We start from the raw sequence: 129739 nt of genomic DNA, 5'->3' as shown, positions 1-129739 counted from the left end.
AGGCCAGGGATCGAACCCGCAACTTCATGGTTCCTAGTCAGATTCATTAATCACTGAGCCATGATGGGAACTCCTAAGGTGCATTCTTTCTGGTGATTCTACAATTCTGCTGATCTTGGAGAGTCTCCTGGAGAGGCAGAAAGCAACAATAGTCCCTGGAAACACAGACACTGGCGAGAGCCATTCCCCAGAGCTCCCTCCACCATGTGTATACAAGCAACAGCAAGCACCATTATGGAATCCTCCCTCTGGCTCTTCATCACCAAGACCCCATGGCTGCTTTATCTGGTATTTTCTATGATACTTGCCTCTATGATACGATCCTACACTAGCCTTTTCCATTACCAGAAACCACACCATTTTGAAAATTTTCTACTCGAGTGCTACAGTCCCTCAATCCCATCAGATTACTTCTCCGATTCATTGACTTCATCACTTTCCTACTCTTCATCTGCCCACAGTTTTCTTCATTTGCCTTCTTACCCAGTGTCAAGTCCATCCACTGACATTGTTATAATCTCTCTGTGGTAGAGAGAAAGCTGGCCTCCCCCTGAAAGCTCCACATCCTAATCCCTGAAACCCTGTGAATATTCTAGGTTATATGGCAAAGGGCCATTGAGGTTAAAATGGAATTAAGGTTGCTAATCAACTGACCTCCTAGGGTAGATTGTCCTGGTTTATCCAGACGAGCCCAGCGCAATCACAAGGGTCCCTAAAAGTGGAAGAGGGAACTAGAAGAGAGAACTGGAGAGATGGCAGCCTGAGAAAGACTCAGCCTAATATTGCTGCCTTTGAAAGTAGAGGAGGGGGCTATAAGCAAAGGAACGGAGGGAGCCTCTAGAAGCTAGAAAAGGCAAGGACACAGGTTCTCTCCCAGAGACTCCTGAAGGAACACAGACCAGCTGACACCCTGGTTTTAGCCCTGTAAGATTCTGATCTGCAGAACTGTAAGATAATAAACTTGTATTGTTTTAAGCCACTACATTTGTGGTTATTTGTTACAGCAGTCATAGGAAGCCAATACACACTCCCTTGTTAAAGTCATTCCACTTCCTTTCTCCTCTTTGCTGCCTATCATATCCACTAGGCTAACCCCAAACCCTACTTGAACCACGTGGATCTTTGTTCATACAGAAGCAGCTGAAAATGTTAAAAATCATCTGGTTGGGTTCACCACAAATTTGGGGCGACCAGCACACTCAAGACTGCCTGGCAACCTTACTACGCTTCCTCCATATCTCAAATCTTTGACATTTCCACCATTCAAAATCCAAGCCTCTCTGTTTCTTAGCTTCCTCATTTCCAATGCTTCATCTTCTACTTTACCTTAGCCACTCAGTCCCAGCGCCATGCTCAGGGTCCCAGACTTTTCTTAGTGAAAATAGACATTATTTCTCCCAAATCTCAATTTTAGACACCCCACACTTTTATTTTTCCAGTGTGGTCTCTTCTTACTATGATCCTCAATGATCACCATATGGTCAAAGCCATGGATCACTTTTCTAATTCTCATCCTTCTTGATCCTTCAGCTGCAGCTGTCCACACTATTTTTGAAATCGTTTCATTTCAGCACTTCCATGGCACCAGAGTCTCCTGGTTCATTCCCCCCCCCCCCCGACCCTCCACGTATTGGTCACTGTCTACCTGATTCCCTCAAACTGGAGTTTCTCTGGTGTCAGTTCTAGGACTTACCTCTCTGCGTTTTCTTTCCCTAAGTGATCTGATCCTTTTTCATGACTTTAAAAATAACTCAAATAATGATACTTTGCAAATCAGTACACCCAAACCTCTCCTCTGAGATACAGTGCCATAACAAACTCTACTTGACATCTCCACTTGACTGTCTTACATATGTATCTCTAACCTGGAATGGCTAAAATGGAATTCTTTTTAAATTGAGACACATGATCCTGCAATCACAGTCCTGGGCATATATTCGGAGAAGCTCTTTCCTGCACACGCAATTCCATCTGCTTGAAGTTAGCCACGGGAAGAGGGGAAGCCAGGTCCTTACTCCCTACTCCCACCTAAGACTGTGCAGATGCTTGTCTACACAAGGGCATCCAGCTGAGGCATAGATGAATTGAAATCTAGCCCACAGTCTGCTGTCTAAGCGGTATGCCGTGGTGTGCCTGGAGAAGGAGATTTATCGCTTTACCTCAAAGTGCCAGTGAGCACTTAGCACAAGTCGACAGGGCTAAGTGTATTCAAAGGGGAGTTAATTTCCCTTTTGGAACAAAGGCACTCTGTGGGCTGGAAGAAGCCTTGCTTCAACTCTTCCTATAGCTGACTTCTTGAAAGTTGAAGTATAGTTGATTTTCACTATTAGTTTCAGGTGCATAACATGGTGGTTCAATATTTTAATAGATTTCACTCCAAAGGTATTAATGACTATACTGACTATAGTCATTAAAAAATAATGAATATATTTTTCTCTGGTGCACAATATATCCTTGCAGCTCACTTATTTTACATATAGTAGTTTGTACTCTTAGTCCCCTACCTCTCTCTTGCCCCTTCCCTTTCCCCCTCTCCACTGGTAACCATTAGTTTGTTCTCTATATATGTGGGTCTATTTCTGTTTTGTTATATACATTCAATTGTTTTATGTTCAGATTCTACATATAAGTGACAACATAGATTATTTGTCTCTCTGACGTATTTCACTAAGCATAATACTCTCTCCAGGTCCACTGTTGCAAATGGCAGAATTTCATTAAGCTTATGGGCTGAGTAATACCCCACATAGTCTTTATCCATTCTTCTGGTGGTGGACACTTTGGTTGCTTCCATATCTTGGCTATTATAAATAAATATTGGTGTGCAAGTGTTTTTTCAAATTAGAGTTTTCATTTTCTTTAGATATATGACCAGAAATGGAATTGCTGGATCATATGGTAGTTCTATGTTTAGTTTTTTGAGGAACCTCTATACTGTTTTCCATAGTGACTGCACCAATTTACATTCCCACCAATGGTGCACAAGTGTTCCCCTTTTTTCACAGCCTTGCCAACACTTCTTATTTGTTGTCCTTTTTTTTTTTTTTTTTTTTTTTTGCTTTCTAGGGCCGCACCTGCAGCGTCGTGGTTCCTAGTTGGATTCGTTTCCACTGCGCCACGACGGGAACTCCCGCTTATTTGTTGTCTTTTTATTGGTAACCATTCTGACAGGTGTGAGGTGATAGCTTACTGTTGTTTTAATTTGCGTTTCTCTAATGATTAGCAATGTTGAGCATGTTTTCATATGCCTGTGGGCCATCTGTATATCTTCTTTGGAAAAATGTCCATGCAGTTCTTCTGCCCATTTTTGTTGTTTTATAAATTGAAATATAGTGCTAGTTTCAATATCGTGCTAGTTTCAGGTGTGCAGCAAAGTGAGTCAGTTATATATATATGTGTTTATATATATATGAATCTGAATATATGTATAGTGAATCTGAATATATATATTCAGATTATTTTCCACTATAGGTTATTACCTATATTGAATGTAGTTCCCTGTGCTATACAGTGAACCCTTTTTGCCTGTTTATTTTATGTATAGTGGTTTGTATCTGTTATTCTTATTTTCCTAATTTATCCCTTCCCCCTTTGGAAACCATAAGTTTGTTTTCTATGTCTGTGAGTCTGTTTCTGTTTTGTATATAGATTCATTTGTATTATTTTTTAGATTCCACATATAAGTGATATCATATATTTGTCTCTGTCAGACTTACCTCACTTAGTATGACAATCTCTAGGCCCATCAATGTTGCTGAAAAAGTTCTGCCCACTTTTTGAGTTGTTTGCTTTTTTTTTATAGTAAGTTGTATGAACTGTTTATATATTTTGGATATTAACCTCTTATCAGTCATACCAACTGCAAATATTTTCTCCCATTCAGTAGGTTGTCTCTTCATCTTGCCAATGGTTTCCTTTACTGGGTAAAAGCTTGTAAGTTTTATTAGGTCCCATTTGTTTATTTTTGCTTTTGTTTCTATTGCATTAGGAGACAGATCCAAAGAAATATTGCTATGATTTATGTCAAAGAGTGTTCTGCCTATGTTCTCTTCTAGGAGTTTTATGGTTTCAGGTCTTACGTTTAGCTCTTTATTTCATTTTGAGTTTATTTTTTGTATATGGTGTGAGAAAAATATTCTAATTTCATTCTTTTACATGTATCTGTCCAGTTTTCTCAGGACCACTTATTGAAGAGATTGTCGTTTCTCCATTGTATATTCTTGCCTCCTTTATTGTAGATTAATTGACCAAAAGTGTATAGGTGTATTTCTGGGCTCTCTTTTCCTTTTTTAATTTTTATTTTTTGCTTTTTAGGGTCACACTCACAGCATATGGATGTTCCTAGGCCAGGGGTCAAATTGGAGCTACACCTGCCAGTCTACACCACAGCCACAGCAATGCAGGATCCGAGCCATGTCTGCAGCCCACACCATAGCTCATGGCAATGTCGGATCCTTAATCCATTGAACGAGGCCAGGGATGAAACCTTCAACCTCACGGTTCCTAGTGGGATTCGTTTCCACTGTGCCACAACTGGAACTCCTGGGTTCTCTTTTCTTTTCCATGATCTGTGTGTCTGTTTTGATGCCATACCATGCTGTTTCATTACTGTAGCTTTGTAGTATAGTCTGAAGTCAGGGTGCATGATACCTCCAGCTTTGTTCCGTTTTTCTCAAGATTGCTTTAGCTATTTGGGGTATAGCTGACTTATTATTTATGTCTCAGCTTCAGTCTCACCTCCTAAAAGAGGTCTTCTCTCACCTAAGTTATTTTTATTTCAACACTATGTCCATTTCCTTCACAGAACCTACCACTGTCTGTAAATACAGCTTTGCTTGTCTGTCTCCCTCCCTGTGCTCCATAAGAACAGAGACCTTGTTTGTCTTGTGTGGGACTGTATTCCCAGCACCTAACACACAATCACCCACTGAGGAATGGCAGTTGATGAGAAAGAGTGAAACTCCTGAGAACGCAAAAAGCAAAGGGATGGCCTAGGTTAGCATCTTGCCCAGCTACTGCCTGCCATCCTGATTGGCACCTGAGAAAGTCTCCATGTCATAGGGAAAGTGTGACTTTGGCCAGCCGTTCTCAACTACAGCAGCACATCACAATCCCCTGGGAATTAGCAAATAATAGTAACATAGCCACTCTTCCCTGCCACTGCACGGTTCTAATGCCTTCTGGGTGGCTCTGGTGGACTCTGGTGGCTCGCAGCGCACTACCTGGAGACTGCCACTGGGTGGAGCAGTGGGACTGTGTTTTGTGTAGAGGCTTTGCTACAGGCCAGAGAAGACGTTACAGGTTTTTGTGGTTTTTTTATTTTGGGATTGGGGGGTTGCTTGTTTTTGTTTGTTTTGGCAACTCTGACCTCAGATCTTCTTGTGCCGGGACAGTTGGCTAGGAAGTGCCTCTGGAAAGGTTCTAGTCCTGATTTCCTTTCCTTGTCCTTGCAGGTTCACAGTAGCAAAACACCTACCTAAACTTTCCCTCACCTCTCCTAACCCACCCCAAGAAAGCGCCACAACCATCCTTTCACCTCTGGCCCTCCACTTGCATTTCCCTCCTCAGCTTTATTGCGATACAGTAGATACACAACACTGTGTATATTTAGGGTGTACAATGTGATGCTCTGATATACATATATATTAGTACAATAAGGTTAGTTAACACCTCCATCACATCACATAACTACCACTTCTTTGGAGAAAACTTCAGGTTTATTCTCTTGGCAATCTTCAAATATATCATGCAGTATTGTTAACTATAGCTACTGCAGTGTGTGCATTAGATCCCTAGAACTCACTTACCTAATAGCTGGAAGTTATGACACTTTGACCAACATGTGCACAATTCCTCCACTGCCAGTCCCTGGCAACCACCATTCTAGTGTCTGTTTCTATGATTTTAGTTTTTTAAGATCCCATATATAAGTGAGATAATATAACATTTGTCTTTCTCTACTTATTTCCCTTAGCATAACGCCCTCAAAGTTTGTACATGTTGTCACAAATGGCAGGATTTCCTTTTTATGGCTGAGTAATATTCCATTACATATATTTAATTATATATATTAATGGAATTATATACCTGTATATAATGGAATGTTATTCAGAAGCACATAAGCGCTAAAAATTTTGATGTAACCCACTTGTTGATTTATGATTTGTTCCTTGTAATATTGGAATCATATCCAAAAAAATCACTGTGAAGACCAATGTGAAGGAGATTTTTCCTTATGTTTTCTTCTAGGAGTTTTACAATTTCCAGCCTTAAGTTAAGTCTTTCATCCATTTCAAGTTACTTTTTTTGAGTGATGTAAGATAGGAGTCTAATTTCATTCTTTTGCATGTGAATATCCAGTTTTCTCAACACATTTTATTGAAAACACCATCCTTTCCCCATTGGGTATTGTTGGCTCCCTTGTCAAATATTAGTTGACCATATATGGGTTGGTTTATTTCTGGGCTCTATTTCTGTTCCATTAATTTCTGTGTCTGTTTTATGCCAGTGCCATACTGTTTTGATTCCTTAGCTTTGTAATATAGTTTGAGATCAGAAGTGTGATGTCGCCCACTTTGTTCTTTCTCAGGATTGATTTGAATATTGAACATCTTTTGTGATTCCACATGAATTTTAGGATTGTTCTATTTCTGTGAAAAATTCCATTTGAATTTTTAAATTTTAAATTTTTTTTTTTTTTTGTAGGGCCGCACCCACAGCATATGGAAGTTCTCAGGCCAGTAGTCGAACTGGAGCTGCAGCTGCTAGACTATGCTACAACCACAGCAACGCCAGATGTGAGGCATGTCTGCAACCTACACTGCAGCTTATGGCAATGCCAGACCCTTAATCCACTGAACCAGGGATCAAACCTGAGTCCTCATGGATCCTAGTTGTGTTTGTTACTGCTGAGCCACAACAGAATCTCCCTAATTTTACTTTTTTTTTCTCTTCTCTTTTACCTCTTTATCCTGTCTTCCTCTTCTTTTACTGGGAACCAGACTGTGCCTTGGTTTCCTCGCCTGTAAAATGAAGATAAGGGTAGCATCGCTGTGAGAGCCTAAGGAGATATTACATATGCCAAATTGCATTGATCTAACTTGACATAGTATCTTCATAGACCCTCATAATGTTACCTTAATCTCCATTGTAATGGGAGCTGCTCTGTTTAGGCAAACGGTTTTATTAATGCCAATTTTCAAGAAACATCGTGTAAAGTGAGTTGTACCTGAATAACATTTGGGTAGAAATCCGCACACACTGTTCCCCTGCCTTTTGCATCATTAACCAGCCTCTGTGTGAACTGGATGGGGAAGAGACAGTAGGGGCAGCAGAAAGGGCTAGAAAGAGGTGTTATGTTTTCATCTGAAAAATGGAGATCATAGTACTTGATTCACAGGGTGGTTGAATTATATAAGTATTTAATACATGTAAAAACTTAGGACAGTAAGTCAGAAAGAGAAAGTCAAATACCATATGACATCACCTATATCTGGAATCTCATATAGGGCACAAATGAACCGTTCCACAGAAAAGAAACTCATGGACTTGGAGAACAGACTTGGGGTTATCAAGGGGGAGGGAGTGGCGTGGACTGGGAATCTGGGGTTAATAGATGCAAACTATTGCCTTTGGAATGGATAAGCAATGAGATTCTGCTGTACAGCACTGGGAGCTATATCTAGTCACTTATGATGGAGCATGATGGAGGATAGTGTGAGAAAAAGCATATATACATGTGTGTGTGACTGGGTCACTTTGCTGTACAGTAGAAAATTGACAGAACTCTATAACTATAATGGAAACAATAAAAATCATTTTTAAAGAAACTTAGAACAGAGCCTGGGACATAAATAATGTGAGTTGTTAGCATATGATCCCTGACCTCAAGTAGCTTAGGGTTCTTTGGAGAGATAAGATTTGTGCAGTAAAAGGCAATTAACAGTACATGTCACTTCTTATCACCACATACGTAGATTACATGCAGTGTTAGGCCCTAAAATCCCAACAAAGTAGAGCAAACAATAAAGGCCCCAAGATCAGAGCAACAAGAAAGTCCTTTGGAGTGCAGTGGGCTGAGATGGCTTCCTGGAAGAGGTAGGATTGGGGGCAAGCCCCAGAAATATGCCAGGGGATGGGTAGAGGGAGCTAGAGTAACGCCGTGGGGCAGGGGAGTGTGGGCTTAAATACAGAAATGCCTGCAGGTGGGAGGGGGAGGTCAGGCCTATTTGAAATGCACGTAAGGAAACCCCTTGCACGTGGTCTTCTGGTCACGCACTAAAACAGAAAGAGAAAAGCCGAGTTTCCATCGTGGTGCAGTGGAAACGAATCTGACTAGGAACCATGAGGTTGCGGGTTCAATCCGTGGCCCCACTCATCAGGTTAAGGATCTGGCGTTGCTGTGAGCTGTGGTGTAGGTCTCAGACGCGGCTCGGATCCCATGTTGCCGTGGCTGTGGTGTAGGCCAGTGGCTACAGCTCTGATTAGACCCCTAGCCTGGGAACCTCCACAGGCTGTGGGTGCGGCCCTAAAAAGAAAAAAAGACTAAAATAAAATAAAGAAAGAGAAAAGCATCTCCTGTGGCTAGGTACTGGCCTAAAACTAGCAGTAGCACCAAACTAGGGTTTAGGGTTCTTTTGAACCTGAACAATTTCTCAGGACAGCAACACCAGACGAGGCAACTCTGCGACTATGATGGATTGAGACGAAAACGAGACTGCTCAATAATGTCTGAACCCAGACGAAACATGAACATTGGCCAAACCACAGAAATGAAGAAACCGCTCTCCTTCCTGGCTGCTATGAGTGACCCCTGCTTCTTTACCAATGACAGTTCATGTTCAGCCTTGGTCTAGTCTGCCTCCCACCCCAGGTAAAATTTCTTGAGATATTCAACCCCAGAACAGCTCTGCTTTCTGACAGCAGCCAACCTAGACTGAACCGCAGCTTCCTTTGACTTTCCCTAAGTCACCCAAGCAAAGCTCAAATCCTAAAATGAATCTTCTAAACACGCTTTTCGTAAAACGCCTCGCAGTTCTCCGCGGTGTATTTCTCTCTTGCTGCCACAAGGGACAAACCCAGCTTGATCCCTACGTGTGTGTTCCTGGGAGTCTTTGGCCAGAGGGCATTGATATTATCACAATATCAGGGCAGGGCTACGGATGCAAACCTGCCACCCAGCTTCATTTCAAGAAGCCCCAGGCACAATCCAAGAAATATCCAAAACAGAAGCAGCCCTGCCTCCTACAACACAGCCTGAGAAATGAAATGTCAAAGGCGCTGTGGAGACAGGAAAAGATTTAGCAACAAATCACAGTCCCACGGATCAGTGTGCATCATGCTTTCCTTTGTTCCTGGATGCGCTCCTGTTGGGCCGATGACTCAATCTATCTGCTGTTGTTCCCACACCAACACCTGTACGGTATCTCTCCGCTTCCCAACAAGGCTTTCAGCCAAGGCTCGTTTTTCTCCGTAATCTCTGGCGAAATGCCCAGGGAAGACAGGCCCAAACTTCAGGGTAGTTAAATACAGAGCCTAACAGGAGTTGCTGTTGTGGCTCTGCGGAAACGAATCTAACTAGTATCCATGAGGATGCGGGTTTGATCCCTGGTCTCGCTCAGTGGGTCAGGAATCCGGCGTTACTGTGGCTGTGGTGTAGGCTGGCAGCTGCAGCTGCAATTCGACCCCTAGCCTGGGAAATTCCATATGCTGCAAGTGGCGCCCTGAAAAGACTACCCCCCCACACACGAAAAAAAAAACAGAGCCCAACTTAATTTGTTAACTACTGCTCATACAGGAGCCCTCTCGTAGCTTTTTGTTTTTTTTCTTTTGCTCCTTAAAGATACTCTTCTTTTTTAAAAAATTTTTTTTTTTCTCGTAGCTATTTTTAAAATGCTCTAGAGGGACATTGAGTTTATGTTGATGGCATTCCCCCCGGTTCATTCTCAAGCGTTGTTTTGGAATACTCATTTGGTTCCCAACTGTGCGAACCCACCAAGGGGGTGGAAAAGGTAGAGTTAAGTATCTGACGCTAATACCTTATCCTCGGGGAGGGCACAACCTGCCTGGGGAGATAGCAGGTCACTGGCAAACAGAGCAGGACCATGAACACAGAAGAATGTACTAAATTACAGGGTTCTTGGAATGCCACCTGAACCTCTCCCCAAAATGTAGGAGCAATTCTCATAGGAAGGGCTCACTGTGGACCAAGTGCGTCTAGGAAGGCTTTGTGAAGAAAGGAGGGAGGGTCAAATATGCTTTAGAGCAAAGGGGGTTTGGGGAGAGGAGGGACCTATTCATGCTTTATCTTTAGTACAAAATGAATTGGGATAACTGATTTTTTTTTAATTTTTTATTTTTTTATGGTCACACCTGCAGCATATGGAAGTTCCCGGGCTAGGGGGCGAATCAGAGCTGCATCTGTGACCTGTGCCACATTTTGTAGCAACACTGGATCCTTAACCCACTGAAGGAGACCAGGGAACAAACCCGCATCCTCATAGAGACTACGTGAGGTCCTTAACCCACTGAGCCACAATGGGAACTCCGGGATAATTTTGAGGGGATTGTGCAATGCTCCTTTAAGACCACTGGAGCGGAGCCAACCCAGGATGTCACGAAGATGGTGCTAGAAATGTTCACTTTTTACTGTAATCTCAGCTCTCCTGAGACATGTTGCCAAACACCTATGCGCACATTTCATCAAATACACATTCTCTCACATTTGGAAAAAAACACAGAACCTCAAGTGTGTAAAGGCCTGCAACTTCCGATTTGAAGGGTGGCCAGGGAGAATTCCTATATCACTGACATCTGCAAACCCCCAGCTGTCACAGCTGATGGATATTCATCCTCACCTGCCTTCTTTGTTGTCACTCGATCCTCTTTTCGCCATTCTGATGGGTGTCGTATACTTCGGTCATCTACTTATTTTTATAGAGAACATTTCATACACTTGTTCACATGCATGTCTCTGTGGTTTCATTTTTTTCAATATACATACATGACTCCATACAGTCATGTTTTAAATGTCATACTTCTGATCGTAGTATACTGATGATATATGTTTAGAGTGAAAGGAAAGTGAAAACTTCTTTCCAGCGTGGTTGTTAACCTTTTTTTGGTTTGTTTTTTAGGAAGTTTCTTTTATTATGGCAAGAACACCTAACATGAGATTTACCTTCCTAACAAATTTTTAAGTGTTCCATACCTCGTTGTCGGCTACAGGTGCAGTGTTATAACAGCAGCTCTCTAGAGCTTATTCATCTTTTTTAACCAAAACTTTATGCCCATTGCTTAGTAAATTCCTAGGTTCCCCCTCTCCCCAACCCCTGGCAGCCATCACTCCACACTTTGATTCTATGACCTTGGCTGTTTTCCTCATATAAGAGGAATCATGCAGTGTTTGTCTTTCTATGGCTGGCCTATTTCGCTTCGCATAATGTCCCCAAGGTTCATTCATCGAACTTATTGCATATTGCAGAAGTTGCTTCCCCCCCAACCCTCTTCCTTTATTCTTTTTCATGTCTCAATGTGTAATCACTAACTTCATTCTTTCAATAACGCAAAGGAATCTGGGGGCATATAATTAAGGAAACCCCATGTAAAACCTACTTATTTTATAAAACAGAATTGATACCTCAGTATTAGCTTTTATTGGCAATTTAATTTTTCACTTATTAATTCTTGCATTTTATTTCAGTTGGGAGATCTGAGAAATATTTTTTTCTCTGTCTGAAGTAATGTTTTCTGGTTTCTATTTTCCAGAAAGCTGAATGGTCTTTATAATTCACTGGACAGCTTCATCTTGAGGTTCCCTAAAATAAATAGGAAATTACTATTATGCTTGAATCTTCTTCACCTTCCCTACAGATGCTCTTTTCTTCGCCTTTTAAAATGGTTGAAGTATAGTTCATTTACAATGTCGTGTCAGTTTCAGGCATAAAGTGATTCAGTTATATATATATATATTTTTTTTTCAGATTCTTTTGCAGTAAAGGTTATTATAAGATATTGACTATAGTTCCCTGTGTGATACAGTAGTCCTTGCTGTTTATTTTATACAAAATAGTATGTATATGTTAATCCCAAACCCCTAATTTCTCTCTCCTCTCCCCACCTCGCTATCCCCTTTGGTAACCGGAAGTTTCTTTCCTATGTCTGTGAGTCTATTTATGTTTTGTAAACATGTTCATTTATATCATTTTTTAGATTCCACATATAAGTAATATCATATGGTATTTGTCTTTCTCTGTCTGACTTAATTTCCTTCTTTTTAAAGCTCAATAGTGTTCCATTGTATGTATATGCCGCATTTCTTTATCTTTTCATCTGGTTTTTGTTTGTTTGCTAGTAACATTCTCTCTCTCTCTCTCTCTTTTTTTTTGATTTCTTTAGGGCTGGAGGTGTGGCATATGGAAGTTCCCAGGCTAGGGGTCAAATCAGAGGTACACCTGCCAGCGTACACCACAGCCACAGCAACACCAGATCTGAGCCTCGTCTGCGACCTCCACCACAGCTCACGGCAATGCCAGATCCTTGAGCGAACCCAGGGATCTAACCTGCATCCTCACGGATCCTAGTGAAATTCGTTTCCACTGCGCCACAGCAGGAACTCCCACATCCTTCTTGATCAATGTTTTTGGCTTTCATTTCTTGAGTTACAATCCTCACAAGACAGAAAGGGAAGATATATGTGTTTGTCACTTTTATTATATGCCCAGTTTTTTCCCCCAAAAGATTTGAACTGCTTAGTATATCCACCAAGCCTGAAAATAAGTTCCTATTTGGCTATACAGTTAATAAGACATACTGACTTTTAAAATTTATTGCAGACACCTGCATGAACTCTGGTCGTTATCTTTTTACTCTTCCTGTTCATATAGGACACTGAAATTACTTTGTATATGCAGCATGATCCCCATTTTATTTTTTAAAATGGCTATAAATATGTATGGAAAGAAAAGAAAGACTGAAAAAGACGATGGTGGTTTCTGGGTACTGGGATTGCGGTTCACTTTAATTTTCTTTTTTTATAATTTTATAAACTTAATTTTCCATAATAAATATATATTACTTTTAAAAACATAAAAATATTAAGGTAAACTCAATATAATGTGTGGGGGAAAGTGCATCACTTAGTAAGTATAATGTTTATTGAATATAAAATATAAAACATTTTGCATATTTTATAGATTTTAATTTCACTTGTAAAATAAAGTGGTAGTTTATCTTTTAATCATGAAGATTCCATATTTGGCTTTTTAATTTAATTTTATTTTAAGTGACTTAAATTAGTTTTAATGTGATTTATTTCCATTATAATACTAGTAATGTTTTGGTGTGATTTTCAGTTTTTAATATTGTCCCATTTGTTTTTCCCCTTGTGTTTTGCATGGTCACATTTCACTAGTGTCACCATCATCAAAACAACAGACCAGAAAATCAAAAGGGGGTGTGAAGTAATTGTTTATTGACAAGATATTCCTGCGTAGAAATATTTTGGTTTTGTTTCATGTGCCTAATCTACATTGCAGAAACATGCTCACAGAAAGCCTTTTTCAAGTCTTTTTCTTAAATCTAACTATTACCAAATCTCCTGGAAGACATAGCTAAACTTTTACTCAGTCTTTTCAAAGATAATAACCTCATTATGCTAAGTGAAATAAGTCAGAGAAAGACAATACTCTATGTTACCACTTATATGTGGAATCTAAAAAATAAAAAGTGAATGAATATAACTGTTGATGAAAAAAATTAATCGATAGTCAATCTAAGAAAGGAGTACAAAATATTATCCAAGCCAACCTGAAGATTATATCCTAGGAGACAGTGTTTCAGAAAGCTCTGAGGTCAAAGCACAGTTATATAAGTTTTTGAGATAAAGGGTTATGCATCAAAGTTTACATAGTCCAACAGGCACGTAGTGGGTCATCTTGACCCCTTACAGGATTGAGAAGGGAATGTTATCTTCCAAGGAGTTACTGTGCTGGCGCCAGGAGAAAATTGCTTTTTTTTTTGGCAAGCAGGATTTCCTGCGCCTTCTAAAAGGATCTAGTTAATGTATCATGCAGATGCACAATGCATCCAAAAGAGGAAGGGTAGCAGCCCTAATAGGCCAAGGGAGAATTTTATGTTCAAAAATTTTCTTGTCCTGGAGTTCCCGTTGTGGCACAGTGGAAATGAATCCCACTGGTATCCACGAGGATGCCGGTTCAATTCCTGGCCTTGCTCAGCGGGTCAGGGATCCGGTGATGGTGAGCTGTGATGAAGGTACATTGCTGTGGCTCTGGCGTAGGCTGGCAGCTGCAGCTCCGATTAGACCCATAGCTTGGGAACCTCCATATGCTGTGGGTGTGGCCCTAAAAAGCAAAAAAAAAAAAAAAAAAAGTCTTGTCTTGCCTTAAAAAGAATTTTATTTCACCATAACAAAACAGAAACAGACTCACCAGACAAAGAGAACAAACTTGTGGTTATCCATGGGAAGAGGGGAGGGGGTAGGGGCAAGATAGGGGTAAAGGATTAAGAAGTACAAACTACTATGTGTAAAATAAATAAGAGATAAGGATGTATTATAAGGAAACGTAGCCACTATTTTATAATAACTTGAAATGGAGTGCAATCTATAAAAATATTGACTCACTATGTTCTACATCTGAAACTAACATAATATTGTAAATTATCTCAATAAAAAATATTTGAACTATAGGTCAAAGCAAGTTAACTCTGATTATAGCTATTAAACGTATTTTCTTTAAAAAAAAAAAAAACCCTAACATTTTGATACATCATTTTCAAGTAATAACGTGCTGACAACAGTTTTTCTAAAACTGAGTATAAAATTCCTTAATTATGAATAAAACCCAGACCCACCATAACAAACGCAGATCCATACCTCTGTATCAACTATCTCTGAAACTACATTTAGATCCTTACTTGCATGGGAGCCACCCACTCCCTCTAACAGGGTAGAGAAAAATCTGTGTGCCACGATTGTGGAAGCTTTTGAAATTTGTGAAACATCCTTAGTAAAACACTCGGGCCTGTTATCTTTACCTCATTGATGACTTGTAAACAGAGAACCAGTCCTGAAGGACTCTAGTCTCTTGCAAGGCAAACTGTTCCGTTGTCTCACATCGTTTCCCTTGTTTTTCCCCACAGACTTGTCTCTCGATGCGTTGCCTTGGGTGACACAATACAGGTGGGAAAGGCAGTGCGCATCTATTTATTCCTACTCCATGACCTCCAAACTTTCATTCCAAACTGAAGCCTCGTGAAGCAGTAGAGATCTGGTTGCCTGTTAGGATTACTTGCCTCGAAGCTCTCAGCAGGTGTTTCTGAGTTTTTGGCTGGCTGAGTTCGAGATGCTAACAAATACAGTGTTATATTGAAGCTAAAACTGGAAGCAACCAAAGTGTCCTTCGATAGATAGGATGGGATGAACCTGGAATTGTGGTATTTCCATACAATGGTAATCAGTGATACGAGTAAACAAACTCCTAATTTGTGTAACAATAGGGATGGATCCTAGAAACATTTTGCTAAGCGAAAGAAGTCAGACCAAAAAGGCTACATGATGGGAGTTTGCGTCATGGCTCAGTGGTTACCGAATCCGACCAGGAACCATGAAGTTGCCGGAGGTTGCAGGTTCGATCCCTGGCTTCACTCAGTGGGTTAAGGATCCGCTGTTGCCGTGAGCTGTGGTGTAGGTCACAGACGTGGCTCGGATCCCGCGTTGCTGTGGCTGTGGTGTAGGCCGGTGGTTACAGCTCTGATTCGAGCCATAGCCTGGGAACCTCCATGTGCTGCAGGTGCGGCCCTAGAAAATACAAAAAAAAAAAAAAAAAGAAAAAGGCTACATAATGTATAATTCCATTCATACTGCATTCTGGAAAAGACAAGACCAGAGAGATGGAAAACAGATTAATGGTTGCCAGGGATTCGGAGAGGAAGAGAGTTTGACTCGTACAGGAGATGTTTTTCATGCGGTAGAACTAATCAGGATGCTACTGCAGTGCTAGAAACATGATGCTCTGGGTTTGTCAAATCTCTTAGAATTGTGCAGCACAAAAAAATGCATCTCAATACATGAAAAATTAAATCACCCAGGAGGTTGGGGGATGCCAGTGTGAGATGCGGACTAATGAATCTGGTTCTATTACAAATGTATGACTTAACTTCCCTGAAGAGTGTGTCAAAAGTGATGCTGATCTATGCAACTTTGACAAATGGTGTTTTGACAGGCTGATAGAAAGCTAAAGACAAGAGCGTGCATCAACACTCTATCCTAGTTGGTAAAGGTGTTTCCCATGAAGGCGCAAGTACAATTCTGAAAGGACTATACATCTACACAGCGAGCAATTAGGTAAATGGATGGTAGATGATGGGAGCCAGGTGCCAACCTGCAGTGGGAGGCTACAGATGAGCAAGGCGTGGGAGGCTACAGATGAGCAAGGCGAGGAAGCCACGCCAATTGGAGAGAGCAGGAAGACCTCATGTTCAGCTGAATACAATCCTTGCCTCATGCATCTGACATTTTAATCCGGGTGGACAGACATGGAACAAAATCATGTACTATATTAGACGATGATAAGTGACGTGAAGAAAAGTAGACGAAAGACGTATGGGGCATGGAGAGGTGAGAAGTTTTAACAGGAGGTCCAGGGACCACCACACTGACAAGAGTATCAACCTCAGGGCAAGGGCAGAAAGTGGATTCACACATTTTAGGGGAAATTTTGTCAGGGCCCAAACACAGTAAAGGATACATTCTATTCTATGTAACCCTCCATTAATCAGAATACAGGTCCCTCAGGCATTTCTGTGCCTGGTTTCCCTGCACTGCGCCCTTTGACTGAAGTTCCTGGCACATCTTCTATCAAGTTGGGCCTCTTTTCTCAAATCTTTTTTGTTGCTACCGAGTAAAGCAAAAGAGAATTGCAGGAACATAAGGAAAGTTATGAGCATGTCAAAGTATTTTAGGATGTTTAGCAGTTTTGTTTGTATTTATTTATTTATTTATTTTTGCTTTTTAGGGCCATACCTGGGGCATATGGAGGTTCCCAGGCTAGGGGTCGAATCGGAGCTGTAGCTGCCAGCATATGCACCAGAGCCACAGCAATGCCAGATCTGAGCCGCATCTGCGACCTACACCACAGCTCACTGGCAAGGCTGGATCCTTAACCTACTGAGCCAGGCCAGGGATCGGACCCGCATCCTCATGGATATTAGTCGGGTTCGTTGCCATTGAACCACAATGGGAGTTCCAACAGTGATTTTCTAACTGGTGTCTCCCTGTTTCCAATCTTGCCACTGTCTCCTGCCCACTCAAATCCTTTCTCCATGTGGACACTAGAATGACCTTTCAGATCATAAATCTGGGAGTTCCCATTGTGGCCCAGTGGTTAACGAACCCAACTAGCATCCATGAGGGCGTGGGTTCGATCTGTGGTCTTGCTCAGTGGGTTAAGGATGCGGCGTCGCTGTGAGCTGTGGTGTAGGTGGCAGACGCGGCTCAGATCCTGTGTTGCTGTCGCTGTGATGTAGGCCGGCTGTAGCTCCAATTCGACCCCTAGCCTGGGAACCTCCATATGCTTCGGGTGTGGCCCTAAAAAGACAAAAATAAATAAATAAATCTGATATATTGCCACATCTCGTGGTCATTTCTCTACCCTTTTCCTTCCCCTTTTCCCAGCATCGAACACATTTGCTCCCACTCTCCTTCATGCAACGCTCTGCTTTCTTCTCTTCTGGAAAAGCACTCTAATGATTTTCTTCATACCTCATCAACCCTGTATTTGATATTTCTTGTTTTGGATCCTACTGCTCTGCTCAGCGTTAGGCCCTGTCCTGGGACTCTTGTTCCCCCCGCCCCCCACTCTCTCTAGCAACCTCATTCCAGTCCCATGACTTTAAACGCTGTCAGTAGGAATGACTGACTCTTTCCATGAACCCTAGACTTGAATATGCAGCTTTCTGCTTGTGCGACATCTCAAACTTAATACGTCCAAGACAGTGCTCCTGACTTTCCCCACCTCCGGTTATACTGTTTCCCATTTCAGTACCAAGTTGTTCAAGCCAAACTCCTAAAAGTCACCTCTGATTCCTTCTATTCGTTTACCTCTTAACCTGAAATCTCTTAGCACGTCCTATTTTCTCTGCCTTCACAACATATTCCAAATCCATCCACGTATCTCCATCTTAACTCCAGCCACATTAAGTTAAACCACAGTTATTTCTTTCCCATATGACTACGATGGCCTCCAAGCTGATCTTTTTGCTTTAATTCCTCCCTCCCTGCCGCCCCCACCCCCCATCACACTCCATTCTCCCTACAATGGCCAGAGATAGCTTTTAAAAACAAATCAAAGAAATCCCACCGTGGCACAGTGGGTTAAAAATTGGAAGGCAGGTGTTCCCTTCATGGCTCAGTGGTTAACAAACCCGACTAGGACCCATGAGGATGTGGTTCAATCCCTGGCCCCATTCAGTGGGTTAAGGATCTGGCATTGCCATGAGCTGTGGTGTAGGTCACAGACGAGCCTGAGGCCCCATATTGCTGTGGCTGTGGGGTAGGCTGGCAGCTGTAGCTCCAATTAGACCCCTAGCCTTGGAACTTCCATATGCTGCGGGTGTGGCCCTAAAAAAGCAAGCAAGCAAACAAACAAACAAACAAACCGGACTGCAGCAGCTCAGATCACTGCGGAGGCACAGGTTTGAACCCTGGCCCACTGAGGTAAGTGATCCAGCCTTGCCAGAGTCGTGGCTCAAATTCAACCCCTGGCCTAGGAACTCCCCTATGCCATGGGTGTGGTCATAAAAAACAAACAAAACCTAATTGAGATTGTGGATCCAGGATAGCCAATGATGTAATTCCGGTCTGAAGGCCAGAGGCTTGAGACCAGGAAGAGCTAATGTTTCAGCTGAATATGAGAGCAGAAGAAAGCTGATGTCCAAGCTCATAGGCTGTCAGGTAGGAGGAATTGTCTCTTACTCAGGGAGAGGTCAGCCTTTGGGGTCTATTCAGGCCTTCACCTGATTGGACGAGGCCCACCCCACCCACGCTAGGGAGAGCAATCTGCTTTACTCAGTCTACCAATTCCAATGTTAATCTCATCCAGAAGCATGTTCACAGACACACTCAGAATAATGTTTGTCCAAGTATCTGGATACCCTGTGGCCTGGTTAAGTTGACACAGAAAATTAACTCTCACAAATAATAACTTGCATTTGTATAATGCGTAAATTTTCAAAGAACAGCCTCATATTTCCTCTGGTTGGCTTTATAGCCACTCTGTATGTTAAAAAGATGGGTATAAGCCTGGGGGAATCTGAGTTTCTGAAAGGATAGCTGAGATGAAAGTCCAACGCTCTAGATGGCCAACTCTGCTCATGTCTATTTCCAAGGAACAATAGAATGAAAGTGAAGAAGGTATTCATTAAATAATCACATAGGTCATCGTAACCCATACATTCCAGCATGGTTTCTCTTGTAGTTTTTTTTTTTCCCTTCCATTTTTTGGTTGCACCTTCAGCATATGGAAGTTCCCAGGCTGGGGGAATCAGACCTGCACCGCCTCAGAGACAATGTTGGCTCCTTTACCTGCTCCACAGCTGGGACGCCTCTCTTGTGTTTTGTGCCTCATATGTGGGATTAAGTCAGTGACTTCCAAGTGTTCCTTTGAGGTTTGTCTGGGCAAAGTAGAGGCGCCTAGTGCTCAATCGGAGAGGAGAAGGAGAGTGGGAAGAGTGTAGGAAGAAATGCTGTAGGGGGAAAACCAGACAAGAACAAACACCGAGCAGAGATCCATTACATCAGCGGCTTTTATTCAAGTGGCTTTATTCTACCAAAATTCCATGGGAGGAGGTTTATGAATGACTGGAAATGACAAATGGAATAAATGGATGTATCCTTGCCCAATGTTCCAGGATACCTAATCAATCGACATTTTTAATTCTTCAATCTTCACCGCCCTCCTCTTAGTTCCAACCTGTGCACATTTGCAAGGGTGAAGGGTGGTAAATGTCGATAAGGACATTTGGAAGGAGGAAGAACCCCCCAGAAATAGATTTGTAAGCGCTAATGCAGGAAATTATCTTTTCGGGATACAAACAAACTAATGGAATATAAATTCTGACATTGCACCTTATAGATTCCGGTCAATGTAAATATCTCCGCTAGTCTGAGTTCTCTTCTTCTTGGACTAGATTAGTTAGTAAATTAAGAGCTGCGGAGTTCCCACTGTGGTGCAGTGGAAACAAATCCAACTAGCAACTGTGAGGTTGTGGGTTCAATCCCTGGCCTCGCTCAGTGAGTTAAGGATCCAGCGTTGCCGTGAGCTGTGGTGTAAGCCGGCGGCTACAGCTCCAACTGGACTCCTAGCCTGGGAACTTCCATATGCTGCGGGTGCAGCCTTAAAAAAGCAATATATATATATAGGGGCTGTAAGGCATGATGTGTAACCTTGGCTCAGTTACTTCACCCTTCTCAGCTTTCATCTCTTTGTCTATAAAGTAGGGATAATATGTCTCCTACCTCTTAGCTGTTGTTTTGTGGATTAAATAGGATAATGCACTTAAGTGCTTAGCACACTTCCTGCCACATACGGAGTGGTCACAAAATATTAGCTGTTATAATCTAAGGTAAAGCAAATGCCACTACAGTGGAAAGTACATTCTGTCCCAGAAAGAGCACTGAACTGAAGGGTAAGAGTCTTGGATTCTAGTTCTGATTCTGTACTAAACTGTCATAATGGCCTTGGGTAAGTGACAAAAAGCTCTCTGGACCTTAGTTTATTCTCTTGTAAAAAAAACCCGAAGACATTGGACTAGATTGTTTCTAAGGGTCTGCCCTATTTTATTTTATTTTATTTTATTTGTGTCTTTTTAGGACTGCACCCACGGCTTACAGAGGTTCCCAGGCTAGGGGTCCAATTGGGGCTGCAGCCACTGGCCTACGCCACAACCACAGCAACACAGGATCCAAGCTGTGTCTTCAACCTGCACCACAGGTCACGGCAATGCCGAATCCTTAACCCACTTAGTGAGGCCGGGGATAGAACCTGCATCCTCATAGATGCTAGTCGGATTCATTTCTGTTGAGCCACGATGGGGACTCGGGCCAGCCCGATTTTAAATATCACTGTACAACAATTCCATACCTCCCCTATTACAGAAAAATCCATTCTCCCTGCCTCCTACTAGCCCAACAGTGAGGAAAACTGAAACGTGTAAATGACTGGATTTAAAAAACTGTGGTCAGAGGAAAACTTGTGCCCACGGCTGTCGTCTGTCAGGAAAAGGTTGACACAGCCCGGGAGTGCGTCATGAGCACAGCAAACGAGGCCATGGAGCCCACGCCTTATCATCGACATTTCTGTGCCTCTACCCTTTGCATTGGGAACACATGGGGGTGCTTCAGCGGCGCCCACACAATAGTTCTTTGATGACTCTGTCTGGAACAATTAAAACATCCGCACTGATCCTGCCTTTGGCTTTGTGTGTGTGAACCATTACCGAAAATTTGTTCCTGAAAAAAAAGCTGTCTGCGGAGCCTGGCAGCCTATCGATTTCTCATGACTACAGTCCAGGATTGAATGGCTATGTGGGAAATTGGTCCTTATTGATTTGGGAGCGGGTGGGTGGGTATTAAAAGCACACCGGGTCCTGAAATTGGCTCTGTGCACCTGTTGTAGAGAAGACTTCGCCATATTTCATAGACGCTCACTTGCAGACTTCCCTTTCTCTGGAGGAAAAGCAAATAAAGGGATTAAATAAAGACATTTGGAAGGAAACAGCTCCATTTACTGTGCTCTTTTCAGAGAAAGAAACTAGCAAAATAGCCTTCCGTTTGAAGGCTGCTTAGTTCCATTGGTTGGATATGACATCGGGGTGCCCCAGGGACATTGGAAAGGGACGTCAAGTGTGCAGGGAACTGAGGGGGCACCCAGATGGCCAAGAGACAGGTTCTGCTGACCGTGAGCAAGAGCATCATTTTCCTAGAGAGGCTGGTCAAACCATTCCATCGGCATAAACACGGAGAATCCCGCTGGCGCAAGTCTAACGGAAGGGAGTTAATGCGGAATCCACTCTTTACCATGTACCGGGGAGGCGCAGAGAGAAGCCCAGGTGCTGTTTCAGGCACAGCTTCGTGGGGTACGTGCCCTTCCATGTGGCCGCATCGGCTCAGGGCTGGTCCTTAGCTTTTAGGAGGCAGACTTTTGGTCGGCTCACTGCCTCTTCCTCCAAGGCGATGAGGTTCTGAGGACATGATTCTCAGGGACCACGCTCGCGATGGAGCGATTTCCAGAAATATTTCCCAAATAATTTGGAGGGCTGACTTAACGAATCACACTCAATCGGTGCTTACTGTGTGACAGGGACTCTGAACATTTCTTTAGACAATTGATCTCATTTCAGCTGCACAATAATCCTGTGAGACACTATGAGGTACTATTTTCTCCACACACTTTTTTTTTTTTGGTCTTTTTGTCTTTTTCCAGGGCCACCCCCACGGCATGTGGAAGTTCCCAGGCTAGGGGTCTAATTGGAGCTACAGCTGCCAGCCCACACCACAGCCACAGCAACGCCAGATCCGAGCCGTGTCTATGACCTACACTTCAGCTCATGGCAATGCTGGATTCTTAACCCACTGAGCGAGGCCAGGGATCGAACCCGCAACCTCGTGGTTCCTAGTCGGATTCGTTAACCACTGAGCCATGATGGGAACTCCTCCACACATTGTTGATAAGGACATTAAGCCTCAGAGGAAGTCATCTACAAGGGGTAAATGACAGAGCTGGGGGGCTCCAAAGCTATCATGACACCTGTCATAACAATAAGAGAAGACAGAGCCCTTCCTCGAGTAAGTAGGGAGACTATGGGGAGAGAAGAATACAGGAAACAATCGCTCTCCTTTTGTCTATGACTCAGCTGTGACTCACACACGACTGAAGGTCACTCAGCAAGTTGGAAATGACCCTGGACTTTTGTATTAGAGCCAAGACATGAGTGCTGTCGCTCTGGTCATCATCCCAAACGGACCTCCCCTCACCACCACTCCCTCGGAGCTGAACATTCTTCTGCTTCCCACGCCTACTTCCTCTCGGGCAAATGTGATCCGAGACACAAATGAGGCGCCTGAGTGCGCTGTTTGGGGGGTGGGGAGGGCAGCGGTGGGCTCTGAGACACAAGGGAAGTTGGCAAAAAGCAATTTCCAAGTCCCGGGATTTGGGCAGCCTCCCAGACCCGTCTCGCGGCACGGCATCCGTGTGGTTGGTGAGAATGGGGACTCCGGCCCCTCTGGTGGGGCTGATGTTGATCAAGGGACAGGCTTTCCTCCCGTGGGGTGCTGCGACAAGAGACTGCATGTCTATCTCTCTGTCTCTCTCTCCCCTTCATCCTCTGACTCTCTCCCCCCTCCTCCCCGTCTCTCTCCCTCTCCCTCATCGTAGGACCCTGACTAAACACAAATTTTTCTCAGTCAAGCCCCGTTCTCATCCGCAGGTGCAAAGTAAAATAGCTGCCTTATATAATGCTCTGCAATTGCACACATTGCACGAAAATGGGTTGATTCATCTATTTACATCTGGTTTGCAGAGGTGTTGCTGAGATAAAAGAAACTAATGGTAGCTATTCAATTGCAGCCGTCTCTGTATTAATCATCAGTTTTCTACCGGACATGTGTAAGCATAGCTGGGAATTTCCGGTCATTGTCAGAGGCTGTAGGATGGGGAGGAAGGAGGGCAGCAGGGGCCGTGCCGACTGGGCAGTTTAGCCCTTTTAACCTTGGTAAATCCTCAGGTTCCCGGGTCTAGGTTTTGGTTGTTGTTGTTTGGTGTTTTGGTACCTGCCAGCATGCCATCCTGGTTTTCCTGGGTTTTCTTGCCCACATGTTGCTTTATGCTCAAGTACAGCCGGTTTGGACTCATCTGCCCGCCCCTCCCCACCTCCCCCCTTCTCCCAAAGAGAGCTTGCCAGGGAACCAGACCAGCAGCGATTACCTAGTCCGAGTAGAACCAGCCTTTTCAGAATTCGGCCTTAGGCTTTCTGTGTTCTCATGTTTTGTCCACCCACTCTTTAGGGCACACCCCACCACCCCACCTCATCTCAAACACAAGCACACAACGTACGTGCTGCCAACGCCCACTCCCCACCCTGAGGGAAAGGCCCTCCTCACAATAGGACCCTATGATGCAGCCTATAACCCTTTGTAAATCCCGACTTGTCTCCTTGATGAGTGGGCTGTAAACTCCCCTTATTCCAGTTATATAACCATTGGTCAGCCAATTCCCTTAAGGCCCTTCTCTGACCTAGTTGCACCTCATAATTTAATGATTTCATAGGTTACAAGAGGTGCGGCCTCCAGGTTGCTATAGAAACTTTTGCTCCACTGACCTTTTTTTTCCCCTAATAAAACGTAAAAACAAAGTTAAGTCAACTCTCCGATGAGGGATTGGGTCTATTTTCAGTCTAATATGCTCTTTGACACTGGCCAATGCTTAAAAGCCTTCTACCTCAGACAAACTCAATTCCTCTCTGGGGTTTTTGGTTTTGTTTTGTATTTTTACGTTTTCAATCCAAGAATCTACCGAGCTTCCCCCAAAGGGGAACAAATAACCTGGAGCGTACCCCTGATTGTGCCCGCTCTTGCCAAAGAACTGACTTCATTGTCATGTCTGGTCTTCACAGGCTGGGGTGGAGGAGGAAAGATCGGGGAATTGATAAGACGCAGTAGAGCCGAGTTGGAGGTTATTGAAGTCCAGCAAGCCTGCGGTCACACTGAAAAAAAAAAATGATCAGCTAAGGACTAAATTCAAGGCCCAAGGCATGAGCCACCCAAGTCCTGAATCCCGAGCCTGGGAGATCAACAAGCAGAGGGAGGTGACCAGGCAACCGGAAATCAGGCCCCAGGCAGGTGGATGAGGAACAGCTTACATCCCTAAGAGCAAAAATTGAATTTGGGGCTGAATAACTGCCTAGTGATATAAGGCTAGAGGCCATAGATGCCTCCTGCTCAGGAGCGGGGCCACCGATGAGTAGCTTGGGGAGCTATATAGACCCCTCCTTATAGCCATCTGTCTCCCAAAGTTACCTCCATACGAAAATATTAAAAGCCTTTTTGATAAGGGCAACTTCTATTTTTAAATATTGGGTAAAGGGTTAAAAAGGCCATATTTGGAGACTTTTGGTATCTCTGCTTCTCTACCATATACTGCCCAAATAGAAGTGGTATCCTTGTTATGTAAACTCAGTTTTGAGGCGGCCCCCTGGCCACACAGAGTGCTGCTCCTTCTTGGCCCATCTCCCCACTTCCACTGGTAACCATTTGTTGCCTTTACTAAATATATAAATATTCTTCCTTTATAGATATTCCAGAGCTGCACTTGGTCTCAGGCTGACCCTTGGTTTCCAAATAACAGAGAATCAAATTCACACAGAAAGAATATTGTGTTATCTTTATTTAGCAGTCTTTTTTTTTTAGTCTTTTTAGGGCCGCATCCGCAGCATATGGAGGTTCCCAGGCTAGGGGTCTAATCAGAGCTGTAGTCACTGGCCTACACCAGAGCCAGATCCGAACCGCATCTGCAACCTATACCACAGCTCATGGCAACGCCGTATCCTTAACCCACTGAGAGAGGCCAGGGATTGAACCTGCATCCTCATGGATGCTAGTCGGGTTCGCTAACCGCTGAGCCATGACGGGAACTCCTTACTTACCAGTCTTCATGGCTGAGTCCAAGAAGTGCTGGGATGGGGTGGAGGGGACCACGTTCTAAGCAGCTTTCATTCCCAAGACAGCCCCGACTGAGCAGGGCTCACAGCTTCCTTACTCCCAGAGGCCTCACTTAGGCCTGAACACTGTCTGTGGAGCCTAGTGGCCAAGCCAAAGCATGGGCTGAAGATGCGAACTGCAAAGGAAGGACCCAAAGGAAGCCAGGAAAAGAAAAGAAAAAATGCTTCAAGGCAGGTGTTCTTCTTGCCAGCCTCTCTGATGGCTGGAGCCCTGCTCCAAATTGCCTCGGTTCTGAGAACCCTGAGGCCATCACCCTCCATCCAACCTTGAATGTTTCTGACACTAGGAACCCATCCTTGCAGCTGAGTTATTCTCAGGACACAGAGGTGGGACCTGAATCATAGCAGCCAGTGGTCTTAATTATAAGCCACAGAAACCATCTCTAACTGATTTAGGCGGAAAATGTATTTATTTAAAAGTCTTGGTAGCTCCCAGAGTCCCTGGGAGAGCTAGGGAGCCAAGCTGGCTGTAGGGCTGGCCCACGCAGGATATTACTGCAGTTGCCATCAACGGGCACTAGACATGGCAGCCTGCCCCCTTAATACTCTCAACGTTGAACTCCAGCTTGATAGAACCATTGCTGCTGCTAGAGAGGCTTTGCCCCCCCACAGTACTCATCAATGGGGACTTGCCCAAATCCTGAAAGGGGGGGGGTAGAGTCTCAGAAGTAAAAAAAGAGGGCCAGTATTCATTCGCTAGGGCTGCCATAACGACAACACAGATTGGTGGCTTCAACAGCAGAACTTTATTCTCTCACAGTTCTGGAGGCTAAAAGTCCAAGATCAAGGTGTGAGCCGGTCTGGATCTCCTGGGGCTTCTCTCCTTGGCTTGCAGGTGGTCACCTTCTCATTGACTGCTCATGTCCCCTTTCCTTTTCTTGCAAGGACCCCAACCAGATGGGATTGGGGCCCTAATGGTTTCATTTTAATATAATTACCTCATTCAAAACAATGTCGCCAAACACAGTCACATTCTGAAGGAACGGGGTGGGGTGGGGGATTTAGGGCTTCAGCATATGAATTTTGCTGGGGACACAGTTGAGCCCACAACGGGGACAGAAGTTTATTTCCCCAAGTTTGCCACCCTGCCTTGGGCGCTTGGTGGTCTCGTTGCTCCATTCCCTTGGCCCGTCTAAGGGCAAACCAGGTTGTCTTCCCCTCCCCCAATCTTATCCAACACCACATCCTTTTCCTTCTCTACCGGAGCCCTCTCTCGAGGTCCCAGCCAGCTTTGTGGCTACGCTTATCCAAATGACAACATCTGGAGTTCTTAAAGCTCCTGATCTGATATTCTTCTCGATGAGCTACCGAACTTCAAACTTGCTCATCTAATGGCAGCTGGTACCTATACAAGTATCAACTCAGGATCCAAGGACCAGATGCGTTGAGATATCTAGGGAGATGTGACTATCATGTTCCTCAAGATAAGCTCTGAAGAAAACGATTTAGAAGGTGGCCCTGCTGCCCTTGAAGAGATCGTGGGATACAGGCACCCCTGTTACCCTAAAAGGGCTCGGCACAGATGCTGTGTTTTCATGATCAGAAATGCACTCTTTTCTTTTTGCAATGTACTTTTAGGTCAATGAGGAGTGTTAGCCCAAGAGTGTGTGTATCTAGGGCTCGTTTTGCAAATTTCCATAATCCTGTTTTGTAAATTGATAGTCATTAATTTTCCCCAGTGGATGGCTATTAGTAGACGTGACCTAGCTAAAATTCTGTTTGAAAAGAGTAAAAAGACGTTGTTTTATTTATGAGCCCTCACACATACATCTCTGGGCTCAATCCGATGACCTCTTTTCTTTAGCGGAATAGACACGATGTTCTAGTCTTTTGCCCCACAGCTAAGGGATGGAAGAGGTGGGGAGAGGTGTGAGGCTACTCTTGGCAAAGGAGGGATTTTGAATGGTGGAAGCCAGTGGCGGATAGAAGGAGTCAGAACAAGACTTTCTTTTTTTTTTTTTTAACTTTATGGAAGTTCCTGGGCCAGGGATTGAATCTGAGCTCTAGCTATAACACAGGAGACCCAAATACATGTGCCTATGTATATGACTTTTAGCGGATTCTCAAAGGCAGAACTAATTATATGAGTATTTACATTTGCTTGTTTGCTGGGTCATTTCCAGGCTGTAGCCAAGTATTCAGCATGCCAAGGAGACCAAGTCAGAGGGAAACGGGGGTGGGGGAGTGGCAGTCCTCAAATTCATTAGACTGGGAAAGTTGGGAGTTTGGGTCAAGTTCAAGACTAGCATGTTGTCCTGATATGCTGAGCCACCACCAATGACTGAAATATGATGGGGCTCTCATGTTAATCTTGGTGACCTCAAATAATTATGGATTAGGACTTCCTATTAGAGAGTGTGGTTTTTCGTGTGGAAAAGTTCTTACAGAGGGACCACATGAATGGGGTTCATTGATTCTGAGGAGGTCTGTTGACTGTATAGATGCAAAGCGTATTCAAAATAGTGTGTGTGCCTTTTTCTAGGGAGCAGGTACATAATGTTCTGAGTTTGCGTGTGATGCAATAATGGTGATATCTGGTGAGATATAGGAATATGAAGAACGATGAAATAAGCTTAAACTATGTGCTCGGATGACCAAAAGGTCATGACCAAGTTGTCTTGGGCCGGAACGACTTTCAAGCTTGTGCAGTCCCTCTGGACACTAGAGCACGGGTCGGAGCTGGGAAACTGACTGTGAAAGTTGATGGCCCTTCTGAGAGGCCCCTTGCTGCCTGAAGTCAGGCCAAGGCAGAACGTGGACCAGGCAGCTAGAAAAGCCATTTGTAGTCAAGGCCTTCCATTCACCACCGACCTCAGTGTTTGAGGTTATCTCACAACGAGGCTATTTTTCATACATTCACAGTGTTTCACTGATAGGTCTGGACAAAGACAACATTCATCATACAACTTAAAGCCTGTGTCCCATTTTCAGAACACATGACATAGAGTGCAATACGAGTCAATGTTTATATAAATTCTGGGTTTATCTTGTGAGTAGTAAAATCACACTATATTAAACTGCTCTGAAATTAAATGTGTGAATGTGTTACCACAAATTTTGTAACCTTATCTTTGGCACGTCCTTATTTGTTTTTTTTTTCCATGTACTTGCTATAAGATCTTTTAAATTGTAATAAGCACATAACATAAAATGTACCATCTTAATCAACTTTAAATGTAAAGTTCAGTTGTGTTTGCTATATTCATTTTGTTGGGCAACAGATCTTTAGAGCTTTTTCATCTTGCAAAACAAACTCTATTCTCATTGAACAATCCCCCACTAACCTTGCGAGTAGCAAAATCACATTGCATTAAAATGCTCTATGGGGCGGGGGGCAACACCCGGAGCATTAAACTTGCACCGCGACAGTGACACTGAGTCACAGCAGTGACACCCCTGGATCCTTAACCCACTGAGCCACCAGAGAACTCCAAAACTGTTCTGTTTCAAATGTATTACTGTATCACCACAAATTTTGTAACCTTATCTTTGGCATTTCCTTATATTTTTGTTTTAATATACTGGAAGGAATCTAAAACGGAGGTGGTCTGGGACTTTCTCAGTTCTTACAATTTTCTCATGTAACGGTCAAGTTCAGCCATACATCTAAGCCCCTTGGTGGGCCATCCCACAGTGGACAGGAAAAGAGAAAGGCTGGTCACAGAGAAGAGGGAGTGAGTTGGGGCCAAGCCAGGGGAAGCACTATGAGGGCAGCTTTGCTGGAAGAAAGCTCCCTGCCTTGGTGAAAAAAGAATGCTCTGGAAGCAGACTGCCTGGATTTCAATTTCCCTTCACTGCACAACTGCTCTGTGCCTTTGAACCAACTCCTTAACCTCTCTGAGCCTCAGTTTCCTCTTCTATAAAAGGCGGGTGGTAATGGTATTTTCCTTGTAGGACTGATGTGAGTATTAAAGAGCTCGGCCTGGTACACAGTAAGCTCTTATTATACACTACCCGCTACTGCCATTATCATTATCATTTACCCCCGTGCAGTGCTGGGAACAGTGAACCTCTCTAGCTGGGAGCTCCTGGGCTGAAGACCTGTCCATCCATTTTGTCATGACCTTCGTGGAGTGATGGATGAGGAGTCAACTGCTTAATTCCCCTGAAATCCTACTCCGAGGGAAGAGCTTCAGGCTTGTGGTTTGAAGGAGGTGGGTGTGGAGGGATGACCTTAAACGAAAGCATAGAGGGGACTGTTGTCTCTCACGTCCATTTCAACAGCCACTGAAAAGTCTGGTCCGAAAAGGTCTGTCAATGACACCTTCATGGCCTTCCCGAAAGACCTCTGTTAAAGCACGAAGAAATCATCTAAGAGGCTGCAGCAGATCTGGACTCCTGGCCCTTTGCATGTGCACATGAATTGTTTTGGGGATTGCTTTTTCCTGAAAACAGTTATTGCCATTGTGGGTAAGCTCAGAGCTGCAGAAAGGAAAAAGCGCCAGAGCCAGTGCTGTGCTGCTAACAGTTATCGCCACCAGTTCCCTGGGAGAGGAGCCCTAACTTCTAGGGTGGTACATGTCCCGCACCGCGGCTGATGGCAGCTACCAGCCTGACGTCCTAACACCAGGTCCCCCCCCCCCCCCCCCCCGGCTACTCACCAGCTGAGCTCTTCTCCGGGGTCTGTGGCACCACGTGACTCTGGAATCAGAGTGCAGCCCTGAGCTGCAGTTTGCCCCCCCAATAGCATGGGACTAGAGCTCTACTTCATAGATTCTAGTGAGGATCTAATGAGAAGCTAAATGTTAAAAAAAAAAAAAAAGCGTATGACTGGGTCTCTTTGTTGTATAGTAAAACTCACCACAGCCTTGTAAATTAACTATACTTCAATGAAACTTTTTTTTTAAAATGTAGAAAAGGGCCTGGCACACAGGGAACACTCAGTGCATGTTAGCTGGGCCTTTGAATGCCTAAAGGTACATGAACATGGCTCGTATTTCTGAAGACATGACTGCAGTCCCGGTTTGGGCAGAAATAGCATCCCCAGTGGATGGACCATCACATCCCATCACTGTGAGAAGAGGATCCATGAAGTTCTGCCCCGAAGGTGAAATGGAAGCCACTCATGATTAACCATTTCCACAGCCTTCTCTCCCTCCCTCCAGGTGGCGTGCATCCCTGTAGGCTGCCGAGACCAAAGGGCTTCTTCCACTTGTGAACTTCACACTCCTCCAACGCCCAGTCCTGGTTCGCTTAGGAGGGCCTCTTATGCTCACTGGGGCTTGGAAGAGGAGCATGTGGTCTGGAGAATGCAGTTGCATGCTGGGCATGGCGATGGGCATCCTGATGAGCCCAGGGGGTAGGGATCCCTCCTGTCTCCGTGAGTGTGTTGAATATTCCCATAATGCACCTCTAAAATCCAAGAACTTCCCATGCCAAAGGTACGGCCAAAACAATAAAATAATAAAATAAGGCCAGGAGTTCCCATCGTGGCTCAGTGAAAACAAATCTGACTAGCATCCATGAGGATGAGGGTTCGATCCCTGGCCTCACTCAATAGGTTAAGGATCTGGTGTGGCTGTGGTGTAGGCCAGCAGCTACAGCTCCAATTAGACCCTAGCCTGGGCACCTCTAAAAAGACAAAAATAAAATAAAAAATAAAATGAAATCCAAGGGAAGTAAGGTTTTTATACCACAACTGGACTTAGCTTAAGTAAGCAATTTCAGGACTTGATTTCGTTGCCCTTGTGGTTTCCGGAAATGGATATTGACTTGCTGGGAGGTAGGCGGTGTTCTGTGGGAAGGCTAGAGGGAGCAATTTCATTACGCAGAGGAAAGGGCTTTTCAGGGCTTTTTAATGCAACAATGACATTGGCTAATACATGTGTATAAACGGACTTACTGTCCCTACACGGGTGACATTTATGTCTATTACATGGGTGGTGAGTCAACAGGAGGATGGGTTGAAACGGGGAAATCAGTAACAGAAAACTGGAAGGGGTGGCAGAAGTGGGCTCTGAGATCTAGAAGCAGGGCTCCTTGGGGCCTGCACTTTTCTGCCTTGACCAGGCCGTGCTTCTGCATTGGGCTGACCATGGACAAGCCTGGCTGGGCAGTTTCCAAGTTACCTGGAAGAAGCCAATATGAAGGGTACTGCTACCGGCCCCTGTCCACTCACCTCAGCCCTTCCTGGAAGTGAAGAAATCATCGAACCTAAAAGATGAAGGGGAAGTTTAAACATCTAGGGGCCTGTGGGTCCAGGGTGTCTGTTCTCTTGTTCCTTTCTTATTTTGAGGCTGGGAATTCCTTCTAGGGAGGCATCTGGGGCCCCGGAGAACTCCAAGGGTGGATCCCAGAGGAGAGGAAGCAAAATATGTTGGCTTCGGCTTTGCTCAAACAAGATCTTCTTTTTAGATGATCCAAACCACTTCTCCAGAGACAATCAAGCCGGCATTCTGGGCAGAAGCACTGCTTTGGAGGGAGGACTGTGCCTTTGGCTGGCGTGTGCTCTAGCTCATGAGAACCAGAGACTAGCAGGCAAGGCACTGAAGGGCAAAGTCCAGCAGAGCCAAACACTCCCTCTGGGGCCTGGTTGGGCAGGAGTTGTGATTTTTCTCAATTACCCAGAAGAGCCTGTTACAAAGAATGAGGTTAGCCCCAGTTGGAGTTTTCCATCATTCCATTTTTAAAAATTGTTCTACCCCCCCCCCCATGGAGTTCCTGTCATGGTGCAGTGGTTAACGAATTTGACTAGGAACCATGAGGTTGCGGGTTCCATCCCTGGCCTTGCTCAGTGGGTTAAGGATCTGGTGTTGCCTTGAGCTGTGGTGTAGATCGCAGATGCAGCTCAGATCTCATGTTGCTGTGGCTCTGGCGTAGGCCGGTGGCTACAGCTCCAGTTAGACCCCCTACCCTGGGAACCTCCATATGCTGCAGGAGCGGGCCAAGAAATGGCAAAAAGACAAAAAAAAAAAAAAAAGGTTCTACCCCTAGGTCTTTTTTTTTTTTTTTTTTTTCCTTCAGGGGTGAAGTAGAACCTGTGTAAAGTCACCCATAGCACGAGATAAAACCTGGAGTCAGCTTGGTCAACACCGCTCATTGTCCCAGTTAGTTTTATCAATTTTTCTGTCTAAGGGTTTAGGCTGTGAGCCTTAGCTGTAGCCTATCGTTGAGAGACAGTTTAATTGAATTTAAAACATGCAATTTTGGCGTTCTCGTCGTGGCACAGCGGAAACGAATCCGACTAGGAACCATGAGGATGTGGGTTCGATCCCTGGCCTCCCTCAATGGGTTAAGGATCTGGCATTGTTGTGGCTGTGGTGTAGGCAGGCAGCTGTAGCTCCAATTGGACCCCTAGCCTGGGAACCTCCATATGTTGCATGTGCACCCCCCAAAAAATAAAAATAAAAAAATAAAACGTGTAATTTGCTTTCATGAACATTTTATCATGCGAGCTCTGCTTGAAGGAAACGCCAAATATGAATGGATTGACAGATAAAGTAGGGGCAGATTATTAGCCAAAAGCTTCAACACAATTAGTAATAACAAGCTTTTCCAGTGCATTTTTAAACAATGAATTTAATCAATTCACACCTGCCTCACTGTCCCATACATAAGAGCTTGCTTTCTGAGTGCAGGTCTACTTCCTTGAGAGATCTTCTGGTCAAATGTATTACAACCAAGAAGAACAAGATCAAAATAGACGTTCCGATCACTTTCCCTTCTATTCAATAGCTTCCAACAAAATGATACAGAAGTTATTTGGGCAATTTTTGCCCCAAAATACAGGTAGAGTTACGTTAGATACAAAGTGAGACAATAGGAAACATTTTTTAAATGATCAACAAGCTTTCACAGAAACTCTCTATATCACATTGTTATTACAACGCAGGTGAGCTGAAACTTCTTTTGGACAGATTTAGAGGAAAGAAGACCCTAAAGAGACATCAAGCATAGAGAGGTAGTTGAATAGCAATATGGGAGGAAAAACAAAAAGCGTTATCTTAATTCCCCTTTCAGCTCATTACAGTGCAAGAGTGAAATGGCTGCTTAACCAACAACTGGTATTACAAATACAAAGACACAATTGCCACTGTGTAAATGGCTTGCTTGATATTTTAATCCTGGCATTATTGAGAACTGCATAAAATGATGGAACTGGTTTAGCTAAGGTAAGCCTATAATGCCACGTGGATGTATTTGCTCTCTTTGAACTTTGTTGTTGTTTATTCTTGTTGCTTTGATGATAGATCAAGGTCAAGCAACTTCTTAAAATGGTGCATAAGCTACAGTGTTGCTTTGTAAACTTCTGTTCATCACATTTGCTGCGACAAAGTTTTAAATGGCTACAGAGTCAGGAAGCAAAAGCTTTAAAACAACACTAGGAACACAGATTACAGGCACTTCTTTCTCAAAGTGAACTTAAACCCATTTGAAAATGCCCATTTGTAAGGGAAAATGTTTTCATCTCACCTCTGGATGTGCATGATCCAGATTATTCAACAGTCAAACAGTGGGCGCTGTCTTGCTAAGAGGAACCAAATGCGTACATTTTACTTGGTTCCTTTTCTTTCATTTTCTCTGCACTCAGGAAAGGCCACAAATTGCAGCCCATGCAGCTGGCTGCTTCTCAGAAATGTCTTTGAGCAAATCAAAACCTTATTCCTCAAGCCCAAGAATGGGCTAAAAATCTGTCCTTTTCCCTTATTTGGGCTTCCTCCTATTTGCATCTTGATTATACATCTCTGCTATGATTTTGCCTTGGAAACAGAAATGGATGCAAAGTCAACAGGTTGGGAACTCAAGGAATGAGTTCCTGAATAAAACTCCCATCTCGGGGATGGAGTTGGTGAGGGGAAACACAGTCCCCAACGGGTTCCAGTCCATCAACGGTATGCGATTTTTTGACAGTGAGAGACTTCCAGGTGCTGTGAACCAGCCTCAGAGCTCCACTGTTCCACCAGCCCATCACAGGGGACTATCTGAGCCCAGTCCGGCTCCCCAGGCAGGACTGGAAGCGCTGCATGCGCAGCGACTTGACTAGCCCCAGCACGCTGCTGCAGCACGGGGCTAGAAGCAGTCGGCCTTCAGAAAAGGCAAATTGTTGACATAGTCAGTTCTCTGCCCCCCATGTAAGGGGCGAGCACTCTTTTCTCCAAGTTGTCTACAGAAAATTAGTTTTATCATTTTTCTTTTTCTACATTTTGCTGGTTATTAGCTAGCAGCAGTAGTACAGTACAAAGCAGAAAGGCATAACGTCTGCTTGGTACCTAATATATATATACACATGTACATATACACACACACATATATATACACAACTATATACATCTATATACACATACACACACACGCACGCACGCACACACACACACACACACACACACAGAAAATAACCTACTATGAAAAGACTAGGTCAGTCACAATAGACAGGAAAACTAGCTGAATGAATAAATGGCACTAACTACCAAGGGGGAAGTCTTGTTCTTCTGGCCTAGATTTAACTTTATGCTGTTTCTCTGTGTACTCTCCATCCCCAAGCTTTGCAGCAAAATCAGTTTACAAGTGATGAAATGGTCATGTCCAACTGATTACTCCATTCAGTACATACCAAAGCAAGCCAAGGATGAGCCTTGCACCTTGCCTCCCCCGACTCATAGAGCGGAAGCTTGCTGTAAAACGACCCAAACAGGTATTGAAGCCACTGAGAGGAAAAGTGCAATTTTGCCCAGCCAAGATCTACATGTGCTGGAGTTAGGCCCGCACTCATTAACATGAGTTAGTCTTATGATGAGGAATTCTGCACCTGTTGCAGAGCAGGGAGTGATGAGTTGGTTATTCTAATGGAACGAGAACTTAAGCCTTTCATTATATCAGAAATTCCAGACCTCCCAACAACACTACTTTTTAGCCCTCTTGAAAGAGGAAAAATTGGCTCGCACAGAATTCTCCCTTATCTCTGACCCTCATTTGCTTGTCAGGCTTTTGCTTTTCCCAAACAGATGGGATCCCCCGCTCCAAAGGATTTACATGTAAATCATCACACTATGGTCCAAGAATCAGAGTTGCGGATTCCCCTAACCAAGTGTTACAGGAGTTGGAAATGGGTATTGTGTGAAAAGGCAGGGTTTTACGCAAATGTAGCCCCCTGACGATCTTCTATAACTATGAATAATCTAATCAAACCTATCGCTTGTTGAATAGCTCCCAAGTGTTCGGCACAATGTTCAGTGATCCATATACACTACATCATTGGATGGTCTGACAACCCTATATGCAGTATTTGTCACCTCCATTTGCTAGATGAGAAACTGAGGCTCAAAAAAAGGGAAATCACAACAGGGAACACATGTAGCCATCGGGGACACCTATGACCCTTTTCTTTGTCGCAGTTACACTAGATAATAGGAGACGACTGTCCTAGGACCACATGGTAGGGCACCGGGTGGCAGGAGGAGCCTTTCATTTCCTCTTCCCTGAGCCTTGTAGCGTTTGCTTGGGCAGTAACCTCTGTTTCCATTCTTTTTTCTTTTTTCTTTTTCTTTTTTTTTTTTTTTGACTTTTTATGCTTCCATTCTTTACCAGCCCAGCTGGGCTCCAGACATCAAGCCTGGTAACATAATGTTCTGGCACAACACAGTGCTCATTAAGGAAGTGCAGGAAAAGGTTATTTGGCTTCTGCTTACGTGAGTCTCTTTTTTTGTGTGTTGCCTGCATCATCTCGTTCTCTCTCGTCTGTGTCTAGCCACAGGTGGTGATGGAAGAAGTCAGAGTGATTACTTGAGGCATTAACCTCTCGCTGGAACAGAGTGGATGGGCTGCGAGTGAGTCACACACTGCAGCCGTCCAGAATCGCGGGGGGGTGGGGGTGGGGGAGGATCATTTGCCGGAGGGTAGGAACAACACGATTAACTTCTTTCCTGTCTTTTCACTCTGTCATTGTAACACTCCTGTACTCAGGGTATTTTTCAGGTTGTCCTGGCACTAAAGAAATCAACCTGGCACTGAGCAAGCCAAACAAGCCCTCACTCCTACCTCTTTACCGCTATTCTTCCCCTGTATTGAAATCCTTGGCCCATCGCAACTAGGAGGAAAGACAGCATTTAGCTAAAATAAATCATGAATTAATGGTCCACTTCCTTTAAAAGGATTTAAAACCCAAAAAGGTAATTTGAGGGTTTTTTTTTTTCCAGGGTTCTACCTTTTTTTCCCCTGGCTTCTTTCCACTTTTAATAATAAACAGTCTTCATCAAGTGTTTCCACAGGTGCTAGCCGGGTCCTGATCCTCAGGACACCAGGAAGAGGTACAGGTACAGAGGCTCACAGGGCAGGGCTGTGATGTGCCAGACTAAAAACCATTATCTCTGAAGGCTTAAGTAGTATCCTCCCTAAAAACCCCATTCCTAACTGCATTGGGGAGAAATTAAGATACAATTTGATTGCTGAAATAAATGCCTAGAAGAGACTGCAAGAAAAGACACTCCTCTAATTCATCTCTTGATGCCAGAAAAATAATTCCTTCGTCCTGGCTCTGTATAACACATAGAAAATGGATTACTTTACCCTGGCTTATTCCATAGCCTATGCCAAATCCCTTCAGTATTTTATATTGTTGGATTCAAAATGAAAACAAAATCGAATCTGCAGAGACAGATGATCCAAGCACGGTTCTGAACTTCCTTTAAGCATCCAATGGGATGGATGCAAGAAAGGTTCAAGAACTGGGATCAAATGCAGCAAAAACCGTGAAAGCAAAAGGACACATTTCTAATATTGTTACTTCCCCCTTGGTACACAAGAAACCATGGCAATAAATAGAGGGACTGACTTTTCACTACTGCACACTTAAATAGTTACAAACATACATGTAGGGAAAAAAAGGATACAGTAGTGCAAAAAAAAAATAAATTATTAAACCAGAAAGAAGTATGAACATTATCTTACACAATAATATATAAAATTGGAACCATTTGGAATGAGACCTCAAGTCAGTGAAATAATGCAGCAACACGATTAGTAACTTGGTGTCACATTTCAACCACACAGTCATTCATCTATGAAAGACAGAAAAATTAAAGCAAAACCACTTTAAACTTTGAGAAAATTTTATGTCAAAAATCAAAAAATTTTTTTTCTTCTGGGCTCTTAAACAACCTCTGCTGTGCATGGAGTTGTGCAGCATGTTGAGTTGCATCTTAAGAAAGAAAGTTTCAAACAGGTCTCACTCTTTCCGTCTTTCTACTTAATTTCTGCCTGCGCTTAAGGGCAGGACCACGCCTCTGTTTGATACTTCCTTCTAAGATGTTATTGCAATTAGATATATTTACAAGACGACTCCCCCAGGGTGGCGGGGGAGCGTGGGAGCTCCTTTTCAGCAATTCACTCACTAGTTTTGGTTTCGGGATATAAAGGCCAGGACTCGCCGGATACCGTTGAGTCTATCCTTCAGGGACCTCATGGCTAGGAACGGGAGCTGAGCTCGGCTTTCCAGGGGAAGAACTGCTAACGTCCACCAGCACCAGGCGGGCCCATTCGGGTTGATCTGCAACAGAGAAACGCAGCGGGTTCGTCCTCCTCCCGCACACGTCACACCAGTCGGCAGGCGTCCAAAGCCGCAAGGGAAACCTCCCGGGGTGTTGAGGGGGGATTGCTTGGGTGTGTGGCAGAGCCTGCTAATGAACCCCCACGTCGATTTCCCTTTGTCTTAGCTGGGCCTGCAGCCACCCATTCCTCAGCCTCCCATGCAGCTAGGCGAGGCCATGAGACACGGTCCTGGCTAATGAGATGTACGGACAAGTGACCTGTGTAACTTCGGGGCCACCCTCTGGGAAAGGGGCGTGTGCCCTGGCCTTCCTCTTCCTCGCCCTTTCCCCCAGCTGGCACGTGGACACGGCGGTCATCAGCCTTCTTCGGTCAGGAGGACGAGGGCAACACTCAAAGGATGGGAGAGCTTTTGTCAGGAAGGAGCCTGGGTCTCTCCTGACAAATGATCTCATGGAACAGGGCTGCTTTAGCCCCGCCCCCCATCTCCAGGACTGATGCTCTTTAGCTTGTTTACACCGTGGTTGTTTTTGGTAGTTGTTAAAGCAAACAAATCGATGTCCTGGCAAATACACCCTACCTTCTAGCCAGTGTGATCTTAGGAGCTGAACTATCTACTGCAGTCAGCCCTCTACACCCATGGATTCAACCAACCATGGATCGAAATTGGTCGATTGAATCTGCAGATGTGAAACCTATGGCTGCAGAGGGCTGATGGTATTCAACGCACCAGGGCATTTTATAGAAGGGATTTTGGTATTCATGGGGCCTCCTGGAATGAACCAATCCCCCATGGACACCGAAGGACGACTTCTCAGCCTCTTCTACCTCTTAGATTTGGTCTGATGCATAGAACACGTGGGTCTTCGGTTCCCATGGCCCCTTAGGCTCTATGTGTCTCTTACTTCCCTTCGTTTCCCTGTTTCTGCCTGAAGGCAACAGAGCCCACACATGCCAGGTGACAGTATGGGGCCGAAGCTGGCTTCTCCCCTAAAACCAAAGCCGGGGATTCACAGCCCCAAAACACAACCATCCCACTTGGCAAATATTCCAATTGGAAAACCCAGCCACAGAGAAATGCATTCCAGCCCAGGTTTTCTCTAACAAAGAATCTTCCCACCCTGCGGAAATCTTGCACCAAACTTCTGTTTGTCAGCAGTGTCCCAGGCACACAGTGTAGACATTGGTGTTTTATTTCCTCTAAGCCCCAACTGAGCCTTCTGCCCACAACCTTCAGAAGGTTTGCTTTAAGACTCCAGAGAACGACATTCTGGTCAAACCACCCACACACGGGATTATGTGCCTTCACATCGGTCGTGTGGTTCTCCTCTAACCCTCACTGCCTCTTTGCTTCTCTGTGCCTCTAGCTTCATTTGGAGTCTTTTTTATCCCGTGCTGCAGCCCATCGCATGTCCTCCCTGCTATGATCAGTTCTGAATATTAGACTGACATGTCTGGAACTGTATTTCCCAGGAACACTAACAAAGATGTGTAAGCTGATGTCACTACGTATGGTGGTTTCTAAGAAACCTCCTCTGGGGGCTTAGAACATTCTTAATGGGACTGCTGGGACTGCAGCATTCACTGGATCAAACTGGATGAGAGTTTTTTTCTCTTGCTGCTGCTGCCACCAAAGCAGCATGGTAAGCGTCCTAATAAGACAGGAAATGAAAACCAAGAGTTCAGCTTTCTGTGTCACTGAGCCCTTATGAATCACTCTGTGGCATCAGTGTCTTCTCATGTGGAAGATGCTGTTATCACTGTCAATTGCTATCTTCTGCCCAGCTCGGGGAGAATACTTTCCAGAAGGTGAATGGGGGACATACAGCCTGCTCATGAGCTTGCTCAGAGCTCTGCTGTAGCCCTGAGTCATGGTGGCCCAGAGCCAGGAGCTGGATCATCAGGAAGCGCTAACTGGCCTTTGTCCCTCTAGCATTCAGGATGTCTTTGAATGGGGGAAAGGGGCCACCTTTGCGGTCTGGAGAGAATAAGACACGTCAGCCCACTAGGGAACAGATTGCTGTTTTACGGCCTCGGAATGCAGGAGGAAGAAGGGAATTTAGAGACCTCTTCACTGCCCTCCCTCACTTCAGAGCTGGGAGGAAAAAGTCAAGAAAGGGGAAGGGACCTACCCAAGGTCATTCAGCTAGAGACGTAAGTAGGGCCAGCCTTTTGGCACAGAAGCCAGAATAAACATATTCTATGTTACTATTGTGACAGACTCAGGAATGAGTCTAAGAATCAAGGAAGTTATGGAGGTGATTATGTAGGAGAGCCGGCTCAGAATGTGGAAAAGGTGATGGTGGGAAGATATTTGACTAGGATACCTCCAGCCTTGTCCCAGAGAGAGAGAGTGTTCCTGGATGTACACCAGGCAACCAAAGCCTGACGAAACTTAACCATCTCCCCTTTCCCGGAAGGCTTCCCATCTGCAGCTTGATCTGTCTCTCGAGAGGATCTGTGTCCCCTCCACCCCCGGAAAGAGACTGATCAAGTAGAACTAAGGGACTGTTTTCCAGTATAACTCAGCCCAGGGTAAATTGAAGGATTGGGCCAGTGTTCTCAGAAAAAAAAAGGCTCGCTCCTAATGAGGACAACGATGAGGGTCTGGCCCTGCAGGGCTGAGCATGGAGGGACCTGGCAGTGAAAAGTTCCTGTGCTCCTGCAGTTGGAATCCTGTAAGGTGGCTGGCCCCAGTGCCTCGCTCCTGCAGCAGTGGGGCAGAGAGTCATGAAGGCCCCCGGATGTGGCAGCCTTTGGTCTCTGCTCCTTGAGTACCCTGCTCTTAAGCCTGGCCTTCTGTGAATCTTGTCACCCCAACACACCAGCATGGCGGGAATCAGACTCCCATTAAAAGCTCTTCTGTTGATGGTGCCTGTGCCCCCATTCTCTCACCTGGCTTGTCTCTCGAGACCTGTCTTAGATCCAAGTTCCTACTGCTTTTCTTCAGTTACTCCCATTCTGACTGGGGAGCCTCCTGGTGCCCAGTGCCCGGCCAAACAAGACCACTGGGGATCCATCCTCCTCTCTACACTTGGTTTGCTGGATGGAAACTACACACCCATCTAGTCACAGACCCTAGGTTCTCTCATCTGGGGGAGAGACCGATGACAAAGACATTTTTATATACCTGGGGATCAGCATCTTTCTCTGGCATTGGACCAAAATGATTGAGGATCCGATTCTTCAGAGATGACTTGAGCGAATGAAACCACGACGATGCTTGCTCATAGACGCAGTTATGCAATCCCATGAGCTCAGCACAATCCTCTCCTTGCACCTGAAAGTATCAAAGCCGAAGTGAAGCCTTCCGTACCTTCTCTGCCGCGACTCGAGCCCCTTCTGACACTCGGCTCTTTGGGTATCCATCCTGTCACCCTGTGGGAAAGCTCACCCCTCTGGCTTTCTCCTTTGTGGTGTGGGAAAGGCCGCCAGATGATGGACTGTGTGTAAATGCTGATGAGGGTGGAGGACGGAGAAAGGTCCAGCTGGACAAATGAGCTGAAACCACAAGACAGGCAGAAAACCGGCGACGCCAACTGGCCTGAGTGGAGGCGTGCTGTTAAACTAGGTTGTACTGCTTCATGCCTCTGTCTTTTTCATTTTTTACATCTGCCTGCCCATTGCTCTCCGGGAAGAGGGACGCGAATGTGTCTGTGTCTGAGTGTGTGACTCTATCTTCCAAGTCAAATATACTTATTCGTTGATCAAACATTTGTTAATCTTGTACTATCCGGTGAATGTCAATACCAACGATGATGAGATTATTTACCTCCTCTTCTACCCATTAGTCCAGAAAACTAAGTCTTAACTGGATATGTCATCTTGCCATCTTACGGGATGATAGATTATTGGCAAGGGCTCTTGGCCAAGTTGCATGTTTAAAAACACCAATGTGCATGTGAATCTACAATGATCTCAAAAGAAAAAAGGTTTTAAATGAGAAGAAGTCAGTCGAAAAATAAAATACACATATGTAGCTCCGCTCACACACAGGGATCTTGGTATCCCTGGCCGAGACCTAACTCCAAGGCCGAACGGGCCCCGGGGTTGGTCTGGCTTGGCATTGTTTGTGTATGAATACCACTCGGCAACTGAGCAGGGAAAGCCTGGACACTGGGCTGGCTCTCTGCCGTTCCACAGTCGAACGGCAACCTGGCAGCATTCAATGCTGCTGCAGCAGTTGGAAGAGACATCCCAGGGCTTCCCCTGGTGCCGAGAAATCCTTCTGCAATCATCTTTGTCTACCAAGCTACAGGGATAGCCTGGCTTTGGGGTTCTTGGCACCGGCCACCCTCACCTTTTGGTCCTCAATGTATTCGATGTCAGCTGTGTTGTAACCATCCCGCTGGCCCTGATGGAGGACCTTGAAGCGCCTCTTGCCTATGCTGTCAACCACGGAGCGGCCATCGGCAAAAAACTGAACATTTCTGATCTCTAGGATGCAGCCATATTCCGCAAACCTGTTCATTGGGAATAGAGTCAAGAAAGTAAATTCTTTTTTTTTTTTTTTGCTTTTTAGGGCCGCTCCCATGGCATGTGGAGGTTCCCAGGCTAGGGGCTGAATTGGAGCTATAGCTGCCAGCCTACACCAGAGCCACAGCAACGCCAGATCTGAGCCGCATCTTCAACCTACACCACAGCTCACAGCAACGCCGGATCCTTAAGCCACTGAGTGAGACCAGGGATCAAACCCGCAACCTCGTGGTTCCTAGTCGGATTCATTTCCACTGCACCACGGCGGGAACTCCCGAGGCAGGTACTATTATTATACCCACTGGACAGATAAGGAAATTGAGTCTCCAAAAGGTTAAGTCACTTGCCCAAAGGCAAACTTGCTCCAAGGCTAGAGCCAGAATGTGAATCCAGGCAGTGTGGCTCCATAACCCACACTCTCCTAAAACAAATTTTATAGGCACATGCCTGTTTACGAAAGGTTGATTCTGAGGCTCCTTCAAACAGGCAGCCTCTCACACAGTAAACTAGGGGCCAGAGGGGCCCTGATGCTTGCAAGTGCCCCCAGGACAGCCTCAAAGTAAAACAAAAAACCCTTACTACACAACCTCCCTTTACTCTTGCAGCTCCTCACTTACCCTTTGACGGGATCTCCAAGGCACATGCCAAACTGCCTCGTGCCTGTCTCGATGCATCTACGAATCATCAGACGGTAACAAGGCTCAAAGATGTGCAGGGGACAAGGAACCGTGGGATAGGCCATGGTACACACGAAAATAGGCACATTCTTATTTAAGCTGTCAGGAAGAGCAAACGACAGGGATCTCACAGCGCTTGAGCAGAACCCAGAAAGGCTGGTCAATGTCACCACGTGGTTCCCCCACAGGAAGGCCAGGAGATGTCAAGTGTTGATGGCTGATAAAAAATGCTAACGTGCAACTGATGCCGTGGGCTAAGTTCCATGATCTGGGGGACAGACTAGCTTAAGGGCTAAGATTAAAACTGACATCCTACACATGCCGATTTGGCCAAAGACGTTCTCAAGTACCTCAACGTCATCAGTGATAGTTACACCTCGTATTTTTCTTTCTTTCTTTCATTCTCTCCCCTCCAGACAATCTCTCCAGGTTGTCCTCTTGGCAGTATGGGGAAGGGTACTGCTGGTAAAAGTGAACCAGCTCTCCAGAGGGAGGATGGGAAAATCTTGGCAAGGTCCCCGTGAGCATCTCACATTTGCAAAGCCCTCAGAGGATCTTGCACGGCAGGCCCAGCTGGGAGGAGGAGGCAAGAGTAACCTGGCCCAGTGATGCTCAAATGCTCCTGTGCATTGCAGTCACTGGAGGCCCTTAAATACAGATAACCAGGCCCCTGTACCCCCAGGACACTGGTGCAGAAGCCCTGGAACCGACACCTAAGAGTCTGCCTCTCAGCATGTGCTCATGAAGATTCAGACACACAGCCTGATGGGGAACCACCAACCAGGCCAGCTCTTCCTGCGCCACTGCTGTGTCATTTGTCTAGTAAATCTAATACAGGGACATCTGAGCCTAAGCCTATCAATAGCTGAAGATCATCTGGCCAAATCTCAAAAAGATTAAGTTCAGGATTCCTTTAAAGAGAAACTTCCCTGTATATTTCAGTGTTTGTTAATAAGACATTAAATGATATTTGAGAAAAGGGTTGGAGAGACTCAAGGGGAACTTAATCAGAAGTAAAGATAAAGATGCCTTGAGTCGATCTAATATGTCAATGAGAAAAGAAGGATTTCATTTCTGGCTCCCCGGGAAAACATGTTATTCATAGTGAGAGGCACAAAGTGGCAGCAGCGTAGAAATGTGCTCTACAGGGTACGAATAGAACCAGAACAGCTTTTGCCGTCGGGAACTTCGCCCCCAGAATGCTGTGAGAATTCCAAGGGGATGGGGAGATGGGAGGACAGCAGTGTAAGAGGCAGAAACTAGTGATTTCCTCCTGCTTCTTCTGCTAAGAGAGCTGTTCTTCGGGCCAGATGGGGGGGTCGGAGCCCCACTTCCATCTCCACCCCTACCCTGTGCCTCTCACAATACCTGTGATGGAAGAGGAAGAATAATAACAAGCAGCATTCTTATGACTCCTTTTCTTAGGTGTCAACCATGCACTAGCTCATTTGATCTTCATGACAAGTCCATGAGGTAAGAACTATTATTATCCCCAAACTACAGATGAGGAAACTGAGGCCCAGAGAGGTTAAGTGATTTGCCTAGGGTCATGAAGTCTACTCACTTTGTGGAAAAACTGCATCAAGCCCAGATCTGGTTGACCTCAAAGTTCTTAACCTCACAGATCCTCCTTATGTATCTGAAGAAAACAGCCTTCTGCACACAGTTGACCCTTAAACGATGCGGGGGGGGGGGGGGGGGGTGCCGACCCACCACATAGCTGAAAATCAGCCTATGACTTACAGTCAGCCCTCTGCATCCACAGCTCATCTGTATCCACGGTTCTGCATCCATGGATTCAATCAACCACAGATCGAATCATGCAGTACTATGGCATTTACTATTAAAGAAAATCCACATATAAGTGGAACCGTGCAGTTCAAACCCATGTTATTTAAGGGTCAACTGTCCTTCGTAAGTTCCCCTGATTAGGTTATTCCCCTTTACTCCTGTCCATGACACCCAGTTATTAGTGTCAGGATGTGACCTGCTCAGTGGTTCGGCTTAGGTTTCTTCCGTGGTGTGCTGGTAAATGAGCAGCTGGCTTTCTGGTGCAGGGAAAGGCCTGGTTTGGAGCATTTGCCAACTTCCATGGGTAAATATTCTCCCTATGGTCAGTTTCAGGCTACCAACGTAGTATTACTAAATGAGGAGCTAGGAAGAAACGGGCACTTGCAGTTCTGGGAGCAGCTCTGAGTGACAGTGAGAAGAAAAATGTGCATATGCATACTTAGAAAGTTCTTCCATTTCCTCTTCATAAAGCCTCCTTCGTTCCTTGAGTTCTTCCGGAAGGAATTTAGCTATTAGCTCTTCCATTATGACATTTTTGCTGTATTTCCTTGATGCCAAGCACTATAGGGGGAACAGGGCAATTAGATATTATGCAGTGATCAGAAACACACAGAGCACTCCTGATGGAAACCGAAGACTTAAATGACACACATACTGGAGTAATTTGGACGCACATGTTGGCAGCTGATACTGTCATAAGTATTCTCTGGAGATTAGAGTTTAGTGGTTTTTTTTGTTTTTTTTTTGTTTTTTTTTTTTAAAAAAAACATGCAGGAGTTCCCGTTGTGGCACAGAGGAAACGAGTCTGACTAGTGACCATGGGGTTGCGCGTTTGATCCCTGGCGTCACTCAGTGGGTTAGAGATCTGGCATTGCCGTGAGCTGTGGTGTAGGTTGCGGACTCAGTTCGGATGCTGCATGGCTGTGGCTATGGTGTAGGCCGGCAGCTGTAGCTCTGACTGGACCCCTGGGCTGGGGACCTCCATATGCCTCGGGTGTGGCCCCAAAAGGCAAAAAATAAATAAATAAAATACAATAAAAACACATGCAATGAATTACGTTTATAATTAGAAAACAATTTTAACAAGGGAAAAAGACCTGCATTGAAGTTTTTAAAATCTCATAGCTTTTCTAAAACATTGAAATTGATTGAGATCATGTTCTTGTCAAAAAAAGGGGCAAATACTTTCCTTTCCTTTTTCTGATTATTGTGTTTACAAGTGCCAAGAAATGGTCTCTGCTGGAATATGCTGAAAGTCCGTGGTGAAAAGAGGTTTAGGGAACTAAAAAGAATTTTCAGTAACTGATCCTTTCCTGCCCTGGCGCACTCCCACCCCATTCACCCCAATGCTTAGCTTCTGGATATTTCAAGCCTATATATTTGTTTTTTTCTCCTATAACTTCCGGGTGTTTCTTTTTTTTTTTAAGTTAAATAATGGTAGTTTTATTTGCCCATTTTTAAAAATTATACCATCTACGTATCACTGAAATTGTGTTATAAACCCTTATTTCAGAGCCTAACTCGGGCTCGGCTGTCATCATTACTTCCTCTCAAACACCCCTACCCGGTGCATAGCCGGGGATCTGTAGAGCGTGGGTGTTTAACTGTGTGAGCCAGACAATGGGAAAGAAAACATCTGCAGAGAATTGCTGGCTATGGAAACTACCCACACAGGCCCAGCAGGGGGAGCTGCTGAGTATAACGCTGCAGGCTTCAGACATCTTTTTCCTTTCCTGGTATGGGCTACGTCTGTCTCTTCCGCAGTAAACACGATTGGAATAAGATATTCATCTTTCTGGAAAATGGTGCAAGTGTGACCCTGAGTGAATACATAGAGATAGATGGTAACATCTTCTAGCCCCTACGTCCAGGACTCCTCAGCCTCTGCCACCAGGGTCCCTTCTCAGCCAGTGCCAGTGCCTGGCTGCAGAGAAATCAGCTGCTTTGCCCAGTCCCAGTCTTTGGGGAAGAGCCATGACGCAGGACGTAGCCTATCCAAGAAGGAGGTGACTCCTCTGCTGAGGCTAAAACAAAAACCCAGGAAAGGCACATATGGAACATTTGAACGGTAGATTTTCCTTCTTTCTGCTCATCTGAATGTTTACTGTTAAGGACAACACACATGTATTATTTAAATATAAGTAAGGACCATGGGCTTCCCACCTACAGGCAGGACAGCAAATGCCACCTCTTGACTTAGGCCAGACATGACATTGACCCTCCCCCACCAGCCCCATATTTCCCCCCCTCCCCACCAGGGCTATCCTGGGTGATTATTTCACTTCCTTCCCTTAGTTTAAATGTTGGGAAAGCTCAACATGTGACTCACATACACCTAGAGATATTCCTACATTGTCTCCAATCTCCCCTCAGGGATGACAGGGGCCAAGGAACATGAATACTGATGGTACCATATGGCACACAAGTCCCCGGGACTTGGCGGGGGGGGGGCGGGGGGGCGGGGGGGGGGGGACAAGATGGCTTCCCGGATCTCCTGGTGCTATAGAAAATGACATCCGGCCCCCTTGAAAAACAAAGATGGCAGTTTGTGTGATTCATTTCAGAGGGCCTGATGGCCCCAGAGATCTTCAAGCAGCCAAATATCTGCTAATAAGGACAGAGGCAGCTGAGGAGTGGGAGAAGGACCACAATGAAGGTCTGTAAGGTTTTCTCTGGGGACCTGGGAGTAATCTCTTCAAACCATGGGATAAACGTTGATGAAAAGGGACATGTGAGCTCATCGAGTCCAAGCCCAGAGAGAAAAGATTCACCCACCATGACAGTGAATCAGGTGCCATGATGGGATTAGAACCAGGATTCATGTCTATCATCATTTTGATATTTTTGTTTCCAACACAAATTAATTTCACTACTGACCATTCATAAAAAGCTAGATGTTGCCTCATTTCCCTGGAGGACTTTGTGGAGAGGGGAGGGGTGGCTCCAAGGCAGGAGAAATAGATGGTTGGAGGGGGGTGTTTTGCCCTAGCACAGTGCAGTGGTTTGGTATCCAATAGGATACGGTCTTCATACCCAGTTCCAAATAAGCTAACCCAATCAAGAAAGAAAGAACGTTTTACCTGTGAAAGACCATCTTTGCACAGTGGGCACTTCGCATTGTGATCTAGGCATCTTTCAAGGCATTTTAAGCAAAAAGTGTGTCCACAAGGTGTTGTGACTGGCTCATAGAATAATCTGAAATTTAGGAATCAAAATGGAAGAAAACTGCAATCAGACCAAACATAAAAGACAAAGCTATTCAACATTAAGGTTTTATAGCATTACTGGGAAAATTCTATGTGTGGGGGATAGCAGGGGGGTATTTCCCCCCTTTTCTTTTAAATCTCTGCATTTGCTTTTTTTCTGATCTGGATTTAAAATAATGCATTCATTAAAATTTAGGACATAAGCCAGATCATTTTGTAACATTAGTTCTAGTCAGTCTCTTCCAGGGCATCCAGATTTTTTTCCCCTATCAGGTCCCAGAAAAAGAGAGATGAATGACCAGAGTGTCTGAATAGATTCCATTCTAAAATATCTACCAACCTGTTCACTTGAATATCTGTACACACACAGATAAACCAACATACAGGCAGATAAACACACACACTCCCACATTTAAGCCCTTTATATCATATTATAATGGAAAAAGATTAGAATTATTCAATTTTTCACTTATGCAATGCTTACAGCCTGAAGGATCTCCACATTGCACCTGTAAAAAACATATAACTGCCTTGTATATGGATGGATTATTCTCCTACGGGCAGTAGAAGAATAATATTATGAATGGGCTTACTGATAGACAGACACACACATATATATATGAGTATGCATACACATACTTTAATTAGATCCTATTTTAATTGCTTTGCAGGAGCTGGCTATTTTTTTTTTCAAAGCAATCTGAGGATCTTTTTAAAAGCTGTTCTGTACATTCAAAGATTCAGGGATTTATTTTGCTTAAAGAAAGGCTCACCTGCAGCAGGACCACTGGATGGGGGCAGCTGAAGATGATGCTTCAGAACTGGAGCTCGCACTCACCAAGAGGACAGAAAGAAGGGAAAGACGCCTGACCAGCCTATTTTGACCTCACAAGAGTGTTCAGTTGAGAGGAAGAGGCTGCAGGCTTCAGAGCCCCCTCGTGTGGCCAGGAGGTGCAACAGCAGGCTGGCCCACCCAGCCAGGCTGAGCAGAAGAATCAAAATGCGAGAGCTGAAAAGTACTTGAGAAAAAATCGAACCCACCAACAAGAATGAAACCAAGGTTCAAAGATGATGAAGTCACTGCTCTAAGAGTACACAGCCAACTGCTGGCAGATGAAAGTCTTTCCAACTTCCCCTTCCAGCCCTGTGCCCTTTCTATTAGAACAATGATTCTCAACCACTGCTGTGCAGGAGACCCACGTGGGTTGTTTTTTCTTTAAATAGCTTAACCGATGTATGATTGACATACAATAAACTGTGCATATTTAAAATGTACATGGTAAGTTTCGACACGTGTACACACCCATGAAACTATCTCCACAATCCAGACAGTAAACATACTTGTCACCCCCAAATGTCTCCTTGTTCTCCCTCCTGCTCCTCCTCACACCACCACCCCCATCACCCGGGGAGCTTTAAAAACCTACAGAAGCCCAGGACCTCACCTACAGAGATTCAGATCAGTTGGTCCAGGGTAAGGGCCAAGCAACAGGGTTTTTGTAAAAAACACCTGAGCTGGTTTTACTGTGCAGCCAGAGTTGAGAATCACTGTATTACAAAATCCTACTCTGTGTAGGCGAATCTTCTTTATCGGCCTCCAAACCTAATTACCAGAGTCCCTGGTAGGGCTTTAAAAACGCAGACATGGTGAGGTCTCACTGGATAAAGTTGAGAGTTCAGGAGGTCAAGTAGAGGAGCAGAGATTTGATATGTTTAACAAGCCAATGAAAGTCTGGACTAGGAGAGAGGTTTTCCGTATATTTATTTTCGAATAATTTTTTTTTTTACTTTTTGAATGCTATCAACCTATTGAAAATGTAGTTAACATGCTTAATTGAATTAATAAATTCTAGTTAATAAATTGGCCACAAAGTAAAATTACTTTTTAAAAAACCCCTTTGAGGAGTTACTGTCGTGGCGCAGGGGTTAACGAATCTGACTAGGAACCATGAGGTTGTGGGTTCGGTCCCTGCCCTTGCTCAGTGGGTTAACTATCCGGCCTTGCCGTGAGCTGTGGTGTAGGTCGAAGACGCGGCTCGGATCCCGAGTTGCTGTGGCTGTGGTGTAGGCCGGTGGCTACAGCTCTGACTCGACCCCTAGCCTGGGAACCTCCATATGCCACGGGAGCAGCCCAAGAAAAGGCAAAAAGACAAAAATAAAAAATAAAATAAAATAAAAATAAAAAACCCCTTTGATGGCAGTCCTAACCAGGTACTAAGACAAGAAAAAAATAGATAAATAAAAGCATGAGAATTGAAAAGAATAAAAAATCAGATCTATCATTATTCACAAATGGTATGATGATGAACTAAGAAAAATCTAAAATAATCTATAGAATGATTATCCAAATTAGTAAGACTTGATAGAATTAGCAAGGAAACTAGATAAACACACACACAAGTGTAGTTCTATATACCCATGACAAGCATGAGAGGATACATCTTTTAAATGTGACATTTACAGGAGTTCCCACCGTGGTTCAGTGGGAACGAATCTGACTAGTGTCCATGGGGACGACGGTTTGATTCCTGGCCTCGCTCAGTGGGTTAAGGATCCAGCGTTGCCATGAGCTGTGGTGTAGGTCACAGACGCGGCTTGGATCTGGCGTTGCTGTGGCTGTGGTGTAGGCTGGTGGCTACAGCTCCGATTAGACCCCTAGCCTGGGAACCTCCATATGCGGGTGCAGCCCCCAAAAAAAGACAAAAAAAAAGAAATGTAAATGTGACATTTACAATTGCTTTTAAAAATCAAGAGCCCAGGAATAAATCTAACAAAACTTTATGAGACCTCCATTGGAAAAAACTGTAAATATTTCATTGAAAGAAAGTACAGAAGACCTAAGTCTCACTTTAAAAAAAAAAAAAAAACCCTGATGGGTCATTTCACATGTTTGTTTGTTTTTGCGGAACTTGGCAAGTTGATTTCTAAACTTTATAAGGCAAGGCAAAGGGCCAAGAAGAGCTGAACCACTTTTGAAAAGCAGCAGTGTGGGAGGACTCGCTCTACCAGACATCAGAACTTATTATAAAGCAGTAGTGATTAAAACAGTGTAGGACTAGCACAAGGACAAATAGATCTGTGGAATAGAATAGAAAGCCCAGAAATAGACAGAGACCCAGATTCTTCATTTAGGACACATGCGGAGGGAGGATTCTCAATATGTAAATACCACTCTCAATAAATGCTCTTTGCTGTAGTTGACTATCCATACCAGGCAAAGAAGTCGAACTGTCTCTCACATCATATGCAAAACCCAATTCCACATGGACTGTAAAAATAAATATGAAAGGCAAACAGTAAAGCTTTTAGAAGATAAGATAGAATATCTTTTTTACTTCAAGGGAGAAAAAAATTTCTTTTTTTTTTTTTTAATTTTACGGCGACACTCGTGGCATATGGAAGTAGTTCCCAGGCCAGGGATTGAATCTGAGCTGCAGCTGCGACCTATGCCACAGCTGTGGCAACACCAAATCCCTTAACCTATTGCCCTGGGCTGGGGATAGAACCCGAACATCCCACAGCAACCCCAGCCTCGGCAGTGGGAACTTTAAGAAGAGATTTCCTAATGAAGACACACACACACACACACACACAAAAAAAAACCCAATAACTGTAAATGAAAGGATTGATCATTTTTACTGCATTAAACTTAAGAATTTGTTACTGCATCAAAAGATGTCATTAAGAGAGCAAAAAGGCAAGCCACAGAGTGGGAGAAGGTATCTGCAACACACGTGACCAACCCAGGACTTGTATGTAGAACATACAGAGAAACTCCTATAAGTCAGTAAGAAAAAGAGAGAGAACCCAATCAAAAATGGGGCAGAGAGTTATACATGTAGCAGCAGACATAAGAACAGTAACATTGCCCATAATAGCCCTAAACTAGAAACAACCCAAATATCCATCTATAATACAACTGGTTTGGGTTGATTCATACCACGGGACACTGTACACTAATGAAAACGACCCAACTTCACCTGCAGGCAATAATATGGATAAATCTTAATCCTGAGGATAAGAAATCACAAGAGAATACATTCTGGATAATTTAATGTATATATGTTTGTTTTTTAAAAATCGGGAGTTCCAGTTGTGGCGCAGCAGAAATGAACCCGACTAGGGTCCGTGAGGACGTGGGTTGGACCCCTGGCCACACTCAGTGGATTAGGGATCCAGCATTGCTGTGAGCTGTGGTATAGGTCAAAGACGCAGCTGGGATCCTGTGTTGCTGTGGCTGTGGAGTCGGCCGGCAGCTAGAGCTCCAATTAGACTCCTAGCCTGGGAACTTCCGTATGCCTCAGGTGTAGCCCTAAAAAGCACAAAAAAGTATAGGGAAACTGAAATTATACTGTTATGACATACATACATGGGTGGTAAGACTATTTTTTAAAAAGAAGACATGAAGCTCAAAGGTAGTGGTTTCAGGGGCTGTGGGGGAGGGAGTCGTGGAAGTGGCAGATGGGCGACAATGGTTTTGGGTTTTTTGGTTGTTTTTTTTATTTTGTTTTGTTTTGTTTTTTGTCTTTTTAGAACCACACCTGCAGCATATGGAAGGTCCCAGGCTAGGGGTCTAATCGGAGCTGCAGCTGCCGGCCTATGCCACAGCCACAGCAATGCGGGATCCGAGCCGTGTCTATGACCTACACTGCAGCTCACAGCAACACCAGATCCCCAACCCACTGAGTGAGGCCAGGGATCGAACCCGTGTCCTCATGGATACTAGTTGGATTTGTTTTTGCTGAGTCACAACGGGAACTCCTGGGCAGCAATGCTTTATTTCTTGGGCTGAGACAGGTGTCACGAGTACCTATTTTACAATATTTTGTTAAGAGAATACATTCATATCTTTGCGTATTTTTCCACGGTGTATATTTCATAATTTGAAATGTTTTTCAAAATTGTGATTTGTAGGCTGATTTGGGGAACCACTGCTGGGATCTAACTACCAGAAGCAGCCAAACCAGACTCATTTGCTCAGTCATTTGAGACCTATGAATTTGGATGCTTTTTATACATTATTTGATGACATGAATGATGAAGACTGATTGATGAATCTGTTATCTCCGAAACTACTTTTCCCGAGAATTTTTAAGTTTGGCATTTTGTTCATTTAAGAATGTTACTCCACATGCAAATAATAATGATCTAGCTGACCAACTGATTGCAATAAATACTCACATTTAATGAACAGAGGAATGAGACAGACACAAGAGGATACAGCAACTCTTAGCAACAAGAGCTATGATTAAGAAGCCCCTGATCAGGAGTTTCCTTCATGGCTCAGCAGTTAACGAACCCGATTAGGGTCCATGAGGATGCAGGTTTGATCCCTGACCTCGCTCAGTGGGTTGAGGATCTGGCGTTGCCATGAGCTATGGTGTAGGTCACAGACTTGGCTCGGATCTGGCGTAGCTGTGGCTGTGGTGTAGGCTGGTGGCTGCAGATCCAATTAGGCCCCTAGCCTGGGAACTTCTGTATGTCGCAGGTATGGCCCTAAAAAGCAAAAGAAAAAAAAAAAATCCCCTGATCTGAGTGGCCACAAACAGGGATGCTGCCACAGATGCAGCATAATTATTGCTTTAAAATAATTCAAGGTTCAGATGCTTAAAATATATAATCTTGCAATATTCAATCCACTTCTATATTCAGGTTGACCAAGTAAAGTGACTGGGAAAAGATGGAATATATTTCTCTTGCTGGCGTGGATTGTGCAATATTGGTTTTTTTTCTTTTTTTTTTTTTTTTTTTTTAGTCTTTTTGTCTTTTCTAGGGCTGCTCATGCGGCATATGGAGGTTCCCAGGCTAGGGGTCGAATTGGAGCTGTAGCCGCCAGCCTACGCTAGAGCCACAGCAATGCGGGATCCAAGCCGTGTCTGCGACCCACACCACAGCTCACGACAAGGCTGGATCCTTACCCCACTGAGCAAGGCCAGGGATTGAACCCACAACCTCATGGTTCCTAGTCAAATTCGTTAACCACTGCGCCATGGTGGGAACTCCACGTGCGGTATTGTTTTTCATATACATTATCTTTATACAGTAATAGGCCATAATTATGATTAGCTCCATTTTTCTATTGAGGCAATTAAAACGCAGACAAATTAGCTTGCCAAGGTCACACCGCTAGCTAGTAAGCCGCAGGGCTTGGGATGTGAAGTCACATCTGACCCCCAAACCCATCCTCCTTCTCCATTATGTGACACGACCACGACTGTGTACGCATCTCTAGAACAAACACCATCCAGGTACCAGGAGATGCACACAGCCACACACACCCTCTTCTCCTTCCTCTTTCTCTCCCTTCCCTCTCCCCACAGCGAGCGAGCGAGCGAGCGAGTGAGCGAGCGAGCGAGAGAAACTATAGATAGATAGATAGATAGATAGATAGATAGATAGATAGAGCTAGAAATAGACGTATACTCAAATTCTTTTCCCTTTTATTTACCAACTTTAGGTAATGATTTTGGAAAATACTTCAGGGAGGCATTTATACATCAGAGTGGGGCCAGATTTTCTCACAAGAAAGCATTTTACAGTGTCACAGCGATGGAGTAAACAATAGTAATAATAAATGCTTTCAGTTAGATGTCAGCCCGGATAAAATGTTTGGCTTGTCTGGAAATAGCTATCTTTTCCCGGCAGTTACATCCTTGTATTGTGCTCTTTTGCTGCTATCAAACGAGCAAAGAGGGACGAGGAAGAGGAGGGAGGGGGTGGGGCGGGGGGGAGGGAGAGAGGGAGAGGGAGGAAGAAGGAGGGCTGACACCTTAACACCCAGCCACTTGAGCAGCAAGAACTGGGTTAAATATAAAGCTTTTCCTTTCAATTGACAAAGAGGTCACTGGGCCATTAGGTAACTGGTTCAAATATCAAACATTCCTGCTCTACATTTCAAAATAGCCTTGTCATCCCAAAGGTGCCATCTCCACAGCAGCCCCAGAGGTGGCCCCCGGGGCTAGGGTATGGGGAGTGGGTCGATCTTAAGGGATGATGTGCACTCACTGAGGATGGAGGGGCAGAGTTCTGAGTTGTTGGAATCCGAGAGCAACTGGCATCAGCAGAGCTCTCCCGATCCACGATCCACGGGAGACTAGAGAGTGTCTCGACAGCGCACCCTCCACTGCTGGTCCCGTTCACTCTCCCCACCCTTCTCCCTGGGGAATCTATAAGCTGCTTCTGATTGTATCTCTAGAATCAGAACCGATAAATTCACTCTAACTTGTCTTCTACCAACGCAGCACCACCGGACTGGATTTCATTCGAGACACCTGCACGCAAGGTACAAACATCTCGCATCAAGACCCAGCAGAGAATGTGAAAATATCTCTCCCCTTCAAAGACACAGGAGAGCCATACAGAACCTAAAAGTAATCCTAATGACAACTAGAAAATGAAGACCCCTAAAAGAGAGGTGGAAACAGGAACTTTTTCTTTTCTTTATTTTCTTTTATTTATTTTGTCTTTTAAGGGCTGCACCCGCAGCATGTGGAGGCTCCCAGCTACGCCACAGCCATAGCAATTTGGGATCCAAGCCATGTCTTCGACCTACACCACAGCTCATGGCAACCCCAGATTCTTAATCCCCTGAGCGAGGTCAGGGATCGAACCTGTGTCCTCGTGGATACTAGTCAGATTCATTTCTGCTGAGCCACGATGGGAACTCCAGGAACTTTTTCGAGACTGCACTAATTCGAGCTAAAGCACATATGTGAAATGGCCTCTGTCAACATGTGGTCTCTGACTTGGAGACAAACACTGCTGGAAGGGGAACTATATGCTCCTGAACTAGGGCTACAGTTTTAAGAGGCTTGAGATCAGAAATGTTCTCTAGACTCGGCAGGTTTCTTCTCATCACAAAGCAGCTAGAGCCCCCCATGCCCGTAACATACCAGCCCATACGATAGCTACTCCAAGCAAAGAGGAGGTTTTGCTTTGAAGCCTCGTTTAAAACAGAGAGGAGGATAAGGGAAATAACGGGCGTTTAAACTCAGAGCAAGCAAACTAGAAGAGGGTCTTATCCTCTTAGCGTTTATTTCTTGGACCAAATTTCTAACCCTTCTCTGAAGCCCCCTGTTGAGATTAGGGCCAAACAAGATGAAAGGGAGAAATCAGAGGAAAAGGAACAAAAGAACTTCAACCTCAGGATTCTTAGTCCTCAGGGAAAACACAAACAGGATGGGTCTGTGTCTTTGATTCTGCATCCCCTGGATGCCGGGAGGGATGGCAAGGAGGATACGTACACAATGACCAAGGCTTTCTGAGTGAGCTGAATCTCGTCTATCAAAGTGTGACATCTGAGAGCCACAATGGCGTTACCTGCGGAGGCCACTGCTCTGCTTGGAAGCAGTGTTTCCCCTTCTCACACCTTGGCTCTGGCATGACCCACCTGCTACGCTGTTGTGAGGGGGAGAGGGAGGCGGTAAAAGGGAACTGGCTATATAGCCCAGTTTACCTTCGCCCACTCCAGCTAAAACTCCCACGGCACATTCGTCACCAAGTCTGTCTGAGCTTATGAGCAAATCTGACAACTCTACTTTTTTTTTTTTTTTTAAGAGAAAGAAAAAGCACATGTTTCGGTAACGGATGCCTTTCTCATTTTTATTCAGAGGTCCAGAAAGGTCATTTTGAGTACAAATGCATGGGATTGAGCTGGAAGGCCTCTGTGCTTATCAAGGGCAGGAAACACCTGAGGAGCTCTGTTGGCTGGATCTGCCTGTGTGGTGGACTGAAAGATTTTTCTTGACATCTCTTCTCTTGGCTCAAACATCTTAACTTTTGTGCAAATATCTCAGCCTCCTTTTAACGATCTCTTGGGGTGGCGGGGGTGGGGGAAGGAACATTTGAGAATCTCCTGAAAGCCGTAGACTTTGTCCTAGAAAACACACACAACACACACACACACACACACACACACACACACCCTTTTACATATAACTTTAGGGAATTCACAGATTCATTGGAATCCATACGGGGAACCCTTCAGGGGTCCATGGACCTTAAGTTAAAGAACCTCTAGTCTAGAAAAAAGTTAACATCTATTGAGTACTGACTATAGGGCAGGTACCATTCTAAATGTCTGAAATCATTTTTCTCAATGAATCATAACCCCATAGAGCAGGTACTACTGTTCTCTCTTTTATGGATGAGGAAACAGTGGCAGAGAAAGTCACTTGCTCCAGGTCAAGTGGCCAGTAAGTGGCAGAGCCTGGGTGGGTTGAAACCCAGGCCATCTGGCTTTGGAGCACCCCCTCTTAGCCATAAAGTCACAGCTGCGAAATGAAACAAAGGAAAGTAATTTTTTGTCACACAGACCATGACGGTGGCCGCTTCCTCCATGTGTGTTGGAGGGCAAGGGTGGGCAGGCATGTGGCTAATTGGCCTCTCCAGAGACCTGAGACAGTAGAGATGATGTGGCACCAGGTGGGGGAAAGATGCCCAGCCAAGTAGTACATACATGCCCACTACTAACTACTCTTCATGGCCCAGGACAAAAAACATCATCAGGGCCTCTCCTTGGCTTCTAAAGACTAGGCCTGTGGTATTGAGATCAGCTCTTGAGCTTTGAGATCTTGAGCTAGTTGCCAGTTGAGATTAGTTCCAGGGTCGCCACCTTAAATAACATTGAGTACGTACTGTGTGGCAGGTACTATTCTCAATGCCCCTGGACGAGGGGCCAGGAAAGCAATGCAAGTGTGAGAGGAGGGCTGGTGTAAAGCAATGGGCGCGGGAGGGGCCATGGCCAACGGGAGAGTGCCTGTTCTACTGCAGAACATTCACCTTTAATGCCAACCCCCAAATCCCATACAGGCCTCCCAAAAGATATCCGGCCCGTGGGCCATCCGTTTATGGCCTCTGAGTAGACAGTTTTCTTCCTGCTCTGTAGGTGTTTCCAAGTCAAGAGTGTGGAGAAAGGGAGTTCCCGTCGTGGCACAGAGGAACCAAAACTGACCAGCATCCATGAGGATGCAGGTTTGATCCCTCACCCCGCTCAGTGGGTTAAGGATCCAGGACGGCCGTGAGCTGTGGTGTCGGTCACAAACGCGGTTTGGATCCTGCGCTGCTGTGGCTGTGGCGGAGGCCAGCAGCGGTAGCTCCAGTTCAACCCCTAGCCTGGGAACTTCCATATGCTGAGAGTCCAGCCCTAAAAAGACAAAAAAAAAAAAAATGCAGAGAATGCAATCTGTAAACAAGGGACACCAGGCAGCCTGTGTGACGGGTCACTGTTGTGATTTGCATTTTGTTAGAACCACGCTTTCCTGTGCTAACCTACCCAGCAGTAGGTCAGCAGCAGAGAGGTCCAGACACCAGAGAGGAAGAAGCCTCGGGGAGTGAGTGACAGTACGCATCACATACCTCATACAGAGGGAGCATTCAAGGTCAGAGGCGTCAAAGGATGCGAGTGGAACACTGAGAGCAGGTGTGGCCCCCGGATCAGCAGGAGGGTCTGCGATTTAGAAAGCAGAAGTCAGAGGTGAACTAAGCTTGGTTTCACAGACGGGACTTCTGAGGCAAAAGAACCCAATTATTTTTTTAGTCGGCCACACTCACCACCTCCCAGAGAGTTCGTGGCCACCTGAGCCATTGAGAACGCGGTGCCCTGAAATAGGCACATGTAGGTTGCCAGAAGCCTCACAGAGAGAGATGTGCCAGTCAGGGGCTGTCCGAGAGCCCTGGGGGCTTCATTCGAAGGCAAGAGGCACCTCACTCAGCAAATAGCAGCAGCAGCAGCAGCAGGAGCAGCAAAGTCATGGATGGAGCCAGGACTTCAAAGCTCATCCTGGATCTCAGCACTACCAGCCTCTCTTGGAAGGCTATCAAGCTGCAGCTGCTGCTTCTGAGATGCCAACCCCCGGAAGCACGACTGGGAATGAGCGGAGTGAGGCCCGATCACGTGGCCCTGGCCCTACCTTCCTGGAATGGGGATGGGGGCAGAGAGAGGTTGGCCTGGAAGGAAGGACACCCTCAGGGGCGTGAGATGCCATGACTTCAGGCTGTGCTGGACCATGAGCTTCGGCTTTCCCTTATAATCAGTACCAGGCACAGGAGGATGCTGGGAGCTGTGCCTGCCCTCAGGGACAGCCCCAGGCCAGCCCGGAGGTGGCAGAGCTGAGAGCCTCGGAGCCCCCACGTGGAGGGGGTGTAACCTGCACGTGCGGGAAGCCCAGGCTTCTCCTCCAAGCCCCCTTCTTCCCCCACCCCCCTCCCAACCCCCCGGGCAGAGTCCGCACCTGGCTTAGCGGCCTTATTAGGCACCTCTGGATCTTGGGGTTCCACCTGGCAGTGCTTCCTTTTCTTCTCCTGACATTTGCCGGTCCTGCTGGAGGCGGCTTGGGGGCAGGCGGCATCTGCCTTCTCCTCCTCCTCCACCCCGTCCTGGTCTTCCATGTCGCTCTGCTGCCCGTGCCCTTGGACTTTAGCCAGGTCCCCCCTGGCTGCGGCCGCCTCCTGACTAGAACAGTGTGGGAGCTCCGGCGTCTCCTGGAGGAAGAAAGACACAAACCATCCGGCTCTACTCGGGACCAACATCGCCCCCTGATATTCCTCCCCACGGGGGACAAAGAGAGAACGCTGCGTAGTCCTGATCCTCTTGAGGACACAAAGCTTAACCGAGGGGCCGTCCGGTGGCAGCTTTGGCACTTCTGTCCACAGGGCTCCTGCGCCTCCGGGGCAGAGGGGAGGAACATTCCAGGCCAGGACAGAAAGGCGTACTGGGGAGAGAGTCCTTGAGCCACGGTGAGGGGGAGAATGCAAAGTGTGGCACCAGCCCGCGAGACCCCAGCCACCACCTGAAGGAAGCAAGGCATGCAGCGAGGGGAGATCCTGCGCCACACCCAGCGGCCAAAGAACTTTCGGTAAGGTTCTAGCACAGCTGTGTTCACAGGCGTGCCGAGTTCCCTCACGCTCCAGAGCGAGATGTTACAACGGGTCCAATGAACCAGGGACAAAATCAGTCCTTTCACTAAATTTTGCGTGACAAGTCTGAAAAAGAGATAGATCATTTGGCAAAACAATGTCTCTTGCCTTTTAAAGAATTTTTTGTCCAGGAGAAGGAGCGAGAAAAAAAAAGCCAATGACAAGGTATCTACGCAGATTTACCTGGAGAATCCCTCTCTCCGTCCACAGCGCATGGGTCAAAAGGCTCACGCTGCTTTCTCCCCTCCAACTCCAACACCACCACAAATTGATGGAGAGATGAAAAGTGGGGAACATAGAATTGGGCAAAAACAATGAGATGAAGAGAAAAAGGATGTAGGTTTTCTGAGTTGCTAGCCTAGGGAGCTCAGGGTTTTTCAGCTCTATGGCAATGCTGCATCCTCATCTTTCCACGAACCCCAGGCATTGTCTAAACAGCCAGCTGCTTTGCAAGGCAAAGTCTGGGTGGAAACCCGATCTCCACTCCCCAGCTGGGTCACACGGGAAAGCCAGGGGCGCTGCTTTTCTTCATGTCAGACCGAGCTGCAATCAGAAGTCACTCCAGGCACTTGGGTTCAGTATTCGTGTTCTCAGTCCGCTTTTTTTCTTTTTTCTTTTTTTTTTTTTGCTTTTTAGGGCCTCACCCGTGGCACATGGAAGTTCCCAGGCTAGGGATGGAATGGGAGCTGCAGCTGCCGGTCTAGGCCACAGCCACAGCCACACAGGATCCAAGTCACGTCTGTGACCTACACCACAGTTCATGGCAATGCCAGATCCTTAACCCATGGAGCAGGGCCAGGGAACAAACCAGCATCCTTGTGGATATTAGCCAGGTTCGTTACTGCTGAGCCGCAACGGGAACGCCTCAATCCTGTAATATTGATCTCAAACAAGTACTCAGATGCACTAGGGATGCTTTGATTTCAGGAGATACTCTAAGTTCTGCCCCCCCCCACACACACACACACTTTTGGAGTCAGGCACACCTGCATTTTATTCATTCTCTCGAGCAGGGAAAGCAGCCCAGGAAATAGAAGAGTCTCACCTGCCAGGGAATCCAAAAAGCCAAGGAGACCCCGGGGCTCACACACAGGGTCAGAACACAGGGCATGGATGGAGGGGAGGCAACTGCCCCAAGGTGCCTAGACCTTCAGAGCTCGAGTCCGCCTTCTGGTCTGCGCTTCTGAGCCCAGCTTCCATCCACATGCCCTCTGCTGGGAAAGCCGGTGCCTGAAGCCCATCGTCTTCAGACTCAAATACCTATCTTCCTCCTAGGAACCGAACACTTCCTATATCGCTACCCTCTTCCTGGCTACAAACAGGTAGTGGAAGTCTACTTATGTGCAAGGCACGGTGCAGGAATATGAAATTACTTCCACTTGGGGATCAAACGGAGCTGTCTTTGCACAAGGAACTCAGCTGGTGCTCAAAGAGCAAACAAAAAGCAGGAAAGGAGGGGCTGTCAGGCCCTCTTCCCAGGCTCCTAAGCTGATAAAGCCACCCGATTGAATGGCTTTAGGGGAAGCGGGCCAGTTCCATTCTAGTTCTGTCAAACCTCTCCCTCAGCTCCCTCTGACCAAGAACTGAAAAACTGAACAGAATAAATCATAAACCCTGGGACCTTGCCTGAAATCCAGTTTTATCTTAAGGAAATAACCTTCTAGCAAAGAACACAGCCCCGGGCCACTCCGTTTCTTCCTTCTCAGGAACAACGTAGGAGGGGTAGGGCTCACTCCCCATGTTTGCCCACAAAACAGCCAAACAAAACATCCCGAGCAAGCTGGGTGAGTGGAGTTTTACCTGTGACGACTTTGGTAGATTATGGCTGGTGCCTTCAGTAGCCATTGACTCTACTTGTTCCTTTAAGCTAGGGTGAGGTGCCAACAACTTCAGGATATCAGGAGAATGTTTCTGAGAATCCCCCGGGAATGATGGTGAAAAGAAACTAAGGAGAAGCTATGACATAAAACAGAAGACTTCACCACTTCAGTTTCTACAGGTGCTCAGGTGAAGGGTGGGGAGAGGAGGGGAGCAGGGCACAGCTTGCAGGGCCAAGCTCCAGGCAGGAAGCCTTGGACCAGAGACCCCGACACAGGGAGGCAGGAGTTCTCACTCTAGCACCTTGGAATTGCCTGGGGAGCTTATGCAAAGTCCAGGCTCCAAGTTCTCACGACTCGCTCCCCCAGGTCTGAAGTGCTCCCCGGGTTGGGAGTCTGGATTTGGAAAAGGCACTGCAGGTGCCTTTGTCACCCTAGCCAGAGTTACAAAGCACCACTCCAGGGCGCCCCTTCCTTCCAAGGATCTGCGGTGGGATTTCAGAACCTATCTAGAAGGAAGAGACAGGGGTGAAGACAGGAGAGAAACATCAGCTGGGGGACCTGGAGTCACAGCCAAGACACCCCCGGGGGTAGAAGTCTACCGATGTCATGGAGGTTCCTTGATAATTCTTTCCTGTTTGCCTGTCCATCTTCTCCCTCCTTCCCTGACCATCAGCCCTGGATCTTGAATCCCTTCAGCAGGGAAGTGCTAGGGAAAGCGGAACCTAACCTTCCTCCCTCTTCTCCCAGCCTCTCCTCCCACTTCTCCCCCCAGAGGAAGTCAGGTAACGTCAAGGACTTGGGCTGGGCAGGTTCCAGTCTCTGGCCAGTCTCCTTTGCAATTGGATAAGCTGAGGGCGGTGTGGAGGCGGGGGTAGAAGACCCAGAAGGGACTGGACGCAAAGAGGTGGGGTCTAATAGAGGCTGCACCACTAGCCCCCCACATCCTTGCTTCGACCCCTCTGAAAGCACCTGTTATCAACATACCTGCGTATCTATTGTGTGCACCACGTAACACAAGAAGGCTGGACACTTGCTTCTAAAAACACAGGCACATGTTTACAGCTGAGACCCATTAAAGGGCGCTCCCTTCCTTGCTCAGGGTCATCATAGTCAGGGTATTAACTGATCAGGAGACTCCGACCCGAAACTCCCACCAAACTCCCTCTGCTATGATTTGTTCCCTTGCTGGCCCCCAGCAGGTCCTTCACGATGTTCCTTCTGATGCCAGCACTTCCCACGTAGCCCAACCCTGCTGAGCTTTCCAGGCCCAGCTCCAGGGCTACCTGCCCCTACTCTGGCAGGCTCCCTGATCTCTCCCATCCTTCAGAGTTCTCCATGGCACCCTAATAGAGCGCCTTACACTGCACAGTCTCGAATTAGCCTCAAAGCGTGCCTTTCTCCCTACACAGATGGCCAGCTTGTGGCGGGCCCATGACAGCTGTCCAATAAATACTCATCGCACCGGATGGAACTGAATGAAGACATTAGTCACCCCTGGAACCAGGTGGAGGCTGGGGGTTCAGGCCCAAAGTCCTCAGGCAGATGCCCGTTTCCTTCCAGCTCTAGGTGGGCAGTAAAGGAGGGAAGTGGGGAGGTACCCGCGGTACCCAGGGCCGCAACAGCCAGCTGTCAGAGGCCCCTCCTCCACGGGAGCCAGAGCTGGCCCTCAAAAGCCCTCCCAGGTCACCTACTAGGACCACGCCACTCCGGAAGCAGCCTGCCAGGAATTCTCCCCAAAAGAGCAGCAGCAGCCACACAGCAGGCCAAGGTCCAAGGACAGAAGGGCAGCAGGCGGTGGGAGCGGAAGAGAGGCGGGGAGGGCAACTCAAAGGAAACACAGAAGAAGGAACGGCAACACTGAGTTCCTTTCCTGCCCAAGTAATCACTCTGGGCCTTCTCAGCGGCTTTGGAAAACAAAAGGTGGGGTCAACTCTCGTCACAGCTATCATTCCACAGACAAATGGAAGTCAATTCCATTTGAGTGTCAGCCTAAAGCCTCCAATGGGTCAAGAGGGCAAAAAAAAGAATGGGAGGTAGAAACAAACATTACAAAGAAACCCAGGAGTTCCCGTCATGGCTCAGTGGTAACAAACCTGACTAGTATCCATGAGGATGTGGGTTCGATCCCTGGCCTCGCTCAGTGGGTTAAGGATCCAGCATTGCTATGAGCTGTGGTGTAGGTCACAGATATGGCTCAGATCCCAAATTGCTGTGGCTGTGGTGTAGGCTGGCAGTTGAAGCTCTGATTTGACCCCTAGTGTGGGAACTTTCATATGCCATGGGTGCAGCCCCCCCCAAAAAAAACAAAAACAAAAACAAAAAAAACCCCAGACCTGTCAGTGGCTGAGGCAGCTAATTAATGCCAAGTGAACTTGAACCATCTCTGTCTCATCCTTAGCCCTGGAATGGGAATAGTGCAGTAAGTGAGCTCAGCGGATGGTCCTCGGAGTTCTTAAGTAACTGCCCTGCCCTCACCACACCCAGTGGAAATCTGCCTCTACGGGTCTCACCCTGACCTCAGACCTCCGGACCACTCGTCACAGGCAAATGCTTGTTTGTATTGTTTGGCATTCGTATTACACTATTTAACAAATGCCAAGACTGTAAGGTCCTGGAGGACTGAGACTGTGGCTTATGCCTCTTTGGGCTCCAGCGCTTAGCACAGCATCTCACCCGGCCCCGTTGAGGCAACCATGGCAGTGACACTAGCTGGTCTATAAAAGTGGGCTGGAAAGAGGAGTCAGCCCAACTCATGATAGCAGAGCCTCTCAGGCCAGGTGGGAAAATGGACAAATGAGAGTGAAGAAACCACTCGCCCCCTGCCCCAACACCTGCCTCTGTTGGCCTTTACACACTCTGTCCCCAAGAGTCAAAGTTCTTCTAACCACCTTTGTCCATCCATCCCAGAACTGGATAACCCCATTGCTACTCTCCCCTCAGCCCAGCAGCCACTGCCGAGACGCCTGACGTAGCCCCCCGGGATGGCAGGACGGTGCGGCCACTCACAGGGAAGATCTGGAAGCAGGTGGAGGCTGCCAGTCACTAGGTGAGTGACCTCAGGAAAGTCACCCAGCCTCAGCTTCCTCATCTGTCTCATCTGTAACATGAGAATAATAATAGTACCTGCTCTCATAGGGATATTGTGGGGATTAAATTATCGTCCCCATAATGGCCATAGCACAGTGCCTGGTGCATAGGAAAAGCTCAATAAATGTTAATCATCATTATTAATACTCACACGATGGGCCACAGTAAAGATTTGGGGAGGGACCCACAGCTTGGAGCAATTCTTTGCCACCAACTTCCCAGAAAAGGAACTTTCCATGAGAGGCCCACCTTCCAGAGCTGGGCTTCTCCTACTTCATTGATTTTGCTGAAGATTCCTTTCTGGAGCCTTCAGACACCAGCCCTTTGTCTTCTTCCCTTTCTTCATCCAGTGCTCTGCCAAACTACACCGGGACAGAAGCATTTGGGGTGCAGTGGGGCATGGGGAGAGCAGAGGCCACCACTGACTGTCAGCATGCAACTTCCAGGCCGATTAGCCAGGCACCGTGACAGCACATTGCAGAACTTTAAGCAGCGAAGTCCAAGAACTGAGGATGCTTGAGCCTTCAGTGCTCAGTATTTCATGCAATTAAAAAAAAAAATAACAATGATGTTCTCCCAGGACTAAAGAGTTGGAGTGACTGGACTATAGCGTAATGGTCCACAACTTCTATTTGTGAGATAGTGTATGTGTTTTATCTTTAGCAAAGGAGCTGAAGGTTGGCGTTCTGCATAGGGCACTGCAGGTGGGGACCAACATCCCTTCTGGGGAGCTGGCTGCCCTGTGTGGCTGGTAAAGCTGTGACTTAGCCAAAGGAAACTTCAACAACTGCAGGCACCCTCACATCCAGGACCTCTCGCCAACAACCAGCATCTCCTCGGTGAGCCTCCATCCTCACCTTGATGTATTTGGTTTTGTTTCGTTTTGTTTGTTTTCCCACTGAAAACCCACACCCTGAGTCAAAGAAGCAAGAACATTCCTCACAGGCTCCTATAAGAGGTAGGACCTGCTCAATGCGATTGACCATGGCAAAAGGATGGTGCTTTTGGGCCAGTGGTTGGCACTCGTGTCTCACTCCTGTCCCCTCAACCCGGGAAGCCACCCACTCAGGACCCCCAATCCTGGGGAGGGGTCAGTTCCCTCACTCTGCCCTGGAGGAGACGGAGAGGTGGGAGCCCTTCGGGCAGCTGGTCATCGAAACTCACCCTTTGGGCTTCAGCTCTTGCTCTTTTGTTCTTCCCATCGAGGGACACACAATATAGAAACTCCCTTAGTGCTTCCTCCACCTTGCCTAGGGTGGCTAAGGCTTGTGCTTTTCTGAAGTGTGCCTGAAAGAGAACAGGAGCATTCAATCCCATTTTGACCCAACTCGACGCTGCTATCATTGCTAACATGAGATAAATACTTCATGGGTATTCACTGTTGTGTGAAGGGTTTTAAAAGGACTACCTCTCTCTCTCTCTTTTTTTTTTTTTTTTTTGGCCATGCACATGGCATGCAGAAGTTTCCCCGCCACAGATCAAACTTGAGGCACAGCAGTAACAACACCAAGTCCTTAATCACTAGGCCACCAGGGAACTCCTAAAAGGACTATCTTATCTACAGACCTGTTATGTGGGCAAGCGTTCTGAAGCCCTTTTTTTCTGGTTTTTTTTTTTTTTTTTTTTTGGTCTTTTTTGCCTTTTCTAGGGCCGCTCCTGCGGCATATGGAGGTTCCCAGGCTAGGGGTCTAATCAGAGCTATAGCTGCTGGCCTACACCAGAGCCACAGCAACGCGGGATCCCAGCCGCGTCTGCAACCTACACCACAGCTCACAACAATGCCGGATCCTTAACCCACTGAGCAAGGCCAGGGATCGAAACTGCAACCTCATGGTTCCTAGTTGGATTCATTTCCACTGCGCCACAACAGGAACTCCCTGAAGCCCGTTTTTTTTTTTTTTTTTTTTTTTGGTTTTTAGGGCCGCACCCGTGGCACATGGAGGTTCCCAGGCTAGGAGTTGAATCGGAGCTGTAGCTGCCGGCCTACACCACAGCCACTGCAACACCAGATCCGAACCGCATCTGCAACCTACACCACAGCTCACAGCAACACTGGATCCTTAACCCACTGAGCGAGGCCAGGGATGGAACCTGCGTCCTCATGGATGCTAGTCAGATTCGTTTCCACTGAGCCACGACGGGAACTCCTGAAGCCCATTTTTAAGAAAGATAAAACTGAGACCCAGAGAAGTGACTTGCCCCAAGTAACCCAGGTGGTAAATTGTGGAAGTAGGGTTTGAGCCTGGGTCTGACAGACCTGAAGCCCTACCTCCCCACCCCCGCCCCACCGTTGCATTGAAGGTCGCACCCAAGATAGCAAGAACCCCCATTTGAGCACATGCTAACCAGCTCTCAGGACCTACCCAGATGGGCCTTTCTGTTATCGAGCCCGTCAAGCAGACACCTAGTCCATGTTACTGAGGGACCGCCTACACGCACTGATCAGTTATAAGAAGCAGCCCAAGTGAGCCAAAGCACGGGGCCTCTCCAAGACCTCAAAGGGAGCTAGTGGCAAAGCAGCCGGCCCCGCAGAGGGCTAACCAGGAGCTGCGCAGACGCTTTGACTCCTGTGGGCTCAGCTCACTCCTGCTCCCTCGCCACATCTTGAAAAAGTACAAAGATGGAGCATCCGGGGAGAGAGGAAGGAAGGAGAAAAGATGTGGGATAGGCGGTCCTGCAGCTTGGCTTGGAGGCCGCCCCTCCGGGTCTGGCTCCCCACTCCCTTGCCTCCGTGGCTGACGCCAAGTCTAACTTAGTGAAGGAATGATCCAGGTTGAGGCTGCGGGCTCTTCTGAGGTCCTGGGGCTCCCCATCCAACACACCTCTACAGACCCGGGCACCCTCGGGCTTGGGCTTGGCTACAGGGGCCAGCTGGGATCTGCCTTCTTGAGCAGTGGCCCCTGCTCCAAGCCTCTCGTCGAGCCCCCTACCCTCCTTCTGGAGCTGGATGCAGGGCTTGCCAGGGCTCCTCTGGAGAAAGGCCTGGGGGACATTTCTGGGCATCTGGAGGGAATAAGCGCTGGGAGACTGCAGGGGTGTTTGGGATCTGACCAGTCATACCGAGTAGCCACCCACACGCTCTATCTGCTCAGGGCAGCCAGCTCGCCCCACTGAGAGCTGACTGCCTGCAGGGGATTTTAAGAACCACTGAGGCCTGGCTGGGCGGCTGGAATGCACCTGGGGAGTCAAACTCCTATTTCATACCTCCCATCAATGTTTCCTTCACAGGGAACATCTCTTTCCCCATCCCATCCCAAAGGGTCCACTGCTTACTTACCCTTGTTTCCCGCCGCACCATCGAGGACGAGGACCCTACCCCTGGGCTCTGGATTTAGGATGCGAGAGGGAAAAGTTGCAAGAAAAGTCCTGTGACCCCCCTCCCATGTACATCGTTCTAAGTATCTGCATGTATTAGCTCAAGTGATCCTCGCAACAAACCCTGTTCAGCAGATGCTTTGAATACCCCCATTTCATAGATGAGAAGATGAGGCACAGGGAGGTTAAGTAATTTACCCAAGGCCACATAGCTAGTGAAAGGAGCAGAGCTGGGACAAAAACTCAGGCAGTCTGGCTCCCAAGTCCACGTTCTGGAGAGTCACAAAGCCCAGGCTGCTCTGCAGGTCCTCAGGTGAAGATCGGACTGGGAAAGAATCCAGCTCCCTTGCAGACCCCTGAGTCACCCTTTGTCGAAGGACCCCCCCAGCTCCTTTGCAGAGCCTTCTGCCTGCTCTGCGTGAGCTCTAGTGCCCCATCCCCATACGCCAGGGAGGCGGGCCTTCCTGCCAACTCCTGTCTACTGTACATTTCCTTCCCAGCGCTCCCTCCCGTCCACACTCACCTTAAACCCCATGGGGCGGAGCTTACATGCTATTTCTGCATCATGCAGTGCATCCTCATGAGACTCCAAGGTGAAATAAATTTGAGACCGGTTGCTATAAAGCAAGTGGTCATTTGGAGCTGCCAGAATGAGAGAGAAAAAAAAACAAAACCCTTATTAATGGCCCCCAACACAAAAAAGTGCTAAGTCCTAGATGAGAATGACTCTTGAGCAAAATGTCAAGTTATCTAGGACTCTCCTTCCAGGGATCCAAAGCAGTAAACTCAACCTCCAGCCCTAATATTGCCCTGCCTGGGTCGGCGCTCCCCTGACGGTGAAGAAACCATTTTTGCCCTTCCTTCAAGCAGTCCCTTAGAGGGCCCATGGCTTCGGCCATGCATTAGCAACTCTGACATTGCAGAAACTCTGGTGCCCTGCTCCGTGGCCGTGGCTAGCAACTGGCAGCCTGGCTTCTGAGTGAGGTTATCACCCACAAGGAAACAGGCCAGGGAGGAGGGAGAAGGGGTTGGCCAGATGTGACCCTCATCCTGGCCACGAAGACAAGTCCAAATCAGTCCCCTGATGACATTAGCAACATCGCTGCCTACAAACCCCAGCTCCTAAGAAGTTTCTCTGGAAAAAAACAAAACAACAAAAAAACAAAAAACAGAAATGCATTTACAAGCCTCCATCCTCTCATTACAAATGGCCAAATGTGAACCTACAGGGACAAGGCTTCCAGGAATAAAATGAGGCTGGCTCTCCCCGACACTCAATCACTAGATGCCAGGGGCTGGGCGGGCCTTTAGAGACCATCTGGCTCAATCAACCCATTCTTCAGCTGAGGAAAATCAAGCCTAGACAGGGAAAGGCATCTGCTCAAAGCCTAGCTAGCTGGTCAGAGTCATCACTCACAGACCAGACTTTAAATCTGGGGTGGGAGACGGGTTCCTTTTTTTTCTGAAGGGGAGTATAGTACTTAGAATAATAAGAGAGACTGGCCATCTTTCAGCACAAAGATAACTCTTTGTTGGGAAGGCCCCTTTCCTGGTAGAAAGGTAAAGTGGTCTTGACATTTTCACCCGGACTCCTCTGGAGGTGCAAGGAAGACTCCCCAGGGAAAAGTGGTGGCAGCAGCAAAGACCCATGAAGAGGAGGAAGACAGGAAGGGGCTTCCCTAGCCCTTGGGGGATAGCTGAAAGGTCTCCCTTGGAGACCTGGGCTTAAGTGGCCTCGGCTTGTCTCCTTCATAGTGCCCTGTTCTTCCCCAGGGCCTGGGCACTCCCTTCTGCTGTGAGAGGAGGCCTCCTTGTTGTTTCCCCCACGGGGTCTGCAGAGGGTTCGCTTGGGTGCCTTATTACTTGCTCTTAAGATGTCAGTCAAGAGTTGACAAGTCTCCTCCGTCAGCTCTTTCCTGCAGCACACAGGATGCTCTGCTGGGGCACACGGGATGAGGGCGGGGGTGGGGTGGGGGAGAGCCCCCCCTCTCCCTAGGGTACCAGTCTTCCCCCGTCTACCCCGTCCTTCCCCCTCCCCCATTACCTGTTGCCAGCTCTTGTGTTGATTCAACACGTGGAGCCCACTCCCTCCTCCACCCACCAGAGTCGGGCTCCGGGCACCCTCGGATCCCAGAGCCCTGTCTGCCCAGCCCTGTTGCCTCCTCCCCAGCACGCTTCGCCAGACACCGCGCCCCGCCGCCGCCAAGCTACTGGCAGCCCGCCCGAGCTGGGCAATACTGGCGGCTAGGCTGCCACTTCCTGGGTCCAGACGTGGGGGGTGGGGGGCGGGTGTCGAGGGGGTGCGGCCAGAGGCGCGGAGCTGCCCGCGTCGCCCTTAAGGCCACAAAGCCCACCCATCCCTCAAGCGGCACGGGAAAGTGGGGCAGAGGTGGGGCCCCTTGGCAGCCAGCCCACGGTCCCCCGGGGATCCCTGAGCTGTCGCCCGGCCAGTCGCCCTCTGGGCTGGCGGGCTGGGGTTCCAGGCGAAGGCGCAGGCTGCGGGCGGGCGGGCGGGGGGGGGGGAACATCTATTTCAGCCGAGGATCGTGTGATAGGAAGCGGTGACAATGAGTCACAGGGCAGCGGGGCGCGAGCTCTCCTCCCCCCCCCCCCCCCCCCCCCGCACACGCTCGCGGGATGGTTTCCGAGGCGAGCGTGGCCCACTTCGGTTACCTCAGCCGTTACACAATCCCACCCGCCCGCGCGGAGGAGGGGCCGCCCGGCCCGGGCCGCTCGCGGCCCTTATGCAACCAGTGCTCTCCTGACCTAATTCCACGCCGGACCCACCCCACCAGGAGCCGCGGCCCCGGAAGGGACAACTCCCGGCCGTCACGGCGGCTCCGGGCCGAGCGGGAGAGGCAGACGCAGGCGCCGACCGAACATCTCGGGCTGGCGGGAGCCCAGAAGCCCCGGCGCACTGGCAAGGGTGCGAAGTTCCCTTCCCGGACCGCAAGGTGCGGGCAGGTGTCCGAGGGGCCCAGGAGTGCAGAGGCAGAAGGAGAAGGCGAGCCCGAGAAACAGAGGTGGTGACACGGAGCAAGAGACAGAGTGACAAAGATGCGGAGAGGGAAAAAGCCACGGAAACAGAGTGACACACAAACAGAAGCAGGGACTGAGCGACGCAGAAACACAAAAGCTAACAGGAGACACAGGAAAAGACAAAGAGCAGGGAGACAGACAGAGACCCAGAGAAAGGGCGATGAATCGGCAGCGACGGAGAAAAAGTAGGGGACTGAACTCCAGAAACCCCCTCCCCCACTCCGGGCTCGGTCCATCCCCCGGTCCGCGCGCCTTCCTCCGCCCGGCCCGCCTCCCAGTTCGCGGGTCCCGGCGGCACAGTGGGCTCACCCAGCCTAACTGCCTCGTTGTACTTGAGCAGCGCCGCCTCCACCTGGCGCTCGCGGTACAGCCGGTTGCCCTCGTGCCGGAGTTGCGACGCCCGTGCCGGGCCTGGGAACAACTTGCCGAGGAGGCCGCTCAGCACCACGTTGACCCGCAGCGGCGGCGGCGCCTGCTGCCCAGCCCGCCGGGCCCCGCGCGCCCGCCCGGTGGCCACCATCAACGCGGAGAGCTTGACGCCGCACAGCGCACAGCGCCGGTCGGCTGCCCGCCCGCGTTCCAGGCACAGTTTACAAAAGGTGTGGCCGCAGGACAAGGACACGGGGTCTGAGAGAAATCCATGGCACTTCCGGCACTTGAAGCCGTCCCACACCTCGGTGGCCTCGGCAGCCGTCGCCACCCCCGCGTCTTCCGCCGCCACCGCGCAGCTCACCGCGAGGCTCCCGTCCGGGGGCTCCGGAGCCTCGCCTCGCGGGACGTTCTCGGCCAGGCAGCGCACCAGCTGCTCCAGCTGCTCAGCCACCAGCTGCTGCCGCTCCGAGAGCTGTCGGTACACCTCGAGGGCTTCCCGGAGGCGCCCCCCAGACGCCAGGGCATCGGCCTGCTTGAGCAGGACTTTACACTCGGGCGTCGAGGCCCTCGGAGGCTGCTCCTGCCCTGGCGGCCGCGTCGGTAGAGGTGCGGGGCCTTCTCTAGCCGCCTCCGGGTGGGGGCCCGTGTCTCCGCGGGCCGCTGATGCCGCCGGCTCAGCCAGCTCCAAGTTGTTGCTGCAGAGCTCGGCGGGCAAGCTCAGCATCTGCCCAGTCTGAAATGAATCCATAGGGAGAGGGTCACGCGCGGAAAGAGGCGTCTAGGGGCCGGGGACGCGGAGCAGGGAGCGGCGGCTGGAGGGAATCGGGGCTGCCACGGCCGCCGCTCTGCCGCGCGCCGCTCCCTGCCGCGCCTCTGCGAGCTCCATGCCTGCTGCCCCGCGCCGCCTAATAACTGTCTTGTCTCAGCAAAGTGTTATATAAAACGGCACCACGTGATGCGCCGCCACGCTGCTCATTGGCCGGCAGCAGGGCGATTGTTACAAAACCAGACAGTTTTGTAACAGTGTTGCGCTTGCTTCTTTCGGCTTCGTTTTTCTTGGCTTCTTTTTGAGGTTGTTTGTGTTTACACTCCGTCTTATTTCCCCCTTGCAATGTGGTTCCTTTTCGGAAGAGGAGGAGGGGAAAAAAAATTAAAACAGCGTCTTCTCTTGCGCTTCTCCGACTCCAAAACCCTACCCCATCCCACCTCCAAACCCGCCAGCAAACAGGTCCCCTCTGCCAGTCGCTCGCTAACGGCCCCCTCCCCGCCTCTAGAGGCCGGTACCTCGAGGCGCGCAGTCCACCAACTCTTTGGAGACGCCGGAGGCCCGCCTTCCCAGGGGCGACGGCGGCTGTCTGCGAAGGGAAGCGGGTTGAGAAGGTCCCCGGGAAGCCCCCCACCCGGGTCCCGGTCCCGGCCCCGGCTCCTCACACCCGGGGACCCTGGCCACTTTCCCCAGGGAGTCCCCCAAAGGTAGTGAATGCGGTTATCCGAGGGCGCTGGGTCTCCTGTACAGGGAGCGACTCGGACCAGGGGGCCAAGCGGGCTCAGCAGTTGGGCGGCGCTCGCCGAGAGGAGAGGGACGCGCGGAGAAGATGCGCTCGCCAGCTCCGGCCGGGAGGAGGCGGCCCGCACGCCCTGCTTTCTCACCTCTCCGTCCTCCAACGCTGGAACCTGCGCTAGGGCGGGCGGCCCGCGCCCCCGCTGAAGACGCGCCGGGCCCCGGGGACCACAGGCAGGACGGGCGCGGCCTCGATAGCAAGGCCTGCTGGGGTCAGTGGGTACTCCGGGGCCACTGGAGAACAGCGGGCGGAAGACCGCAACCCGGAGCACTGCTCGGGAGAAAGTCCGTGAGTCCCCGGCGCACTCCAGCGGCCGGCGCAGCCGCCTCCAGGTTCGCCGCTCCAGAGCGCAGAGCTCTGACACAGGCGCTTCATAGCGGGGGGCTGCGCACCAGCCAAGCCGCAGTGCTTGGCTCATAATGGCTAGGGGCCGCGAGGGTGCCCCGCTTACTTCCAGAAAGCCAATGTGAACCGCCCACGCTCTGTCTCTCTGCTCACCCCCCACATCTGACAGGAGCCACACGCACAAATAAGCTGACAAGCTCAGAGAACTAAAGGAAGAATGTACTTCTCCCAGGGTCACACCGCTCAGGGCCGGAAGGCGGGGTCTAGGCTTGCCCCGACTCTTTGGGCTTTCGGTCGCAGCGGGCTCTGGGTATTGCTTGGAGGTGTGCCTGGGGCTGCTCCAGAGGCCTGAGGACCTACAATGGGCTCCTGTTGTGGCCATTTCTTAGCTGAGTGACATTGGACAAATGATCTAAACTCTGGGAGCCATCGTTTTTTGGCTTCTGAATCAGTGTCACGGATGACAAGTTATGTATCAGAGCTGACTACAGGCTCCATCCGGGCTCTGTCTCTTTAGGTCATTAATCCTCCTTGAGTCAACACCAAGGTCCCAGAGAACAGGTACTGTGCAGCCATCCCCAGAGCATCAGTCTGAGACAGGACCAAGGGGAGAGGGTCAGAGAAAGGATCAAGAGAAGAAACAGAGGAACTCAGGATGCAGCCAGGAAGGCACACATAGGAAAACTTGGTGCGCAGCCTGTGAGACTGCAAAACTTGCTGTGGGACTTCGGGCAGGTCATCCCGCAAGGTCTTAGTTTGACAAAGTCTTGGTCCTGATGTCCAAGTGTCCCTCCAGTTCTAACCCTGAGTGGCTTCTCTTCTAAGACTAGATGTCATGATACCCAGCTCAACTACTTGAGTACAAAAGACTAGCCCAGATGCTGTGGGCGGTGGTGGCCTGGACAAGGGAGTGAAGTCAGCAATGGTAGCAATGGCCAGGGGTGGCCAGATGGCTGTCCTCTTGGGGAGGGTGGGGCCTGAGGTAGATTTTGAAGATAGGGAAGTCAGGAGACTGGCTAAGAGGTGGACGAGAGGGCTCTGCCAGGCAGCTGGGGAGAAGCTGGGGCTCCTGCTGACTTGCCATCTGACTAAGGGGAGCTCCTCTCACCCTTCAGTTTCCTGTACTTGAATGGGGTCTAGCTTAGTCCATTTAGACTGCTATGACAAAATACCACAGACTGGGTGGCTTGTAAACAACAAAAATTTATTTCGTACAGAGAAATGTATTTCTGGAGGCTGGGAAGTTCAAGATCAAAGTGCTGACAGATCCCGTGTCTGGTGAGAACCCTCTTCTTCCTGGCTTATAGACAGCTGTCTTTTGGCTGTAAGCTCACATGGTGGAAAGGGGCGAGGATTCTCTCTGGGTCTTCTGTAAGGGCATGAATCCCATTCATGAAAACTCCTCCTTCATAACCTAATCACCTCCCCAAAGCCCCAAGCTCCAAATACCATCACATCGTGGATCAGGTTTCAACGTATGAATTTTGGTGGGAGTGGGGGACATGCTCAGTCTATAGCAGGGTCCCCAGCATTACCTGTCTGCCCCTTCTGGCATCTGTGAAGAGAGATAGTCTGTGGGGCAGGTAAAGAGATTTCTGTGAAAGAGCCATGAGGTCGATAATGCTAAAAACCTCTTAATTTAAGAATTTGATATGTAAGTTTTTTTGTGTCTTTTTTTTGGGGGGTGTGCACCCATGGCATACGGAGGTTCCCAGGCTCAGGATCTAATAGAAGCTGTAGCTTTAGCTGCTGCCCTACGCCACCAGAGCAACACCAGATCCAAGCCGCATCTGCAACCTATACCACAGCTCACGGCAATGCCAGATCCTTAACCCACTGAGCAAGACCTCATGGTTGCTAGTCAGATTCGTTTCCACTGAGGCACGACGGGAACTCCAATAAGTTTTATTCATTTATTTTTCTTTCTTTTTTAAATGGCTATACCTGCAACACATGGAAGTTCCCGGGCTAGGGATGGAATCAGAGCTACAGCTGCCAGCCTACGCCACAGCCACAGCAACGCCAGATCCAAGCCGCATCTTCGACCTACACCATAGCTCACAGCAATGCCAGATCCTTAACCCAGTGATCAAGGCCAGGGATTGAACCCACATCCTCATGGACACCATGTCAGGTTCTTAAGCTTCTGAGCCACAACGGGAACTCCCTTTGATAAGTTTTAAAAATAGATATTCGTTACCCCAAATTGTCTTCCAGATGCAGATTGGGTATGTGCCTTGCTCCCTGGACCACCTTGACAGGTAAGCATCCCCTGGGTTGGTTGCCCTCACTTGCCTGTCGTGGGTGGAGAGGCAAGGAGAAAGCCAAGTCAGGCTGCAGGTTTCTGTCCTGCAGACATGGAGTAGAGATGCTCTCATCAGGTAGTCCCTCTGGGCAGTTGTGTGTGCCCAAGGCTCACCATGAACTTGGGAATGCTAAAACCTGCCAGGGTGATGCAGGGTGCAGTGGTGCAAAAGGCAGCAGCAGACTCCACGCGACTTTTACATTGCACTTTCACATCAGTGCTGCCTGCGGCGTAACACCAGATGGGTTTCTACCGAATACTGGAAAACTTAAACACTGTGCTTTTCTTTCCTTCTTTATTTAAACAAGCATTACATTGATATGCCTTTGTGGACCAACTTATAAACCTCCTACTCAAAAGTTCTTCTCTTCTGCCCTTCATAATTGAAGCTCCTCAAGTTCCCATCATGGCTCAGCAGTAATGAACCTGACTAGTATCCATGAGGACATGGGTTCAATCCCTGAGCTCGCTCCGTGGGTTAAGGACCCGGCATTGCCATGAGCTGTGATGTGGGTCACAGATGCGGCTCGGATCCGGTGTGGCTGTGGCTGTGGTATAGGCCAGCAGCTGCAGCTCTGACTCGACCCCTAGCCAGGGAACTTCCATGTGCCACAAGTGCGACCCTAAAAAGACAAATAAATAAATAAATAAAATAAATAATCGAAGGGAGAAATTGACGACACTTTTTCAGATGCCAACATTCCCTTTAGAGGACCAGGTTCTTCAAACCTCCGTTTATCTTGCTGAGATCCCCTCGTAGCTAAGGTTAACCAAGAAAAAGAGCAAGATTTGATCTGCTCCTCCTTTCCAAATGTCTACAGCAAGTTTTCCACCTGGGCTCTGAGGAACCTCTCTGGGGTTCGACCCTAGCTCCTCTCAACCAGGAACCTTGCATCCACCAGTTTCACGTTGCGAGCTTTGGGGGTATGATTTCATTGAAGAAAGGTTTTTTCCCTTCCTTAAAATAAAAAGTTTGAAAACCGTGGCAAGGTTCACCTCTTTTTTTTCTTTTTTCTTTTGTCTTTTTTGTTGTTGTTATTGTTGTTGTTGTTGTTGTTGCTATTTCTTGGGCCGCTCCCGAGGCATATGGAGGTTCCCAGGCTAGGGGTTGAATCGGAGCTGTAGCCACCGGCCTACACCAGAGCCACAGCAACGCGGGATCCGAGCCGCGTCTGCAACCTACACCACAGCTCACGGCAACGCTGGATCATTAACCCACTGAGCAAGGGCAGGGACCGAACCCGCAACCTCCATGGTTCCTAGTCGGATTCGTTAACCACTGCGCCACGACGGGAACTCCAGGTTCACCTCTTTTAACCTTTTTGTTGAGCATCGTCTATGTACCAGGCACTGTTCTAGGTCCTGGCGATATAGCAAAGCAGCACGTGGTTCCCAGGTCCTCGCTTCCATGTGGCAGCACAGCTTTCCCCACCCCTCCCTGTCCGGGTCTCCCACGCCGACTAGCGGGCAAGGAGCAGTGCCTTCTGCTTTCATGTCCTCTTCAGGGGGCAGCATTTGAACAATCATACTGAACATTGCAGTGGACATTCTGGCTCGAGAAGGGAGTGTGCAGAGAGAGGGACAAGAGGAAACCCAGCTGGAACATGGCATACCTTTGCCCTGGGTTGTTCACAGACGGGGTTGGCACGCAGATAGTTAACGGTTGACAGCTCTACAGTTGGGCAAGGCTGGTAACAGCTCTGGGATGGAAGAATCCACTCAAAGCCTGGGAGCTGAAGTGAGGACCCCTCCCCCCCCCACACACACCCCTCTCCCTCTCTCTCTCTCTCTCACACACACACACACACACATACTCACACTCACACTACGCATGGAAGCTTGACCAAAGCATTTACTTGTTCTTTACTTGGGTTTCTCGGTTTATAACCTGGGGGTGACCCATCAATTATGTAGTCCTTACAGGAAAAAAAAAAAAAAAAGGGCACCGTGGGCATTAAAGACATTGCGATGAAAAAAGGCTGCCCCTTGCAGCCTTACAGTAGCAAAAATCAGAACTAAAAGGAACTTTGCGGATCAGCCCCGGTTTCACAAATGAGGGAATTGAGGGCTCGAGAAGGCAAGCGACTTGCTGCAGGTCACAATGGGAGTTTGTGACAGAGCCAAGATTGGAAGCTAGGGCTCTTGCCTCTTTGTTTAAAGTTCTTTCCATGTGACCAGAAAGCTTCCAAAGGACACAGGATATCTCCCAAATAAAGAAGAAATTATTTCAGATTTGCCATTCAATAACTATTTATTGAACAGATACTAGGTCCTGATAGTGCCAGCGCTTGTGTGGCAAGAGAAGGGTATGGCACAGTTTTTTACCCTCCAGGAGCTCATTGGGGGAAACAAGAGGCAAAGATTTGAAACAGTGAAGTAAAAATAACAAGCAGCATGTGAGAAGTGCCAACATTGGGGGAACAGTGAGTCCAAGAGAGAGAGACAGAGAGTGTCACGCTCACCATCTCCTAGCGAAGGTTTCTTTAAGCTGAGTCGGTGGGGATTTAAATGGAAAAGTTAAAGACCACCCCAAGGGGGTTCCCTTCATGCTGGAGGCCACGTGGCCAGGAGAAAGGAGGAGAAATCCAAGTGAGCCAGGCTGGTCAAGGCCAAGGAACTTGTGTATATATACATATATTTTTTTGTTTGTTTGTTTGAAAAAAATTTTCATACCATTTCTTTATTTGATAAAAATTCACATTATCTACATCTTCTTAAGTCAGTGTTTTTTTTTTTAATGATTTTTTTCCGTTATAGCTGGTTTACAGTGTTCTGTCAATCTTCTCCTGCACAGCAAGGTGACCCAGTCACACATACATATGTACATTCTTTTTCTCACCTTATCATCCATTATTCTCCATCATAAGCGACTAGATGTGGTTCTCAGTGCTAAGGAATTTGTATTTTTAAAGGCCACTCACGTGATTACCATGCTCAGCCAGGTTTGAAGTTCACCCATGTAAATGCAGACCCGATCGGAGAAGGGCACCCCGATCTTCGCCCTATAGCTCGTCCACAGTCTGTCGGGGCGGGGGCGGGGTAGGCACCCAGAATTCTTGTCTGCATTTTCCTGAAGGGAAAACTGAGGGTTCAGAGACTTTCCATGATGTGTCTAAGGTCATTCGAAAAGGAATGGGGAGTCGGTTTCTTGCCAACCAGTAGAAACAGCAAGATCACAATATAACATTCTCAGGAGCTTTTGCCTCATTGGCTCTGTAGGACAAGTCAGACCCGCTTGGTTAGCCAGGGAGTTTGTTGCCCAGAGTCCAAAAAGGAGCAAGTCTCCGGAGCCGCCAGGTGTGTGGGCTAGAGCCCAGGGCGAGGTTAGTCGCTGGGAGCTGGCAGTTCTAACTTTGCTGTGTGACTCAGCCCAAGCCACTTCCCCTCTCTCTGGGTCTGTCCCTCCCCTATTAATAACGAGGCCCGACGTCACTGTTGAGATGGCTGCCAGCGATGGAAAATGCACAGCGCGGTTAGTCCCAATGTGATTCCTGAGAACAGAAGGGATCCGAGGCCATCTGCCGACTGTTGTGAGTGAGATATGTGCTGGCTGCCTTCGGAGTAGAGGCGTCTTCTTCCCAGGAGGAGAGTGAGCTGGAGGCCTGAGGCTGGACCCTGCCCTCTTCAGGCTCACTGAACAGCATGGAGGCGCCAGAAATCCTGGCACAGAGCAGTCTGGGCTTAGGAGGAAAAAGAAAGAAAAGGCAGGTTATCCTGAGGGAAAGCAGCAAACATTCATCAGGAAGAAAGGAGCTAAAGAATTTGGCAGGACAGGGAAATGGTGAAAATCAAGGCTTGGAGCCTTTTTTTTTTTTTTTTTAATAAATTGTGGCAAAATATACAAAACATAGCATTTACCACTTTAGCTATTTTTAGGTGTGCACTTCAGTATTAAGCACAATCACATCATTATGCAACCATTACCACCATCCATCTCCAGAATATTTTTCTTCTTGCAAAAGCGAAACTCTGTACCCATTAAACAGCAGCTCGCCATTCCCCACTGCCTCCAACCCTGGCAACACCACTCTGCTTTTTGTCGCTGGGAACTTGACAACTCTCGGTATCTCAAATAAGTGGAATCATATGGTATGTGTCCTTTTGGGACTGGCTTATTTCACTTAGTATAATGACCTCAGTGTTCATTCATGTTGTAGCACGTGTCAGAATTTTCCTCCTTTGATAGGTCGAATAATATTCTGTTGTATGTACGTACATCCATTTTGCTTATCCATTCATCCATTAATGAACATGTGGATTGCTCCCGGGTTTTGGCTATTGTCAATAAAACTGCTATGAACATGAGTATACACATAGCTCTTCTAGACCCTGCTCTACTTCTTTTGGATGTATACTCAGAAGTGGAATTGCTGGATATATGGTAATTCTACATTTAATTTTTTTTTTGTCTTTTTGGGGCCACACTGGTGGCATATGGAGGTTCCCAGGCGAGGGCTTGATTTGGAGCTGCAGCTGCCGGCCTACACCACAGCCACAGCAACGCGGGATCCGAGCCGCATCTGCGACCTCCACCACAGCTCACAGCAACGCTGGATCCTTAACCCACTGAGCGAGGCCAGGGATGGAACCTGCATGGTCATGGATACTAGTCAGGTTCATTTCCACTGAGCTACAACAGGAACGCCCTATTTTTATTTATTTATTTTTTTTTTGAGGAAACTCTATACTGTTTTCCACAGTGGCTGCACCATTTTATATTCCTACAAGCAATGCATAGATTCCCATTGCTCCATATCCTTGCCATTGCTTGTTATTTTCTGTTGTTTTCTTTTTTAAAAAATTTTTTTCATTTTTTTATTACTCAAATGAATTTATCACATCTGTAGTTGTATAATGATCATAACAATCTGATTTCACAGGATTTCCATCCCACTGTTGTTTTCTTTTTATAATAGCCATCCTAATGAGTGTGAGGTGGCACACCATTGTGAGTTAGATGTGCCTTTGCCTAGTGATTAGTGATTTGGCCACTAATGATTAATCACCTAGTGATCAGTGATATTGACCATTTATATATCTTCTTTGGAGAAATAGCTATTAAGTCTTTTGCCCGTTTTAAAATCAGATTGTCTGTAGCTGGATGAAAAATTGACATTTGCAACAACATGGATGGACATGGAGGCCATTATGCTCAGTGAAATAAGTCAGACAGAGAAAGACAAGTACTGTATGATGACCACTTATATGTGAAATCTAACAAATACAACAGGAGTTCCCATCGTGGCGCAGTGGTTAACAAACCCGACTGGTATCCATGAGGACGCAGGTGTGATCCCTGGCCTCGCTCAGTGGGTTAAGGATCTGGCATTGCCATGAGCTGTGGTGTAGGTTGCAGACGCGGCTCGGATCCCGCGTTGCTGTGGCTCTGGCGTAGACCGGTGGCTGCAGCTCCGATTCAACCCCTAGCCTGGGAACCTCCATATGCAGCGGGAGCGGCCCAATAGCAACAACAACAACAACAACAACAAAGACAAAAGACAAAAAAATTAAAAAAAAAAAAGTGCATCATTCATTCAACGGGCTCCACTGGAAACATAACGATGAGTAAGACACAGTCCTGCAGAACTGAGTGGGAGAAACCAGCAAGGCAAAGGGCTATTGCAAGACAGAGTGACAAGCGCTAGGAAGACAGAAGCATGAAGTGCTGGGGGCGCACAGGGGAGGATCAGGTCAGACTCGGGGAGGACTTCCCAGATGGATGGCATGGACACTGGATTCTGCAGGATTACAGACTCAGGGGGAAGACCGGGGGTGCTGGAGGGGGCTGAGAGTTCTAGCTAGAGTAAAAAGCTACCACAAAGTCTAGAGGTAAGAGAGGGCTCACTGCGGAACAGCTATGGGTTTTATATGGCTGGAGCCTGGATCTTAAGAGAGAGGGGCAGTGTGAGATAAGCCTGGAAAGGCAGGCAGGTGCCAGGCCATAAAGGCCCTTGTAGACCAGGGCCAGGGCTTTGGATCTTATCCTGAGAGTAATAAGAAGCTCTTGGAGGGTTTTAAGCAGATTCGTGATGTAACTGGCTTTGCCTTTCAGAAAGATCTCTTAGGCTGCGATGTGTAGAGTGGAATGAAAAGGATGCAGCCTGGGGCAGATCAGGTGGAAAGATGAACTAAAGAAGGAACAGTGAGGACAGAGAGAAGTGGAGAGTTCAAGAGACATTTAGGGAGTTCCTGTTGTGGCTCAGAGGTTAACGAATCCGACTAGGAACTACGAGGTTGTGGGTTGGATCCCTGGCCTCGCTCAGTGGGTTAAGGATTCAGTGTTGCCCTGAGCTGTGGTGTTGGTCGCAGACGCAGCTTGGATCCTGCATTGCTGTGGACTGTGGTGTAGGCCGGCGGCTATAGCTCCGATTGGACCCCTCGCCTGGGAACCTCCATATGCTGAGGGCGCGGGCCTAAAAAGACAAAAAAAAAAAAGAAAGAAAGAAAGAAAGAGAGAGAGACATTTAGGATAAAACGCAGCAGATATGGGGACTGGTTGGGTGACCTTGGTTCACTGTCTGGGGCTAACTCAAGTATTAGCATCATTCCTTCATTTGAGCTGAGCAACAGAGGCTGGGGAAGGTTAAATGATGTGTGCAAGGTCCCAGAGCTGGAAAGAATCGGATCAGGATTCTGTCTTTTAAGCCCTGACCTCTCCTGTTCACTCTTCCCCAGAACTGCTGTCTGCCGAGTTCCTGGATCTTTGTGTGTAAATCCTCTTTTAGGAACTCGCGTCTTGCTTCCCCACTGACCGCTCCGCAGCAGGGAGTCATTTCAGGGACACTTGGAGTTCTTCATTGCTGGTCAGTGTCCCAAGGCTTTGCACCCTTGAGCTTCAAGACATTCTACTTCCACTCTACGGAGCATTTTAAACAGCAGCCAGCAAGCAAACCCTTCGATTCCAGGGAGGCTCAAATGAAGAGTCCGGGGGTCTGAAAGAGTGAGGTCCGAGGTGAGGTCCGAGGCCTGACCACTAATGAGCTGTGGGATAGCATGAGTCACTTTCTCTCTGCAAACTCCTCTCTGAGAACACAGGCGAAGGGAGCAAACAAATGCATAGTCACCCAGATTCAATAACTTCAGCGCCGCTTAAAATAAGTACATCTCCCAACTGTGAAAGGCTACCTGCTCCTGAATCTGTGGGGTAAACTGGTTTTTTGACCCCATGAGACTCTCATCAATATTAGGGATTTTCCTTGAAACTTAACTGTTGGCTCACGGGCAGTGTGTCTCTGCTCTGCAGTTGCTGAGCACAGTGTTATCAGGCTTAAATGGCCAACCAGAATGCATGGGGATGTTTGGTTTTCTCTCAGACACTTGTGCTGCTGAGAATTTTGTTTGTTTGTTTTTTGTTTGGTGGGGCAGGGAGTGTAATTGTCTGCATTCTAAAACCATCAGGAAGAGGAAAAATGAATGAAGAAGGTGAATGACAGTTTATGGGAAAACCTCACCACCCACTAAGCCTACCCTGTGGCCTGGAGGAGACGGCAATGAAGAAGCAGTGTCTGTGAGGGGCGGGCCCTGCCCCGGGAGGGTGGGATACCACTATCATTCATGCTTTACACCCCACAAGCTGGGCGAGCCTGAGAGTGAGAAGGGGCCACTGGTGGTGCCAACTCGGCCAGGACCAGGGCCCAGCAGGGCTTCGGCTCCTGCTCAACAGGAAGGAGGGAGCCCTGACCCTCCAGCCCACTCCCAGGGGCGGGGCTCCAGGTCACAGGCTTGTGCAGTGACCCCCCTGGGACGTAGAGGCAAGGCCGAGTCCCTCAAATGGGGGGCATGCCTGTCGGTCCCCTACCCCTCCCGTGGCTTCCGGAACAGCAGGAGGTGCCAGGCCTGAGGGCCCTGTGCCCTTCACCCCAGGGCTTTGGGCTCCTCCAGGGAGATGGCACCCCGGGGTGGTGCTTCTCTCTGGTGAGCATCCACAGCTCAGTCTGGCTGTGATGCGGTGGACCAGGAGGCCAGTGACAGGACACGTCTCTCCCTGCGTGTGTGTGGCAAGGCGAGGCCTCGCCGGGGGCACAGTCCCTCATTGCCCCCGCCAGATGGCAGCAGCATGAGCGCCACTCCCGGTCCCAGGAGCAGAAGCCTCCCAGGAGGCCCTGCAGAGGCCTTGGAGACGGGCAGGAAGAGGATGGGAAGGCCCTCTGCACACAGGCAGGCTCTGGGCAGCTAGAGGAGAAGCACCACTGGCGGTGAGAGTGAGTCCACAGCCTCCGTGATTCAGTCAACAAACACCTACCTGTGCAAAGGCACCGTGAGCATCAGGAACTTGAAGAAGGTCTGGACCGTCCCCCGAGAGCGCCTGTGTTTGTTTGTTTGTTTGTTTGTTTGGGCATTTTAGGGCTACCCTTGCAGCCTATGGAGGTTCCCAGGCTAGGGGTCGACTTGGAGCTACAGCTGCTGGCTACACCACAGCCACAGCAATACCAGGTCTGCGCCTCATCTGTGACCTACACCACAGCTCATGGCAACACCAGATCCCCGACCCACTGAGAAAGGCCAGGGATCGAAGCTGCATCCTCATGGATGCTAGGCAGATTCATTTCCACTGTGCCACAATGGGAACTCCTGCCTGTGCTTTTTGAGAGCAGCCAACCTGTGTCCACACATCTCAGCACAACCAGGAGAGCCTGTGAAGGGGCTGAGAGGGAACAGACCCAGAACAGAAGGCTTCCTGGAGGTGGTGAGTTTGGGGCCTGGCTGTCAAGGAGAGCTCCGGACTGGTCTTCAGGGAGTGTGCCCGGCCACGTCCGACAGGAAGTAGAAACCTCTTCCGGCTGCTGTGGCCTTGGGTCCTTGCCCCGTCCCACCCTGACCCCGATGATGGGTCTGCACAGGGCAAGGACGTGGCCACTTCTGTTGACTGACTGGGAGCGGGGTAGGGAAAGAGAGCACCTCTCCCTGAGGAAATCTGAAATCCAGACATCTTCCTCTCTAGACCATGAAGGAGGGTAAGCCACGAATCTTAGGACCTGCAAATCCCCAGCCCTTAGCACAACTCCCAGTCTATAGAAGGTGCTCAGTCCATGTGAGTGAATGATTGAATAGCTGGAGTCTGGAATATGTGTTCTCGAACTTCGAGTGGACAACCCAGCTTTTAATGACCCAAGAAGCCACTTTTCCTATATATACAAAAAATCTCTGCCTGCCTGGGAACATTTGATTTCAAATCCCCGAGGTCTGCCCTCTGGCCAGGACAACATGCCCTTCCTTTCCCACCCCGGGCTTTTCTTAAAGCCAAGGACCTGGAGGCCTTGTGTGCACTTTAACATGCCCCTGTGGAGCCAATGTCCTCAGGGAATGCTGGCATCTTTTGAAGCTCAAGTTCTCTCTCCTCTCAGAAGCCTTTCCTGAGAAAAGCCTGAACGCTATGACCCCACCTGCCTCTCTTGGCTGCGCAGTTGGGTGAGTCACTCATTGTATTACAGGTAAACATGCTTGAGTCATAGAAACATGTGCAGCCTTTTCTCCCAAAGAGATGGTGAGGCCTTTGTTGGCCGAGATGGTAGCACCTGCTTCTCTGTCCCCAGGAAAGTCCCCTCTGAAAGGCAATGCTCATAGGTGTGAAGTACATACTTGCTGATTGAGGGGAAGGCAGAGAAGTGATCTGGACGTTCAGGCATCTTCAAGCCCCAGACATTCACTTTGTCCTGAACCGATTAATTAATTAACCTGCAGCCATCACGTTGCCCCGGAAGCCGGATAGGCAAGAAGCCATCCTGTTTCAACTTCACATTAGAGGTCAGGAATTCCTGGTTAGACCCCTGACTCTGCCACTAACTAGCATGAACTTAGGTAAGCCAGTTAGCTGCTTTTGGCCTCAGTTTCTCCGATTAAAAAAAAAAAAATAGGGAGATTGCTACTTCTGGCCAAGATGGAGTGATAGGATGTCTATGTATCCTTCTGCATGAAACAACCCCACAAAAAGCCACGATACGAAGTAACAATTTTCAAGACACCATATATTAGGCAGAAAGGGACTGTGATCCCAGAGACATGTAAAGCGAACAAGATGAGTCCTATGAATGACCAGCTTATTTCTAAAACAGCTTTACTGCGATATGATTCACATACCATACAGTTCATCCATTTCACGTGTACAATTCAATGGCTTTTGGTATAGTCACAGACACGTGAGACCATCACCAATCTTCCAATATTTTCAGCACCTCAGAACGAAATCTCACACCCTTTAGCGTTCTATCCCCTATTCCCTCAAGCCCTAAGCAGCTGCTAATGTACTTTCTGCCTATAGATTTCCTTATTTTGAAGGTTGCAAATATATGGAACAATATAATATGTGGTCCTTTGTAACTGCTTTCTTTGACTCAGTATAATGTTTTCTAAGATGCAACCATGTTGGAGCAGGTATCAGTAAGCACTTCACTCCTTTTATGGCCAAATAATATTCCCTTACATGGAAAGAGCACATGATATTTATATGCTCATCAGTTCATGGACATTTGAGTTGTTTTCACCTTTTGATTATTATGAATAATGCTGCTCTACACAAGTTTTTCTGTGGCCATATATTTTCCCTCCTCTTGGAAGGAAGATATTCTTTAATTGTTGGAAGAGAATTGTTGGACTGTATGGTAGCTCTATGTTTAAACTTCTCAGGAACTACCGGACTGTTTTCCACAGCGGCATTTTACATGCCCACCAACAATGCATAAGAGTTCTGATTTCTCCACATCCTTACCAATACTCGTTATTACCTGACTTTTTATTATAGCTATCCTAGTGGGTATGAAGTGGTATGAAGTTCATTGTGGTTTTGGTTTGCATTCTCCTGATAATGTCAAGCCGCTTTTCATGTGCTTATTAGTCATTTGTGTATCTTCTTTGGGGAAATATCTTTTCATAACCTTTGCCCATTTTTTTTTTTTTTGGTCTTTTGGTCTTTTCTAGGGCTGCTCCCAAGGCATATGGAGGTTCCCAGGCTAGGGGTCGAATCGGAGCTATAGCCACCAGCCTACACCACAGCTCACGGCAACGCTGGATCCTTAACCCACTGAGCGAGGCCAGGGATCGAACCCAAGTCTTCACTGTTCCTAGTCGGATTCGTTAACCCCTGCACCACGATGGGAACTCCTCCTTTGCCCATTTTTAATTAGCTTATTTATGTTTTTATTATTGAGTTGTAATAAATTCTTTATATCGTCTGGATACAATTCCCTTATCAGATTAATGATTTTCAAATATTTTCTCCATTCCGTGCACTGCCTTGCACTTTCATGCGTGTTCTTTGAAGCACAAAAGTTTTTCATTTTGATGAGGTCTAATTTATCTGTTTTTTTTCTTTTGTTGGTCATCCTTTTGGTGTAATAAATAAGAATCTGCTACCAAATTTAAGGTCATGAAGATTTATCCCTACATTTTCTTATAAGAGCTTTAAAGTTTTAGCTCTTATATTTCGGTTTTTGATCTATCTAAGGTTGATTTTTGATATATGGTATGGGGAATGATCCAATATTATTCTTTTACCAATGGCTATCCAGCTGTCTCAGAATTATTTTTGAAAAAATTATCCTTTCACCATTGAATGACCTTGGCACTCTTGTCAAAAATCAGTTAACCACAGACACATGCATTTATTTCTGGAGTCTCAATTTTACTCTATTGGTTTATATATCTATCCTCATGCAAGAACTACACTGCCTTGATTATCATTGCTTTGTAGTAAATTTTGAAATTGGGAATTGTGAATCCTCCTACTTTGTTCTTTTTCAAAACCGCTTTGGTTATTCTGGGTCACTTGCAATTTCATATGAATTTTACAATTAGTTGCCCATTTCTAAAGAGAAGACAACTGAAATTCTTATAGGGATTGCATCAAGTCCCTAGATCAATTTGGGAAGTACTGCCATCTCAACAACATTAAGTCTTACAATTCCTGAGCATGGGATGTGTTCCTATTTATTTAGATCATTAATTTCTTTCAATAGTGTCATGTATTTTTCAGAGTATAAGTTTTATACTCGTCTCTTAACTTTATTCCTAAGTATTACGTTCTTTTTTTTTTTTTGTCTTTTGTCTTTTTAGGGCCTCACCTGCGGCATATGGAGGTTCCCAGGCTAGGGGTTGAATCGGAGCTATAGCTGCTGGCCTATACCACAGCCACAGCAACATGGGATCTGAGCCGTGTCTTCGCCTACATCACAGCTCATGGCAACAACGGATCCTTAACCCTCTGAGCGAGGCCAGGGATTAAACCTGCATCCTCATGGATACTAGCCAGGTTCATTAACCACTGAGCCACGAAGGGAACTCCAGTATTTTATTCTTTTTGATGCTACTGTAAGTGGAATTATTTTCACAATCTTTTTGGATTGTTCATTATAAGTGTATAGATATACAATTTATTATTGTATTTTGGTCCTGTATTTTGCAACCTTGCTGAACTTTTAAATTAGCTATAATAGTCTTTTTGTTTTCTTTACAGATTCCTTGAGATTGTCTACATGCAAGACCATGTCATCTTCTGGTTCAAAGAAATGGAACAATATTCCATGCTTCTGGATTGGAAGAATTAATATTGTTAAAATGGCTATACTACCCACAGAAATCTACAGAATTAATGCAATCCCTATCAAGTTACCCATGACATTTCTCACAGAATTAGAAAAAATAATCCTAAAATTTATATGGAACCATAAGACCCAGAATTGCCAAAGCAATCATGAGGAAAAACCCCCTCAGGATGGGGGGGCATAACCCCCTCAGACTTTGGACAATACTACAAAGCTACAGTAATCAAAACAGTGTGGTATTGGCACAAAAACCAACATATGGATCAATGGAACAGATTAGAAAGCCCAGAAATAAACCCAGACACCTATGGTCAATTAATCTTTGACAAAGGAAGTAAAAATATACAATAGAAAAAAGACAGTCTCTTCAGTAAGTGGTGCTGGGAAAGCCAGACAGCTGCATGTAAATCAATGAAGTTAGAACACACACTCACACCATACACAAAAATAAACTCAAAATCACTTAAAGACTTAAATATAAGACACAACACTGGAGTTCCTGTCATGGCTCAGCAGTAACAAACGTGACTAGTATCCATGAGGATGTGGGTTCAATCCCTGGCCTCACTCAGTGGATTGAGGATCTGGTGTTGCTGTGAGTTGTGGTGTAGGTTGCAGAGGCAGTTTGGATCCTGCATTGCTGTGGCTGTGGCATAGGCTGGCAGCTCCAGCTGCAGTCTGACCCCTCGCCAGGGAACTTCTATGTGCCACAGGGTACAGCCTTGAAAAAAAAAAAAAAAAGACACTGCACCATAAAACTCCTAGAAGAGAACATATGCAAAACATTCTCTGACATAAATTGTACCAATGTTTTCCTAGGTCAGTCTACCAAGGCAATAGAAATAAAAGCAAAAATAAGCAAATGGGACCTAATCAAATCTAAAGCTCTTGCACAGCAATGGAAATCATAAACAAAACAAAAGGACAACCAATGAAGTGGGAGAAAATATTTGCAAGTGATGCAACTTACAAGGGCTTAACTTTCAAAATATGCCAACAGTTCATACAACTCAACAACAAAAAAAAACAACCCAATCAAAAAAAGGGAAGAATACCTAAACAGACATTTCTCCAAAGAAGACATACAGATGACCAACAAGCACATGAAAAGATGCTCAACACGGCCAATTATTAGAGAAATGCAAATCAAAACTACAATGAAGTAGCACCTCTTGTGGGTCAGAACGGTTATTATCAAAAAGTTTACAAATAACAAATGCTGGAGAGGGTGCGGAGGGAGAAAAGGGAACCCTCCTACACTGTTGGTGGGAATGTAAATTGGTATACGGAAAACACTCTGGAGGATCCTTTAAAAACTACAAATAGGAGTTTCCTGGTGGCTCAGTGGATTAAAGATCCAGCATTGCCACTGCAGTGGCTCAGGTTGCTCCTGTGGCATGGGTTTAATCCCTGGCACAGGAACTTCTACATGCTGTGGGTGTGGCCAAATAAAAATTAAAAATAGAGTTACCATGGGATCCAGTGATCCCACTCCTGGGTGTATATTTGGAGAAAACTATAATTCAAAAAGATACATGCACCCAATGTTCATAGCAGCACTATTTACAATAGCCAAGACATGGAAGCAACCTAAATATCCATAAACAGAGGAATGGATAAAGAAGATATGGTACATATATACAGTGGAATATTACTCAGCCATAAAAAGAATGAAATAATACCATTTGCAGCAACATGGATGGGCCTAGAGATTAGCATACTAAGTGAAGTAAGTCAGGCAGAGAAAAAGAAGTATTGTATTACATTGCTTATATGTGGAATCTAAAAAATTAAAACAAGTCAATTGATTTACAAAACAGAAACAGACTCACAGACATAGAAAGCAAACTTACAGTTACCAAAGGGGAATCGGGGGGCATAAATTAGGAGTTTGGGATTAACAGATACACACTACTAGATATAAAATAAATAAACAACAAGGAGTTAGTGTATAGCACAGGGAACTATGTAAAAAATCTTGTAATAACCTAAAATGGGAAAGAATCTGAAGCTGTACACCTGAACTAATACAATATTATAAATTAACTATAGTTAGATAAATAAAAATTTTTTACAAAAACCGCACCCGGGGTAATAGTAGCCTTAGTTGGTGAAAACTTCATTTTCAGAACCCTTAGGAAGTTCCAGGTGAGGGTGGAAAGTCTGGGCATCATTAGGGTCCCAAAAGGGTGTTGATCATACTCAAGCGCAGAACGCAGATTTCCTTCCCAACATGGACGTACTTTATGATGCTCTACGCATGATCCAAGTAGCAGAATAAAATCCTTCACTTTATTTTATTTTATTTTTTTGCAATGGTTTTACATTAAAATCCTTCACTTTAGAGCCAACTGTTAATGGCTTTGGGGGAGAAATGAAGATGACAGCTGTGTGCTCATTCTGCACAACTCAGAATGGTATCTTGCCCATTCTCCAAACAGTAATTACAAACGCTAAGCAGACAATTCAGTTCAACTAAGCAAGCCTGAAACCAATGCCTGGTATAGCACACGGCTCCAGTTACCGCTGCCACATTCTCTTTCCTTTTCTTAAGAAAACACATCTGTGGCTCCATCACAAGTCTCTTCTTAAGACTTGGCATGGTAACCTCACCTTCTTCTCTCGTGAAAGAGACATCTTTCAGTACACACCCCGCCAGGTTTGCCTCTTGGACCCAGGAGCACAGAACATGCCATGTTGGGAAGGATGCGGTTTCTCTTTGCAATTATTTGAATTCCCCTAAATAATCCCCTGACTTTCTCTGAACTTCTCGGAAGAGAGACTGAAAGGATGAAGAGCGGGCAGAAACAGATGTAACTACGTTGTCTCACACTAGGCTTAGGACCTCAAGTCCATTTTCTTCACAAAGTGAAGCTTTTGCAGAATCCATAACGGAGGGCCTGAAACAGGCTCGACAAGGGTTCTAAAGCACTTCTTAAAAATTCCCTGAAATAGGATTTACCAAATGTTCAAAAATAATTATGATGAATCACAATTGTGAAGAAATGGTTTTCTGTCTCTATTACAAAGTTATTTTTAAAGTGTTTCTTCATGAATCATATAAAATAGCTGATCGCAACATAAATTGTCATCTTCAGAACTATTTCTGAGAGAGGGAGACTCTGGGTTCAAAAACGGCAACCGATATTTCAATTAAAAAAAACAAACTATTTTCTGCACAGTGAAAGAAATGATCCTGTCAAGAAACAATGTGCTTGCCAAGTGTAAATTTTATCATTATTTAATATTACTAGTCTTAAATTTTGATGCAATTCAAATCCCTAGTCAACCCGTAAAGTACCTGCTACAATGGCAAATCCTTACAGATTATTCAATTCTTTCCAGAAAAGAGGCACAATGTATCTTACTTTTTGAAACTGGAACCGAAAAAAAATTTTTAAGAGAGAGATATACTGATGATAGAGTCTATGGATCCTTTGTCCAGACTGGTTTCTATTCAGAGTGCCACGAGGAGCCCTGAATACTTTCCCAGGCATTGACACCGCATATCATTCCTTTGTTTAAAAGAAATGGCAGTATTTCAGTAAAAAAAAAAAAAAAAAAAGTGTGCTCTCTACTCTCAGGTCCTTCTGTTCTCATCACTACGTGAATATCAAGCATCTGGTCGCGGTGACACATTTGCAGGGCACGATGTTCTGGATGGCGTGGATGGCGTGGAGGGCGTTCGTCACTTGTAGAATGTACTGAGATGCTCTCACATCTAGACCTCTCCCCATGTCGGCTGTTGCTCCCATCATGACAGCTGGCATTTCCAAGAGCACCCATCAAGTTGTATTATAAATTACACGTCTGTATTTCCCATCAGACTGTGAACTTGCTGAGGGTAGCGATATGCCTTTTTGCTTAGTATTATCTTTAGTATTTTCTAACAGGGTGCCTCAAACACTGTTATGACGATAAAGATAATGATAATGACTTTTTCTTTGGCCACGCCCATGGTATGCGGAAGCTCCCAGGCCAGGGATCAAACCTGTGCCACAGCAGAGACCCAAGCCGCTGCAGTGACAACACCAGATCCTTAACGCGCTGCGCCACAAGAGAATGCCGATGATGACAATAACAACTTTTATTGAGCGCTTACTCTGTACCAGGTGCTATATTCTATGTGAGTGACGCAACTAATCCTCGCAATGACCCTATGGGGGAGGTACTGTCCCCATTGTACAAATGAAGAAGTGAGTAACTTGTCCAAGACTCCACAGCTAACTTAGCTGCAGCAGCAGGATCAGAACCCAAGCTGTCCAGCTCCGAATGATGCTCTTAACCTCTAAATGGCACGCTCTGCTCCCTAGAGCAGGTATCCAGTACTTTTCAAGACAAATGTTTGATTTTTCTCTGAACACGTATTGGACCTTAAATAAATTGATGAACAAAGTCTTTCAAAGATATTGCCCTGGGAAGCTTCTCTGGCTCAAAACCTTTCGTAACTCCTTCTTTGGGATTGTTTTCAGAGCCAGTTTATGAATCACAGAAGCAAAGTAGTCAATACCTTGTGATCACAGCTCATTTTTAAATAGAGACAGAGTTCTTCAGTTTGATGGATACCTTATTTACCCAACATGTTTCTCAATAACATCTGTTTGCCAAAAATCACATCCTCCATTAAAAGAAGAAAGATTTGGAGTTCCCGTCGTGGCGCAGTGGTTAACGAATCCGACTAGGAACCATGAGGTTGCGGGTTCGATCCCTGCCCTTGCTCAGTGGGTTAACGATCCGGCGTTGCCATGAGCTGTGGTGTAGGTTGCAGACGCGGCTCGGATCCCGCGTTGCTGTGGCTCTGGCATAGGCCAGAGGCTACAGCTCCGATTGGACCCCTAGCCTGGGAACCTCCATATGCCGCGGGAGCGGCCCAAGAGATAGCAAAAAAAAAAAAAAAAAAAAAAGGAAGAAAGATTTGCTATCGTTGCAGTTGGTCCAAAAAATATGACGCAGATATTTTTCAATTAACAAATATTTACTGAGCAACTGCTTGGCCCCAGGGATACAAAGTCAAACAAGACCTCTCCCCTACCTTCAGGGAACACCCAGCCAGGTAAGGGAGACAGACAATCCAGGGTAACGAGTGTTTGACAGGTGTAAGCACAGGGAGCCCAGAAGAAAAGCATCAGAGTCAGACTCGGGGCTGAGGACCAGCTTCCTGACAGAGGAGGTGAAGTCTAGCTTTAGTCCCCAAGACAATCGTGGCCACATCAGTGGAACCAGGACTCAGATGCTCAAGGTGGCTAAACTAACTGGGAGATTGTGTCTTTGGATGGGTACACCCACTCAGGTTTATTTTTAGAAGATAATAATCCTATCACTTTATGTTCACACCGGGTACTCAAGTTGTTTTTTGCTTTTAAACGAAACCTGGAAACATCTGTCGATGGTAGTTTGGAAGTTGCTTAATGTTAAATATGTTTCAGTGTCATTTGCCTTTGTTATGGAGCCATTTACAATTCTTTGAGTTTCCCTGCAAAATGTTGCTGATGGAGCAAAGAGAAAAGAAACTAACATCCTACAGAAGTCACTGTTATCATAAATCTATTTGTGTATAGGGGGCATGTGATGACTTGTTTAACAGATGAAGTAAAGAGTAAATCCTCAATACCGTTTTTCCCTAATTGAAACAAAATGTTTGTTTCCTTCCCTTCCCGTGGCCAACGAAAATGTTTGTTTCCTTCCCTTCCCGTGGCCAACGTAGGACAGGATAACCCATGCGTGGAGGGAAACGGCTGACCTGGCAGGAGCTTATACTTTTCTCAGTAGATCAACTTGGGAGGACAGGCGCTCTGAACCATGAACAGTGGGAGGTACGGTGATCCAAGAAGGGGTTGCTCTATCTCTGTGGCTTACCCCCCCTTCAAAACCAAACAACCCTGGGGGCACACAAAACTGTCCTCAGAGAGGGGGAAGGGGGCTTGGGAGGTGGTAAGTGCTGTCCACCAGGGGTGGGCTCGGGGTTTGGAGATAACGAGAGATGGAGGGAAGTGCCATCTGTCCCTCATTGCCTGCTGAGGCCAGAGCTGGTGTCCTGACCCTGACTCTGTGGCATCATTAAAGAGAGAAAGATTTAGGACACATAATGGGGAAGCGCAGACGAGGCCTGAGATGCCACCTGGGAAGAACAGGCAACTCTGCCATCTGAGAGTGAAATGATCGTGGCGAGGGGGACACACTGGGCATTCAGGAGAAAGGAACACCAGGTGGGCAAAGGGCACCAAAGCAAACTTGATCTGCCTCACAACTCTGTCTAGAGCTGGGCCCAGTGAGCTCAAAGAGTAAGGGGCAAGAGGGAGCTCCCGTTGTGGCTCAGCAGGTAACGAACACAATTAGTATCCATGAGGATGTGGGTTCCATCCCTGGTCTCGCTCAGTGGGTTAGGGATCCGGCGTTGCCGTGAGCTTTGGTATAGGTCGCAGATGCGGCTCGGGTCCTGCATTGCTGTGGCTGTGGTTTAGGCCGGCGGCTGCAGCTCTGATTTGACCCCTAGCCTAGGAACCTCCATGGGAGGAGGGTGCAGCCCTAAAAAACTAACAAACAAACAAACAAAAAAGAGTAAGGGGCAAGAGATGGTAGGAAGGAAAAGATATCTGCCCACTTACCACTTGTTTAGTCATTTAGCACATGAGATTTTAAAGGTCTGTGAGAGCGAGCTGAAGGAGAAAAGAAAGTCATATAGTTCCTGCCCTCCAGCAGTCCGTAATCCCAAGGGACTCCGAGACTGTGCAGAACTTACGTCTTGCTGCTAAAATTTAGAACAGCGAGGGAAATGGTAAAACATCCTTCTCTAGATTCTCCAGAAGGTGAGCTCAATCCTCTCTGGAAAGTTCTCTTGCAGGCTGATAACTCTACTTCTTCTAAGTGTCTGCAGAATCAGAGTCAATGCAAGGACGAGGGGACATTTGAAGAACATTTCCCCAAATCTTGATATCACAAGAGGATATCACACCTGTAGATTTTACAAAGAATGCAGGGATATTCTTTCAAGAGATTTCCTTATTGTGGTCCTAGGTCATTGGAAAATAAAAAATTAAATTCACAATTCACATTCAAATATTCAATAACCTACATGATGGTTAGTTTTATGTGTCAACTTCACTGGGCTAAGAGGAGTGCCCAGATTTTTTTTTCTTTTTGTCTTTTTAGGGCCACACCCTCGGCATATGGAGGTTCCCCGGCTAGGGATCAAATTGGAGCTGCAGCCGCCGGCCTACACCACAGCCACAGCAATGCGAGGGATCCGAGCCATGTCTGCAACCTATACCACAGCTTATGGCAACGCCGGATCCTTAACTCACTGAGCAAGGCCAGGGATCGAACCCGCAACTTCATGGATGCCAGTCAGATTCATTTCTGCTGAGCCACGACGGGAATTCCAGAAGTGCCCAGATTAAACAGCATTTCTGACTGTGTCTGTCAGGGTGTTTCTGGATGAGATTAGCATGTGAATTGAAGGACTCCGTAAAGCAGACAGTCCTTCCCGTGGTGTGTGTGTGTGTGGGGGCACCATCCAATCCACGGGGGCCCCGAATAGAACACAAAGTGGAAGGAGTTCATCCCTTTTGCTTCTTGTCTGCCTGACTCACCTAGGACAGTCATCTTCTGCCCTTGGACTGAGACTTACCCATCAGCTTGCTTGGTTTCCAAGGCCTTCGAACTTGGACTGCAGTTACACCACAGGTTTTCCCGAGTCTCCTCTTTGTAGATGGCAGATCTTGGGACTTCTCACTTCCGAAATCATGTGAACCAGTTCCTCATTATATTACACACACACACACACACATACACACACACACACACACACACCATCTCTCCTGTTGGTTCTGTTTCTCTGGAGGACCCTGACTAATACATTTATCTACTGTATACAGTAATGTTATTCAAAAATGTTTTTCTTCTTAGGAGTTGAATGCATTTTGCAAGACAAATTGCACAGAGAATATCCACATATAAAGGAAAACAACTCTGAGTGAGGTAAGGTGAAGCTTCCATTTCTCAGCTCTTTCATCCATTCTCTTAGGAAACCCATGAAACACCTCGTTCTGCAAAGTGCAGTTTAAAAACCATCAATGTAAAAATATTCTATAAAAAAATCACTGATTTTTCAGATTAGCAGAAAACAGAGTAGGAACCTCTAAAAACCCTGCTGCTTTGAGTAACATTTAAGAATATTTACATCACAGGAGAAACCGCCGTGGTGCAGCATAGACGAATCCAACTAGGAACCATGAGGTTGAGGGTTTGATCCCTGGCCTCGCTCAGTGGGTTAAGGATCCGGCGTTGCCATGAGCTGTGGTGTAGGTCCGCAGACACAGCTCGGATCTGGCATTGCTGTGGCTGTGGTGTAGGCTTGTGGCTACAGCTCTGATTCGAACCCCAGCCTGGGAACCTCCATATGCCGCAGCTACAGCCCTAAAAAGCCAAACAAAAAACAAAACAAAACAAAAGAGTTACATCACATAGTCAACTTTCAATTTTCTACTCAAAAAAGCAGAAACAATAGCACACAAAACCTCCAAATCTATAGTATCGAGCCCCAGAAAGCACGGCATTATTTTCTGGGGTAGCACAGAGGATTTCTATTTCTCTTCAAATTCACATTAGGTCAGGGCTTCTTAACCTCAGCACTACTGACATTATAGGCCAGGTGACTTATGTTGCGGGGGGCTGTCCTCTGCATTGCAGAGATATTTGGTAGCATTGTCCTCTACCCACTAGATGCCAGCAGCACCCCTCTACCCACTAACCCACTAGATGCCAGCAGCACACTCCCCCCCCCCCGTTGAGACAACCAAAAACATCGCCAGACCTTGCTGGATGTCCTCTGTGAGGCAAAATGGCCCCAAGTTGAGAACCACGGATAAAAAAACAGTGTCTGACTGAGCACACGAAAGTCTCTAGTATTTCAGGTGGTGTAAGTCATGCAGGTGGTATTTAAAGGGAGATGAGGATAATTTAGAACCAGATAAGAAAAAGAGGTTGACTATATTAGGTATTAGATCTGATAAGGGTTTTCATGGCACCCAGAGAGTCAGACATCCTTCAGCTTGGTTCCATGCAGAGGGACCTCCCCAACTAGCATCTCTTTTGTTGACCCTACGATGGCAGCTGAAATACACCAATTACCCTTCCTGTTCGGGAACACACTAAGCTACCATAATTCGTTAACAATGAGCTTTGATTATTAAAATAAGCATTTGTTGAAAAAGAATTCCAAGAAAAAGGTTTACAACCCAGTGTACAATTGACAGGGAGACTGAGGAAGACATAGTGAGGGAGGCCATTGCTGAGCGGGGCAGATCTAAGTGCTTACAGGATAATGATGAAGAAATGAATAAAAGGGAAGAATAGGAGTTCCCGTCGTGGTGCAGTGGTTAACGAATCCGACTAGGAACCATGAGGTTGCAGGTTCGATCCCTGCCCTTGCTCAGTGGGTTAACGATCTGGCGTGGCCATGAGCTGTGGTGTAGGTTGCAGACGCGGCTTGGATCCCTTGTTGCTGTGGCTCTGGCGTAGGCCAGTGGCTACAGCTCCGATTCGACCCCTAGCCTGGGAACCTCCATATGCCACGGGAGCGGCCCAAGAAATAGCAACAACAACAACAACAACAACAATAACAACAACAACAAAAAGACAAAAAAAAAGGGAAGAATATCTATTGGACACCAATAATGTCCAATAAGTGCTCGCATACATCCTCACAAAAACTCTGGAAGGTGGGTGTTACTCTCTCCATTTTTACCTGGTGACATTCTGAGGATTAGAGAGATTCAGTAATTTGTACAGCTAATAAGTGACATCTGAACCCATGCCATGAGGATTCTAAGTACGATCACCATGCTGCCTTGATAATGAAACTGCCAGAAAAAGAATGTATCAAGCAGGGTCTGATCAGGAGAAAGAAAAATTGCAGAAGCTATTTGATCAGAGAGAATTTAATATAAATTAAAATACTGTATGATTCTACCTACTTGGGGTAGTAGAGTAATCAAATTTATAGAGGTAGAAAGTAGAATGGTGGTTGCCAGAGGCTGCAGGGAGGGAGGAATGGGGAGTAGATTTTTACTGGGCATAGTGTTTCACTTTTGTGAGATGAAGTGTTCAGGGGATAGAGGGTGGTGATGATTGCATAGCAGTGTGAATGCACTTGATTCCACTGACCTGTTCACATAAGATGGTTTAGATGGCAAATTTTATGTTATGTGTATTTAAAACATTTATTTTTATTTTGTTTTGCTTTTTAGGGCCGCACTCGTGGCATATGGAGGTTCCCAGGCTAGGGGTACAATCGGAGCTACAGCTGCCGACCTATGCCACAGCCACAGCAACGCCAGATCCGAGCTCTGTCTGTACCCTACACCGAAGCTCATGGCAACGCTGGATTCTTAACTCACTGAGCAAGGCCAGGGATACAACCCGAAACCTCATGGTTCCTAGTCGGATTTTATTTCCACTGCACCACAACGGGAACTCCCATCTAAAACATTTTTAAACAAATAAAAGAGGAAGACATTTTAGACATTCCAAAGGTGAAAAAACTCATCACAAGCAGATGTGAATTACAATAAATGTTGAAGGATATCCTTTAAGCAGAAGGAAAATGACACCAGATATAAATATGGACCTGCAGAAAGTAATAGAGAATATTAGAAACTTCTTAAGTATATTTTTTCTTTTTTTCTTAAATCTCTTTAAAAGATCGTTGATTATTTTAACAAATATAATAAAAATGTATTGTGGAATTTATAACTTCTGTATAAGTAAAATATATGAAAACCCTAGGATTAAGGCCAGGAGAGGGGAAATGGAAGTGTACTATTGTAAGGTTTTTATATCACTTGTAAAGTGATAAAGTATTACTTCAAGGTAGATTATAAGTTAAATATCTACACTATAAACCCAAAAGCAATCACTAAAATAAAAAAAAAATTCCAGCTAAAAAGCTAACAAAAGAGATAAAATGAAAACTAAAACATACTCAATTAATCCAACATAAGTCAGAAAAGGAGAAAACTACAGATGGTACAGAGAAAAAAATAGCAAGATGAAAGACTGAAACCTAGTTACATCAATAATCACCTTAAATATAAATGTTCTAAACATCTTGTTAGGGTTAAAACAAATAATTTAGGAGTTCCCGTCGTGGTGCAGTGGTTAACGAATCCGACTAGGAACACCATGAGGTTGTGGGTTCGATCCCTGGCCTCGCTCAGTGGGTTAAGGATCTGGTGTTGCCGTGAGCTGTGGTGTAGGTCGCAGATGCAGCTCAGATCCCATGTTTCTGTGGCTGTGGTGTAGGCCGATGGCTACAGCTCTGATTCGACCCCGAGCCTGGGAGCCTCCATATGCCGCAGGTGCAGCCCTAGAAAAGGCAAAACACAAAAAAAACCACAACAAATTTATTATCTTACAGGTTGGTAGGTAAGAAATCTGACATGGGTCTCATTGAGCTCAAATCAAGGTGTCAACAGGGTTAGGTTCCTTCCAAAGTCTCTGGGAGAGAATCTATTCCCTGGCCCTTTCCAGTTTCTAGAGGCTGCCTGCATTCCTTGGTTCACAGCCCCTTCCTCAGCATTCGAAGCATATCACGTAAACCTCTGCACTGTCATACATCTCCTTTTTCTCACTCTGACCCTCTCGCCTTCCATTTATGGACTTTCAGGACTACATTGGGCCCATGCTGATAATCCAGGATAATCTTCCATATCAAAATCCTTAATTTATCACATGTGCAATGTCCCTTTTGCCTTGTAAGGTAACATATTTATAGTTTCTAAGGATTAGGATGAGGACATTTTTAGAGGTCCATTCTTTTTTTTGTCTTTTTTTGTCTTTTTGTTGTTGTTGTTGTTATTGTTGTTGTTGTTGTTGTTGCTATTTCTTGGGCCGCTCCCGCGGCATATGGAGGTTCCCAGGCTAGGGGTTGAATCGGAGCTGTAGCCACCGGCCTACGCCAGAGCCACAGCAACGCGGGATCCAAGCCACGTCTGCAACCTACACCACAGCTCACGGCAACGCCTGATCGTTAACCCACTGAGCAAGGGCAGGGACCGAACCCGCAACCTCATGGTTCCTAGTCGGATTCGTTAACCACTGCGCCACGACGGGAACTCCCAGAGGTCCATTCTTGTCTACCATATACCTTAATTAAAAGACTGTCAGAGTTATGAATAAAAAAGTAAGACCCACATGTATTCTGTTTGCAATAAATACTCTTTAAATACAAATGTACAAATAAATTAAAAAGAAAAAGGTGGAAAAAATATGCCTTGTATACAGTGATCTCAAAGATATGTCCATGTTCTAATCCTCAGAACCTGTGAATAGTACCTTACGTAGCAAAAGATATGACTAACTTAAGGATTTTGAGAGAGAAGCTTATACAGGAGGGCCCTAAATACAATCACATGTATCCTTATAAGAGACACAGGTGGAGATTAGACACAGACACAGAGGAGAAGGTAATATGAAGATAGTGCAGAGGAAGAGAAGCAGCCACAAGCCAATTATATATATAATTTTATATATGTAGTGAATACATATACACAAGTTATATATATATAAAATATAAATATAAATAACATATACACAAGTTATATATATAATATAAATATATAAAATATAAATATATATGATATATCATATATATACAATATATATAAAATATAAATACATATACACAAGTTACATATAAAATATAAAATATTTATAAAAATATAAAATATAATAAAGTTATATAAATATTATAATAAAAATATTATATATAATATAAATTACATATAAATTTTATATATGTAATGAATACATATACACAAGTTATATATATAATATAAATATAAATAATATAAAAATAAAATATATATAAAATATAAATATACACAAGTTATATATAAAATATAAATATGTTATATATAAAATAAATATGTTATATATAAAATATATATAATAAAATATAAATGAATACCTATAACACAAGTTATATATATAGAATATAAATATAAAATATAAATATATGTTATATAACATATATATTTATAACATAATATAAATATATAAATAGCCCTACATCTATTATAGAAATTGAATTTGCAGTCAGAAAGCTTCTCACAAATTAAACTCCAGGCTCAGATGTTGTCCCTGGTGATGTCTACCAAAAACAAGATAGAAATAATATCAATTTTCCCCAAATTTTTCCAGAAAATTGAAAGCAGAGAATATTCCCTAACTCACTCCATGAGGCCAGCATTACCCTGATACTGAAATGATACAAATAAAACTGCAGACTAATATCCTTCATGGATATGGATGCAAGAACCCCAAATCAAAATTTGGCAAATCAAATCCAGCAATATCTAAAGAGAATAATACATCATGTGCACGTGTGGTTTATGTCAGGAATGCAGGGTTGGTTTACATTAGAAAAATCAATATAATTCTCGCCTTAGCAAATTAACAAAGGAAAGCCTTAGGATCATCTCAATAGATGTAGAAAAATAATTTGACAAAATCCAACATCCACTATTGACAATAACTCTCAGCGAACTTGGAATAGAAGGGAATTTCATCAACCTGATAAAGAACATCATGAAGAACCTCTACCTAACATCGTACTTAGTGGTAAAAGACCGAGTGCTTTCCCTCTAAGATCGGTAACAAATCAGGGTGGCCGTTCTCTTTCTACTCAGCACTGTCCTAGAGGTTCTGGCCAAAGCATTTGGGCAAGGAAAGATGTAGAAAACCTGTACACTGAAAACTGTAAAGCACTGCATTTCTAAGCATTCTTTAGAAACTAAAGAAAATCTAAAGAGAGATTTATACCTTATTCATGGGTCAAAAGACTCAATATTGTTGAGATAACAATGCTTCCCAAATTGATTAATAGATTCAATATAATCCCTTTCAAATTCCCAGCAGAAATTTTTGTGGAAAATGAGAAGCTGATTCTAAAATTCATATGTAAATGCAAATGACCTAGAATTGTCAAAGCAACTTTGAGAAAAGAACACATCTGGAAGGCTAACACTACTTGATTTTAAGACATATCTTAAAGCTACACTATAATCAAGACAGACAGACTGATGTCCAAACAGAAAAATACATATCAATGGAACAGAACAGAGAGCCTAGAAATATACCCACACAAATAAAGACAACAGACACTTTTTCAAACAAAGGTGTAAAGGAAGTTCATTAGAAAAAAATAATCTTTTCAATAAATGGTCCTGGAAGTACTGAATATTCATATGCAAAAAACCTTGAATTCAGACCTTGCAGCATACACAAAATGGACCACGGTATTAAATATAAAAATGAAAACTGCAAAATTTCTCAAAGAGAATTTAGGAGAAAAATCTCAAGACCTTGGGTTAGGCAATGATTTCTTAGTTATGACCCCAAAAGCATAAGCCACTAAAAACAGATTGATAACTTAGACTTCACGAAAATTAAAACCTTTTGATCTTTGAGAGACATTGTGAAGACAATGAGAACTACAATTCATAGACTGAAAGAAAATATTTACAAAGCATATATCTGATAAAGAACTTGTATCTTGGATATATAAAATGCTCTAAAAACTCAAAAATAAGAAAATAAACAAACGAATCAATATAAAATGGGCAAAAGATGTGACTAGTCACTCCATCAAAGAAGATATACAGATAGCAAATAAGCACATGAGAGAGGTTCAACATCACTAATCATTGAGTAAATGCAAGTTAAAACCACAATGAAACAACACTACCCACTAATTCGAATGGGTAAGATGAAAAAGAATGGCGACACCAAGTGTTGCTGAGGATGCCAATAAACTGGAACTCTATTACACTGCTGGTGGTAACATAAAGGGTACCACTTTGTAAAACAGTTTGGTGGTTTTTTTAAAAGTTTAACATATACCTATGAAATGATTCAGCCATTCCTGCTCATAGATATTTATTTACCCAAAAGAAAAGAAAGCATTGTCCACACCGAGTCTTATACACAAATGCTCAGAGAAGCTTCATTTGCAATAGCTAAAAACTGGAAACCCAAACATCTACCAACAGGTGTGTGAATAAACACTTAGTTGTATATATACCCACAGTGAAATATTACTCGGCAAAAAAAAAAAGGAATGAATTACTGCTATATGACAAAATGGGCGAATCTCAAACTAATTATACTCAACGAAGGAAGCTGGAAAAAACATATACCATGCAGTGTATGATTCAAAATATATAAATTCTAAAAAATGAAAACTAACCTAAAGTGACAGAAAGCAGATCAGTGACTGCCTGGAGACAGAGGGGAAGGAGGGGTTACCAAGGGTACTTGGGAACTCTGTGGTATGTTCGTTATCTTGAGTGTACTGATGGCTTCATGGGTGTGTGCATATGTCAAAACTTAACTGTGTGCTTTAAACATGTGCAATTTATGGTATGCCAGTTACACCCCCATAAAGCTGTTAAAAAGAACTGACTCACTGCCCACTGACTTTTCATAAAGAAAAAAAGCAGTTTAGTGGAGTGTGAGGAAAGGCTCAGGCCTGACAGATTCAGCCAATCAAAACACAGTGAGCCCTTTTTAGATTCAGATTATCGCTTACGTGGAGAATGAAAGCAAGGGTAGCCAAATGTACCAGCACCCTGTGCTCCCTGTCCTACATACCAAAGAGGGTGACCACACAAAAGGGCCTTCCAGCCTCTCATGCTCTGAGTGGATCACAAGGAGTTCTGCTAAGATTCAGATAAACTGAAGGTCAAGCCTTTGCCTATGTAGCCCATGCCGCCAGACTGCCATGACAGAGCTGTCCCCCTACACGAAAGCTGCAGATCCCGAGTCATGAAGAGGCTTCCCTGGGCAAAGTTATTCCATACCTGTCCACCTAGCCCATGTGGCTTCAGATGGTTCCGATGACCTCTCTGAACTCTACCCAATGCATATATTTTTCCTATCACTTTTGGTCTGTATCCTTTGCTGTAATTAACCTTAGCTGTGAGTAAAACCTGCTGTTGAGTCTTGTGAGGCCATCCAGTGAACCACTGAAGCTTGGTGGTTAGGAGACCCCAGACGCATGGGGCTTTTTTTTTTTTTTTTTCCTTCGGTAAATGGTGCTGGGAAAATGGTGCTGGACATCCATAGGTGAAAGAATGAAACATGGTACAGCCACTCTGAAATCATTCTGGCAATTAAACAAAGAGTTATCAGACGATCCAGCAATCACACTCCTGGGCATTCATCCCAGATAAATGAAAACTTATGAGCACGCAAAAACCTGTAGTCAAATGCTCATACGACTTTTATTTGTATAGCTTGAAACTTGGAAATAAACCAAATTTCCTTCCACACGCGAATGGTCAAAGACACTGCAGTGCATCCATACTGTGGAATATTACTCAGCAATAAAAAGGAACAAACCATTGATACACTCAACAACCTTGATGGCTCTTAAGGGCATTATGCTGAGTGAAAAAAAAGTCAGTTTTAAAAATATGACACACTATATGATGGCATTTATATAACAGTCTCAAAATGACAAAATTTTAGAGATGGAGACCATAAAAGTGGTTGCCAGGGACTAGGTGTAGGGGAGGAGAGAAATAACAATAAATGGGAAGCATGAGGAACTTTATTTGTGGTGATGGAACAGTTCTGTCTCCTGACTGTGGTGGTACATGGTTATACGAATCTGTACAAGCAATACAGTGCCACATAATCACAAATATATACCAGAAAATAAATGCATGTCAAAAGTGGGGAAATCTGATTAAGGTTTGTAATCTAGTTAATTGCATTGTGCCAATAATTTTCTGGTTTGACAATGACTATAATTATTCAAGATGTCGCTAATGGGGGAAGTTGGATGGTAGGCACATGGAACCTCTCTGCAGTATTTTTGCAACTTCTTGTGAGTGCACAATTATTTCCAAGTAAAAAGGTACAAATTGATACTTAATTCAGTTTTAGAAAATTTTAAGTATGTTGGAAAAACCTGAGTTCGTGAATCTGTTTTCAACTGTAAGTTTCATGAAATATAAGTACAGATCAAGTATTTCTGGTGAAATTTATCCTCCAAATTAAAATGTGCTGTAAGGGAGTTCCCACTGTGGCTCCGTGAGTTAAGAACTTTACGAGTATCCATGAGGTTGCAGGTTCGATCCCTGGCCTCGGTCAGTGAGTTAAGGATCCGGTGTTGCCATGACCTGTGGTGAAGGTTGCAGACGCGGCTCAGATCCACGTTGCTGTGGCTGTGGTGTAGGCCGGGGGCCATAGCTCTAATCCAGCCCCTAGCCTGGGAACTTCCATATGCTTCAGGTGTGGCCCTAAAAAAAATAAAATAATAAAATAAAATAAAGTAAAATAAAATGTGCTGTAAGAGTAAAACACATACCGGATTTCAAAGACTTCGTATAACAATGTCTCCTTAATAATTTTTATAGGGATCATATGCTGAAATGAAAGCAGATCAGATTGTTTTATATACAATATATCATTAAAATTAATTTCACCATTTCTTTCTACTTTTAAAAACAATGTGGCTACTAGAAAATTAAAAATGAGTATGTGATTCACATCATACTTCTGTTGGATAGCGCTGCTCTAAGGCATCACAAAGGTAAAAACTGCAGGAAGCAGCTATCACCCCCAGGCTGGGGTGGGAGGGAGAGAAGTTGTAATTTCTAAAACTTGGGAGAGGGGCTAAACCTCAGACTTCTGAAAGGGGGCACTTGCCAACTGGTGCTGGGGTTGCTGAGCTGGAGGAAGGTCCCTGTGGTGCTCGGACCCAGACTTCTGAAGAGACAGCACAAATCGTTGGTGGTGTCTCTGAGCAGGCATGATGAGGCTGATTCTTCCAGGTGATGGAAAAACTGCAACCAGATTCAGCTGATGCTATAGGAAGGCACTGCTGTTTCCAGGGTGAAGACTCACAGGAACCACAAGCAGACAGGAAAATCCACAGTAAGCAGGTCTCTTCCTCCTCCAGCTTTGCTGTCTCTCTCCACTGCCCCCTATTGGCAGACCCTAACAGAGTCAGCCCACAAAGCGCAACCGTGGTGTGCGATGACCTATTGCCAGCATCCCAAAGCAGAGTTTGGATGGTTTGAAGTTAAGGAAGTAAATTAGTAACTGCCACAGCACGACTGTGACAAAGTCACTTAGCTAGCCTCCAAATATCTCTACTGTCCTTCCGTCACGCTTATGGTGTGGCTGGGAGGTAGCTCTGCCGACAGGAAGTACCACTTATCAGTTCCCTTTGCATTAAGTGGGGCCTTAATGGCAAGTCCTCACCAATGGAACGTCGGTAGAAGGGGTCAGAGTGACATTCAGGCTAGTCTAAGAAGCTCTCATGCCTTCTGTACTCTTTTTTCCCACCTGCTGGCTGGCTGTCAGCATCCAGGGTGACCTTCGATGCCACATGTGAAAATAACAGCTAATGCTATCTTAATGGAATCATAATTCTGTAGGTACCATGTCTTGGCCCCTAGGTGGATGGGGGCATAGTATCCATCGTTGTCCTGAGATCGCAAAGGAGGTTTTAAAATCTGCCAGCAGGAGTTCCCATCGTGGCACAGCAGAAACAAATCTGACTAGGATCCATGAGAATGCAGGTTCGATCCCTGGCCTCCCTCAGTGAGTTAAGGATCCTGCGTTGCCGTGGCTGTGGTGTATGCCAGCAGCCATAGCTCTGATTCGACCCCCAGCCTGGGAACCTGCAAAAAAAAAAAAAAAAAATTTTTTTTTGGTAAATCTACCAGCTCACAAATGCTTATCAAACCTCTACTCCCACATATATGCCAAACTTCTCATAAGAAGAAATAGTCCCTTTACCATGTGAACTTAAAGGTCATTTAGTTGGGGGTCCTCTTGTAGTACAGAGGGTTAAGTATCTGGCATTGTCACTGCGGTGGCTGCTGTGGCTCGGGTTCAATCCCTGGCCCAAGAACTTCTGCAAGCCAGGGGCACAGCCAAAAAAAATTAGTTAGCTGGGAAAATGGATACTCTTGTCAAGAATTTTAGAGAATTTATTCATACATTTTAAACTGGAGAGTACTTAGCATTGATGATGCTTCTGGTATAATATTGCAATTATGTTATAATAGTACACTACTAAACTTGTTAAGGAAATCTGTGTGATTCTATGTAAAATACACATTTGGGGAGGGGATGAGGATGGATTCTAGCACCTCTCTTCACCAGAACAAAAGTGTTTTGCTTTTCAAATGATTCATATGCAGAGTTCCCATTGTGGCTCAAAAGTAACAAAACCGACTAGTATCCGTGAGGACCTGAGTTCAATCCCTGGCCTTGCTCAGTGGGTTGATGATCTGGCGTTGCCATGAACTGTGGTGTAGGTCACAGACATGGCTCAGATCCTGCATTGCTGTGGCTGTGGTGTAGGCTGGCAGCTGCAGCTCCGATTCAATCCCTAGCCCGGGAACTTCCATATGTTGCAGGTGTGGCTCTAAAAAAGCAAAAAAAAAAAAAAAAAATTCATATGCCAAATTATTAACAAGGGATCATCTTCACAAGTCATATGTGAAACACAAATTTAAACTTTCACCAACTGCTCCATTCAACACAGGTGTAAAAGGTGGGATTTTGCCAAGGAAGTGACCTTTAGGCAGCAACCTTACATAAACTATAATCAGAATTCTCTCAGACATGGGAGCTAGTTTCGAGGAGATGGAGGAAGGAAAAATTTTTTCTAGACTAGTCAAAGAGCACAGTTGCTTTAAAACCTTCCATGCATTCCAAGAGGAAGCCTGGAATCTCCTCAGCCAGTGTCAAAAGATTTCCTTAAATACCTTTTTAGATTGTTATAAACTTGAAGATTTCTACCTTCAAATTTTGAAATAGCAATGATGAAACTGGTTAAATCTTCTTTATTTTTTTTTTTTTGTCTTTTTCTAGGGCTGCACCCTCAGCATATGGAGGTTCCCAGGCTCGGGGTCGAATCGGAGCTGTAGCTGCTGGCCTACGCCAGAGCCACAGCAACACAGGATCTGAGCCGTGTCTGCGACCTACACCACAGCTCATGGCCACACCGGATCCTTAACCCACTGAGCGAGGCCAGGGATCGATCCCTCAACCTCATGGTTCCTAGTCGGTTTCGTTAACCACTGAGCCACGACGGGAACTCCTTAAATCTGTTTTTAGAAAGGTAGCCATGAAATTCATGAAATTCATGTTGAGTGCTGGCTAAAGAGGCCAAAGAGAACGTAAGGAAGAGCTGCACTAGTGTCTCAGTGGAGCGGCTGGAAGGTCTTCTGGGACTTCACGACTCTGCTTGAGGGAAGAGATGTTTTGGAAGATGGTGACAATGTCTCTGTCTCTGTCTCTCACCCCAGTGACAGCTGACAGGCCCTCTCACATACATGTGAACTCCTGCTCTGCTCACTCATCCCCGGAGCGTAGGTCTTCATCACGCTCGCTTTCCTTTTACTTGCTTTCGCTCTGCTGAGACTTCGCTTCAGAAATACTTACTACTTTAAAGGGACATCACCCCCCCCCCTTTCAGTGGTCACTCTCAGTTCTGCCTTCCAAGTGAGGCTCAAGAGGAGTGACATGCAGTTCCCATGTACTAGAGATCAGAGCGCACTAAGGCATACGAAGAGATTCAACTACTTGCATCTGAGATTAGCTGCCAGCCTCCAAAACAGTGCTCTCAGCAGCTCTCCACTAGCCCTGAAACTCTCACCGATTCTCACTCTTTTTTTTTGTCTTTTGTCTTTTTTTGTTGTTGTTGCTGTTGTTGTTGCTATTTCTTGGGCCGCTCCCGCGGCATATGGAGGTTCCCAGGCTAGGGGTTGAATCGGAGCTGTAGCCGCCGGCCTACGCCACAGCCACAGCAACGCGGGATCCGAGCCGCGTCTGCAACCTACACCACAGCTCACGGCAACGCCGGATCGTTAACCCACTGAGCAAGGGCAGGGACCGAACCCGCAACCTCATGGTTCCTAGTCGGATTCGTTAACCACTGCGCCTCGACGGGAACTCCAACTCTCACTCTTAAAGGGCCTTCCAAAGAGATCCAAATAGGTTTCCAGGCTCTTGGAGCAACGCAGTGAAGCAGTTTGCACTTGGCTTTGGCACGGCCTCTGCTCAGTAACTGGGGAGTGATTTAAGCTCTCCGAACTTTGGTTTCTTCATTTGTTAAAAAAAAAAAAAAAAATCCTTTCTCTTCTCTGTACCTGACACCTATTTCTTGGAGTCTCTGAGCAGGTGGCATTTAATTATCCAATAACATGCAAGCTGACAAGGCTGGAGGTGGTCTCTCTTCCTGTGGTATCTATACTTTAACAACAGTATCCCAGGAACTTATATCTGATGGATATTTGTAAGCTTTCACCGAATCCTCCCACCAGCTCTGGGTGGTAGTCTGATCTTAGATCTGTCTCTATCTACCTGGCAAGAAAATGGTCTAAGAGGGGTTTACATGACCTGCCCACCACCACGGCACAAACCAGTGGGAGAATCAGGATTAGAAATCCTGTCTCCGGAGTTCCTGTCGTGGCTCAGTGGTTAGTGAATCCAACTAGGAACCATGAGGTTGCAGGTTCGATCCATGGCCTTGCTCAGTGGGTTGATGATCTGGCGTTGCCGTGAGCTGTGGTGTAGATTGCAGACGCGGCTCGGATCCTGCGCTGCTGTGGCTCTGGTGGAGGCCAGTGGCTGCAGCTCCGATTGGACCCCTAGCCTGGGAACCTCCACATGCCGTGGAGCAGCCCAAAGAAATGGCAAAAAGACAAAAAAAAAAAAAAAAATCCTGTCTCCTCACTTCCGACCCAGTGCACTTTCCCAGAGGTGAGCATTTCCAATCTCTGTGTTTCTGGGCCCTTCAAGGTTTAATTTCTGACCATCTGGACAGAAAAAGAGGGGAAATCACAGGCTTTGCCCTGAGCATAAAACCACAAGCCTCGCCTCTGGTTTCCTGCATGCTCTGTGCTCTGGCCCGTGTCCAGCTCCTCTTCCTCTTCCTCAACTCTGGAAGCCCTTTACTACCTCAAGTCTATCAACCCTTCACGGTCTGGCTGGAGACCTCAGCCCCTCCTGACCAAACCCACACCACAGTCATTATTCCCTTACGCCAAGTTCCCTTGGCACCCGCGAATCCAAAACTCTCAGCTGGTTGGGTATTTTTTGTGTGTGAGGTGGTGGGGTTCTATACACCAGATTTTAGGCATGGCATGGGGGTGGGGGGCAGGGAGAGAGAAAGATGACAACATATTCAGAGATTTAATCAAACTGCCAGATTGTGGGCCATAACCAGGATTATACTGGTTGAAATACTGATGAAATAAAAATTCATCTTTTGGAGTTCCTGTCGTGGTGCAGCAGAAACGAATCCGACTAGGAACCGTGAGGTTGCAGGTTTGATCCCTGGCCTCGCTCAGTGGGTTAAGGATCCGGTGTTGCCGTGAGCTGCGGTGTAGGTCGGCAGCTGAAGCTCCGATTGGACCCCTAGCCTAGGAACCTCCGTATGCCGTGGGTGTGGCCCTAAAAAGCCAAAAAAAAAAAATTCCTATTTTATGGCAAGTCAGGAAAAATTTAAACATAAAAATGTTCTCTGCCCTTTGGCGTCCTCTCTCCCCTCTAATGTGCATTGTGTATCTGCATTATGCATCAACCAGTCCTCTCCAACAGCAGAAATACCTGCTCAACTACAAAGAGCAACGCTCTCCTGGCGCTAGCAAGGTAGCTCCCTAAGAGAGATCACACTCCTTCTTAACCCTGTAAGGGGTCACAGAGACCCATGACTTTGTACGTGCAGCTCTGAACTGTGTGTACACCGTCAATATGTCACTTGACATATAACCCTTCATCTCAAAAACGTCTCTAACAGTTCTTTGACCTCTAATGGGAGGAACCGTCCTAAGAGCTCTCCAAGAGACTGTCTCCTGGGTTATAATCCTAAGGTCGGCTTGAAGAAAAATTTCCATTCCTTTCCCAGATGGACTACTGATGAATGTTTTTCATCAACAATGCAAATTCAGTTCAGTTCTTCCACTTTGGCTCTCCACTTATAATTCTGAAAAAGGGACTGGCCTAGAGATCTTGCAAGATCCGCAGGGAAGAGAGAATCCGTGGTCACTAGACTCTTCTCCTTTACGGAGGAAAGTGGGTTCAGACACTGCAGAAAGGCTGGCCACCTGAATCCAAACGAGGTTTCTCCTTAGCCCTGAGTTAACCAAAAGACTCTGCCTTATGAGCTTCCATTCCCCTAGTATTCTAGGGGATTGTATTATTCTCTGGATGTGGTATATACGTCCATCTCAGCTTTTCAAGTAGCATCTGCTGCTGCTCTTGGGTGCAGGAAGATGGGTACTTGATTGCTACCCAGGACATTTCTACCACAATACTATCCAAAGGTGACTTGGGCATGTCTGATAACTGTATTTTTCAATCATTGGACAAGTGAGGTTTACTTATTTATTTGGCCACCCCCACAGCATGTGCAAGTTTTTGGGCCAGCAGCATACACAAGGTCTCCAACCAGGGATCAAACCGCACCACAGTAACCTAGAGCCACATCAGTGACAACACCAGATCCTTAACCCACTGAACCACCAGGGAATTCCAACAAGCGAAATTTATAACAGAAGGAATCAAAGCTCTGGGATGCCAGGAAGGAAATCTGCATAGGAATTTCACAATGGAAAAGGTCAGTGAACCCATGAGAATGGATAGCTCTGGGGAGTTCTAAAGCCATGGGTCTAAGGAAAGAAAACAAAAAGGATGATGAGATAGATGACTGAGGATAACAAAACTCACTTCAAAGTGACGAGCTATATCATTTGTGCTTCAGCCACATTAAAACTAATGGGTGCAAGGACCAGAATGATATGCTTATTAGTTATATGACTGGAGAGCTCGAGGGCTATCTACCCTTTGGAGGGCGAGCTCTTACAGGTACCCTAGGAAAGTGAGGTGGCACATCTCACTTTACAAATAAGGAAAAGGAGGCAAAGAAAGGTTGAACAATTTGCTCAATGTTACGCAGCTAGTACAGAGCAGGAGTGGGACTTAACCCCAGGTATGTCTAATTCCAAACTTCATGATCTAGTCATTATACCATACTGCTTCAGCGACTATTAACCTTTAAGACCCTCATGGCCAAGTGGCAGACACATACTAAAAGAGAGAATTTCAAGCTATTATGCTCAATGCTAAGATAGCAGTATATCTATGATGCTGTGCAAATACAGAGCACAGCACATGGAGCCAGAGAGCCTAGGTTTGAAGTCTGACTTTGCCACTTACCAATCATGTGAACTTGGACGAGTTAAACCTCTATGTGCCTCAGTTTCCTCAGCTGAAAAGAGGGATAATAACAGAAACTAATTTACAGACTTGCTATAAAGATTAAAAACTGCCTAGAATAGTTCCTGGCACATCATAAGTGCTATTTGTAGGTTAAATAAAATAAGTGAGCTTAACTCTGAATCTGGTTACAAGGAAGACTTCTTGAAAGGGCTGCTGCCTGAACTGAGTCCTAGAGGGATGAGTAAGAGTTATCCAGGAGAAGGAACGTGGGAAAGGTGGGCCAGGTAGGTGGTGAGAGCATCATCCGTGGGGCTTCACTACAAGCAGCTTGTTCATTCTAGACTAGAGTGTAAAGTGCAGAAAAGAAAGAGGTGGGGGCAGGTCTGGCAAGGCCTTGCATGTCACTTGAAGGAGTCCAGACTTTATTTTATAGGCAACAGGGAACCATGGAAAGGATGGGTCTTATGCAGAGGAATGATGTGGACGGATGTCCATGGGAGGGTAGATTTGTTATATGGTCTAAAATTTACTTTAAAAATACTCAGCACAACATGGAGACAACTTAAATGTCCATCAACGGATGAAAGGATAAAGAAAATGTGGTATATATACACAATGGAATACTACTCAGCCATAGAAAAGAACAAGACAATACCATCTGCAGCACCATGGACGGACCTAGAGATTATCTAAGCAAGTCAGGAAGAGAAAAACAAACACCATATGATATCGCTTATACATGGAATCTAAACTATGACACAAATGAACCTATCTACAAAACAGAAGCAGACTCAGACACAGAGAACAGACTCATGGCTGCCAAGGGGGAATGGGGAGGGAGTGGGATGGACTGGGAGTTTGGGGTTCGTAGATGCCGACTATTGCATTTAGAATGGATAAGCAACGAGGTTCTACTGTAGAGCGCAGGAAACTATATCCAGTCTCCTTGGATAGACCATGATGGAACATAACATATTAAAAAAGAATATATGTGTATACACAAACACACACACACACACACACACACACACACACACACGACTGAGTCACTTAGCTATACAGCAGAAATTGGCACAATGTTGTAAATCAACTACTTTAATAAATTTTTTTTTAAAACACTCAGCAGGAGTTCCCGTCATGGCTCAGTGATTAACGAATCCGACTAGGAACCATGAGGTTGCCGGTTCGATCCCTGACCTTGCTCAGTGGGTTAAGGATCCAGCGTTGCCATGAGCTGTGGTGTAGGTTGCAGACGTGGCTTGGATCCCGAGTTGCTGTGGCTCTGGCGTAGGCTGGCGGCTGCAGCTCCGATTGGACCCCTAGCCTGGGAACCTCCATATGCCGCGGGTGCGGCCCCAGAAAAGGCAAAAAGACAAAAAAATAAAATAAAATAAAAATACTCAGCGCAGTGTGAGACACACACAACACCTATCCATATACATGAACATATATACCCTACAGACAGTTAACATCTGAAGCACCTCAAAGAGGAACACACTCTAACAATGCTTAGTTTGCATCTGCAAAACTCTAATCCTGAGTCCACAGTCCACAGGCAGTTCCAGGAAAGCTCCACCCAATCTACCTAAATCTACACTAAAGGGTTTGCTCCTTACTGCAAGAGATGTGAGAAATAAACTTTCACTGGTGGCACAAATGCCCCTCCAGATTTATGGACCGATACTTTTATTTGTCCTTGCATGAATGGGGCCGAAAAAACTGGTGATCCCAGAGTGGCATTCTAGGTCTAGGAATCCACTGGGTCCTGACTCCTGGCACTGAATGGATTACTCTGTTGCCTGATCTGACCAGAAGCTTAGCTAAATGCTACGGATAGAGAATTGCTAAATGTGATTCAAGTGAACATTTCCTACTTGGGGCTTAGTGGAGCTTATGAGGACAGGTTGCAGGACTATGTCTAACTGCTAATAAATGTATGCTTGGCAGAATTGGGTCAAAGTCCCATTTTTGGTGGAATCTATGACCTGGTATGGAGATTGTGGGGGATGAAGGCTACAACCTACAGCTATCTCAAGTCACTGGAAGCTACTGATATTCACTGAAAAGTACCTGACGGTGTGAGAGGCTAAACCGGCTTAGATCAATTTGCAAAAGATTCAAAGGTGGGCAAATACCGAGGCAAGAAGACAAAAGTTAGGAGGCTGCTTGCAAGTGGTTCAATCAGTAGATGATGAAGATCTAAACTAGGGCAATGACAGTGAGTAAGAAGAGAATGGAGTCAAAAATTTTCCAGAGGTAGGAGTTCCCGCCGTGGCTCAGTGGAAACGAATCTGACTGGCATCCATGAGGACGCAGGTTCGATCCCTGGCCTCGCTCAGTGGGTTGGGGATCCAGTGTTGCTATGAGCTGTGGTGTAGGTCGCAGACACGGCTTGGATCTGGTGTGGCTGTAGGCCGGCAGCTGTAGTTCGGATTCAACCCCTAGCCTAGGAACCTCCATACGCCATGGGTGCAGCCCTAAAAAGACAAAAAAAAAAAAAAATTCAGAGGTAAAACCAAGAAGTCTTGGTGATCCACTGCACAGTAAGGTCTAGGAGCAGCTGGTGATAACTTTCAGGTTTCCTGTTTGAGTAACTGGGTAGACATTCACTGATGTAGGAGCAATATAATAACCAGAGGAAAAGAAAGTTTAGGAGTGGAGGCAGGGGCAAGCATTTTAATTATGCTCACTGAGCTTAACATCCACATGGAGATGTCCAACAAGCATTTGGATAATATAAGCCTGAATCTCAGGGGAAAGTCAAGGCTGCAAACATAGATGGGAAGTCATCAGCACACAAGGGCTAGAGAATAAATACTCTTAAAGAGGATGAATCCTCAGCTACCGTAATACGAAGTCAGTAGGTGATGTTTAAAAAGTGTTTGACAAGACACAGTAGAATGCAGAAAACAGCATGGTGTGCTCGCTTCGGCAGCATATATACTAAAATGGGAACCATACAGAGAAGATTAGCACGGCCCCTGCACAAGGATGACACGCAAATTCGTGAAGCGTTCCATATCTTTACAAATGAACCTTTCCACAGAAAAGAAACTCATGGACTTGGAGAATAGACTTGTGGTTGCCAAGGGGGAGGGGGAGGGAGTGGGATGGACTGGGAGCTTGGGGTTAATAGATGCAGACTACTGCCTTTGGAATGGATAAGCAATGAGATCCTGCTGTGTAGCACTGGGAACTATGTCTAGTCACTTACGATGGAGCATGATAATGTGTGAAAAAAGAATGTGTACATGTATGTGCAACTGGGTCACCGTGCTGTACAGCATAAAAAAAAACTGTATTGGGGGAATAAAAATAAAAATTAAAAAAAAATGCTGCTCAATAATTTTGAGCAGAATTAGTAGGAAAAAAAAAAGAAAACAGCATGGTGCTTCCTCAAAAAAAGCAAACATAGAATTACCATATGATCCAGCAATTCCATTTCTGGGCATATATCCAAAAGAAATGAAAGCAGAGACTTGAACATATATTTATACACTTGTGGTCATAGCAGCATGTTCATAATAGCCAAAGATGGAAATAGCTCAAATGTCCATCAGGGAATGAATGGATAAACAAAATATGATGTTTGTATATGTATGTGTGTATATATATACATTAATAATATGATATTAACTACGTGAAGTCAGTCAGAAAGAGAAAGACAAATACCATATGATAGCACTTACATCTGGAATCTAATATATGGCACAAAATGAACCCTTCTACAGAAGAGAAACAAACTCATGGACATGGAGAGCAGACTTGTGGTTGCCAGGGGGAGGGGGAGAGAAGGGGTGGGATGGACTGGGAGTCCGAGGTTAATAGATGCAAACTAGTACCTTTGGAAAGGATAAGCAATGAGATCCTGCTGTATAGCACAGGGAACTATATCTAGTCACTTGTGATGAGCATGATAATGTGAGAAAAAAGAATATATATATATATGTACATGTGACTAGGTCACTTTGCTGTACAGCAGAAAATTGACAGAACACTGTAAATCAACTAGAATGGAAAAAATAAAAATCATTAAAAAATAATAGGATATTATTCATCCTTAAAAAGGAATGAAATTCTGATATGTATTACCACACAGACAACCCTTGAAGACATCTGCTAAGTGAAATAAGCCAGAAACCAAAGGACAAATATTGTATGATTCCATTTAAATGATGCACCTAGAATAGTCAAATTCATAGTGACAAGTCCTAGAATGGTAGTTACCAGGGACTGGGGAGGAAGGCAGTGAGAAGTTATTGTTCAATGGATACAGAATTTCGGTTTAAGATGATGAAAAAGTTATGTAGATAGTGGCGATGAGGTTGTACAACAAGGCAGATGTACTTAATGCCACTGTACACTGAAAACCAGCAAAATGGTCAATACTGTGTGATGTATATTTTACCACAATACAAAAGAAATAGCAGGATAATCATATTCTATTCAATGACTGATAAGAGTGATTGCTTCTGGCAAGCAGGAAAGGGCTGGGCATAGGGTCTCCTGCCTATCATTATAAGCCTTCGGTGGGCTTTTATTTATTTATTTTTTTAACCGTATGCATGTATTACATTGAATGAAAACATTTTAAACTGAAAAAAGTGGATGAGATCACTCAGGGTGTTCGAGGAGCTGGTGGAGGAAGAGATACTTTAGAGTAAAGGTTGCAGGAAACAACCACCCACTAAAACAACAAAAATAGAAGGTTATTACAAGGATACGGGGGAGTCATAGAAATGCACGGCGGTAAGCACAGCAGCACCTCACGGAAACTCCACGGCTGTCTGGGTGCCCTCTCCTATGCTGGCTCTCACCACTTCCCCTCTCCCCACTATTCCTCTCACAACCCTTCCCCCCCCTCTGTCTGCTACTCCACATCGCTCTCTGGCTCATGATTCCTTGCTTCTCTGCGAGTGCTGCCTTTATTCTCCACCCCGCCCCCGCCCTGCGGTGTCTTCTAGTCACTCGTCCACTCACACGGCCAAGACTGTAGCCTGTAGCATCAGCCCCTGAGTCTGTGTGACCCCTCAGCCCGATTCCCTGCAGGCACCTCCTCCGTCTCACTGCTTTCTCACTGGCGGGGGAGAGACTCTGTGACTCCCTACCTCTCGGGTTAGGTATCCATCCCCAGTCCCTTCGGCTGTGCCCTGGGCTTTAGCTTCCCCTCCTGAGAGGTGATAGGCTGCGAAGTATTGCAGCAAAGGGGACTGAAACTGGGCGTTAACCCCAAACATAACTACTATCAAGTAAGATCCTTGAGGAACAGAGGAGGAGGAGGATCAGGAGAAGAAAAGCCGAAAGAGAGTTTCCAGCAGGTCAAAGGTGGCCATTGAGTTTGGCCTTGGGGTGAATGGAAGGGAAGGATTTAGAATGTCAAGTACAGACCACTCTTGCAAGAGAATAGCTGAGGGCGGACACGGGTTGAAAAGATTTTTGTTTTTATGAAAACAAAACAGAGGTTTTGTTGTGGTCACAAACGCAGCAGGGTATAGGGGAAGAGCAAAGACTTGTTAAGACATGGGATAGGTGAAAAGGTTGATATTGAACTGAAAAAGGGATACATTGTGCTCTGAGGTAGGCAGAAGAATTCTAAGAATTGCAGTTGTTGTAGCTTTTCAATTCAGAGTTAGTCTAATATTTGCCATATAGACCAACCCTGACCGAGGAGCTACTCTTAATAGAAGAAAAGAAGGCCAAGGACAGAACCTAGGAGAATACCAACACTTAATGCAAGCAAGGGGGGAAAAAATTAGGAGTTTGGGGGTTAAAATATCATGCTACTTGTATATAAAATCACCAACAAGGACCTACTTATAGCACAGGGAAATCTACTCAGTATTTTGTAATCACCTATAAGGAGAAAGGATTTTAAACATTATATATATAATGTTTAAAATATATGTATCTGAATAACTTAGCTGTGCACCTGAAACTAACGCAACATTGAAAATCAACTATATTTCAATATAAAATTTTCAAAAGAAAAAAGGAAGAAAAGAAAAAAGAAACAATGCAAACAAGTGTCAACTCCAGATCTGATTATTCAGGTGAATGTTTAGTTTGGGTCTAGCTTTCCCTACCATCCTACAGCTCTGGAGCCCTTCTTAATACCTAGTTGGCTTCGTGCCCCAGGAATGCCAATTAATATCAATAACCTTTACAAATCATAATTAGAAAGGAAAGTATGTAGCAACCAAGTCGTATATCATATTCTGGCAAGAAGACAGGAATGAGAATCATGAGAGCTGCCGTCTTTCCTCTCTGGGCCTCTTTGTTTCCCCGTGTAAAAGTGAAGGGGCTGACCTCAGCTGTTTCTCCTTTTCTTTTCTTTTCCTTTGGTTTTTTTTTTTTTTTTTTTGCATTTTTTGCATTTTTTAAAATTAGGGTACAGTTGATTTACTGTGTTGCGTCCGTTTCTGCTGTACAGCATAGTGACCTAGTCATACGTACATATATATCTATCTATATTCTTTTTCTCATCCTATCTTCCATCATATTCTATCAAGCGATTGGATTTAGTTTCCTGTGCTGTTTCCATGGCTCCTCTTCCCATTACAACACTCTGATTCTTTTACTTCGGGCTTGTCTGTGCTTTTCTTGTAGTTATAATAATGCTCTCCTACATTAATACAAACGGGTGGAAGCGGACCACATTCTTTTTCAAGCTCGTGATAAAAGGAAAACATTCAAAGAACCCAGACAATCACAAAATATGGTAAGTAAAAGAAAATGTGAGTCAAGGAGGGAAAATGTGATTGCCCTTTTGCTACTAATGCCAGCGTCCAGCTGTACGACAGCAAGGCTGTGTTCCCTTGACATCAAATCAATGGCTCCAACCACCTTTTTTTCTCTGGTCAAATCAATAATTACCCCCTATCTTGGCTAACTTTTGAGGAGATAGTGGGTATTTTTCCCTTTCTTCATAACATCCCCCACAGTTGCTATAAGCATTAAGCATGTTTTTTGGGGGGACCCACCCGTGGCATGTGGAAGTTCCTGGGCCAGGGGTTGAACCCCAAATGCAGTTGTGACCCAAGACGCTGAAATAACAGTACCGGATCCTTAACCCACTATGCCACAAGAGTACTCCCAGAATATTTTTTTAAAGTCGAAAGCACCCAGTATCCCCAGTTGGTCTCCCATCCAAGTACTAACCAGGCCCAACCCAGCTTAGCTTCAGATCAGACGAGATGGGGCGTGTTCACGGTGGTACGGCCGTAGACCAGAATATATTAATATATGCAAAAGGAAGGGTGTTTAACTATTGTCTTCAGCTAACTCTTCTTACCAAAGCTTCAGAACTTCACTGGGGGAAATTAGATTAGGGGCAGTGTGCCCTGCCCACCTTCTTCCATACTGCCAGCGAGGGACGATTTACCAGTATCAACGCCTAGGCTCCTCGCTCCTATTCTGAAGTTTAAAAATAGTGTAAGAGTGGGATTGTGAAGAAAGATCATGCTGTTGTTTCTACAAAAAGATGGCACAACTGATTTGTGGGTAAATCACATCCCTTCGGTTCCTTTTGCAGGGTCGAGGATGGGGTTATTCAGTCTCGTTTATACCCTCTCACCCTCTTGTGACCAAATGGCTTTCATTTGTTCCCAAGTGGTCAGAGACAGAGGTAAACGGCAGTGGCCAAGAATTTAACTTGTTCATTCATAGCAGACTCAGGACCATGAATCGCACATGCCTGGGACCTCATGTGAAAGTAGGTTAGGCATTCCAGAAGTGGTTCAGTGGTTAACGAACCTGACTAGAATCCATGAGGACACAGGTTCGATCCCTGGGCTCCCTCAGTGGGTTAAGGATCCAGCGTTGCCGTGAGCTGTGGGGTAGGTTGAAGACACGGCTTGGATCCTGTGTTGCTGTGGCTGTGGTGCAGGCTGGCAGCTACAGCTCTGATTAGACCCCTAGCCTGGAAACCTCCATATGCTGTGGGTGCGGCCCTAAAAAGACAAAAAGAGACCCCCCCCCAAAAAAAAAGGTTAGCCACTTACTTTCACTAAATTGACTATGTCACCTGGTTCATCACCCGGGCCACATGTAGACACAGGCTGAGTCCCCAAACTCCGGTGCTGAACACGGCAGGTGAGGGCTCCAGCCTGGAAACCTGGTCAATTTCTCAGTTTCGGCTTTAATCTGTGAAACTGAGTGAGGTCCCGAGCAGAGCACAGGGCACAGCGCACCGCCTTCTGGTTTTTGTACCAGGGCAGGAAGAGGCAGGAAGATGGGGACTGCTCAGCTGCCAGCCTTTTCAGCAGATGGTATCACCACCAAGAGATACTTGGCATGCGGTCCCACAGAGGGGGGCAGGGGTCGCTGAGTAGAGAATGAACAGCTGAAATGGAAAACCAGAGGAAGGAAAATATAGGGGGAGGTTGCTGCCCCTGCCGAAAGTGTTCGTGCCTCAACATGAAAGGTTCCGACCACACCGGCTCTCAAGATGCATCTCTTTCCTATTTGCTTTCGGGGTCTCAAACACCTAACTAGCTTCCTAGGTGCACTTTATTTCTGCTCTTTCTCAAAAAGCACTTTCTCGGCAAAGGTTTGGGTTATCTTTTTTTTCTTTTGTCTTTTTAAGGCCCCACCTGCAGCACATGGAGGTTCCCAGGCTAGGAATCTAATCGGAGCTGCAGCTGCTGGCCTGCGCCACAGCCACAGCCACACAGGATCCAAGGCGTGTCTGTGACCTACACCACAGCTCACGGCAACACCGGATCCTTAACTCACTGAGGGAGCCCAGGGATCGAACCCGCATCCTCATGGATGCTGGTCAGATTCGTTTCCGCTGAGCCATGACAGGAACTCCCAGGCTTGGGCTATCTTGCTGCTCAGTTCTCCTGCCTCCTGAGCCACGCCTTAGCCCACCTGCTCAGAGCACGGGCGCCGTGGCCAGAACCCCTCAGGAAAGACACTGCACTGCCCCGGCGCTTCTGCTCTCAACCTGCTGCTTTGTTTGTTTAACCAAGGACTGCTGTCATTATATGGTTTGAATCTGTTACAAATCCAGAAGATAAACTGTGCTTTTGATTATTCCTTTGTTGTTTTAAGCATCCTTTTGATGCATGAAGAGCCAATTATATATAAATAAAATAAGCAGCCGTCTGTTTTTATGAACCATTAGGCTGAAATGTGTCAATTCAAGCACAATCTACCAATTGACTCATTGTTGGTCTATGGCTACAGAACAGAAATTAGCTGTGTTACTGGCAGACACCCCGACCATTACTTCATTAGTTGTACGTGTCTGGGGAGGTGAAGGGAAGGCCATAAAATAACAATGGCAAAAAGAACAAGGCCCTGGTTAATCCCGGGCAGAATGAGTGCTCACTTCCTAAATGCAGTGTGCAAGGGTTGCCCTCCTGCCGTCTGTACCAGGGTAAGTCCGGCCACCCAAGACTGAGTCCCCTCTCTTATAGGAAATGACTCAATTCACGCTCCACCTGAAGGTTGGCAGTCGAGTTCCTTTTCCAAATAGGACTTCAAGAGTGGCCTCCCTTTGGGGAGAAGGAGAAAAGGCTATAAACACAAAAGAAGGGGAAACTGGCTGAAACCAGAAAGCTCTCCTGCCACCAGAAAGAGCCTTTCTCCTTAGCTCTGGCTAAGTACACTGGATACATAAACTCTATTTTATTGAACTGGGTTTTAGAGCTTTTACTTTGTGTTGACTTAGCAGACAGATAAGAGAGAAGCAAACAAGGCGTTGAGTTATCCACCTCAAAAGGGGGGCCCGGCAGGGCACAACCCAGGTCCACTTACGAAAGAGGCAACGTTGGTCCTTAGCATGTCCCAATTCCTCTTCTGACATATCCCTCTCTTCTCAGCCCACCTCCCCGAGTCCCACTATCTCATGCAGGGTCAGCCCCAACTTCACCTCTAATTTAACCTGAGTCCACTCCAGACCTGGCCCCCACCTCAAGTCAGGTTTTGTTCCCATCCCTCCTGACCCAACATCATAATGGGGTACCCTAACGAGGGACATGTTTGCACTTTATTTTAGGGCTGCAGCTGCAGCATATGGAGGTTCCCAGGCTAGAGGTCAAATTGGAGCTGCAGCTGCCGGCCTATGCCACAGCCACAGCCACAATGGGTCCGAGCTCCATCTGCCACCTACGCCACAGCTCAGGCAACGCCAGATTCTTAACCCACTAATTGAGGTCAGGGATTGAACCTGCAACCTCATGGATACTAGTGGGGTTCTTAACCCACTGAGCCACAACGGGAACTCCATGTGTGCATTTCTTAGAGAGATCTTCTGGAATTCCTTAGCCTAAAGGAGTGATTCTAATGGTAGAAGTTCCTGATGTGATTAAATTTTAGTAAAAAAAAAAAAAAATGGGGGGTACTCAGGAGGGTACTTTAAGAACTTTAAAAATTACCTTCTAGGAGTTCCCGTCGTGGCTCAGTGGAAAACAAATCTGACTAGCATCCATGAGGACTCAGATTCGATCCCTGGCCTTGCTCAGTGGGTTAAAGATCCGGCATTGCTGTGAGCTGTGGTGTAGGTCGTAGGTACGGCTCGGATCTGGTATTGCTGTGGCTGTGGTGTAGGCCAGGGGCTACAGCTCCGATTCGATCCCTAGCCTGGGAACCTCCATATGCCACGGGAGCGGCCCTAAAAAGACAAAAAAAAAAAATTACCTTCTAGGCAACTATACTCATTCCTTTGTGTGGGATTTGTTCTAGAATCACATGGAAGCTTCTGGGGAAGAAGCAGGTATCTAGAAGTCCACTGGCCACTGCGGTCCTGGTAGTTTTCTCAAGGGGTGAGAGAAGAGATTCAAGAAGAGTTCAGGCCCAGAGAAAACCATGACTTGAAAAGATACATGGACTCCAACGTACATTGCAGCACTATACACAATAGCCAAAACATGGAAACAACCTAAATGTCCATCGACAGAGGAGTGGATCCAGAAGATGTGGTACATATACACAATGGAATATTACTTAGCCATTAAAAGGAAAGAAATAATGGCATTTGCAGCAACATGGATGGACCTAGAAATTAACATGCTAAGTGAAGTTAGACAGTGAGACACCAACATCATATGCTATCACTTACATGTGGAATCTAAAAAAATGACACAGTGAACTTCTCTGCAGAATAGATACTGACTCGCAGACTTTGAAAAACTTGTCGTTTCCAAAGGAGACAGGTTGGGCTGGGTGAGGGGATAGACTGGGGGTTTGGAATGGAAATGTTATAAAATTGGGTTGTGATGATAGATGTACAAATATAAATGTAATAAAATTCATTGAGTAAAAAAATAAAAAATAAATAAAATAAATAAATAAAATAAAATAAAAATAAGGAGATTCAACATAAACTCACCAAAAAAATAAAGAAAGAAAGAAGAGTTTGGGCAGTCAGAGATGGCGCTTTCTAGTTTTAGAACTCTATAATGCTCAGAAACTACCTACTTCTTGCCTCTCTCTCTTTTTTTCTGCCAGAAGAAACAGATTAAGAACTGGAAAAGGGTAATTCCCATTGTGGCTCGGCAGTAACAAACCCCACTGGTATCCATGAGGATGCAAGTTCCATCTCTGGCCTTGCCCTGTGGGTTAAGGATCCGGTGTTACTGTGAGCTGTGGTGTAGGTTGCAGACACAACTTGGATCCTGTGTTGCTGTGGCTGTGGTGTAGGCCAGCAGTTGTAGCTCTGATTCGATCCCTAGCCTGGGTACTTCCATATGCCACAGGTGCAGCCCTACCAAAAAAAAAAAAAACAAAAAAAAACTGGAAAAAAAAGAGTTCCCTGGTGGCTCAGTGGGTTGAGGATCCAGCTTTGTTGCTGCTGTGGCTCCGATTACAGCTGTGGTAGAGGTTCAACCCCTGGCCTGGGACCTTCCACATGCCTTGGGCTTGGCCGGGGGGGAGAAAAAAAAAAAAACTGGGAAGACAAATGTGAATAACTGTCAGTCATTTTACCAAAGGTGGTTTCATTGCACATTTATACTGTTGCTATACTATTACACAGCCTGCTTAAGTGAACTAATCTGAACAACATTAGGGAGCAATTCTTACGTTAAAAAGGCGCTTAAATAAACTATTACTGATAGATACAACAGGGTGGTGATTCCCAAAGACAAGGCAGTTTCAAAGTTACTTGCTGTATGATTCCACCAATACAACTTTCTCAAAAAGCCAAAACAGTGATGGAGAAAACATCAGTGGTTGCAGGGTTTGGGGTGGGTGGGATGTAACTACAAAGGGGCAGCATGAGGGAGTTTGGGAGATGGAAGGAAATGTTCTGCATCCTGACTATTGTGGCAATTACATGAATCTATGCATGCGTGAAAATCTATAGAACTATATACCAATAAAGCCACTTTTTCCATGTAATAACCTAAAAACATTATGGGAAAATGTACTTTTCCCACTGCTTGTTTAATCCTCCGAAATCCAGTTTCCCCTCTGTAAAATCAAGAGATAAGTTCAAGATGCTCCACGTCTGAAGAACAGGCATGAAAAGGGCTTTTAAGAAAAGATTATGAAAATCCTCTAAGCTCCTTCTAAGGAAAGGTTGAATCGAAGAAGGCGGAGAATAGGTTTGGAGGCTTTGGCTGAGCAATGGAGTGGGGTTTGTAGCTGCTCATCCCCAGCCTCTCATTCCCCCACGGTTTCTCTTCTGGGCAGAGCCAGCTGGCTTACCGACCAGGGCTGGGGTGGTGGCTGCTCATGACACAGAGTTAACAGGCCCCATTCAGGGCTCAAATATTGGCTCCATGAACAACGATGAGGCCAGTGGTTCCGATTTCAGAAGGGCTACGGTGGGGACAGGTCGGAGATCCTCTATTTTGATTTCCTAGTGCTGTTCTCTGGTATGAAGATTTATACAGCAAGTGCTCGCTTTCTCATGAGTGATCTTCAATTAAATTTGGTTACTGAGAATTTCCAGAAGACAAACAATACCCCTTTGGATTGTCAGAGGCTCCCGAAGGGGCTGCATACCCAGGCTGGGGGAGTCGCTGTTTTTGCTAATGATCCAGTCTGCTAGCCAGATGGCCAACTAGTTTCTTGGCTGCACAATGAGCCAGATTCCTTAATCCAGCTTCTGCAAAATGTTCAAGGCCTAAATTGCTTATTGCTTCTATTTTAGTTAAAGTTTTTATCTTGAGATGATTGTAGAGTCACATACAATTGTAAGAAATGACACAGTGAGATACCACGTACTCTTTAGCCAGTTGCCCTAAGTGATAATATATCTTGTAAAATTGTAGTATCACACCACAACCAAGGTACTGACACTGCTACGAACTGTCGATCTACCCAGATTTCCCCAGCTTTACTTGTAATCATTTGCATGTGTCTGTGTATTTAGTAATAGGCAGTTTTATTGCACGTGTAGGTTCATGAATCTACCACAAGGATCCTTCCTGCTCCCTTTGCAGACACACTTGCCTTCTATCTGCCCCATTCCCTAACCTCTGGCACCCACTAACCTGTTCCCCATCTCTATGGTTTTTGTCATTTTGACAGCATTATATAAATGATCATACAGGCTATATATAACCTTTTAGGTTTGGCTTTTTCTCACTCAGGAGGACTCCCGGAAGATTCATTCAAGTTATTGCATGAACCGATATCCCGATTCTTTTTATTGCTCAGTAGTACTCTATGGCACGGATGTCCTACAGTTCATTGAAGCATTAATCTGTTGAAGAATACACGTATGAGTGATCCAGTTTCTCCACATTCTCATCAGCATTTGCTGTTACTATTTTTTATCGTAGCTATTCTGATAGGTGTGTGGTTGTATCTCACTGTGGTTTTGATTTGCATTTTCCTGATAACTAATGATGCTGAATATCTATTCATGTATTACCTGCCATCTGTATATCCTCTTTAGTGAAACATCTGTTCAGATGTTTTGCCCATTTTCTAATTGGATTAAGTTTTGAGAGTTCTTTACATAGTCTAGATACAAATCCTTTGTCAGATACGTAGTTTGCAAATATTTTCTCCAGGTGGTTGCTCATCTTAATAGAATCTTTCATAGAACAAAACCTTGTAATTTTGATGAAATCCAATTAATAGTTTTCCCTTTTATGGATCATGCTTATGGTGTCGAGCCTAAAAATACTTTGCTAAGCACTAGACCATGAAGATTTTCTCCTGTGCATTTTTTTTTTTTACAAGTTTTATAGTTTTACACCTTAAGTCTATGGTCCATTTTGAGGTAATCTTTATATACTGTGTGATATTTAGGTCAAAGGTCACTGATTCTGCCTATGGATGTCAATTGCTCCTGCACTACTTGTTGAAGAGACTATTCCTCCTCCACTGAATTATTTTTACACCTTTGTCAAAAATCAATTAAACACACTTGTGTGGATTTATGTTGGGGTGGGTTCTTTATTCTGTTCTATTTATTTGTGTGTCTATCTTCCACTATTACCATACTGGATTGATTACTGTAGCTATATAGTAAGGTTTTACACTGGTTTATTTTATTTTATCTTATTTTTGTCTTTTTAGGGCTGCACCCACAGCATGTGGAAGGTCCCAGGCTAGGGATCGAACTGGAGCTATAGCTGCTGGCCTATGCCACAGCCATAGCAACTCGGGATCCGAGCTGCATCTGCGGCCTATACCACAGCTTGTGGCAACGCCAGATCATTAACCCAGTGAGCGAGGCCAGGGATCGAACCCATATCATCATGGATACTAGTCAGGTTCATTACTGCTGAGCCACAACAGGAACTTCTTACACTGGTTTATTTTTTATAAAAGTTTATTCTTTACAAAAATCATTTTAGCTACTCCAGGTCCTTTATCTTTCCACATAAATTTTATAATAAGCCTATTTATGTCTCCTAAAATCCTTGCTGGGGTTTTGATAGAGATTTCATTCACCTATAAATCAACTTGGGGAGAACTGAAATCTTTACTATGTCGAATCTTCCAATCCATTAACCCAGTAAGTCTCTCAAATTACTAATGTCTTCCGTAAGTTCTTTCATCTGTGTTTTGTAATTTTCAGCATACAGATCCTGAACCGGTTTTGTTTTTACCTAGATATTTCATTTTCTTTGGAGAAACTATAAATGGTGTTGTCTTTTTTATTTGGATTTCTGGTTGCTATATAGAAATGTAATGGATTTTTTTGTGTTGATCTTCTATAATATGACCTTGCTGAATTCAATTCTTAGTTCTACAAGGGTCTTTTTAAAAAAGATGTCATGTGATTCTTTATGCAAATGATCAAATCTTCTGCAAATAGAGACAGGGTTACTTGTTTCTTTCCAATCTGTATGTTTTAAAATTTTTCGGGTTTTTTTTTTTTTTTTTGGTCTTTTTGCCTTTTCTAGGGCCACACCCACGGCATGTGGAGGTTCCCAAGCTAGGGGTCGAATCGGAGCTGTAGCCATCTGGCCTACGCCAGAGCCACAGCAACTCAAGATCCGAGCCGTGTCTGCGACCTACACCACAGCTCACGGCAACGCCGGACCCTTAAACCAGTGGGCAAGGCCAGGGATCGAACCCGCAACCTCATGGTTCTTGTCAGAATCATTAACCACTGCACCACGATGGGAACTCCTAAAATTTCTTTTTCTTGCCTTGTTACACTGTCTAGAACTTCCAGCACAATGTTGAATGGATGTGATAAGAACAGACATGCTTGCCTTGTTCCAGTCTTAAGAGGGAAAGCATTCCGTCTTTCACCATTTTAGCTGTTTATGTATAATGTTTGCTATGTTTTTTGTAAATGTTCTTTATGAGGTTAAGGAAGTTCCTCTCTATTACTAGTGTCCTGAGAGTTTTTATCATGAATAAATGCTGAATTTCATCAAATGTGTTTTCTGTTTTTGTTTTTGTCTTTTTGCTATTTCTTGGGCCGCTCCCGCGGCATATGGAGATTCCCAGGCTAGGGGTCCAACCAGAGCTGTAGCCACTGGCCTACACCAGAGCCACAGTAACACGGGATCCGAGCCGAGTCTGCAACCTACACCACAGCTCACGGCAACGCCGGATCGTTAACCCACTGAGCAAGGGCAAGGACCGACCCCGAAACCTCATGATTCCTAGTCGGATTCGTTAACCACTGCGCCACGACGGGAACTCCCTCAAATGTGTTTTTTTCTGTGCCAGTTGATACGGTCATATGACTTTTTTTAGTCTTTTTAATGATATGGTAGACTATGTTGATGGATTTTTAAAATATTGAACCAGGCTTACATACCTTGAATAAACCCCACTTGGTCATGGTGTATAATTCTTTTATACCTTGTTGGTTTCATGTTGCTGTTTTGTTGAAGATTTTTCTAAGTTAATGAGAGATACTTGTCCAGAGCTTTCCCCTCTTTTTTGCACTTTGTCTCATTTTGGTATCCTTCTGGGACTCTGATATGAATGTTGCATTTTTGTTATTTCCCATATGTCTCTGAGGCTCTATTTTTTTCCAGTTTATTTTCTGTCTGTTGTTCAGACTGAGTAAATTCTATTGGTTTATCCTCTGTCATCTCCACTATACTATTGAGCCTATCCAGCAAGTTTTTAATTTCTGGTATTGTATTCTTCAGTTCTATAATTTCTATTTAGTTCTTTTCTACAACATTACTTTGCTCAGATTTTCTATTTTTTTCCATTTGTTTCAAGAGACGTTGCAATTGCTTACGGAAGCATTTCTGTGATGCTGCATTAAAATCCTTGTCAGATGATTCTAACAGCTGATTCATCTTGGTACTGATGTCAGTTGATTGTCTTTTCTCTTGCAAGTTGTGATTTTCTGGTTCTTGGTATGATGGGTGATTTTTCATTGTATTCTG

General features: G+C 45.7%; 1 protein-coding gene and 1 non-coding gene across 4 annotated transcripts; one reads left to right on the top strand and one right to left on the bottom strand.

Moving 5' to 3' along the window:
* Positions 1–31554: 31554 nt before the first annotated feature.
* LONRF3 (LON peptidase N-terminal domain and ring finger 3) lies at positions 31555–72883 on the bottom strand. Of its 3 annotated transcripts, XM_047764022.1 has the most exons (13): positions 71908–72883; positions 69083–69201; positions 68522–68569; positions 66409–66531; positions 59653–59902; positions 58778–58868; positions 48296–48410; positions 45655–45776; positions 43365–43523; positions 42572–42734; positions 41402–41551; positions 38118–38272; positions 31555–32364 (listed from the first exon to the last, which is right to left on the bottom strand). In XM_047764022.1, coding segments are annotated over exons 1-13 (2307 nt in total). In that variant the 5' UTR covers positions 72719–72883; the 3' UTR covers positions 31555–32363. The 3 variants fall into 3 exon arrangements, with proteins under 3 accessions (XP_047619978.1, XP_047619977.1, XP_047619979.1); XM_047764021.1 differs by lacking the exon at positions 31555–32364 and having other exon boundaries at positions 33290–38272; XM_047764023.1 differs by lacking the exons at positions 31555–32364; positions 68522–68569 and having other exon boundaries at positions 33290–38272; positions 71908–72882.
* A 43003-nt stretch (positions 72884–115886) lies between these two features.
* On the top strand, positions 115887–115993 carry LOC125119042 (U6 spliceosomal RNA). Its single transcript, XR_007132999.1, has one exon. It is a non-coding gene; the product is annotated as a U6 spliceosomal RNA (small nuclear RNA).
* Positions 115994–129739: the final 13746 nt, after the last annotated feature.

Source organism: Phacochoerus africanus, chromosome X (assembly GCF_016906955.1).
Source record: "Phacochoerus africanus isolate WHEZ1 chromosome X, ROS_Pafr_v1, whole genome shotgun sequence".
Taxonomy (NCBI): domain Eukaryota; kingdom Metazoa; phylum Chordata; class Mammalia; order Artiodactyla; family Suidae; genus Phacochoerus; species Phacochoerus africanus.
This window is presented reverse-complemented; position numbering and strand designations above follow the sequence as displayed.

Excerpts from the sequence above, each read along its gene's own strand:
- LONRF3 (XM_047764022.1), bottom strand. The coding sequence starts at position 72,718 with ATGGATTCATTTCAGACTGGGCAGATGCTGAGCTTGCCCGCCGAGCTC. Across the intron at positions 45,777-48,295 it reads GCAAAGATGGTCTTTCACAG|TGCTTGGCATCAAGGAAATA; the intron begins GTAAAACGTTCT and ends TTCCCCCTATAG. Across the intron at positions 43,524-45,654 it reads GAAATGGAAGAACTTTCTAA|CTTAAATAAGAATGTGCCTA; the intron begins GTATGCATATGC and ends TCTTCCTGACAG.